General features: G+C 43.2%; 2 protein-coding genes, 2 long non-coding RNA genes and 1 pseudogene across 4 annotated transcripts; 4 read left to right on the top strand and 1 right to left on the bottom strand.

Annotated features, from left to right (window-relative positions):
- Nucleotides 1-14,454: 14,454 nt before the first annotated feature.
- LOC137312945 (deleted in malignant brain tumors 1 protein-like) lies at nt 14,455-50,193 on the top strand (the record flags this gene model as incomplete). Its single annotated transcript, XM_067979306.1, has 6 exons — nt 14,455-14,476; nt 16,552-16,686; nt 17,601-17,633; nt 18,518-18,832; nt 21,328-21,582; nt 49,823-50,193. Coding segments are annotated over 6 exons (1,131 nt in total), but the record flags the coding sequence as incomplete, so codon positions are not given.
- Nucleotides 50,194-52,748: 2,555 nt separating this feature from the next.
- LOC137312855 (uncharacterized) lies at nt 52,749-67,686 on the top strand. Its single transcript, XR_010960851.1, has 3 exons — nt 52,749-52,835; nt 65,422-65,736; nt 67,399-67,686. It is a non-coding gene; the product is annotated as an uncharacterized lncRNA (long non-coding RNA).
- A 2,636-nt stretch (nt 67,687-70,322) lies between these two features.
- LOC137312853 (uncharacterized) lies at nt 70,323-76,380 on the top strand. Its single transcript, XR_010960849.1, has 4 exons — nt 70,323-70,395; nt 71,596-71,685; nt 72,542-72,667; nt 74,599-76,380. It is a non-coding gene; the product is annotated as an uncharacterized lncRNA (long non-coding RNA).
- Nucleotides 76,381-112,788: 36,408 nt separating this feature from the next.
- On the top strand, nt 112,789-122,632 carry LOC137312946 (zinc finger protein 239-like). The gene is made up of 3 exons (XM_067979307.1): nt 112,789-112,873; nt 113,607-113,734; nt 122,114-122,632. The coding sequence occupies exons 1-3, from the start codon at nt 112,789-112,791 to the stop codon at nt 122,630-122,632; spliced, it is 732 nt and encodes a 243-aa protein (XP_067835408.1).
- A 9,547-nt stretch (nt 122,633-132,179) lies between these two features.
- LOC137312947 (probable G-protein coupled receptor 139) lies at nt 132,180-135,142 on the bottom strand (annotated as a pseudogene).
- Nucleotides 135,143-144,179: the final 9,037 nt, after the last annotated feature.

Raw genomic sequence — 144,179 nt, forward strand, 5'->3', positions numbered from 1 at the left:
AAAGGTTGCAACCCTCTGCGTGAAGAAATTCCTCCACATCTGCCTTGAAAGGCAGACCCCGTATCCTGTGACTATGCCCTCTAGTTCTAGACTCTCTAGCCAGGGGAAACAATCTCACTGCATCAAGCCTGTCTAGCCCCCTCATAATCTTACATGTTTCAATGATATCACCTCTCATTCTTCTAACCTCCAGAGAGTATAGGCCCATTCTACTCAAACTCGTAGGACGTATTTCTCCTGAACTCTATTGCTCTCCCCTTTAAATCTTGCCCACTGTTGTTCTACCTCTTTGTCTCTCAATATGTTTCTCCAGTTTACATTCCTTAGATCCATCCTCGTTCCCTCATAATTGACCCCACCCCCACACTTTTATGTCTCTCAATCATTATCTTAAACCTCCTTTTGCTGTGATCACTAACACGTAGATCTTCTCTCACACTTCGTCCTCTTATCTGCTTCAGCTCATTCCCCATTATTGGTCACCAGTGCTTCTCCCCTTGGTCGCGTTCTTACACATTGGGTCAGAAAGGAGTCGAGTACACACTGTAAAAAGGTCACTCCCTCTTCCTGCCAGTTTATTTGGGGGCAGTTGAAATCTCCAATGATTCCGATTCTGTGTTATTTACTCTTGCCATAGATGTGCCGACATATTTCTCTCTCCACTTCCTTGCCACAATTTGGTGGGTTGGAGTATATCACCAATAGTGTGAAAGATTCATTCCTATCCTTCATCTCAATCCTATGGATTGTGTTTTTAACTCTTTGTTAGTTATATCCTCTCCTGCTGCAGCCATTATGTTATTTCTGATTAATTCCTCCATCCAACCGTCCCTTTCTCCTTTTCTCTTATATCTAAATACATTATATCTGCAATGTTTATCGACATGACGAAATCCAGCGTCATTCTTCCGCAGTGAATGAAAGATGCAATCTCAGAGCAGGTGTTCAACATCACACGGATGAGATAACGATCCAGAGGAAGCGAGAAAAAGCATTCATTGGACACCCGCTCTCTAAAGGGTGACACGATTTGTGGTTCGAACCTCTATTGAAAGTAAAGTTATAAACAATGGAAACTGGTCCGAGTATTGAGTGAGGCGAGGTGATTGAAATTGTCGTTGGAGCTTAATTGAACCGATGCAAAAAAAAAACGAGAGAGTAAAGGAGACCTTATCGCTGTACTGAACGGTCACTCACAATCTAACAACAAGAACTAAATGCTCGGAGAACAGACACACGGTGATCTGAGCACCAAAAACAAACAGTCTGAGCTTCAGATAACATTGAGACTAAAGGTCATCTCAATCCCATCAGTTTGCTAAAGATCCCCTGTTCGAGCGGTTGTTCTCTCTACAATGGAAATCAATTCTTTTGAGTATCTCTGTGGGACTTCACTGTGAAATTCTCCACTCTCATCGCTTTGGTTCACTCATAAAGCGTGGATTTGGGATTCTGGAGAATCCATCGAATTGTATAATAAACAGACACAAAAATCCCACTCCAAACTCTTAATATTATAAATAGCCGCACAATTGTTATAAATGTTTCTATGAGCACTTTGAAACTGGCCCCATTTGGGGAGTTTTGGCCATCGAGGGTAGAATGAAAAACTGTAAGCAGATATTTCAGATGAATATTTTCAAACATGATCTAAAGGCCAATGTAGAACAGGGCTGAATAGTTCAAGTCAGTTTCTGTCTGTGTGTTTAACGGCGTGTTTAACATTTGGTTAAATATTTTGCAGTCTGTGGCTGACAGTAAACGCTGTAAACCACAAGCTCTCTCAGTTCGTACACTGATTATAATCAGGATGTAGAAAGGGCAACACAATAGTTTAAAACTGTAAAACAATTATGGTGGTCACACATAAATGAAGAACTTTCTCTGAGTCCAACTAATGAGTTATCCACATATAGTATGATCTTTGTATCAAGGATTAAAGGATGATATCAAGCGATTACATTTAAAGATTGAACAGTTTCATTTTGCTCTGTTGCCAGCAGACAGGTTCCCTCTCATTCCTAAACTGCATTTCTAGCTAGAGAAGAATAATCTCTTTTCACTTACAATGTCCTTTACATTTCAGGTGAGATTTCTATCTGATCCCAGGGCCCCCCTCTAACATTATATTGTCTGTCCATTACATTTCAGGGGAGATATCTGCCTGATCACAGGGCCCCCTCCATCTCTATAGTGTCTGTCCATTACATTTCAGGTGAGATTTCAAACTGATCCCAGGGTCCCCCTCTAACTCTATATTGTCCCTCCATTACACTTCAGGGGAGATTTCTGAACGACCCAGTGCCCTCTCTATTTCTACAGTGTCTGTCCGTTACATTTCAGGGGAGATTTCTGCTTGATCTCAGGGCCCTCGAAATCGAGGCAAATCTATGGCAGATGGAATTCAACATCGGTAAGTGTGAGGTCATCTATTTTGCACCATTTTTCAAATGGTGAAAAGGTAGGAACAATGGAGGCCCAAATAACTTTATTGGCCCCTGTACACAGATCACCAAAAAACAGTTGGCTGATACAAAAATAATCACAACGGCTAATAGAATGTGAGCCTTTATATCCATCTTTATATCCCCTGAACCTGATGGCCTACATCCTAGGGTTCTTAAAGAGGTGGCTGCAGAGGTGTGGATGTATTGGTTATGATCTTCCTAAATTCTCTAGATCCCAGAAAGGTCCCAGATTGGAAAGTTGCAAATGTAACACCGATGTTCATCAAAAGAAGGGAGAGAGAAAACAGGGAACTACAAGCCAGTTAACCTGACATCAGTCGTCGGGAAAATGCTGGAATCCATTATGAAGGAAGTGGTAACAACGCACTTCGAAAATCACATTATGATCAGGCAGATTCAGCATGGTTTATGAAAGAGAAATCGTGTTTAATAAATTTATTAGAGTTCTTTGAGGATGTAACCAGCAGGGTAGATAAAGGGGAACTAGTGCGAAAGTAAACTGTGAGGAGGACACAACGAGTCTGCAAAGGGATATGGACAGGTTAGGTGAGTGGGCAAGAAGTTGGCAGATGGAGTATAATATGGGGAAATGTGAAGTTATTCACTGTGGTTAGAAAATAGACAAACAGAATAATTTTTTAAATAGTGAGAAAATATTAAATGTTGGTGTTCAGAGAGATTTGGATGTCCTCGTACAAGAAACACAAATTGTTAGCATGCTGGTACAGCAAGGAAAAGGAAGGCAAATTGCATGTTGGCCTTTATTGCAAGCGGTTTGGAGTAAAAGAGTAAGGAAGTCTTACTACAATTGTACAGGGCCTTGGTGCGCCCTCACCTGTAGTACTGTGTACAGTTCTCGTCTCCTTATCTAAGGAAGGGTATACTTGCCTTAGAGGCAGTCCATCGAAGGTTCACTAGATTGATTCCTGTGACGAAAGGGTTGCCCAGTGAAGAGAAATTGACTGGAATGGGCCTATACTGTCTGGAGTTGAGAAGAATGAGAGGTGATCTCATTAAATCATACAAGATTCTGAGAGGGCTTAAGAGCGTAGATGCTTAGAGGTTGTTTCCCATGGCAGGAGAGTCCAGAACCATGGTCGGCCATTTAAGACTGAGATGAGGAGGAATCTCTTCACACAGAGGGCTGTGAATCTTTGGAATTCTCTACCCCAGAGCTCTGTGGATGCTGAGTCGTTGATATGTTTAAGGCTGAGATAGATAGATTTTGGACTCAAGGAGAATCAGAAGATATGAGGATTGGGCAGGAAAGTAGATTTGAGGTCGAAGATCAGCCATGATCTTATTGAATGGTGGAGCAAGGTCGAGGGGCCGCATGGCCTACTCCTGCTCCTATTTTTTATTGTCTTATGTTCTAAAGGACTAGAACATTAAAAAGGATGTATTGGCCTTGGAAGAAGTGCAGTGGAGTTTCACCAGATTGATACCAGGGCTCCAAGGGTTAGATTATGATGAGAAATTACATGAACTCGGCTTGCATTCCCTGGAATATAAAAGGTTCAGGTGATTTGATTGTTGGTTTTAGGATTTTGAAAGGAATTGAAAGGGTAGATGGAGAGAATTTTTTTCTACTGATGGGGAATCTAGAACAAGGGGATTTAACCTTATAATCAGAGCCGGGCCATTCAGGAGAGAAGGAAGGAATCACTTTTTCATGCAAAGGTTGGTAGAAATGTGGAACTCTCTCACAAAAAGCAGCAAAAAACATCGCAATTCGTAATTTTAAATCTGAGATCGATAGATTTTCGCTAACAAAGTGTATTAAGGGTTATAGAGTCATAGTATCATTGTTGGTACATCGCAGGAGGAAGCCATTCGGCCCGTCATGCTTGTGCCGTCTCTTTGAAAGAGCTGTCCAACTAGTCCCACTCCCCTCCTCTTTCCCAATAGCCCTGTAATGTTTTCCCTTCAAGTATTTATCCAATTCCTTTTTCAAAGTTACCATTGAATCTGCTTCCTGCGCCCTTTCATGCAGTGCGTTCCAGATCATTACAACTTGCTGCATAAAAACATGCTACTTCAAGGCCGCCTCTGGCTCTTTTGTCGCACACCTTAAATCTGTGTCCTCTGGTTACCGACCCTTCTGCCACTGGAAAGAGTTTCTCCTTATTTACTCTATCAAAACCGTTCATGATTTTGAACGCCTTGATCTAATCTCCTCTTAACCTTCTCTGTTCTAAGGAGAACAACCCAAGCTTCTCCAATCTCTCCACATAACTTAGGTCCCTCATCCCTGGTAGCATTCATGTAAATCTCTTCTGCACCCTCTCTCAGGTCTTGACATCTTAAAGTGTGGTGCTGAGAATTGAACGCAATACTCCAGCTGAGGCCTAACCAATGTTTTATAAAGTCAAGGCAGGTGAATGGAGTTAGGAAACAGATCATCCATGATCTCATTGAATGATGGAACAGACTCGAGGGGCAGAATAGCACACCCCTGTTCCATGTCCTATGTCCTTATGCTATAGTGCCTGTCCGTTACATTTCAGGTGAGATTTCTGTCTGATCCCAGGTCCCCCTCTAATGCAATAGCTTCTGCCCATCACATTTCTGGGGAGATTCCTGCTGATCCCAGTGTTGCCTTTAACTCTATAATTTCTGTCCATTACATTCCAGGTGAGAGTTCTGTCTGAGCCCAGAACTCCGTTCCCGGGGCAGGGACTGAAACTCTGCTCAGTGTGAGAAATATACAGCTGCAGTTCCCGGGGCAGGGACTGGAACTCTGCTCAGTGTGAGAAATATACAGCTGCAGTTCCCGGGGCAGGGACTGAAACTCTGCTCAGTGTGAGAAATATACAGCTGCAGTTCCCGGGGCAGGGACTGGAACTCTGCTCAGTGTGATATATGTATAGCTGCAGTTCCTGGGGCAGGGACTGAAATTCTGCCCATTGTGAGATATGTAGAGCTGCAGTTCTTAGGGCAGCCACTGAGTGAAAGCACCATACTGAGTCCGGTCACTGAGACAAGCTCCAGCTTCAGTTAGTGTGATGGAGGGAGGGAACTCCACGGGGTGAATAACAATCAGGGTATTTGTTCGGAATGGGGAATAATTTCAAAATAACGTGTTACGTAGAATGATCTCAATATGTTAGAATTTAAATCAACTCCTGCAGTAATGTGCGAAGTGGCCTGTTGCTGCTCCGGGCGTGTCCCAATTGGATTATCGGTCCAGTTGTATCCCGGCTGGTGCCGACTATCAGTGGGATGGTGACCAAACGGACTCGGGAATCTCCCGGCTCGGGGTATTCATGGATCTCACATTCTCCTCTCTGTACCGGGAAAGGCAATTTAAAAAGGTCAGTGAAATGATGATCACTGAAATGATTATCAATGAAATGACAATCGGTGCAATGATGATCAGTGAAATGATGATCAGTGAAATGATGATCAATGAAATGATAATCGGTGAAATGATGATCGGTGAAATGATGATCAATGAAATGATGATCAATGAAATGATGATCGGTGAAATGATGATCAATGAAACGATGATCAATGAAATGATGATCGGTGAAATGACGATCGGTGAATTGATGATCAATGAAATGATGATCAATGAAATGATGATCGGTGAAATGATGATCGGTGAAGTGATGATCAATGAAATGATGATCAATGAAATGATGATCGGTGAAATGATGATCGGTGAAACGATGATCAATGAAATGATGATCAGTGAATTTGGTTTGAGTCCAAAAAACTCCTTCCTCGGTTTTACATCAGTTTCCACCACCCATCCTCTGGTTATTCCGATATTTTGCATCATACCAATGCCCGGTCCGTGACTGGTTTCCTTTTCAGACTCACACAGGCGGTGGGTGGAACCTGGGCTCACTGTATCTAGAAACAGGCAGTTTACTTCTCATTGGGGGAATTTACCGGACTGCCATTCACGCTTCACACCTGATTAAAATCTATTGGTTATTTGGAAGGAAACATTGGTTTCTGTACAAACCGTTGTGAACGAATTAACTCCCAGATCAGTTGGGAGGTGCTGGAGGGACCGCTCGGTATCTGCGAACAGTTCGGTTAATGTTCGGGTCCCATCGGTGTAAGCGGCTCCCGGGACGATGCTGCTGCCCTTCCTCACCCTATTTCTGCTACAGGTCCTGAACTGTGAGTTATTGATCATTGAAAGTATTCGGTTATCTGTTGATACGGTGATTATTATTAAAATATCAGCCTCATTAATATAATTATTGATCTTTACTGCAGAACACATTGAGGTGATGTGGAAAGGAAATATTGTTTTCTTGAATTGTAATAGTGTCATGTGGAGTTTAATGAGAAATCGGGGCTTGTTTCTCAATCGCCTTTCACGCGCGGCTCTTGTACAGACAGAGCAGACTGGAGTCGAAATTGTAATCGGACTATTTAAACTGAGCCTGTCAGAAGTCGAGCGCGGTCACACTGTTAGAATAGAGAGTATCGGAGTCTGGGGTGTATGTTAACTCACTGAGTGTAGAACACCAGTCAAAGCTGCACCAACTGCCGACTGATCCACACAGACATTTCTGTCCCCGGTATTTCACAGCAGAAGCGCTGTCTGACCCCCGTGTAATACAGAGAATTGAAATAATCATCTTTTGAAATAGTTTGTTCAGCATTAGATTGTTGGACAAGGTTTATAAATATTGTAAAATTAAATATTAACCTGAGGTAGAACCATTTTTTTTCAATTGGTATCAATTATTAGTGTAAATATTATTAAGGACAGTTTCCAAAAATGATGTTAATGAAATTTCCTAAATGTCTGTGGGATTTGGTGTGTGAGGATTGTTGATCTGTTTCTGATGATCTTCAAAATGATGACACTTTTATATTAAATTACGTTTTCTCTTTCATACGTTTTCATGTACAGCATCATAGAATAAACTTTTCTCAAGCTCCTTCCACATGCTCCGTGCATATTATAAAGTGTTATGTGGTGTTTCATGATAGATCGAGACTTGTTTTTCAGTCGCCTTCCACCTGCGTTTCTTGTGCAGACAGACAGACTGGAGTTGAAATTCTAACCGGACTATTTAAACTGAGCCTGTTAGAAGTGTAGCGCGGTCACTGTTAGAATAGAGAGTATCACAGTCTGGGTTGTAAGTTAACTCACTGAGTGTAGAACACCAGTCAAAGCTGCACCTACTGCCGACTGATCCCACACAGACATTTCTGTCCGCGATATTTCTCAGTAGAAGCGCTGTCTGACCATCGTGTGATGCAGAGAATTGAAATAAACATATTTCAAATAGTTTTTTCAAAATTAGAGTTGGACGAGGTCCGTATTATACTGTATAATTAAATATTAACTAGAGATGGAACCAATACTGATTCAATTAGTATTAATTATGAGTCCAATCATTATAAAATTCACTCTCTAAAAAATAATGTTATTAATAGGTCCTAAAAATCCAAGTATATGCTGTGGGAGTATTCTTGTTTAGTTAGCGAGTGTCTTCAAAATTTTAAACCTTTTATATCAAATTAAGATTTTTATTTGAGGCATTTGGTTGTACAGTGTCTTCTTGTAAGTAATGTTTCTTGATCTGTATATTTATTCATCTCCACCAACAAGAAATGCTGGTTTACAAACAGGGAAACGTTCTCGCACTGCTACCAGATAGATTGTGCGTTTACTTTAAGTATTAAGTTAAATCTAATTTCATTTTATAAAACTGATTGGATGCAAAAATACTATATTTGTCGGTGATTTAAAGGGCGTTGCTTGCAAAGCAAAAAACTGAGAAAAAAGTGACATTTATTTTACTCCCTGAATCATTTACACAAATCTTTTGCTAATAACCAATTTATAGGAAAGGTACATATTTTATTCAATATTTATCATTGAATGAGATCGTGTAATGTGAAAATTGAAAAGTATAATTTAAATTGTAGAATTATTGTTCAATGCACACTTTTGTTTGTCTGATTTTATGTTCCATCAACTTCAAATAGAGAACAGTCCTTCATTCTATCGGTGTCAGTGAACACGTTGAGAATATTTTAGATCTGATTAACACCTAGATTAAATTATCAGAGGGCATTTGCGTCAAACTTCGATTTAAAACCGAAATTGAATAAAAATAACGCGGCAGTTTGTTTCATTTTGTCCCCTGCGGCTCTTGCAGAGACAGAGCAGACTGGAGTTGAAATTCTAATCGGACTATTTAAACTGAGCCTGTTAGAAGTAGAGCGCGGTCACTGTTAGAATAGAGAGTATCGGAGTCTGGGGTTTAAGTTAACTCACTGAGTGTAGACCACCAGTCAAAGCTGCACCTACTGCCGACTGATCCCACACAGACAGTTCTGTCCCCGATATTTCTCCGTCGAAGCGCTGTCTGACCTCTGTGTGTTACGAGAATTGAACTGAAATTATTTTAAACAGTTTGTTCAACATTAGAGTGTTGGACAAGGTCTATAATATTGCATAATTATATATGAACTGGAGATGCAACCAATATTATTTCAATTAATATTCATTATAAGTTTAAATATTGTAAAGTACACTCTCCGGAAAATAATAACAATGTTTCTAAATCTCCGGGGCATTTGCTGTGTGAGTATTTTTGTTTAGTTAGCGATTATCTTCAAATTTATAAACTTTTTTACATCAAATCATTCTTTCCATCTGTGAATTTGGATGCACAGTGTCTTGTAATTACTGTTTCTTGATCACCTTCCACATGCCCCATTCTTTTTATGCAGTGTCCTGTCGAGTTTAATGAGACACCAGGGCTTGTTTGTCAATCACCTGCCACACGCTCGATATTTTTGTTAAGTTTGTCGGTCGATGACTTCGTTCAGTTTCTCCCTGTTTCCAGTGTGTGTTGATTATATTTATTAATCTCCATCAGTAAGATCAGCTGGTTTACAGACTGGGAAACGTTCTAGCACTGTTATCAGATGGATTTTGCGTTTACATTAAGTATTTGGGTAAATCTCATTTCATGTTATAAAACTGATTGAATACTAAAATACCGTTTCTGCAGATGATTTAAATAGGGTTCATTGCAAAGCATAAAACAGGGAAAGAAAATGAAATATATTTTACTCCCTGAATCATTTTCACAATCTCATGCTCATGAAAACCAATTTATAAAACGCGTGCATATTTTATTCAAATTTGTCTCTGAATGCGATCGTGTGATGCGAAAATTAAAAATAATTAAATTTGTCCAATTTTTGTTCAATGCACATTTTTGGTTGTCTGATGTTATGTTCCATCTGCTTCAAATAGACAACAATCCTCCATTTCTGTCGGTGTCAGTGAACATATTGAGAATATTTTAGATCTGATTAACACCGAGTTTAAATTGCCGGAGGACATTTGTGTCAAACTTAGATTTTAAACCGAAATTGAATAAAAATACCGCGGCAGTTTGTTTTCATTTGTCCCCTGCGGCTCTTGCACAGACAGAGCAGACTGGAGTTGAAATTATAATCGGACTATTTAAACTGAGCCTGTTAGGAGTAGAGCGCGGTCACTGTTCGAATAGAGAGTATCGGAGTCTGGGTTACAAGTTAACTCACAGAGTGTAGACCACCAGTCAAAGCTGCACCTACTGCCAACTGATCCCACACAGACATTTCTGTCCCCGATATTTCTCAGTGGAAGCGCTATCTGAACCCCGTGTGATACAGAGAATTGAAATAAACATTTTCAAATAATTTCTTCAGCATTAGATTGTTGGACAAGTTTTGTAAATATTGCAAAGTTTAATATGAACTAGAGGTGGACCAATAATGTTTCAATTAATATTATTTGTTGGAATTAATATTACTAAGGACAGTCTTCAAAAATTATGTTACTAAAATTTCCTAAATGTCTGTGGGATTTGCTGTGTGAGGATTGTTGTTCAGTTAGTGATGATCTTCAAAATGATCACCCTTTTATATTAAATTAAGCTTTCTGTTTCATACATTTATATGTATAATGTTATATAATTATCTTTTCTCATGCTCCTCCCACATGCTCCATACTTATTATACAGATTCATTTGGTGTTTAATGATAAATCGGGAATTCTTTCTCAATCGCCTTCAACCTGATGTTCTTGTACAGACAGAGCAGACTGGAGTTGAAATTCTAATCGGACTATTTAAACTTAGCCTGTTAGAAGTAGAGCGCGGTCACTGTTAGAATAGAGAGTATCGGAGTCTGGGGTGCAAGTTAACTCGCTGAGTGTAGAACACCAGTCAAAGCTGCACCTGCTGCTGACAGATCCCACACATACATTTCTGTACCCGATATTTCTCAGTAGATGCGCTGTCTGACCCCCGTGCGATAAAAAGAATTGAACCAAAATATTTTGACTTGTTTGTTCAGCATTCGATTGTGGGACAAGGACCATAAACATTGTATAATTAAATATTAACCAGAGAAGGAACCAGTATTGTTTCAATTAATAATAATTATACTAACGATTAATACTCAGTAGATTCTCCAAAAATGATGTTACTGAAGATCCCAAAACTGCGGTGGATTTGCATTATCAGAATTTTTGTTTAGTTAGTGATATCTACAAATTCTATTGTTCAATTAATAATTATTGGTATTATTATTAAGTGCATTCTCTAAATTACTGAAAATTCCTAAATCTCCGGGAGCTTTGCTGTGTGCGTATTTTTCTTTGGTTGGAGATAATATTCAAAATTATGACCTTTTTAAATTCAATTTCTTTTTCATCTATTTATATGGACAATGTGATGTAGCAATTAATGTTTCTTAAGCTCCTTCCACATGCCCCATACTTTTTATACACTATCATGTAGTGTTTAATGAGATATCGGGACCTGTTTCTCAATCTCCTTCCTTTGTGTAACAAATACTAAACTCATTTGTATATTTTTCTTCGACAGATAGCGACCAGTGCAATTTTCCCTGGTCTTGTAAATATTCGCTGCATGTTTGGTTATTTTCTAAGCGTGGTATCGTTTATTCAGGGATTAGTTAAGGTTTATATAGTTATTGTGCTGGAAATTACTGTTTGCGCTATTGAGCACAGAGTCTGGATTGTTTGGTGTGACCTCCCTCCGTCCGGTGTTTTAATAGAGATTTTAAACGGTTCTACTCAGACTGACGCATCTCAAACCAAGGCCTTAACAGTTACTTCGCTGATAGCGGATATCTCTCGGCGATAATCTTACATTTCAAATAAAGTTAAATGTTCAGTAATAATAATACTACGAATAATTGGTGGATCGCGACGTGTTAACGGTCAAGTTCCATTACTGGAACCAGCTACAATTAATGTTTGAACAAAATTTGCTTCGTAAATCCAACAGGAACTCCTTTAATTGTGAAAGTTGTCAAATTGAACCTGGAATATGATACTTTTTAATTATTGCTTAGATTATTGACATGGGAGGAATGTTTTTATAAACACCCTGTATTGACTGTATTTTATAATCGATAAATCACCCTGCAGTAAACTTCAACGAACTGAAAAAGAGCGCAGCTTTGTGTCTCATTCAGGAAGTTAAATTCCCGAACAAAAATATCCCCAACTTCTGCCCTTTTAGTTCATGTCCTTCGAGTTTCTTTATAATTATATGAATAATTTTATTTTACTGTTTGTTGTGATACAAGAGCAAACCAACTGAAATATAACGTTGACAATTAACTAAACAATTTCGCACCAAGCTCATTGCTCTAAACATCAGGAGGACATTGGAGGGGTTTTGTTCGACCATTGAAATTTGAGGCGTTGTGGAACCGGGAGCCAATGTAGGTCAGTGAGGGCAGGGGTGAAGGGTGAGCGGGACTTGGTGCGAGATGGGATACCAGCAGCAGAGTTTTGGATCAGCTGAAGTTTACAGAGAGTGGAGAATATCAGGCCGATCAGGAGAGCATTGCGATAGTCGATATACTCTCTGTATAGATCAAAGATTTGGACATGGGTTTACAGAGAATTAGATTCAACATTTGTTGAAAAAAGCAAATGAGAGCGGATTGGAAACTGTGAGGAAGGATACAGGAGATATTGGAGGAATCAGCAGGTTAGGAGAGTTGTGTACATGAATGGGAAATAGTACCGTCTGAGAAAAGGTAAAGACTGAACATTTATCCAATGTATCTTAGATCATAGGATCACAGTCGGTACCGCACAGGAGGAGGCCATTCGGCCGATCAACTAATGGACGGATTTGGTAGTCTCGGCTGTCCTCCAATTCTTGCCTCTTGTGCATCCCCTGATTTTAATCACTCCACCATTGGCGGCCGTGTCTTCAGTTACCTGGACCTTAACCTCTGGAATTTCCTCCCTAAACCTCTCCACCTCTCTCTCCTTCTTTATGGCGCTCCTTAAAAGCTACCTTTTTGACCAATCTTTTGGTCTCCTCTCCTAATATCTCCTTATGTCGCTCGGTGTCAGATTTTGTTTGATTACACTCATGTGAAGCGCCTTGGGACATTTTACTGTGTTAAAGGTCCTATATAAATGCCAGTTGTTGTTCTAGATTGTTTTTATTGATTTGGTGTGGGGGCATCATTGCCCGGGGTGGAATTTATTGTCCATCTGTCCGGAGAAGGTGGTGACGGGCGTTCTTCTTGAACCCTCCAGTCCATGTGGTGATGATGTTCTGGGGTAATTTATTGTCCATCTGGCCTGAGAAGGTGGTGACGGGCGTTCTTCTTGAACCCTCCAGTTCCTGTGGTGATGGTGTTCAGTGGTAATTTATTGTCCATCTGTCCTGAGAAGGTGGTGACGGGCGTTTTTCTTGAACCCTCCAGTTCCTGTCGTGATGGTGTTCTGGGGTCATTTGCTGCCCATCCCTAGCTGCCCTGTGAAGGTGGTGCTGGGAATTCTTCTTGAATCACTGTAACATAAGACTTTTCCAACTGGTGATCGTTTTTAAGAGAATAAAGAACAACAACAGCTTGCATTTATATAGCACCTTTAATGTAGTAAAACGTCCCAAGGTGCTTCACATGAGCATTATCAAACAAAATTTCACACCGAGCCAGATAAGGACTTCGTAGGACAGGTGACCAAAAGCTTGTTCAAAGAGATGGGTTTTAAGGAGCATTTTAAAGGAGGAGAAAGATTTAGAGGGATGGGCAGGTTTAGGGAGGTAATTCCAGAGCTTAATGTCCATGTAACTGAAGGCACGTCCTCCAAAGGTGGAGCGATTAAAATCGGGGGTGCGCAAGAGACAAGAGTTGGAGGAGCGCAGAGATCTCTGAGGGTTGAAGGGCTGGAGGAGGATACAGAGATAGGGAGGGGCGAAGCCATGGAGGGATTTGAAAACAAGGATGAGAATTTTAAAACTGAGGCATTCTTTGATCAGCAGCTCATGTCGGTCGGCGAGCACAGGGGTGATGAGAGAACGGGACTTGGTGTGAGTTGGGTGCGGGCAGCAGAGGTTTGGATGAGCTCAATTTTATGGAGGGTGGAAGATGGGAAGCCGATCAGGAGAGCATTGGAATAGTCCAGGCTGGCGGTAACAACGGCATTGACAAGGGTTTTAGTAGCGGATCAGCTGAGGCAGGGGTGGGAATAGTGAAAGATTACTCCCACTAGTCTGTCAATGGGTAAGGAAAGGAGAATTTGCGGGGCACTGACCATTATCAGGGGAGTGTTGGTAAGGACTGCTGAGATACTACAGGAGTGGAGGAAAGTCACGCACAGTCTACATTACTGAACCGTGTACAGAAAGACAACAGTGAGATTATGTTTGAGAAGCTGGCTATTATTCAACAATTCTCGGCAAGCACAGCTGAGGACAGGAATCGGTGTCACACTGTCATAAGAACATAAGAAATAGGAGTAGGAGCCGCTCATACCGCCCCTCGAGCCTTCTCCACCATTCAGTAAGATCATGGCTGATCTACTACCTCAACCCTGGCGAGTTGCTGCAGTGTGCACCATCCACAGGATGCACTGCAGCAACTCGCCAAGGGTTCTTCGACAGCACCTCCCAAACCCGCGACCTCTACCACCTATAAGGACAAGAACAGCAGGCACATGGGAACAACACCACCTGCACGTTCCCCTCCAAGTCACACACCATCCCGACTTGGAAATATATCGCCGTTCCTTCATCGTCGCTGGGTCAAAATCCTGGAACTCCCTACCTAACAGCACTGTGGGAGAACCTTCACCACATGGACTGCAGTGGTTCAAGAAGGCGGCTCACCACCACCTTCTCAAGGGCAATTACGGATGGGCATTAAATGCTGGCCTTGCCAGCGACGTCCACATCCCATGAACGAATATAAAAAACTGCACTTACCCGCACCTATCCCTATATCCCTTGATTCCCTTCGTGCCGAAGTATCCATCGATCTCAGTCTTGAATATAATCAATGACTGAGCATTCACAGCCCTCTGGGGTGGAGAATTCCAAAGATTCACAACCCTCAGAGTGAAGAATTTTTCCCTCATCTCGCTCCTAAATGGATGAGCCCTTATCTTGAGACTATAATACATAACCTCGAGAATAGACAGAGACCAGGAAATCTGTGCAACACAATATCATCAGGGAGATGGGAACAGGTCAACACCATGTCGTTAATATATATAACCTGGAGAATAGTAAGAGACCGAGAATTCTGGAGGGCACAATATCATCAGGGGGATTGGGAGCAGGTCAACACAACGTTTATAATATATAACCTAGAGAATAGAAAGAGACCAGGAATTCTGGAGGGTACATTATGATCAGGGGGATTGGGAGCAGGTCATCGCAATGTTTATAATATATAACCTAGAGAATAGTAAGAGACCGGGAATTATGGAGGGCACAATTTCATCAAGGGGATTGGGAGCAGTTCAATATACTGGCTGCATTTTAAAGAGCAGCAAAGCTTAACCAGTAAACAAGAGGCACATTAACAGGACATCATTAATGATGGCACAAATCAGAGAGGGCAGGTTACAAGAGAACCCATAGAGCAGGAAATTAATGAGGAAGAGCTCACACGGAGTTAGGAGGCGAGACCCTGCCTGATCAACTCTTTTTTTTAAATTTTCTTTTGTTTGAGGAAGTGAGGAATTTAATGAGTAAGGCACCGAAATTCATCACACAATAAAATAATCTTTCATGGACTTTGGATCAAAATCCTGGAAATCGTGACTTACCATCACTGTGAAAGGGCCATCACTGTGAGCACTGCAGCGGTTCAAAGAGCGGGCCCATCACCGCCACCTTCTCAGGGCATATATACACGTGTAATACATGGTCAGAGCACCGTCACCACAAGGAGCGGGCCCATCACCAGAGCATTCTCAGGGTATCTACACACGGGTAATAAATGGTCAGAGCACTGTCAAAAGGCTAATGAAATGCTGGCCCTTATATCTAGAGTATTAGAATACAAGGGGGTAGAATTTATTCTCCCGCTGTATAAAGCTCTGTTTAGACCACACCTTGATTACTGTGTTCAGTTTTGAGCATTGCAGCTTAGGAAGGATATATTGGCCTTGGAGGGAGTGCAGTTTAGATTTACTAGAATGATACCTGGACTCTAATGGTTAAATTACCAGGAGAAATTTCACAAACTTGGGTTGTATTCCCTAGAATTCATGAGATTACGGGTGATTTGATCGAAGTATTCAAGATATTAAGGTGAACTGATAGGGTCGATAGAGAGAAACTATTTCCACTAGTTGGGGATTCTAGCACGAGGGGACATAGCCTAAAAATTAGAGCCAAGACTTTCAGGAGTGAAGTTAAGAAACGCTCCCAGACGCAAAGGGAGATAGAAGTTTGGAACTATCTTCCACAAACGGCAGTTGATGCTCGCTCAATTGTTAATTTCAAATCTGAGATTGATATATTTTTGTTAACCAAAGGTATTAAGGAATGTGAGGCTAAGGCGGGTATATGGAGTTTGGTCACAGATCAGCCATGATCTCACTGAATGGCGGAACAGGATCGAGGGGCTAAATGGCCTACTCCTGTTCCTACATTTCTGTGCTCCCATGTCAACTCAAGGAGCGGGCCCATCACCACAACCTTCTCGGGGCATCTAAACACGGGTAATAAATGTTCAGAGCACCGACACCACAAGGAGCGGGCCAACCACCACCACCTTCTCAGGGCATCTACACACGGCTAATAAATGGTCAGAGCACCATCACCACAAGGAGCGGATCCATCACCACCGTCTTCTCAGAACATCTACACACGGCTAATAAATGGTCAGAGCACCATGACCACAAGGAGCGGGCCCATCACCTCCACCTTCTCAGGGCATCTACACACCGGTAATAAATGGGGCAGAACCCGCATTGTGCACATCCTGAGAACAATGAATGATCTCGGTACACATAATGATAAGCGGAATTATTCTCCACGTGTTACACATCGACCAGAGAAATTATTGTACAGTGTTAAATAACGCATACTATTTCTGACCCTATTCCCTCCCGCTATGGTAATTCGAGTTGAAATCGGTGACCAATGAGAGATACACGAGATAATCAAATTGTCCACAAGTGGGTTACTAAAGGCAGATATTTTTTAGCAAATTAAATGGAGGCTTTCGGAGATATCGCTAATTGTACAGATTATATAAGACAATGAAATTGAAGTACATCCAGTGTTTGTGGAGTTCAAGAAGGAATGTCAAAGAGGCGTGTGGTACAGGAGGAGACGGAGCAGAATGGACAGAACATTGGGTGTCAGACACGACACATAGGAGTCGGGTTAATGGGTCTTGTTCAGTTTGAAGATGGGTCAGAAATATTGTTCCCAGTTGTCAGTGCTGGGGTTATATATAGGTATGTATGTGAGTGTGTATGTGTATGTGTCTTTGTGTATGAATCTGTGTATGTGTGTATCTTCGTATATTGTCCTTGTGAGTGTATCTGTGTGTGGTTATATGTGTGTGTGTCTGTGTGTGCATGTCTCTGTGTCTTTGTGTTTTTGTGTGTGTGCGTGTGTGTACTAATTTTCTGCATAAATTGTTGGCACGTTAAAAATGTTGCAATGTTGTCGCGACTGTATTTGTGGTTTTATAAGGAATGAAGAACAGATGAAATCTCAGACCCCGGTATCATTTCTTACACAAAGTGAGGGGAATATTTACTTACATTTTGTTATATTTGTAACTTTTCTTTCTGATATTTTCATTCATTTCTTGCCCGAGCGAACTCTAATTCTCAGTGTCTCATTTCAGGCAGACCCGGGAACAGTCAGGCTGACCGGTCAGGTAATCGCCCTTTATTTCAGATTCTCTGTTGAGGTGAATAGAATAGATGCATTTAAGGGGAAGCTTGATAAGCAGATGAGGGAGGAAGGAATGGAAGGTTATGCTGATAGGGTAAGATGAAGTAGGGGGGGAGGAGGCTCGTGTGGAGCTTAAACACCGGCAGAGACACGTTGGGCCGAATGGCCTGTGTCTGTGCTGCAGTTTCAATGTTACTCGATGGAACCAAGCCCATGGCGATCACATGACCATCCAGCCCCGCCTCTTTCTCGATTGGCTCCGGGGGCAAAACGTCTTCCAATCCTGACTGGAGCTGGGCTCTCATTACGCTTGGCCAATCAGTTCTGAGCATAAAGGATAGCTGACCATTGAAGCCGCGCCATTCTGCTGACCTCTTCAGACTGAAATACATTCTGAGCCCATCACCCATCCATCCCGTGGGAGCCGCTCTGGTGCTGGGAATCTCCCGGTGACTGGGGTTTAATACACTGTAACCGTTTGGTGCTGACAGACTGTGGGACTGGTGAATGGGGACAGTCCGTGCGCTGGGAGAGTGGGAGTTTAGTACAGTATAACCGCTTGATGTTATTTCTGATATTTTGCACACTGTGGGACTGGTGAATGAGGACAGTTCGAGCATTTGGAGACCGGGAGTTTAATAAACTGTAACCGCTTGATGTTATTTCTGATATTTTACAGACTGTGGGACTGGTGAATGGGGGCAGTCCGTGCTCTGGGAGACTGGGGGTTTAATACACTGTAACCGCTTGATACTATTTCTGATATTTTACAGACTGTGGGACTGGTGAATGGGGGCAGTCCGTACTCTGGGAGACTGGGAGTTTAATACACTGTAACCGCTTGATGTTATTTCTGATATTTTACAGACACCGTGAAGCTGAGACTGGTGAATGGTGGCAGTCCGTGCTCTGGCAGAGTGGAGATTCACTACAGAGGACAGTGGGGGACTGTGTGGGACTCTCTCTGGGACCTGCCGGACGCCGCTGTCGTGTGTCGGGAGCTGGGCTGCGAGGCCGCGCTGTCCGCACCAGGAGGGGCTCATTTTGGGGAAGGTTCCGGACCCATTGTGACGTGGAATGTTCGGTGCGGCGGGACCGAGGCCGCTCTGCGGGACTGTGAATCAGTTCAATGGGGTCACATTGACGTCTCACACTCCAGAGATGCCGGCGTCATCTGCTCAGGTAAAAATCTTCCATCTGTCTCTCATCTCCCGCCGGGTCTGACGGTTTCCGGGAAAAGCGAAAGGAAAATAATCCGGGACTGTCAGTACCCGGAAAGTGAGATGATTATTCCAGTATTCTCGGATTATTATTAATGTTGTATTATTCTTATTAGGATCACTGTTTGTGTTATAATATCACTATTATTATTTTTTAATAAACAACCCCCACCGGGAGCAGTAAATACCTGATACTCGGCACATTTCCAAAGCAGGCAGAACAAGTTCCCATTGAGATTTGACCCAGAGCCGCGGTGAATGATCCGAACCGCTGGAAATGTCCCAATTTCAATCCAACTCTCCATTCTAAACCCATCAGCCGCTACCGGGCTTGCGCCGTGAGCCCAGCTGTGCCCCTGCGCTCATCGCCTGATATAAGATGTGTGATTTTACTCTTACTATGCCTCTGAAGCTGAGACTGGGAGGGAGGTTTCTCAGCCTCGGGGGAGGCTGTGCATTGGGTCCGCAGTTACTGCGGGCAGCACGGATGGAAACTGCACAGTAAGATCCCTCAGCGTCCTGCATTTCCTATTTTTGATACTTTAATCAATATCGAATAAGCCAACAAAAAAGGCAAAATTTCAGACAAAGGAGTTTAAAAGAGCAGGAAAACAGTTCCAAAGATAAACACACTCCCGCGGATCTACTTGAAAATGAATTGGGAGTTCTCCTGGAATTGTGGCCCTTAGTTTTGGGACGGCCACGATCAAGACAGATTAATTGATAATTTACACCATTTGCTAGTTGTGGGATCTTGCTGAGCGCAAAATAACCGTCCCTGAAAAATACTGATAGAGCCTTGTGAATTGTCTGTGAATGGATTATTAATGGTCTCGACAGACTATTTTAGTATAACTCTCTCCCGACAATTAAGTACACAGGGATGCACAGGACTGGAAAGAACACCATGACGGATCTGGATATCGCATACCTCTCTGTCCATTTTTCTCCAGGTCTTTATCCATCTCTCTCTTGAATTTTTCCGAATCTGATTACTTCATATCTCACGATTCAGTTTGACTCTTCTCACTTATCGATATTCTGAAAGATCCATCAGTGTGAGTGAGTTAAACGCCTAACCTGCCCACAATAATGATACAGATCTTCTCGTTTGTGACAGAAACATTTTAGAATCATAGAATCATAGAAGTTTACAACATGGAAACAGGCCCTTCGGCCCAACATATCCATGTCGCCCAGTTTATAACACTAAGCTAGTCCCAATTGGCTGCACTTGGCCCATATCCCTCTATACCCATCTTACCCATGTGACTGTCCAAATGCTTTTTAAAAGACAAAATAGTACCCCCCTCTACTACTGCCTCTGGCAGCTCGTTCAAGACACTCACCACCCTTTGAGTGAACAAATTATCCCTCTGGACCCTTTTGTATCTCTCCCCTCTCACCTTAAATCTATGGCCCCTCGTTATAGACTCCCCTACCTTTGGGAAAAGATTTTGACTATCTACCTTATCTATGCCGCTCATTATTTTATAGACTTCTATAAGATCAGCCCTAAACCTCCTACTCTCCAGGGAAAAAAGTCTCAGTCTATCCAACCTCTCCCTATAAGTCAAACCATCAAGTCCCGGTAGCATCCTAGTAAATCTTTTCTGCACTCTTTCTAGTTTAATAATATCATTTCTGTAATAGGGTGACCAAAACTGTACACATTATTCCAAGTGTGGCCTTACTAATGTCTTGTACAACTTCAACAAGACATCCCAACTTCTGTATTCAATGTTCTGACCAATGAAACAAAGCATGCTGAATGCCTTCTTCACCACCCTATCCACCTGTGACTCCACTTTCAAGGAGCTATGAACCTGTACTCCGAGATCTATTTGTTCTATAACTCTCCCCAACGCCCTACCATTAACGGAGTAGGTCCTGGCCCGATTCGATCTACCAAAATGCATCACCTCACATTTATCTAAATTAAACTCCATCTGCCATTCATCGGCCCACTGGCCCAATTTATCAAGATCCCGTTGCAATCCTAGATAACCTTCTTCACTGTCCACAATGCCACCAATCTTGGTGTCATTTGCAAACTTACTAACCATGCCTCCTAAATTCTCATCCAAATCATTAATATAAATAACAAATAACAGCGGACCCAGCACCGACCCCTGAGGCACACCGCTGGTCACAGGCCTCCAGTTTGAAAAACAACCCTCTACAACCACGCTCTGTCTTCTGTCGTCAATCCAATTTTAGTATTGATTCCCTAAACCTTTGACCGTCTCAATGCCGATTATGCTGTGGCCCTTGGACTAAATTTTACAAGGTCCAGATGACAATTTCAAAATAGATGGGATTCTTTTTAAATAAAAACGTTCACAAGATACACGGCGATAAGATGATAAGATAGAAATTGATAACATGAACACTTCCCCTCAAACTATCTCCACATTTTAATATAAAGCCTTAAAATGCTCTCTGTATAATTCCCAGGAAGTTCCAAGCCCAGACTGGTGAATGGAGACAGTCCCTGTGCGGGGAGATTGGAGATTAACTGGAGTGGAACCTGGAGGACAGTTTGTGGTGACCGGTCCTGGGACTTACAGAATGCCGAAGCCGTTTGTGAAGAGCTGGGCTGTGGCTCTGGGATAGCAGCGCCGCTTGATGCTCACTTTGGAGAAGGGTCAGGACCAGTTATTGGTTCGCCTGGCTGCGGACACAAGCGAGATGTTGGAGTAATCTGTTCAGGTACAAACTCCGATAACTTTGTGTAGGATAATGTAAAACATAATATGTTAACAGCTTGGCAAAGTTAAAGACAATCACGGATAGTTAGTGGAAAGGGCTACAGTGAAGGAGGAAGTGTAGAAATGACAGGGGCACATGGGCGTGATTCGCCAGAAGGCTCCGAACATCTAGTGGGAAGTGGGGAACGATAGCTTAAAATACAGAAGTTACTACTGGTATCTGTGTATTGTGAATTGATTCTGTGTGATGGAGTCTAACATAGTTTAGAATAGGCCAAAGCTAAGTAATTAAGATGTGTCAGTCTAACGCAATTTAAACAAAAAATGGGAGAATTCATTTAAAGGATCCTTGTGAAGAAATGTGACTTAGTTTGAAGACAGCATGACTGGGTTTTAAATTGCGAATATAGTGAGAAAAGGTTGTACGGTAACAGCCTTGCAAGACTGTCTTATCTCCAGTGATAAGAGATGGAGCCATTCACATTCCAGCTGGAGTCACCTACATTCCAGCCAGGATGGAGTGTATGTGGCGCAACGTTGCCATTTAATAGTGCCGTTGGATATGACACACAATAATCACAGGATAATAGTCTTAGAGTTAATAGGTGCAAAGCAAGTGGCATTGCTTAGAAACTAACCATCCAGATGTATAAATATGACTGCACGTTAGAGTAAGTTACACTAAAGACTGCAAACTGCCTGATGAGCAGTAAGTTCGGACCACCCCGATGGATCACAAGTGTGGGTACAAAGACACATTACTAGCATGTACTACTCAGTGTTCTGTCATTAAGTAATAAACAGCTGACAGATGTACCAGGTCTCATATCTATTAATTAAATTAAGAATAAGAAATCGAGACTGAAGTTCTTGTCTCCCACTCTCAACATCCAACATTGTGCAACCAAACTGGTAACAAACAGTGTGGGCGCATCTCGACAGATAGTGACGGATTGGAAACATTCACAGTTTGATAAAAGGGAGAGTTTTAAACAGTATTTAGTATTAAATTTCTTCACCTTTTTGGTGAAAATACAGAATTTTGCATGAATGGCCGTCATAATTCACTGCTCACATTGGCTGACACAACCAATCAGAAGTTAGTTGTTATTTTTCAATTCTATAACGTTGACAGGACATTTCAGATAGGTCAGTGCAATGGGCCCGAGAGACAGAATGTTCCATTTCCTGCCACGTGCAAAGAAAAATGGCTTGATCCGTGAAGTGAGAATTGGGCATTTTCGCAGAGCAGACAACGGTGAGGCATTCACTTCCGCTGCTTCGGCGCGGTCTCACTGTACCTCCCGTTTACTGGGCTTTCAGTGCCCCTCCTGTTTACTGGGCTTTCAGTGCCCCTCCTGTTTGCTGGGCTTTCAGTGCCCCTCCTGTTTACTGGGCTTTCAGTGCCCCTCCCGTTTGCTGGGCTTTCAGTGCCCCTCCCGTTTGCTGGGCTTTCAGTGCCCCTCCTGTTTGCTGGGCTTTCAGTGCCCCTCCTGTTTACTGGGCTTTCAGTGCCCCTCCCGTTTGCTGGGCTTTCAGTGCCCCTCCCGTTTGCTGGGCTTTCAGTGCCCCTCCTGTTTACTGGGCTTTCAGTGCCCCTCCTGTTTACTGGGCTTTCAGTGCCACTCCTGTTTACTGGGCTTTCGGTGCCCCTCTCGTTTACTGGGCTTTCAGTGCCCCTCCTGTTAACTGTGCTTATTTTTTGATCTTTAACATCCATCACACTTCCATCAAATGGAGCAGTAGAAACCCGGCAGTGCTTAATTATAAAATGTATTGCCCATCTCACTTCCATTAAATGGAGCAGTAGGAACCCACCAATATTTGTTTATTTTATTTTATTTAATACCCATCTCACTTCCAGCAAATGGAGCAGTAGAATCCCAGCAATATTTTTTCATCCTTTACATCCAACCAACTTCCAGGAAAAGGAGCTGTAGGAAGCCAGCAATCTTTGATTATTTTCATATATTTAATACCCATCTCACTTCAAGTGTTGAGTGCTTTTAAATTTTAATTTATTTTTGATAAGGTTAATAAACAATCTAATAAATCACGACATGACAGGGCAGTTCACACCCGTGGAATGCACATCCTGTGTCATGTGGCAATTCCAGGATGCTTCCCGTGTCCTGGACAACCACAGGTGCAGGAAGTGTCATCCTAGAGCTCGAGCTCCGGATTCCGGAACTTGAGCACCAACTGGCGTCATTACACTGTATCCGCGAGGTTGAGAACTACGTGGATAGCACGTTTCAGGAGGTGGTCACCCCGCAGCTTAAGAGAGTGTAGGCAGAGAGAGACTGGGTGAGCGCAAAACAGATGAGTAGGACCAGGCAGGACGTGCAGGAGTCCCCTGAGTGCATCTCACTCTCCCAACGAGTATTCAGTTCTGAATACTTGTGTGGGAGAGAGTTCTTCTGCGGAGTACAGCCGGAGCCAAGTCTACAGCATCATGAATGGCTCAGTTGTACTGGGGTGGGGGGACGGGGAGGAGAAATGTCAGGAGAGCAATAGTGATAGGGGAGCCCATAGTTTGGGAAGCAGACAGGCGTTTCTGCGGCGGCACACGTGATTCCAGAATGATATGTTGCCTCCCTGGTGCCAGGGTCAAGGCTGTCACTGAGTGGCTGCAGAACATTCTGGGGGGAGAGTGTGAACAGCTAGAGGTCGTGGTCCGTATTTGTACCAACGACATCGGGAGAAAGAGGGATGAGGTCGTGCAGGCATATTTTAAGGAGTTAGGAAAGAGATTAAGAATCACGACCTCAAAGGTGGTAATCTCCGGATTACTCCCGGTGCCATGCTAATGTGCATTGAAATAGGAGGATAGAGCAGATGAATGAATGGCTGGAGATGGTGCAGGAGGGAAGTCTTGAGATTCCTGGGACATTGGGACCAGTTCTGGGGACGGTGGGACCTGGACAGACCGGACGGGTTGCACCTGAACGGAGTTGGGACCAATGTCCTCGCCGGGAGGTTCGCTCGTGCTGTGGGAAGGGTTTAAACTAATTTGGCAGGGGGATAGGCACCAGGATTTAGCAATGGAAATGAGAAACAAGGGCCACAAAGGATTAGGGGAGAAAAATAGCACTACAGCAAATAATAGTACAGCATTAGGTGGGATCAGACTAAGAGAGAGTAAAATAAATGCATAAGACTGGTTTGCAGTTCATGTGTGTAAACGCACGAAGCTTGGGAAACAATGTTGGTGAGCTGCAGGCGCAAACAGCCACATGGCAATACGATGTCGTGGCTATAAGAGAGACCTGGCTCAAAAAAGGGCAGGATTGAATACTAAATATTCCTGGATACAAGGGAGGGAAAGAAAGGTGGCAGTTTTGATTAAGGAGAATATTGCAGTGCTGGAGAGAGAGGATGTCCTGGAACAATCAAGGACAGAATCCATTTGGTTCGAAATAAACAAGATGCCATTACACTACTCGGTGTATTCTATAGGCTTGTGGGAAGGATGCATAGGAACAAATTTTCAGTGAAATTATAGAAGTGTAAAAGCGATGGAGTAGTGATAACTGGGGACTTCAACTATCCGAATAAAAATACTCAATTGGAGGAGGGCCAATTTCAATGGGATGAGAACCGATCTGGCCCGTGTAAATTGGAATCAAAGATTAACAAACAAAACTGTAATTGAGCAGTGGGCGGTCTTTCAGGAGGAGATGGTTCTGGTACAGTCGAGGTACATTCCCATCAGGCAGAAATGAAGGGCAACAAAAGTCAGAGCTCCCTGGATGACAAAAGAGATAGTGAGTAAGATGAAACCGAATAAAGGGGCGTATGACAGATGTCAGGTTGATAACACAAGTCAGAACCAGGCAGAATATAGAAAGTTGAGAGGGGAAGTGAAAAAGGAAATAAGAGGGGCAAAGAGTGAGTATGAGAATAGACTGGTGGCCAACATAAAAGGGAATCCAAAAGTCTTCTACACGCACAAAAACAGTAAACAGGTGGTCAGAGCAGGGTTGGAGCCTATTAGGGACCATAAAGGAGATCTACTCGTGGAGGCAGAGGGGAAGGCTGAGGTATTAAATAAGTACTTTGCATCTGTCTTTACCAAGGAAGAAGATGCTGCCACAGTCTCAGTAAAGGAAGGTATAATTGAGATGCTGGTTTGGCTAAAATTGATAAAGAGCAGGTACTTTGAAGACTGGCTGTAATTAAAGTAGATATGTCACCCGGTCTGGATGGAATGCATCCGAGGTTGCTGAGGGAAGTAAGGGTGGAAGTTGCGGAGCTACTGGCCATAATCTTCCAAACATCTGTACATACGGGGGTTGTACCAGAGGACTGGAGAAGTGCAAATGTTACACCCTTCTTCAAAAAAGGGTGTAAGGATAAACCCAGAACCATAGGCCATTCAGTTTAACCTCAGTGGTGGGGGAACATTTAGAAACTATAATCCAGGATAGAAGTAACAGTCACTTGGATGAGGGCGGATTGATTAGGGTAAGCCAGCACGGATTTGTGCAAAGCAATTCGTAGATAATTAAACTGATAGAGGTTTTTGATGAGGTATCAGAGAGGGTAGATGAAGGCAATGCAGTTGATGTGGTGTATATGGACTTTGAAAAAAGCGTTTGATAAAGAGCTGTACTGTAGGCTTATCAGTAAGATTGCGGCCCATGGAATAAAGGGGGCAGTAGCAACATGAATACAGAATTGGCGAAGGAGCAGGAGACAGAGTAGTGGTGAATGGTTGTTTTTCGGATTGGAGGGAGGTGTTCCCCAGGGTTCAGTGCTGGGACGATTGCTTTCCTTGATATATGTTAATGACTTGGTCTTGGGTGTACAGGGCACAATTTCAAAATTTGCAGATGACACAAAACTTGAAAGGGACGTAAACAGTGTGGAGGATAGTGATAGACTTCAAGAGGATATAGACAGGCTGGTGGCATGGGCGGCCACGTGGCAGATACAATTTAACGCATGCTAAGTGATACATTTCGGTAGGAAGAACAATGATAGGCAATATAAACTAGAGGGCACAACTCTAAATGGGTTAGAGGAACAGATAGATCTGAGGGTATATGTGCACAAATCGTTAAAGGTGGAAGGGCAGGTTGAGAAAGTGGTTTAAAAAGCATACGGGACGGTGGGCTTTATACGTAGAGGCAACGAGTACAAAAGTGTGGAAGTCATGATGAACCTTTATAAAACACTGGTTCGGCCACAACTGGAGTACTGTGTCCAGTTCTGGGCACCGCACTTCAGGAAAGATGTGAAGGCCTTGGAAAGGGTGCAGAAGAGATTTAGAGATTTACAAGAATGAATCCAGGAATGAGGGACTTTAGTTATGTGGATAGACTGGAGAAGCTGGGGTTATTCTCATTGGAACAGAGACGGTTGCAAGGAGATTTGATAGGTGTTCAAAATCATGAAGGATCAAGAAAGAGCAGATAGAAAGTAAAGGTTCCCATTGGCAGACGTGTCCTGGACCAGAGGACATAGGTTTAAGGTGATTGGCAAAAGAACCAAAGGTGACATGAGGAAAAACTTTTTACACGGCGAGTGGTTAGGTTTTGGAATTCACTGCACGAGGGAGTGTTGGAGGCAGATTCAATCATGGCCTTCAAAAGGGAACTGGATTAGTACTTGAAAGGAAAAAAAATGCAGGGCGAGCGGAAAGGGTGGGAGTGTGACTAACTGGATTGAGCTTGCATCAAACCGGCGCGGACGTGATGGGCAGAATATCCCCCTTCCTGAATGTGACTTTCAATGATTCTAAAAAAAAGGAGCCGCAGAAACCTAGAGTGTCTTTAATATTTTGTTATATTTAACACCATATGATTTCCAATCAAAGGTAAAGCGGAAACACAGCAATGTTTGTTATTTAATTATATTAAATAGATATCTCACTTACAGTAAAAGGAGCAGGTAAATCCCAGCAATGTTTGATTATTTAATACCTATCTCACTTACAGTAAAAGGAGCAGGTGAATCCCAGCAATGTTTGATTATTTAATACCCATCTCACTTCCAGTAAAAGAAGCAGGTGAATCCAGGTAATATTTGATTATTTAATACCCATATGACTTCCAGCAAAAAGGAGCAGTAGAATACAAGTAATGTTTGATTATTTAATACCCATCTCACCTCCAGTAAAAGGAGCAGTAGAATCCCAGTAATGTTTGATTATTTAAAACCCATCTCACTTCCAGTAAAAGGAGCAGGAGAATCCCAGTGATGTTTGATTATGTAATACACATCACACGCCCAGTAAAAGGACTAGTCGAATCCAAGTAATGTTCGATTATTTAATACGCATCTCACTTCCTGGAAAAGGAGCAGACGAAACCCAGTAACGTTTGATTATTTAATACCCATCTCACTTCCAGTCAAAGGAGCAGGAGAATCCCAGCAATGTTTGATTATATAATACTCATCTCACTTCCAGTAAAAGGAGCAGGAGAATCCCAGCAATGTTTGATTATATAATACTCATCTCACTTCCAGTAAAAGGGGCAGGAGAAACCCAGCAATGTTGGATTATTTAATACCCATCTCACTTCCAGTAAAAGGAGCAGGAGAATCCAAGCAAGGTTTCATGATTTAATTCCCATCTCATTTCCAGTAAAAGGAGCAGTAGAATCCCAGTAATGTTTGATTATTTAATACGCATCTCCCTTCCTGTAAAAGGAGCAGTAGAATCACAGTAATGTTTGATCATTTAATACCAATCTCACTTCCAGCGAAATGAGCAGTCGTAAACATGTAATGTTTGATTATTTAAAACCCATCTCACTTCCAGGAAAATGAGCAGGAGAAACCAAGCAATGTTTGATTTTTCGTACCCATTTCACTTCCTGTAAAAGGAGCTGTGGAAACCCAGTAGTGTTTGATTATTTGTTTGATTCAGAACGGATCTAGCAGGTCAAAATTGGGCATCCATGAGGCGCTGCGGGCCATCCGCAGCAGCAGAATTGTATTCCAGCACAATCTGTAACCTTATGGCCCGGCTTATTCCTCACTCTACCATTACCAACAAGCAAGGGGATCAACCCTGGTTCAATGAGGAGTGTAGAAGAGCATGCCAGGAGCAGCGCCAGGCGTACCTAAAAATGAGGTGCCAACCTGGTGAAGCTACAACTCAGGACGACATGCATGCTAAACAGCTGAAGCAACATGCTATCGACAGAGCTAAGCGATTCCACAACCAACGGATCAGATCAAAGCTCTGCAGTCCTGCCACATCCAGTCATGAAATGTGGTGGACAATTAAACAACGAACGGGAGGAAGAGGCTCTGAAAACATCCCTATTCTCAATGATGGCGGAGTCCAGCACGTGAGTGCAAAAGACAAGGCTGAAGCGTTTGCAAACATCTTCAGCCAGAAGTGCCGAGTGGTTGATCCATCTCGGCCTCCTCCCGATATCCCCACCATCACGGAAGGCAGCCTTCGGCCAATTCGATTCACTCCACGTGATATCAAGAAACGGCTGAGTGCACTGGATACAGCAAAGGCTATGGGCCCCGACAACATCCCAGCTGTAGTGCTGAAGACTTGTGCTCCAGAACTAGCTGCGCCTCTAGCCAAGCTGTTCCAGTACAGCTACAACACTGGCATCTATCCGACAATGTGGAAAATTGCCCAGGTATGTCCTGTCCACAAAAAGCAGGACAAATCCAATCAGGCCAATTACCGCCCCATCAGTCTACTCTCAATCATCAGCAAAGTGATGGAAGGTGTCATCGACAGTGCTATCTAGCGGCACTTACTCACCAATAACCTGCTCACCGATGATAAGTTTGGGTTCCGCCAGGACCACTCGGCTCCAGACCTCATTACAGCCTTGGTCCAAACATGGACAAAAGAGCTGAATTCCAGAGGTGAGGTGAGAGTGACTGCCCTTGACATCAAGGCAGCATTTGACCGAGTGTGGCACCAAGGAGCCCTACTAAAATTGAAGTCCATGGGAATCAGGGGGAAAACTCTCCAGTGGCTGGAGTCATACCTAGCACAAAGGAAGATGGTAGTGGTTGTTGGAAGCCAATCACCTCAGCCCCAGGGCATTGCTGCAGGAGTTCCTCAGGGCAGTGTCCTCGGCCCAACCATCTTCAGCTGGTTCATAAATGACCTTCCCTCCATCATAAGATCAGAAATGGGGATGTTCGCTGATGACTGCACAGTGTTCAGTTCCATTCGCAACCTCTCACATAATGAAGCAGTCCGAGCCCGCATGCCGCAAGACCTGGACAACATCCAGGCTTGGGCTCATAAGTGGCAAATAACATTCGCGCCAGATAAGTGCCAGGCAATGACCATCTCCAACAAGAGAGAGTCTAACCACCTCCCCTTGACATTCAACGGCATTACCATCGCCGAATCCCCCACCATCAACATCCTGGGGGTCACCATTGACCAGAAACTGAACTGGACCAGCCATATAAATACTGTGACTACGAGAGCAGGTCAGAGGCTGGGTATTCTGCGGCGATTGACTCACCTCCTGACTCCCCAAAGCCTTTCCACCATCTACAAGGCACAAGTCAGGATCGTGATGGAATACTCTCCACTTGCCTGGATGAGTGCAGCTCCAACAACGCTCAAGAAGCTCGACACCATCCAAGATAAAGCAGCCCGCTTGATTGGCACCCCATCCACCACCCTAAACATTCACTCCCTTCACCACCGGCGCACTGTGGCTGCAGTATGCACCATCCACAGGATTGACTGCAGCAACTCGCCAAGGCTTCTTCGACAGCACCACCCAACCCGCGACCTCTTCCACCTAGAAGGACAAGAGCAGCAGGCGCATCGCAACAACACCACCTGCACGTTCCCCTCCAAGTCACACACCATCCCGACTTGGAAATATATCGCCGTTCCTTCATTGTCGCTGGGTCAAAATCCTGGAACTCCCTTCCTAACAGCACTGTGGGAGAACCGTCACCACACGGACTGCAGCGGTTCAAGATGGCGGCTCACCACCACCTTCTCGAGGGCAATTAGGGATGGGCAATAAATGCTGGCCTCGCCAGCGACGCCCACATCCCGTGAACGAATTTTTAAAAAAATTCATACCCATCTTACTTTCAGTGAAAGGAGCAGTAGAATCCTAGCAATGTTTGATTATTTAATACGCATCTCACTTAGAGTATAAGTAGCAGGTGATCCACAGCAATGTTTGAAGATTTAATACCCATCTCACTTCCAGTAAATGGAGCACGATAAACCCAGTAATGTTTGATTATTTAATATTCATCTCACTTCCAATAAAATGAGCAGTAGAATGCCAGTATTGTTTGATTATTTAAAACCCAACTCAAATCCTGTAAAAGCAGCAGGAGAAACCCAGTAATGTTTGATTATTTAATACGCATCTGACTTCCAGTGAAAAGAGCCAGTTGAATCGAGGTAATGTTTGATTATTTAATAACCATCTCACTTCCAGTAAAAGGAGCAGGAGAAACCCAGTAATGTTGGATAATTTAATATGCATCTAATTTCCAGTGAAAGAAGCAGGAGAATCCCAGCAATGTTTGATTATTTAATACCCATCTGAATTCCAGTAAAATGAGCACGAGAAACCCAGTAATGATGGACAATTTAATACCCATCTCACTTCCAGTAAATGGAGCAGTATGAAACCAACAATGTATGATTATTTAATTCTCTTCTCACTTCCAGTAACATGAGCAGGTAAATCCCAGTAATGTTTGATTATTTAATACTCATCTCACTTCCAGTAAAAGGAGCAGTAGAATCCCAGTGATGTTTGAATATTAAATATCCATATCACCTCTAGAAAAAGGAGCAGTGGTAAACAAGCAATGTTTGATCATTTAAAAGCCATCTCACTTCCAGTAACAGGATCAGGAGAAACCCAGTAATGTTTGATTATTTAATACCCATCTCACTTCCAGTAAACGGTGATGCAGAGTCCCACCAATGTTTGATTGTTTAATACCCAACTCACTTCCAGTAAATGGAGCAGTTGGAATCGAGCAGTGTTTGATCATTTAATACTTATCTCACTTCCAGTAAAAGGAGCAGATGAAACCCTGTAATGTTTGATTATTTAATACCCATCTCACTTCCACTAAAAAGAGCCAGTTGAATCCAGGTAATGTTTGATTATTTAATACCCATCTCAAATCCAGTAAATTAGCAGGAGGAACCCAGTTATTTTTGATTATTTAATACCCATCTCACTTCCAGTAAAAGTAGCAGGAGAAACCAAGCAATGTTTAATTATTTCATACGCATTTCACTTCCTGTAAAAGGAGCTGATGAAACCCAGTCATGTGTGATTATTTAATACCCATCTCACTTCCAGTGAAAGGAGCAGTAGGATCCCAGCAATGTTTGATTATTTAATACGCATCTCACTTCCAGTAAAAGGACCAGGTGAACCACAGCAATGTTTGATGATTGAATACCTATCTCACTTCCAGTAAAAGGAGCAGTCGTAAACATACAATGTGTGATTCTTTAATACGCATCTCACTTCCAGTAAAAGGAGCAGTAGAAACCCAGTAATGTATGATTATTTAATACCCATCTCACATCCAGTAAAAGGAGCACGAGAAACCAAGCAATGTTTGATTATTTCTTACACATTTCACTTCCTGTAAAAGGAGCTGTGGAAACCCAGTAATGTTTGATTATTTAATACCCATCTCACTTCCAGTGAAAGGAGCAGCAGAATCCAAGCAATGTTTGATTATTTAATGCGCATTTCACTTACAGTAAAAGTAGCAGGTGAACCACAGCAATGTTTGATTATTTAATATTCATCTCACTTCCAGTAAAATGAGCAGTAGAATGCCAGTATTGTTTGATTGTTTAAAACCCATCTCACTTCCAGTAAAAGCAGCAGGAGAAACCCAGTAATGTTGGATTATTTAATACGCACCTCACTTACAGTAAAAGGAGCAGGAGAAACCAAGCAATGTTTGATGATTTAATACCGATCTCACTTCCAGTAAAAGGAGCAGGAGAATCCCAGCAATGTTTGATTATTTAATACCCATCTCACTTCCAGTAAAAGGAGCAGTAGAATCCCAGTAATGTTTGATTATTTAGTAACCATCTCACTTCCAGTAAAAGGAGCTGGTGAAACCCACTAATGTTTGCTTATTTAATACCCGTCTCACTTCCTGTAAAAGCAGCTGTGGAATCACAGTAATGTTTGATTATTTAATACCCATCTCACTTCCAGTAAAAGGAGTTGGTTAAACACAGTAATGTTGGATTATTTAATACGCACCTCACTTCCAGTAAAAGGAGCAGTAGAATCCCAGTAATGTTTGTTTATTTAATACCCATCTCACTTCCAGTAAAAGGAGCAGTAGAATCCCAGTAATATTTGATTATTTAATACCCACCTCACTTCCAGTAAAAGCAGCAGGAGAAACCCAGTAATGTTGGATTATTTAATACGCACCTCACTTCCAGTAAAAGGAGCAGGAGAAACCAAGCAATGTTTGATGATTTAATACCGATCTCACTTCCAGTAAAAGGAGCAGGAGAATCCCAGCAATGTTTGATCATTTAATACCCATCTCACTTCCAGTAAATGGAGCAGTATGAAACCAACAATGTTTGATTATTTAATACTCATCTCACTTCCAGTAAAATGAGCAGATGAATCCCAGTAATGTTTGATTATTTAATACCCATATCACCTCCAGAAAAAGAGCAGCAGTAAACAAGCAATGTTTGATCATTTAATACCCATCTCACTTCCAGTAGAAGGATCAGGAGAAACCCAGTAATGTTTGATTATTTAATACCCATCTCACTTCCAGTAAACGGAGATGCAGAGTCCCACCAATGTTTGATTGTTTAATTCCCAACTCACCAAGAAAAATGGAGCAGTAGGAACCCAGCAGTGTTTGATCATTTAATACTCATCTCACTTCCAGTAAAAGGAGCAGATGAAACCCAGTAATGTTTGATTATTTATTACCGATCTCACTTCCAGTAAGAGGAGCAGGAGAATCCCAGTAATGTTTAATTATTTAATACCCATCTCACTTCCAGTAAGAGGAGCAGGAGAATCCCAGTAATGTTTGATTATTTAATACCCATCTCACTTCCAGTAAAAAGAGCCAGTTGAATCCAGGTAATGTTTGATTATTTAATACACATCTCACTTCCAGTAAAAAGAGCCAGTTGAATCCAGGTAATGTTTGATTATTTAATACACATCTCACTTCCAGTAAAAAGAGCCAGTTGAATCCAGGTAATGTTTGATTATTTAATACCCATCTCACTTCCAGTAAAAGTAGCAGGAAAAACCAAGCAATGTTTGATTATTTCATACGCATTTCACTTCCTGTAAAAGTAGCTGATGAAACCAAGTATTGTTTGATTATTTAAAACCCATCTCACTTCCAGTAAAAGCAGCAGGAGAAACCCAGTATTTTTTTCATTCGTTCATGGGATTTGGGCGTCGCTGGCCAGGCCAGCATTTATTGCCCATCACTAATTGCCCTTGAGAAGGTGGTGGTGAGTCGCCTTCTAAAACCGCTGCAGTCCGTGTGGTGACGGTTCTCCCACAGTGCTGTTAGGAAGGGAGTTCCAGGATTTTGACCCAGCGACGATGATGGAACGGCGATATATTTCCAAGTCGGGATGGTGTGTGACTTGGAGGGGAACGTGCAGGTGGTGTTGTTCCTATGTGCCTGCTGCTCTTGTCCTTCTAGGTGGTAGAGGTCGCGGGTTTGGCAGGTGCTTTCAAAGAAGGCTTGGTGAGTTGCTGCAGTGCATCCTGTGGATGGTACACACTGCAGCCACAGTGCGCCGGTGGTGAAGGGAGTGGATTTTAAGTGTGGTGGATGGGGTGGCAATCAAGCGGGCTGCTTTATCTTGGATGGTGTCGAGCTTCTTGAGTGTTGTTGGAGCTGGACTCATCCAAGCAAGTGCAGAGTATTCCATAACACTCCTGACTTGTGCCTTGTAGATGGTGGAAAGGCTTTGGGGATTCAGGAGGTGAGTCACTCGCCATAGCATACCCACCTCTGACCTGCTCTTGTAGCCACAGTATTTGTATGGCTCGACCAGTTAACTTTCTGTCAATGGTGACCCCCAGGATGTTGATGGTGGGAGATTCGGCGATGGTAATGCCGTTGAATGTAAAGGGGCGGTGATTAGACTCTCTCTTGTTGGAGATGATCATTGCCTGGCACTTGTCTGGCGCGAATGTTACTTGCCACTTATGAGCCCAAGACTGGATGTTGTCCAGGTCTTGCGGCATGCGGGCTCGGACTGCATCATTATTTTAGGCGTTTCGAATGGAACTGAACACAGTGCAATCATCAGCGAACATCCCCGTTTCTGACATTATGATGGAGGGAAGGTAACTAATGAAGCAGCTGAAGATGGTTGGGCCCAGGACACTGCCATGAGGAACTCCTGCAGCAATGTCCTGGGGCTGAGATGATTGGCATCAAACAATCACTACAATCTTGCTTTGCGCTCGGTATGACTCCAGCCACTGGAGAGTTTTCCCCCTGATTCCCATTGACTTCAATTTTACTAGGGCTCCTTGGTGCCACACTCGGTCAAATGCTGCTTACCTCACCATGTTTGATTATTTAATACCCATCTCACTTCCTGGAAAACGAGCTGATGAAACCCAGTATTGTTTGATTATTTAATATCCATCTCACTTCCAGTAAAAGGAGCAGGAGAAACCCAGTAATGTTTGATTATTGAATACCCATTTCACTTCCAGTGAAAGAAGCAGGAGAAACCCAGTGATGTTTAATTATTTAATACCCATCTCACTTCCTGAAAAAGGAGCAGATGAAACCCAGTATTGTTTGATTATTTAATAACCATCTCACTTCCAATAAAAGGAGCAGTCGAATCCCATTAATGTTTGATTATTTAATAAGCATCTCACTTCCAGTAAAAGGAGCACGACAAACCCAGTCATGTTTGACAATTTAATACCCATCTCACTTCCATTAAAAGGAGCAGATGAAACCCAGCAATGTTTGATTATTTAATACGCATCTCACTTCCAGTAAAAGGAGCAGTATAATCCAGGAAATGTTTGATTATTTAATACCCATCTCACTTCCAGTAAAAGAAGCACGAGGAACCCAGTAATGTTTGACAATTTAATAAACGTCTCACTTCCAGTAAAAGGAGCTGTAGAATCCCAGTAATTTTTGACAATTTAATACCCATCTCACTTCCAGTAAATGGAGCAGGAGAAACCCAGCAATGCTTGATTATTTAATACCCATCTTCCTTCCAGTAAAAATAGTCGTAGACTCCCAGCAATGTTTGAACATTTAATACTCATCTCACTTGCAGTAAAATGAGCAGATGTAACCCAGTAATGTTTGATTATTTAACACCCATCTCACTTCCTGTAAAAGGAGCACTTGAATCCCAGTAATGTTTGGTTATTTAATACCCATCTCACTTCCAGTAAAAGGAGCAGGTGAATCCAAGCAATATTTGATTATTTAATACCCATCTCACTTCCATTAAAAAGATCAAGAGAAACCAGTAATATTTGATTATTTAATACCAATCTCACTTCCAATAGAATGAGCAGTGGTATCCCAGCCATGTTTAATTATTTAATACCCATCTCTCTTCAAGTAAGTGTAGCAATAGAAACGCTGCAATGTTTGATTATTTAAAACGCATATCAGTTCCAGTAAAAGGGGCAGGTGAATCCCAGTAAGGTTTGATTATTTAATACCCATCTCACTTCCAGTAAAAGGAGCAGTAGAATCCCAGTAATGTTTGATTATTTAGTACCCATCTCACTTCCAGTAAAAGGAGCTGGTGAAACCCAGTAATGTTTGCTTATTTAATACCCGTCTCACTTCCTGTAAAAACAGCTGTGGAATCCCAGTAATGTTTGATTATTTAATACCCATCTCACTTCCAGTAAAAGGAGCAGTAGAATCCCAGTAATGTTTGATTATTTAGTACCCATCTCACTTCCAGTAAAAGCAGCAGGAGAAACCCAGTAATGTTTGATTATTTAATACCCATCTCACTTCCAGTAAAAGGAGTTGGTTAAACACAGTAATGTTTGATTATTTGATACCCATCTCACTTCCAGTGAAATGAGCAGGTGAATCCCAGCAATGTTTGTTTATTTAATACCCGTCTCACTTTCAGTAAAAGGAGCAGTAGAATCCCAGTAATGTTTGATTATTTAATACCCATCTCACTTCCAGTAAAAAGTGCAGGTGAATCCCAGTAATGTTTGATTATTTAATCCCCAATTCGCTCTCAGTAAAATTTGTAGGAGCAACCCCGTAATGTTTGATTATTTAATACCCATCTCACTTCCTGTAAAAGGAGCAGTTGAATCCCAGTAATATTAGATTATTTAAACCGATCTCAATTCCAGTAAAAGGAGCAGTCGAATCCCAGTAATGTTTGATTATTTAATACCCATCTCACTTCCAGTAAAAGGAGCAGGTGAATCCAAACAATATTTGATGATTTAATACCCACCTCACTTCCATTAAAAAGGATCAAGAGAAACCCAGTAATGTTTCATTATTTAATACCAATCTCACTTCCAGTAGAATGAGCAGTAGTATCCCAGCCATGTTTAATTATTTAATACCCATCTCTCTTCCAGTAAATGCAGCAATAGAAACGCTGCAATGTTTTATTATTTATTACGCATATCACTTCCAGTAAAAGGAGCAGGTGAATCCAGGTAAGGTTTGATTATTTAATACCCATCTCACCTCCAGTAAAATGAGTAGTAGAATCCCAGCAATGTTTGATTATTAAATACCCATCACACTTCCAGTGAAAGGAGCAGGAGATTCCCAGCAATGTTTGATTATTTAATACCCGTCTCACTTCCAGTAAAAGCAGCTTTCGAATCCCAGTGATGTTTGATTATTTAATACCAATCTCACTTCCAGTAACAGGAGTGGTAGAATCCCAGTAATGTTTGATTATTTAATACCCATCTCACTTCCAGTAAGAGGAGCAGTAGAATCCCAGTAATGTTTGATTATTTAATACCCATCTCACTTCCAGTAAAAAGTGCAGGTGAATCCCAGTAATGTTTGATTATTTAATACCCAACTCACTTCCAGTAAAAAGTGCAGGTGAATCCCAGTAATGTTTGATTATATAATAACCATCTCACTTCCAGTAAAAGGAGCTGTTCAATCCCAGCAATGTTTGATTAATTTGTTGTATTTAATACCCACCTCACTTCTAAAAAAGGAACTGTAGAAACGCAGCATTGTTTGATTATTTTATCGTGTTTAATATCCATCTCACTTCCAGTAAAAGGAGACATAGAATCCCAGCTTTATTTTAATATTTTATATCCATTCAACTTCCAGTAAAAGATGTAGAAAACCAGCAATATTTGATTATTTTATTATGTTTAATACTCATCTCACTTCCAGTAAAAGGATCAGTAGAAATCCAGCAATGTTTGATTCCTCGATCATATTTAATACACATCTCACTTCAGTAAAAGGGACAGTCGAAACGCCGCAGTGTTTAATTATTTTATGATATTCAGCTCCCGCCTCACTTCCAGTAAAAAGAGCCAGTTGAATCCAGGTAATGTTTGATTATTTAATACACATCTCACTTCCAGTAAAAAGAGCCAGTTGAATCCAGGTAATGTTTGATTATTTAATACACATCTCACTTCCAGTAAAAAGAGCCAGTTGAATCCAGGTAATGTTTGATTATTTAATACCCATCTCACTTCCAGTAAAAGTAGCAGGAAAAACCAAGCAATGTTTGATTATTTCATACGCATTTCACTTCCTGTAAAAGTAGCTGATGAAACCAAGTATTGTTTGATTATTTAAAACCCATCTCACTTCCAGTAAAAGCAGCAGGAGAAACCCAGTATTTTTTTCATTCGTTCATGGGATTTGGGCGTCGCTGGCCAGGCCAGCATTTATTGCCCATCACTAATTGCCCTTGAGAAGGTGGTGGTGAGTCGCCTTCTAAAACCGCTGCAGTCCGTGTGGTGACGGTTCTCCCACAGTGCTGTTAGGAAGGGAGTTCCAGGATTTTGACCCAGCGACGATGATGGAACGGCGATATATTTCCAAGTCGGGATGGTGTGTGACTTGGAGGGGAACGTGCAGGTGGTGTTGTTCCTATGTGCCTGCTGCTCTTGTCCTTCTAGGTGGTAGAGGTCGCGGGTTTGGCAGGTGCTTTCAAAGAAGGCTTGGTGAGTTGCTGCAGTGCATCCTGTGGATGGTACACACTGCAGCCACAGTGCGCCGGTGGTGAAGGGAGTGGATTTTAAGTGTGGTGGATGGGGTGGCAATCAAGCGGGCTGCTTTATCTTGGATGGTGTCGAGCTTCTTGAGTGTTGTTGGAGCTGGACTCATCCAAGCAAGTGCAGAGTATTCCATAACACTCCTGACTTGTGCCTTGTAGATGGTGGAAAGGCTTTGGGGATTCAGGAGGTGAGTCACTCGCCATAGCATACCCACCTCTGACCTGCTCTTGTAGCCACAGTATTTGTATGGCTCGACCAGTTAACTTTCTGTCAATGGTGACCCCCAGGATGTTGATGGTGGGAGATTCGGCGATGGTAATGCCGTTGAATGTAAAGGGGCGGTGATTAGACTCTCTCTTGTTGGAGATGATCATTGCCTGGCACTTGTCTGGCGCGAATGTTACTTGCCACTTATGAGCCCAAGACTGGATGTTGTCCAGGTCTTGCGGCATGCGGGCTCGGACTGCATCATTATTTTAGGCGTTTCGAATGGAACTGAACACAGTGCAATCATCAGCGAACATCCCCGTTTCTGACATTATGATGGAGGGAAGGTAACTAATGAAGCAGCTGAAGATGGTTGGGCCCAGGACACTGCCATGAGGAACTCCTGCAGCAATGTCCTGGGGCTGAGATGATTGGCATCAAACAATCACTACAATCTTGCTTTGCGCTCGGTATGACTCCAGCCACTGGAGAGTTTTCCCCCTGATTCCCATTGACTTCAATTTTACTAGGGCTCCTTGGTGCCACACTCGGTCAAATGCTGCTTACCTCACCATGTTTGATTATTTAATACCCATCTCACTTCCTGGAAAACGAGCTGATGAAACCCAGTATTGTTTGATTATTTAATATCCATCTCACTTCCAGTAAAAGGAGCAGGAGAAACCCAGTAATGTTTGATTATTGAATACCCATTTCACTTCCAGTGAAAGAAGCAGGAGAAACCCAGTGATGTTTAATTATTTAATACCCATCTCACTTCCTGAAAAAGGAGCAGATGAAACCCAGTATTGTTTGATTATTTAATAACCATCTCACTTCCAATAAAAGGAGCAGTCGAATCCCATTAATGTTTGATTATTTAATAAGCATCTCACTTCCAGTAAAAGGAGCACGACAAACCCAGTCATGTTTGACAATTTAATACCCATCTCACTTCCATTAAAAGGAGCAGATGAAACCCAGCAATGTTTGATTATTTAATACGCATCTCACTTCCAGTAAAAGGAGCAGTATAATCCAGGAAATGTTTGATTATTTAATACCCATCTCACTTCCAGTAAAAGAAGCACGAGGAACCCAGTAATGTTTGACAATTTAATAAACGTCTCACTTCCAGTAAAAGGAGCTGTAGAATCCCAGTAATTTTTGACAATTTAATACCCATCTCACTTCCAGTAAATGGAGCAGGAGAAACCCAGCAATGCTTGATTATTTAATACCCATCTTCCTTCCAGTAAAAATAGTCGTAGACTCCCAGCAATGTTTGAACATTTAATACTCATCTCACTTGCAGTAAAATGAGCAGATGTAACCCAGTAATGTTTGATTATTTAACACCCATCTCACTTCCTGTAAAAGGAGCACTTGAATCCCAGTAATGTTTGGTTATTTAATACCCATCTCACTTCCAGTAAAAGGAGCAGGTGAATCCAAGCAATATTTGATTATTTAATACCCATCTCACTTCCATTAAAAAGATCAAGAGAAACCAGTAATATTTGATTATTTAATACCAATCTCACTTCCAATAGAATGAGCAGTGGTATCCCAGCCATGTTTAATTATTTAATACCCATCTCTCTTCAAGTAAGTGTAGCAATAGAAACGCTGCAATGTTTGATTATTTAAAACGCATATCAGTTCCAGTAAAAGGGGCAGGTGAATCCCAGTAAGGTTTGATTATTTAATACCCATCTCACTTCCAGTAAAAGGAGCAGTAGAATCCCAGTAATGTTTGATTATTTAGTACCCATCTCACTTCCAGTAAAAGGAGCTGGTGAAACCCAGTAATGTTTGCTTATTTAATACCCGTCTCACTTCCTGTAAAAACAGCTGTGGAATCCCAGTAATGTTTGATTATTTAATACCCATCTCACTTCCAGTAAAAGGAGCAGTAGAATCCCAGTAATGTTTGATTATTTAGTACCCATCTCACTTCCAGTAAAAGCAGCAGGAGAAACCCAGTAATGTTTGATTATTTAATACCCATCTCACTTCCAGTAAAAGGAGTTGGTTAAACACAGTAATGTTTGATTATTTGATACCCATCTCACTTCCAGTGAAATGAGCAGGTGAATCCCAGCAATGTTTGTTTATTTAATACCCGTCTCACTTTCAGTAAAAGGAGCAGTAGAATCCCAGTAATGTTTGATTATTTAATACCCATCTCACTTCCAGTAAAAAGTGCAGGTGAATCCCAGTAATGTTTGATTATTTAATCCCCAATTCGCTCTCAGTAAAATTTGTAGGAGCAACCCCGTAATGTTTGATTATTTAATACCCATCTCACTTCCTGTAAAAGGAGCAGTTGAATCCCAGTAATATTAGATTATTTAAACCGATCTCAATTCCAGTAAAAGGAGCAGTCGAATCCCAGTAATGTTTGATTATTTAATACCCATCTCACTTCCAGTAAAAGGAGCAGGTGAATCCAAACAATATTTGATGATTTAATACCCACCTCACTTCCATTAAAAAGGATCAAGAGAAACCCAGTAATGTTTCATTATTTAATACCAATCTCACTTCCAGTAGAATGAGCAGTAGTATCCCAGCCATGTTTAATTATTTAATACCCATCTCTCTTCCAGTAAATGCAGCAATAGAAACGCTGCAATGTTTTATTATTTATTACGCATATCACTTCCAGTAAAAGGAGCAGGTGAATCCAGGTAAGGTTTGATTATTTAATACCCATCTCACCTCCAGTAAAATGAGTAGTAGAATCCCAGCAATGTTTGATTATTAAATACCCATCACACTTCCAGTGAAAGGAGCAGGAGATTCCCAGCAATGTTTGATTATTTAATACCCGTCTCACTTCCAGTAAAAGCAGCTTTCGAATCCCAGTGATGTTTGATTATTTAATACCAATCTCACTTCCAGTAACAGGAGTGGTAGAATCCCAGTAATGTTTGATTATTTAATACCCATCTCACTTCCAGTAAGAGGAGCAGTAGAATCCCAGTAATGTTTGATTATTTAATACCCATCTCACTTCCAGTAAAAAGTGCAGGTGAATCCCAGTAATGTTTGATTATTTAATACCCAACTCACTTCCAGTAAAAAGTGCAGGTGAATCCCAGTAATGTTTGATTATATAATAACCATCTCACTTCCAGTAAAAGGAGCTGTTCAATCCCAGCAATGTTTGATTAATTTGTTGTATTTAATACCCACCTCACTTCTAAAAAAGGAACTGTAGAAACGCAGCATTGTTTGATTATTTTATCGTGTTTAATATCCATCTCACTTCCAGTAAAAGGAGACATAGAATCCCAGCTTTATTTTAATATTTTATATCCATTCAACTTCCAGTAAAAGATGTAGAAAACCAGCAATATTTGATTATTTTATTATGTTTAATACTCATCTCACTTCCAGTAAAAGGATCAGTAGAAATCCAGCAATGTTTGATTCCTCGATCATATTTAATACACATCTCACTTCAGTAAAAGGGACAGTCGAAACGCCGCAGTGTTTAATTATTTTATGATATTCAGCTCCCGCCTCACTTCCAGTAAAAAGAGCAGTGGATAGAAAGCTGTGTTTTATTATTTTATTACATGTATTACATGTAATACCCATATCGCTTCCAGTAAAAGAGCAATAGAAACCCAGCGTTATTTTATTATTTAATATTTAATAGATATCTCACTTAAAATTAACTGTAGAATTTCACCAGTGTTTGCTTATTTCATTATATTTATTGCACATCTCGCTTCCAGTGAAAGGATCTGCAGAAAGCCAGCAATGTGCGATTATTTTATGATATTTAATACTCAACTCACTTCCATTAAAAGAAGCAGTAGAAAACCCAGCCGTGTTTGAATATTTTAAAATATGTAATACACATTTTAGTTTCAGTAAATGGAATTGTAAAAACCCAGCAATGTTTGATTATTTTATTTCATTTAGTCTCCTTCACTGATTCCAGTAATGGAGGAGTATTAAACTCTCATGTTTGATATTTTTTCTCCTGTGTAACATTCAATGTATTACCCTGTAGATGAGCACGAAGCCCTTCAATTGATTGATTTTCAACTTTATTTAATCATCTTGTCATAATATGTTAATAGAGCACTGCGAAACTTGTAGCGTTTGCTTATTATATCGAGTTTAAACCCGGAGTCATACCCAAGTTAAGGGGCAGCATGAATAGTTGTAATGAGTTGTACACAACCTCTCCTCTCAATACATGAGCAGAATTGAACGGACCGTCCTTTTTATTCCTCGGCCGATTTTCTCTTTTCCATTGCCTTCAATAAAAGGGAAAATCCGTGAGGCGAATATTTGTCGGCGAGTTCCATGTCGCCTATTTTACACCATGTCCCAAAGTTAAAATTCGCTGCATGGTGACTTCCTCGGTTTAATGTTGAGCACATGTTTCATTAACTGGAGAACATGTTCTGTCGGACAGAAACAAACTGAATCAGTTGTGATAAATTAATTCCATTATTACAGATCCTTAGTCTTTGGGCCATTTAACGTGTAGACATTGATAGGAGGTGAAATTAGCGAATGTAGCGGAAGTGGGTCCCTTCAGAGGTGGAAAGAGTCAACTACTGTGGTTTAACGTGAAATGGGTCCTCTCGACCAGGATCCAATGCAAGTCCCGATGTAAGAGCGGGGCAGACGTTGGATAGCGAATATGCCCCCGTTTTCTCTCTCTCCAAATGTTTGTCAATTGCATTCAACGGAAATAAAAATCATGAGAGATGTAAAACGAGCTGCCGATTTCCTATTGCCCATTTTAAACCATCGCACAAAGTCAATACTCCGCCCAAATCAGTGAGAATAAGAATGTTATTTTAACTGGGTTTCAGCAAACTGAATACAAACGAGCAATACCCCAGTAGTGGGGAGTTGGATTTGGTAAACATACGGCCCAATGCTTCAGGGAAGCCAGAAGAGTGGACGCACAGCTTGACTCGGTAATTCTCAGAGACTCCGCCAGCGGGCACGCAGAGGGAGTCAGGTCCGCCTTTGGGAGAGCGCCACAATATCATCAAGTTCAATATTACCTGGGATTTTGAACGACCCAAGTTCATCGACCAGAGATCGTGTTTAAAATGATTCCAAATTGTTCTAAGGGAGCGGAGTTGGTCAACAACACTAGGTTAAAGGGCAAATGTAACATCTTTAGTTAAATGATCATACAAAGTAAACACATACCTGAGATCAGAAGAAATATAACCCTGAAAAATCATGATGCTAAGCACAACAACCAATTATTTAGAAGTGAAATAGAGAGAAAGAATGGGTGTAATTGGTCTCGGGCAGTAGCCCAACACGGGCGATATCGAATCGGGGGCCTGTTTTGCACTCCGCCCGATTTTCTTTACCATTGATGTCAACCGAAAAGTAAATGGAATAGGGTGTAAAGTGGATCCCCGATTCTCACCGCCCGTTTTGCAGTGTAAATTGGGCGACCGATTCCCATCACCTGGTTTGAGAATCGAGCAGGGTGTAAAATGGGCCATCGATTTCAAGCGCCCATTTTTCCCGATTCGTATCGCCCATTTTGCCCAATTCGCATCACTCGGGTTGCGGTATAAATGGGCCGCCGATTCGCATCCCCTGATTTGCCCGATTGTCCAAGATCAATTTCACCTCCAACAATTCTGGAAAGAGAAATCTAAAGTAATTTCAAAAAATGGTAAATTGGTGCTCACAGATATTCACAGGAACATGGGATGAAGCAGAGCAGAACAACAAAACCTAACACTGTGAACTGAGTCAAGAACTTTAACATGACGAGGGCAGAGAAGACGCTACTACATCAAAATAATTGGTGATTAAAAAACAGACGATTCACTAAATGCTGACGTCCAAAACACCATAGTACTTTTTCAGTAACATAAATATAATTTATCAAGGATCAAGGACGTCTCGGAGCGGCTACAGAACATTTTGGAGGGGGAGGGCGAACAGCCAGCTGTCGTGGTGCACATAGGCACCAACGATATAGGTAAAAAAGGGGATGAGGTCCTAAAAGCAGAATATAGGGAGTTAGGAGGTAAATTAAAAAATAGGACCTCAAAGGTAGTAATCTCAGGATTGCTGCCAGTGCCACGTGCTAGTCAGAGTAGAAATAGGAGGATATTTCAAATGAATACGTGGCTTGAGGAATGGTGCAAGGGGGAGGGATTCAAATTCCTGGGACACTGGAAACGGTTCTGGGGGAGGTGGGACCAGTACAAACCGGACGGTCTGCACCTGGGCAGGGCCGGGACCGCTGTCCTAGGAGGAGTGTTTGCTAGTGCTGTTGGGGAGGGTTTAAACTAAAGTGGCAGGGGGTTGGGAACCTGAGCAGGGAGAGAGAGGAAAGCGTAACAGGAAGGGACAGAAGGTATGGAGTAATCGGTAAAGTGTTAAAAAAGGAAAAAGCAGGAACTCAGCGTCACAAAACAGATTTGAAAGTTCTTTATCTGAATGCACGCAGCATTCGTAACAAAATGGACGAGTTAACGGCACAAATAACTACGTATGGGTATGATCTTGTGGCCATGACAGACACATGGCTGCAGGGTGACAACGACTGGGAATTAAATATGCCAGGGTATTTAACAATCAGGAAGGACAGGGAGGAAGGAAGGGGAGGTGGGGTGGCTATGTTAATAAAGGAAGGAATCACTGTAATACAGATAAATGATATTGGGACAAAGCATCAAGATAATGAAACAGTTTGGGTGGAGATAAGGAATAATAAGGGGAAAAAAACATTAGTGGGCGTAGTATATAGGCCTCCTAATAGTTGCAACTCTGCTGGAAGAAGTATTAATCAGGAAATAGTCGGGGCATGTAATAAGGGAACAGCTATAATTATGGGGGATTTTAATTATCATATTAACTGGACAAATCAAATTGGGCAGAGCAGCCTTGAGGACGAGTTCATTGAGTGCATCAGGGATGGATTTCTTGAGCAGTATGTAACTGATCCTACGAGGGGGCAGGCAACCTTGGACCTGGTCCTGTGTAATGAGTCAGGATTAATTAATAATGTCCTAGTTAAGGATCCCCTTGGAACGAGCGACCACAACATGGTTGAATTCCATATCCAATTAGAGGGTGAGAAGGTTGATTCTCAAACAAGCGGACTGAGCTTGAATAAAGGAGACTATGATGGTATGAGAGCGGAATTGGTTAAAGTGGACTGGGAAAATAGATTAAAGGGTAAGACGGTACATGAGCAGTGGTGTTCATTTAGGTAGTTATTTTACAACTTTCAAAATAAATATATTCCACTGAGGTAAAAGGGTGTAAAAGAAATGACAGCCATCCGTGGCTAAGTAAAAAATCAAGGACAGTATCCGACTAAAAACAAGGACATATAAGGTAGCCAAACTTAGTGGGAGGATAGAAGATTGGGAATTCTTCAAAAGACAGCAAAAAGTAACTAAAGGATTGATTAAGAAAGGGAAGTTAGATTATGAAAAGAAATTAGCAAAAAATATAAAAACAGATAGCAAGAGTTTCTACAGTTATATAAAAAGAAAAAGGGTGGCTAAGGCAAACATAGGTCCCTTAGAGGATGAGACCGGGAAATTAATGGTGGGAAACATGGAGATGGCAAAAATGCTGAACAAATATTTTGTTTCAGTCTTTACAGTAGAGGACACTAAGAATATCCCAACACTGGACAAACAGGGGACTCTACGGGGGGAGGAGCTAAATACGATTAAAATCACTCAGGAGATGGTACTCAGTAAAATAATGGGACTCAAAGCGGATAAATCCCCTGGACCTGATGGCTTCCATCCTAGGGTCTTGAGGGAAGTGGCAGTAGGGATTGTGGATGCTTTGGTGATAGTTTTCCAAAATTCCCTGGACTCAGGAGAGGTCCCGGCAGATTAGAAAACTGCTAATGTAACACCGTTATTTAAAAAGGGTCGTAGGCAGAAGGCTGGAAATTATAGGCCAGTTAGCTTAACATCTGTGGTGGGTAAAATTTTGGAGTCTATTATTAAGGAGACAGTAACGGAACATTTAGATAAGCATAATTTAATAGGACAAAGTCAGCATGGCTTTATGAAGGGGAAGTCATGTCTGACAAATTTGCTTGAGTTCTTTGAGGATATAACGTACAGGGTGGATAAAGGGGAACCAGTGGACATAGTGTATTTAGACTTCCAGAAGGCATTCGACAAGGTGCCACATAAAAGATTATTACTTCAGATAAAAAATCACGGGATTGGGGTAACATTCTGGCATGGGTGGAGGATTGGTTATCGAACAGGAAGCAGAGAGTTGGGATAAATGGTTCATTTTAGGACTGGCAACCAGTAACCAGTGGTGTTCCACAGGGGTCGGTGCTGGGTCCCCAACTCTTTACAATCTATATTAACGATTTGGAGGAGGGGACCGAGTGCAACATATCAAAATTTGCAGATGATACAAAGATGGGAGGGAAAGTAGAGAGTGAGGAGGACATAAAAAACATGCAGGGGATATAGACAAGCTGGCTGAGTGGGCGGAGATTTGGCAGATGCAATATAATGTTGGAAAGTGTGAGGTTATGCACTTTGGCAGGAAAAATCTGAGAGCAGGTTATTTTCTTAATGGCGAGAGACTGGAAAGTACTGCCGTACAAAGGGATCTGGGGGTCCTAGTGCAAGAAAATCAAAAAGTTGGTATGCAGGTGCAGCAGGTGATCAAGAAAGCCAACGGAATGTTGGCTTTTATTGCTAGGGGGATAGAATATAAAAACAGGGAGGTATTGCTGAAATATATAGGGTATTGGTGAGACCGCACCTGGAATACTGCATACAGTTTTGGTGTCCATACTTAAGAAAATACATACTTGCTCTCGAGGCAGTACAAAGAAGGTTCACTCGGTTAATCCCGGGGATGAGGGGGCGGACATATGAGGAGAGGTTGAGTAGATTGGGACTCTACTCATTGGAGTTCAGAAGAATGAGAGGCGATCTTATTGAAACATATAAGATTGTTTAGGTGCTTGATCGGGTGGATGCAGTAAGGATGTTCCCAAAGATGGGTGAAACTAGAACTAGGGGGCATAATCTTAGAATAAGGGGCTGCTCTTTCAAAACTGAGATGAGGAGAAACTTCTTCACTCAGAGGGTGGTAGGTCTGTGGAATTTGCTGCCCCAGGAAGCTGTGGAAGCTACATCATTGGATAAATTTAAAACAGAAATAGACAGTTTTCTAGAAGTAAAGGGAATTAGGGGTTATGGGGAGCGGGCAGGAAATTGGACATGAAGCTGAGTTCGGATCGGTCAATGCCCTGTGGGTGGCGGAGAGGGCCCAGGGGCTGTGTGGCCGGGTCGTGCTCCTACTTCTTGTGTTCTTTATATTTGTGGTTGGGATTAGATCAGCCATGATCTTATTGAATGGCGGAGCAGGCTCGAGGGGCCGATTGGCCTACTCCTGCTCCAATTTCTTATGTTCTTATGTTCTTATAATTACAATTAACCATTTCATCAAAAATAACTAAGCTTCTGGAAAAGCGAATGAACAAAAATAAAAGTGCACGGGATTGAAGGTGACCCTGTAACATGGGTTGGTAATTGGTTTGTGGGAGGAAAGACACAGGGAGTACGGATAAACAGAATAACTCTGATTGGCAGGATGTGACAAGGGGTATTCAACACGGGTCTGTACTGGGGCCTGAGCTTTTCACCATATTTAGTACTGACTTGGATGAAGGAACAGGGAATTGTATGACCTAGTTTGCAGATTACACTAAGTTAGGAGGCACAGTAAGTTGTGTAGATGGAATAAGAAATTTACAACGGGGCACAAACCGATCAAGTGAATGGGCGAGTCTGTGGCAGGTGGAGTTCAATGTGAGCTGGTGGGAGGGCATTTACTTCAGATCTAAGAACGGCAGATCAGAATATTGCCTTAATGCTGAGAGATTAAGAGCTGGGGAGTGGCAAGTGGGTTTGGGAGCCCAGGCACACACATCACGAAAAGTTAGTGCACAGTTACAAAAAGAAATCAAAAAGGCCAGTGAAATGTCAATCTTTACATCAAGGAGGCTGGAATAGAAAGTTGTGCTTCATTGTACAGAGTCTTCGTCAGACCCCATCTGGAGAACTGCGATCAGTCATGGGCACTACACATCAGGAATGATAGATTTTCCTTGAAGAGGGTGCAGCGCAGATTCACCAACAAGGTACTGGGGCTAAAAGGGTTAAATTATGAGGACAGGTTCCAAAAATTTGGTTTGTATTTCTTTGAGCTTAGAATGTTGAGTAGTTATGTAATCGAGGTGTTTAAAATGATAAAATGATTTGATGAGTGGATCGAGTGAAACACTTTCCCCTGATGTGGGAATCCAGAACAAGGGGCACAATCTTAAAGTTGGAGCGAGGGCATCGAGAAGTGAAATCAAGAAGCACGTTTACATACATATAGGGTCGTGGAAATAGTAATAGTAGCAGTAGTAGGTGCCGTAGTAACAGCAGGAGGAGTTGTAGTGTTAGTCGCAGTAGCAGTATTAATAGTAGGAACACCAGTCGTACTAATACTAGTGCTAGCATGTGTAATAATGGCAGTATTAATATTAGTAATGGTAGCAGTAGCAGCAGTATTAGTATAATATTAGTACTAGCAGTAGTAGTGGTAGTAGCAATGGTAGTAGCAGTCATGGAAGTAGTAATAGTAATGGTAGCTCTAATGGCGATACTAGTAATAACATTTGTTTTTGTTGACCTGTAACCAGATGGAATGTGAATCTAACTTAAAGTATTTTCATGGTAACTATGATCATAGTTATTAATATGTATTTATATGATAATAATTATTATTACTACTATTTAGGTCACAGAGAGCTCAGACTGGTATCTGGGAGCAGCCGATGCTCTGGCCGGGTGGAAGTACTGCACGGAGACCAGTGGGGGACGGTGTGTGATATTTACTTTGGTTTGGAAGACGCCAGTGTGGTCTGTGAGCACCTTCAGTGCGGAGCAGTGATCACAACCCCGGGAGGAGCTCACTTTGGGGAGGGAACCGGCCCAGTGTGGAAGGAGAACTACAAGTGCAGAGGGAACGAGTCCCGATTGTGGGATTGTCCGGTTTCATCCTGGGAACAGTTCAACTGCTCACATGGAAATGATGCCAGTGTCATCTGCTCGGGTGAGTCCTCACAGTCTATTGAACTGAAATACACCAACTGTTCTACTGTCGAGTAGAGTCTCACATCAGTGAATATATTTCTACCATTCACTGATCCACCAGTTTTACTGATGAAGTTCTCATATTTTCATTCAGCAATGGACGTGTCCCCGATGGTTGGTCAGTAGATTGGTTCATTACTAAGCTATATCAGACCAAAGGGTTTCACTCCAGCACATGTTTCATTAAAAAGTGGCTCGTCTTACTGTTTATTCTACCCGTGCGAATCCACCGCATTATTCAGAATCCACTGCGGATGAAACAAAATTGGAGGGTATAGTTAATACTGAGGAAGAATACAACAAAATACAAGACATTAACAAACTTGCAGAATGAGTGTTTAAATGTCAAATTAATTTCAATATAGTTAAGTGTGAGGTGGTGCATGTTGGCAGAAGGAATAAGTAGGCCACCGTACTCCTTGGAAAATAACACTCTTCGTGGGGTGGGGGCGCAAAGGGAACTGTGGGTACAGATTGCCAAATCATTAAAAGTAGAAACGCAGGCCAACAAAACCATATGAAGTGCAAACAAAGCGCTGCGTTTCATTTCTAGAGGAATAGAATTCAAAATCAGAGATGTTATGTGAAACTTAATTGTGACCTGGCTTAGACCACACTCATAGTCATGTGCACAGTTCTTGTCTCCATATTACAAAAAGGCTCTAGAAGCACTGGAGAAAATGCTAAAAAAGATTCACAAGGATGGTATCAGAACTGAGTGGGTACAACGATCAGGAAAGACTGAACAGGCTGGGGCTCTTTTACCTGGAGAAGATTGAGAGGTGACCTGATAGAGGTCTTTAAAATTATGAAGCGGTTCGATCAGGTAGACGTAAAGAAGTTGTTTCCACTTGCGGGGAGTATAAAACTAGGGGCCATAAAAATCAGATATTCACTAATAAATCCATTATGGAATTCGGGAGAAACGTCGTTACCCAGAGTGTGGTTAGAATGTGGAATTCGCTACCACAAGGAGTGGTTGAGGCGAAAGGCACAGATGCATTTAAGGGGAAGCTAGATAAATAAATGAGGGAGAAAGGAATAGAAGGATATGTTCGTATGGTGACGTGAATTAAGGTGAGGGGAAGCTCGTGCGAAGCATAAATATCAGCATAGATCCGGTGGGCCGAATGGCCTGTTTCTATGCTGTTAAATTTTAAGTAACTCTATGTAAATTCCGACAAACATCTCACGGGAACTATTGACATCGAACGCAAATGCTGTTATATTATTTAGACCATTACAAATGTTACCGGCTTAAATTTATCAATCATCATAATATTCATTGCAAAGATGGGATGTGCTTTTTCCTGGAAACCCTTGGATTTAATTCGGCAGCAGATAAATGTTTCTAGATGAGTTTTTACCTGGTGTGCACGTTTCAGTATGTGTTATATAGAGAACAATGTAATGTTGAGTGAATGGAACCTCTCGTCCTCTCCTTATGTTTATCACAGCCCGCCATTTCCGATCATGACTTGAATACGTTGGTAAAATCAATAATTAGTTTGCTGGTCCCTTTGTTTGAAAAGATTAATGTCCCTCGATGCGACACTAAAATTGTTTTTCAGCTTTGTTGAAGTTACCGTTGAAATTGTAAAATTGTGGCTGGGAGGAACTTTTGCATTTGACCTGGTGAAATTCGTGTCTTTCTGGTCATTGGGGATCTCGGTCAGAAATACACCAGTGACCAAGTGACGGATTGACACAATGCACCTGTTGTGCTCCAAATCACACAGGGCCATGAATTTTACAGAGTAGTGATCCAGGCAGCGCTGAAACCGCCCGTTACCCTGTGTCTGGATTGTGTGTCTACTTCCTGTAATATAGTATCACTATCTTCAACCATAGGTCCCAGTGATCACCCGCCAATCTCCTCATATGGTGAGGTCCTGATTGTGGCAGCTCTGCCCCCTGACACCGTGATCCACTTTACTAAGGGCCTTTATACTGGCCTCAATGTCAAAGGATCAAATCATGTCACTAACTCGGGACCCGCTCTCTTTAAAAGGGAACCTGAGGGCAATTAATAGCTGTTGTGACCATGTGAACACTCTCTGAACCAGTCCTCTATATTTTGGATGAGGCAAAGTGCGAGTGGCCAGGAGTCATTTTCTGACCGAGCTCCTGCCATCGATCGCAGCGCTTCAACCAGCGCCGGCCTCGACCTGTCGCCCTCTGATATATCTCCGAATCTCCGGATTACCGGCTGGTATGTGCCCGGTATTTCTCTAGAATCTCTTCACCCGAGATCAGGCGACGGGAGAAAGGATGTGCGCACAGCCCGCCTGTCTAACTGGAAGTTTCAGGTTATCCGCTGTTATTAATTTATTCTTCTTCAGATGAAGGTTGGCTGCCGAGACTGACCAATGGGGGAAGCCGCTGTGATGGGCGAGTGGAGATTTACTACAACGGCAGCTGGGGACGAGTGCGGGATAATCACTGGGATTTAAATGATGCCAACGTGGTCTGCAGACAGCTGGGCTGTGGCTGTGCGATATCCGCTTATAACTCTTCAAAGTACGGAGAGGGTGACGGGCCCGTGCGGGTGAATGATGTCCAGTGTGAGGGAAACGAGTCGCAGCTCCGGAACTGCAGCTTATTCACATTGAATCAGAGTCTGACTGACAGCGAGGATGTAGGCGTACTCTGTTCAGGTGAGTGGTGACATTTCAGGAGACATAAACCACCGTTATTCGTGATCTGAGAAATAGAGAATGTGGATCCAGTGTTCATTCGTTTCCATGCAAACTGGTTATTTAGCACAGAATGTGAGCCGACGTGGGAGAAAATTAACAAATATTAAGCTAGAATAGGAGAGATTTTCCCGCTAAATGTGTAGCAGACTTTCGACTGCAGCAGGCATCACAAAAGGCATTGTACCACTTGTTTGCAAAATGTTTGAGCGTTTTAAGGATAATGAGAACGGTTAGGGTTAAGGAAAGATTACACAAAGAAAACAGTTTCCCTGAGTTTTATTATCCGGTGCAAGGAAATCTCCCCTGGCGTTGATCTCGGTTAGTGGGTGGAACAGTTTTTTCTTCAGCTGCCTTTTCACTAACGGTATGAACGAGGTTGAACCATCACCCCACGGCCAACAAGGATCACCAGCTTTCCAGACACATTGCCTGTTAGGTAACAGCGCCATCCATTGAAGTAACAAAAGCAGATGGGGTCTTTCGAGAGCCACCCATTATTTTCAATAGACTGGTATCTCAGTGGTAATCAGGTAAATAAATCTCAAAAGCGTTCATTTAGATACATCTATTCTGTATTTGTGCTTGATTTACCTTCGTAGATTTCTGGAACACGATAGACGAGACAGGAAAAGAGGAGGATGTAGATTGAGTCGAACTTCACTTCTCTGGTAGTTCGGTGCTGGAGTGAGTTCAGTCAAACTCTCGGCACATGTTTTAATTTAGTCAGTCAGACACCGCAGGATGACAGTGCAGAGAGCCCGGGTGAGTTTCATGGAGTGAGCTTAGTCGGTGGTCATGTATTACTATGATGGGAGGAGGAAGTTACAAAGGGACATAGGCAGAATGAAGGAGTGGGCAAAACAATGGAAGATGACGTTTAATGAAGGGGAGTGGGAGATCATCCGCATTGAATCCCAAAGACTAATTGTAATATTGTCTAAATGGGAAGAGACCAGCAACTGTGGAGAAGCAAAGGGCTTTAGGTCTCCAGGCACACATATCACTAAAAGCTAGTGCACAGGTACAAGTGGTAGTGAAAAGGCTAATGGAATGTTGATCTTTATTTCAAGGAGGATGAAATACAAAGGGGAGGAAGTGATGCTTCAGTTGCATCGAGCATTGGTTAGACCCCATCTGGAGCAATGTGTTCAGTTTTTTGCACCGCAGTTCAGGAAGGATACATTGGACTTCAGATTTGTGCAGGGCAAATGGTTAAATTATGAGGACAGATTGCATAGACTAGGATTGTCTTGTCTTCAGTATAGATGGTTGAGGGTGATTGTAAATTAAAATAAGGAAATGGCTGAAATGATAAATAATTACTGTAGAGGAAGAGGATAGCATGCCAGACACCCCATATAATCTAATTTTGACTGGATGGGACTTATCATAATTAGTGTAGCAATTTAACAGTAATCATGAAAATAATGGCACCAAAGAGTGACAAATGTCCAGAACCACGTGGTTTCCATCCCAGGATTTTGAAGGAAGTAGGTGAGAAGATTGCAGAAGCCCGAACTATAATCTTCCAAAGTTCTCTCGATTTAGGAATCGTTCCTTTAGATTAGAAAATTGCACATATCACTCCGCTCTTTAAGAAAGGTGAGAGAAGGAAACCAGAGAATTATAGGCCAGTTAGCCTAACATCTGTTGTCCGGAAATTACTGGAATCTAACATAAGGGATAGAGTGAATGAAATCCTTGAAAATTTTCAGCTGATCAGAGAGAGCCAGCATGGATTTGTAAAGTGTCGGTCATGCCTGATGAACCTGATTGAATTTTTTGAAGAGGTGATTAATGGAATCGACAAGGGAATGTCGACTGATGATGTCGACATGGACTTCAAGAAGGCATTCGATACAATCCCCCATAAAAGACTGTTAGCTAAAGTTGAAGCACATGGAATTGAGGGCAAATTATTGACTTGGTTAGGAAATTGACTGAGCAGCAGAAGACAGAGAGCAGAGATAATGGGCACGTACACAAATTGGCAGGATGTGACTATTGGTGTCACACAGGGATCTGTGTTGGGGCCTGAACTATTCACCATTTATTAACGATTTAGATGACGGGATAGAGAGCCACATATGCAAGTTTGCCGATGACACGAAGATAGGCAGCATTGTAAGCAGTGTATATGGAAGCTTAAAATTTCACAGATATTAATAGGTTAAGTGAATGTGCAAAACTGTGGCAAATGGATTACAATGTAGACAAGTGTGAGGCCATCCACATTGGACCTACAAAAGGATAGATCAGAGTACTTTCTAAATGGTGAGAAGCTTGAAATAATGAAGGTCCAAAGAGTCTTAGGAGACCATGTACATAGATCATTAAAATGTCATGGATAGGTACAGAAAATAATCAAAAAGTCTAATGTAATGCTGGCCTTTATATCTAGAGGACTAGATTACAGGGGGTAGAATTTATGCTACAGCGATACAAAGCCCTGGTTAGACTACAACTGGAGCACGGTGTTCAGTTCTGGGCATCGCACCTTAGGAAGGAATAATTGGCCTTGGAGGGAGTGCAGTGTGGATTTACTAGAATGATACCTGGAACCCAACCAAGGGTTAAATTACGAGGAGAGGTTACACAAACTAGGGTTGTACTCCCTGGAATTTAGAAAATTGAGGCGTGATTTGATCGAACTTTTAAAAATATTAAGGTGAACTGATGGGGCAGCTGGAGAGAAACTATTTCTGCTGGTTGGGGAGTCCAGGACTAGGGGACATAGCCTAAAAATTAGAGCCAGGACTTTCAGGAGTGAAGTTAGGAAACATTCTGCATGCAAAAGGTGGTAGAAGTTTACAACTCTCTTCCGCAAACGGCAGTTGATGCCAGCTCAATTTTTAATTTTAAATCTGAGATTGATAGATTTTTGTTAACCAAAAATATTAAGGGGTACGGGGCTAACGCGGGAATATGGAGTTAGGTCACATATCTGCCAGGATCTTACTGAATGGTGGAACAAGCTCGAGGGGCTAAATGGTCTGCTTATGTTCCGATGATCGAGGTATTTCAAATGATAAGAGATTCCATAGGGTAGATAAATACACTATTTCCTCTGTTGGGGGAATCCAGAACAAGTGGGCATAATCTTAAAATGAGTGTCAGGCCGTTTAGGAGCGAAATCAGGAAAGCTATTTTCACCCAGAGGGTACTACAAACCAGGAAGTCTCTTCCCGCAGACGGCTGTGGATGCTGGGTCACTTGACAATTTCAAGACTGAGATAGATAGACTTTTGTTGGTAAGTGTTCAAGTGATATGGCCCAATGCCGGTATATGGGGTTAAGGTAAAATACAGCCATGATCTAATTGAATGGCAGAACAGGTTCCAGTGGGGGTTGGTGGTGAATGTCCTCCTCGTCTTCCTCCATTCCTCCCCTTCTCTACAGCACCACTTGCACTAAGTGACGAATATCTGGAGCAGAGGCGCCTACTGCTGGAGCAGAACCTGGTCACGTCCCACAGTATCAGAGGCTGAGTGGATTCTGGATGCGGTTGACGGGTTGATTCCACAGTTACAGCCTGGATGCATAGAAACGTACAGCACAGAAGGAGGTCATTCCGCCCATCGTGCCTGTGCCAGTTCGTTGGAAGAGCTATCCAATTAGTCTCACTCCCGTCCTACTTCCCCATAGCCCTGCAACGTTATCCATATCAAGTATTTATCCAATTCCCTTACGAACGTTACTATTGAATCTGCACTCTCCACAATTTCAGGCAGTGAAATGCGGATCATAGCAACTCGCTGCGTTAAAAAAAAATCTCCTCATCTCCTCTGATTCTTTTGCCAATTATATTCAATCTGAATCCTGTGGTTGCCGACCTTCCTGCCAATGGAAACAGTTTTTCATTATTTACTCTATCAAAATCCATCCAACACCTCCATTAACTCTCCCTCTTAACCTTCTCTGGTCTGGACTGGTAATTCCAGATGTGAACAGGGGCAGTACAGCTGTAAGTCATGGTTTTGAGATGTCCCAGAGAGAGTTTCAACAGTTAGTCAATGGTCTGTGATTGTAATATTTTGACTGCTTCCGTGCCACACGCTGGCCACGTGAGGCCGAGGATGGCTGGACAGATTAGCGAGTGGTTAAAGGGCTGGGGTAGGTTGTTCACATTCTTGGGCCATTGGAAGTAACTCTGGAAAAAGAAAATATGATGTACTGAAGATACAGCCTGCAGTTGACCAAACGGCGCAATGCCCTTGTGGTGAGGTTAACAGGAACATTTGGAGATGCTAAACTAGTATGTCCACGGTTTGCGGAACGTGTAGGCTTGCGACCAGGGGTAAAACGTGATTAGTAACACAGTTTGAACAGAATTAGAATTGACTGCAATAAATAACAAGAAACATCACGAGAGGAGGAAGGGAAATAAAGGGGTTTCCAGGAAGTGAGAGATGCACAAACTGTATTTAAGTGGACAAGAGTCTGCGAGATTTAGGAGAGAGCTGCATCGAATAGGACAGGAGCAATTGAAGGTTCTGCCCCAGAGGTGCGGCAGAGGGAGGCGGAGGGACAGGTGGCCAGAATCAGAGGGACAAGGAGTGCAGGGCATGGTGGGCTGGGGGAAGTTGAGAGATGGGGTGTGGAGACACTATGGGGTAAGGGGATTGTAAACTGACGGTGTGGAAGGCGTGATGGGGAAGGTTGTGAGATGGAGTGGGGTGACACCATGAGGAGAAGGGACCGCAAAATCTCGGTGTGGGGTGATGTGGGGCTGGAGATGGTTGAGCGATGGGGTGGGGTGAGGCCCTGTGGGGAAGGGGGGCGGTGGCGGGGCCGGGGATTTTAAACTGACACTTTCGAGAGAAAGTTAAATAAGGAAATTAGAAATGGGAATGTGTCGACCTTCTCAAAAACAAGGTCAGGATAGCGGATTATTTATGTTTCTACATAAGGCATTGGAAAGATATTTGAAGAGTTACAAAAGTTATGAATTATAGCTGGACATGACCGAATCGCTAGAACAAAGAGATACCTTATTTTTGGCAGGATGAGGACCTTTATATTCCTGGTCACCATAGTTAAAATGTGGTGAGGAGTTAAACGAACGATTGTAATTTTCCCCCTACACCTCATTATTATTTACCCCCTTGGGCCCTTCCTAAGTCACTCCATCTCCGAAACATTTATGCATGACTTTATCACCTCATGAATTGACCAACTTGCTGCCCTCCTGTACTCTGCCCTCCAGAAACTCGATATTGTCCAAATCTCGCCTGCACATTCCCTGTCCCACAACAATTCCTCACCGTTCATCATCCCTGTCCCACAACAATTCCTCAATGTTCATCATCCCTGTCCCGCAACAATTCCTCACCTTTCATCATCCCTGTCCCACAACAATTCCGCACCATTCATCATCCCTGTCCCACAACATTTCCGCACCATTCATCATCCCTGTCCCACAACAATTCCTCACCGTTCGTCATCCCTGTCCCACAACAATTCCTCACCGTTCATCATCCCTGTCCCACAACAATTCCTCACCGTTCATCATCCCTGTCCCGCAACAATTCCTCACCTTTCATCATCACTGTACCACAACAATTCCTCACCATTCATCATCCCTGTCCCACAACAATTCCTCACTGTTCATCATCCCTGTCCCGCAACAATTCCTCACCTTTCATCATCCCTGTCCCACAACAATTCCGCACGATTCATCATCCCTGTCCCACAACAATTCCTCACCGTTCATCATCCCTGTCCCACAACAATTCCTCACTGTTCATCATCCCTGTCCCGCAATAATTCCGCACCATTCATCATCCCTGTCCCACAACAATTCCTCACTGTTCATCATCCCTGTCCCGCAACAATTCCTCACCTTTCATCATCCCTGTCCCACAACAATTCCGCACCATTCATCATCCCTGTCCCACAACAATTCCTCACCGTTCGTCATCCCTGTCCCACAAGAATTCCTCACCGTTCATCATCCCTGTCCCACAACAATTCCTCACTGTTCATCATCCCTGTCCCACAACAATTCCTCACCGTTCATCATCCCTGTCCCACAACAATTCCTCACCCCATCATCCCTGTCCCACAACAATTCCTCACCGTTCATCATCCCTGTCCCACAACAATTCCTCACCGTTCATCATCCCTGTCCCACAACAATTCCTCACTGTTCATCATCCCTGTCCCACAACAATTCCTCACTGTTCATCATCCCTGTCCCACAACAATTCCTCACCGTTCATCATCCCTGTCCCACAACAATTCCTCACTGTTCATCATCCCTGTCCCACAACAATTCCTCACCCCATCATCCCTGTCCCACAACAATTCCTCACCTTTCGTCATCCCTGTCCTACAAGAATCCCTCACCGTTCATCATCCCTGTCCCACAACATTTCCTCACCCCCATCATCCCTTTCCCAGAACAATTCCTTTCCACCCATCATACCTGTCCCCGCTGATATACAATTCCTTCCCACCCATTATCCCTGTCCCCGCTGATATACATTTCTTTAGCACCCATTATCCCTGTCCCCGAAGATATACATTTCTTTAGCAGCCATTATCCCTGTCCCCGCTGATAGTCTTCTACAGGTATGCAAACAGTAAACGGGTAGTTAGAGGAGGGTTGAAGCCGATTAGGGACCATAATGCAGATCTACTCATGGAAACAGAGGAGATGGCCGAGGTACTAAATAAGTACTTTGCCTCTGTCTTTACCAAGAAAGTAGATGCTGCCAGAGGCTCACTAAAGGAAGATATAGTTGAGATACTGGGTGGGCTAAAAATTAATAAAGATGAGCTCTTGGGATGGCTGACTGTACTTAAAGTAGGTAAGTCACCCGGACTGGATGGGCTGCATCCTAGGTTTGAGAGTGAATTAAGGGTGGAAATTACGGAGGTACTGGCCACAATCTTCCAAACATCGTAGATCCGGGTATTGTGCCAGAGGACCCGATCACTGCAAATGTTACATCCTTGTTCCAAAAAGGGTGTAAGGATAAACCCAGCAACTATCGGTCAGTCAGTTTAAACTCAGTGGTGGGGAAACTTTTAGGAATTATAATCCGGGACAGAAATAACAGTCACTTGTGGAGTGGGGATTGATTAGGGAAAGCCAGCAAGGATTTGTTAAAGGGAAATCGTGTTTAACTGACTGGATTGAGGTTTTGTTGATGTTACAGAGAGGGTAGATGAAGGCAATGCAGTTGATATGTTGTATATATGGACTTTCAAAAGGCGTTTGATAAAGTGCCACATGGTAGGTTAATCATCAATATTGCGGTCCATGGAATAAAGGGGGCAGCAGCAACATGGGTACATAATTGGCTCAGTGACAGGAAACAGAGAGTATTGGTGAACGGTTGTTTTTCGCATTGGAGGGAGGTGTACAGTGGTGTTCACCAGGGGTCTGTGCTGGGACCACTGCTTTTCTTGAAATATATTAATGACTTGGACTTGGGTGTACTAGGCACAATTTCAAAATTTGCAGATAACCCAAAACTTGGAAGGGTGGTAAACAGTGAGGAGGATAGTGATGAACCTCGAAAGGATATAAACAGGCTGGTGGCGTGGGCCGACACGTGATAGATGAAATTTAACGCAGAAAAATGCGAAATGATACATTTCGGTCGGAAGAACGAGGAGAGGCAATATCAACTAGAGGGCACAAATCTAAAAGGGGTACAGGAACAGAGAGATCTGGGGGTTTATGTGCACAAATCGTTGAAGGTGGCAGGACGGCTTCAGAAAGCGGTTAAAAAAGTATATGGGCTCCTGGGCTTTATAAATAGAGGCATAGGGTACAAAAGTATGGAAGTCATGGTGAATCTTTATAAGACACTGGTTCGGCTACAACTGGAGTATTGTGTCCAGTTCTGGGCACGGCACTTTTGGAAAGATGTGAAGGCTTTCGGGAGGGTGCAGAAGAGATTTATAAGTGTGATTCCAGGGATGAGGGACTTTAGTTATGCGGATAGATTGGACAAGCTGGGGTCATTCTTTTTGGAACAGAAATGGTTGCGACGAGATTTGATAGCGGTATTCAAAATCATGAAGGGTCGAGACAGATTAGAGAGTGAGAAACTGTTCCCATTGGCGGAAGGGTCAAGAACAGAGGACATGGACATGGTGATTGGCAAAGGAACCAAAGGTGACATGAGGAAAAACTTTTTTACACAGCGATCTGTAATGCACTGCCCGAGGGGGTGGTGGAGGCAGTTTCAATCATGGCCTTCAAAAGGGAACTGGATAAGTACTTGAAAAGCAAAACTTTGCAGGGCTACGGGGATAATGCCGGAGCACACTCGATGGGCTGAATAGCCTCCTGTGCTGTAACTTTTCTATGATTCTACATACAATTCCTCACCACCATTATCCCTGTCCCTGCTTATATACAATTCCTCACCATCTTTATCCCTGTCCCTGCTTATATACAATTCCTCACCACCCATTATCACTGTCCCTGCTGATATACAATTCCTCACCACCCATTATCACTGTCCCTGCTGATATACAATTCCTCACCACACATTATCTCTGTCCCTGCTGATATACAATTCCTCACCACCCATTATCCCTGTCCCTGCTGATATACAATTCCTCACCACACATTATCCCTGTCCCTGCTTAAATACAATTCCTCACCACCCATTATCCCTGTCCCTGCTGATATACAATTCCTCACCACACATTATCCCTGTCCCTGCTGATATACAATTCCTCACCACACATTATCTCTGCCCCCGCTGATATACAATTCCTCACCACCCATTTTCCCTGTCCCTGCTGATATACAATTCCTCACCACACATTATCTCTGCCCCCGCTGATACACAATTGCTTACCACCCATTATCTCTGCCCCCGCTGATATACAATTCCTTACCACCAACGTCCCTGTCCCCGCCGATATACAATTCCTCACCACCCATTATCACTCTCTCCGCTGATATACAATTCCTTACCACCCATTATCCCTGTCCCCGCTGAGCTACACGTCCTCACGGCACATTATCCCAGTCCACAGTGATGTACAATAGGTCCCCACCACAGAAAATCCCAGTCCACACTGATGTCGAACAGATCCCCACCACACATAATCCCAGTCCACACTGACCTACAACAGATCCCCCACATATAATCCCACTCAACACTGATCTACAACCGATCCTCCCACACATAATCCCAGTCCACGCTATTCTATAAAAATTCCTCATCGCCCATCATCATTTTCCACACTGATAAGGCATCAGATTTATATTCCAAGCACCCACCTCTAAATGTCAAAGTCCTCATCCCGCCCGATATCTGCAACTTCATCCAATCGTACATCCCGAAGCACTGTGTCCGATGAGACCGAGATCCTTTGCGTTGAAACCATCTTTGCCCCACTGTTAGCAAAACATTCTGCTGACTCGCTACACTCTGGTCTCTCCTGCTAATCTCCAACGACTCTCCGCTTCTCTCTCATTTTAAAAACCTTCTCAAAACCCATGAGTTTGACCCAGATCTTGGTCACACCTCATGTTTTCGGCTCGTACAAAAATTTGTTTTCAGTGCACCAGGGTTTTCAAAAAGGCCTTCAATTGGCAAATTGACATCTCACTGAAGGCTGGTTGTAAATGATCTATCGTATCATTAAGTAATCTTAATGAATACTTTGCGTCTGTCTTCATACAGACGGTGGTGAAGCACAGATTGTAGTTAAGGAGGAGGAGTGTGAAATTTGGATGCGATAAACATGGTGACAGAGGAAGTATTAAGGGGTTTAGCATCTTTGAAAGTAGATAAATCACCAGTCCCAGACGAAATGCATCCCAGTCTGTTAAGAGAAGCAAGGGAGGAAATAGCAGAGGCTCTGACCATCATTTTCCAATCCTTCCTGGCTACAGGCGTGGTGCCGCAGGATTGGAGGACGGCTAACGTTGTACCGTTGTTTGAAAAGAGAGAAAGGGCTAGACCTAGTAATTACAGGCCAATCAGTCTAATCTCAGTGGTAAGCAAATTATTGGCATAAATTCTGAGGGACAGTATAAACCATAATTTAGAAAGGCACGGGTTAATCAAGGACAGTCAACGTGGATTTGTTAAGGGAAGGTCGTGTCTAACTAATTTGATTGAATGTTTTGAGGAGCTAACAAGGACGGTCGATGAGAGTAAAGCATTTGCTATAGCGTACATGGATTTTAGCAAGGCTTTTGATAAGGTCCCACATAGCAGACAGGTCAGAAAAGTAAAAGCCCAAGGGATAATGGATCCAGAAGTGAATTGGACCCAGAGTTGGCTCAGTGGCAGGAAGCAAATGGTATTGGTCAACGGGTGTTTTTCTGATTGGAAGACAGCTTCCAGTGGGGTTCTGCAGGGCTCAGTATTAGGTCGCTTGCTTTTTGTGGTATATATTAATGATTTAGATTTAAATGTAGGGGGAATGATTAAGAAATTTACAGATGATACAAAAATTGGCATGTGGTTGATATTGAGGACAGCTGTGGACTAAAGAAAGATATGAATGGACCGGTCAGGTGGGCAGAAAAGTGGCAAATGGAATTCAATCCTGAGAAGTGTGAGGTAATGCAATTAGGGAGGTCAAACAAGGCAATGGAGTAAACAATAAATAGTAGGATACTGAGAGGTGTAGAGGGACAAAGGGAGTTCGAATGCATGTCTTCAGATCCCTGAAGGTAGCAGGAAAGGTAGACAAGGTGGTTAAAAGGCAAAAGGGATACTTTTCTTTATTGGCCGTGGTATAAAATATAAGAACATGGAGGTTATACTAGGACTGTATAAAACATTAGTTAGACCACAGCTTGAGTACTGCGTGCATTTCTGGTCACCACATTACAGGAAAGATTTGATTACACTCGAGAGGGTACAGAGGAGGTTTATGAGGATGTTGCCAGGAGTGGAGAATATTAGCTTTGAGGAAAGATTGGATAGGCTGAGGTTGTTTTCTTTGCAACAGAGGAGGCTGAGGGGTGATTTAATTGAGGTGTATAAATTTATGAGCGGTCGAGATAGAGTGGACAGGAAGGACCTATTTCCCTTAGGAGAGAGGTCAATAACCAGGGAGCACAGATTTAAAGTAATTGGTAGGAGAATTAGGGGGAAAAAAATCCAACAGTGCGTGGTGGGGGTCTGGAACTCACTACCTGAAAGGGTTGTAGAGGCAGAAACCCTCATCTCATTTAAAAGGTACTTGGATATGTACTTGTTGTCAGTAACCTAGAAGGCTACGGACCAAGTGTTAGAAAGTGGAATTAGGCTGAGTAGCTCTATTTCGACCGGCACAGATACGGTGGGCCGAATGGCCTCCTTCTGTACCGTAAATTTTCTATGTTTCTATGATGATATAAATGGAGATGATGCAGCATTGGTAGAAAGCTGGTTTTCGGACAGGAAGCAAAGTGCTGGAGTGCGTGGGCATTGCTTGGATTGGAGAATATTTCGAAGGCCTGCATCCCGGGTTCATTAATGCTCCACTTTTATTCCTGATGTATAGATGATTTGCATTTGGAAAAGGGGAGCACAATGCTTAGATTGGCTGACGATAAAACAGTAAGGGATGTGGTTAACAGTGAGAACAGTAAAGTATTTCAGGCGGACACAAACACTTTGCAGAATGGTCAAATATGTGTCAAATTTAATTTAGTATGGAGCAGTGTCCGGTAATGCATTTGGAAGGAGAACAATGAACAGAAGCATACGTTCAATGCATTGATGTTGGCTGAACAGAGACTTTGCACTTCACACAGAAAAGAGTGTATTTTGTGCTTCTATTAATCCGTGCTCATGGACGGACACTGATATTTTGGCCATGCCCAAGTTCCTGACGTGCTGAAGATTGCTCTCTAAATCCTTGCTGCCGTGTGTGCAGATAAATAAAGAACAAAGTGCCAATGGTGTTATGGATTTTATAAATAATGACAAAGACACAGGCATAGACATAAAACTATGATGGGCTTCGCTAGGGTGATGAGGGAAAGAGTATTTCTTCTCTTTGGAGAGTTAGTGGTGGTCCTTAAATCAAGATTGTCCTATAAGACTGAGACTAGACGTTAGGAAAAATGTATTCATGCAGGAAACTGTTAGAGGACACATTGCTTTGCCACACGCATTAGTTGCTGCACAGACCATTGCATTTTTGCGAAGAATATGAGTCAGCATTTGAACCAGATGAAAATTCAGGGCTTTGGGAGAGAGAAAGGAAGTGTGATTAGTTTTTGACTTATCTGGCTAGGAGCTGACATATTGGCTCCCTGTGTACTGTAAGTATCTATAGAAGGAACTGGAACAAATCGCAGACCTTTTCTAACCTCAGAAATGTAGTGGGGACTTCCTGACACTGCGGATTGTCTCTGGTTGGTGTACGGAACGGAAGGAGAGGCCAGTTGTTCATTTCTATTGCCGTTCCTTTGTACTCTGGTCCGGCAGGAGTCAGCTAATACTGGAGAGGAGACAAGTGTATTGGTGGAATAAAAGGGAATGCAACTTGTAGAAATGTTGCAGGGACTAATCAAGCCCTTTCAATCCACTACATCTAATACAACCGACTTGATTTGCAACAGAACATAAACAGATTAGACTGGTGGACGGCGGAAGTCCTTGTGCTGGGAGAGTGGAAATTTACTACAATGGTACCTGGGGGTCAGTGTGCGATGATTCCTGGGATCTACTGGACACCGATGTTGTTTGCATGCAACTGGGTTGTGGATATTCAGTAAAGGCGACAGCTCCGGTTTCCTGTGGACAGACCTCGGGGCCAATTTGGTTGGATGAACTGAGATGCACGGGTAACGAATCGGTACTTTGGGAGTGTGATTCATCAGCTTGGGGAGACCATGACTGTATTCATAAAGAAGATGTCAGGATCGTATGTTCAGGTAAGTGAGTCGACACAGCAAGAGGGTATTCATTTTAAAGGAGTAAGGATTGTATATTTAGATAAGGAACTAAAGACAACAGGAGTGTGTTCATATAAAAGTGGTAAAGGATGTACATTTATGGAAGGGACTAAACACTTGGTCCTCTTCCCTTGAAAGGATTGTAGTTTAGTGTTGGGTTAGCGATTGACTGTCTCCCTATTCTGTGCTATTTACATGGGCGGATGTTGTCGTAGGACGGTAACAATCCGCACTGCTGTAGTCCCAGAAATTTAACCAATAATACGGTTCAGGCTGTGGCAGTCCCAACACCAGCACCGTTTTGTCGGTGTAGTAAATACTTTCTCTTCACTCTACCTTTTGCTCTGGGAGCGGCGTCAGACGATTCCAGTATGAAATCGCTTTTTTGAAGTTTATAGCGGATTTACTGAGAGAAAACACTTTCACTGCGCTGCCGTATAATGTTACCAGAGTGTGGACGCTCGTTTAGGTGTTGAACATAGTGGGCGGGAAGAGAAGCTCCAGCTTGTGTATGAGCGGGGCTCACTGCTGAATGGGCTCGGTGCCCGAGCCAGTGATGAATAGATTATAGGAACATAGGAACAGGAGTAGGCCATTCAGCCCCTCTTGCCTGCTTTACCATTTGATAAGACCATGGCTGATCTGTGATCTAAATCCATATACCCGCCTTTGGCCCATATCCCTTAATACATTTGATTGCCAAAAAGCTATCCATCTCAGATTTAAATTTAGCAATTGAGCTAGTATCAATTGCCGTTTGCGGAAGAGAGTTCCAAACTTCTACCACCCTTTGTGTGTCGAAATACTTTCCAGTCTAACTCCTGATAGAGACAGTAAAAGACTGGAAATCCTTACAGGTAAGGAGGGGGTATTGTTCAATGAAACTCTCCCCTGCAGTCCAGGACTGAATTTATAAACATTAACAGTGAAGCGAATTCCATCAGATGTCAGTGACAGTGTTCAATATCAAAATCCATTCCTCACTTCATCAGATAATGGTGAGAGATTCCAGTATCGATATCCCTTCCTCACTCCAGCAGTTGTCGGTGATAGATTCCAGTATCAATATCCCTTCCTCACTCCATCAGATGATGGTGACAGATTCCAGTATCAATATCCCTTCCTCACTCCATCAGATGATGGTGACAGATTCCAGTATCAATATCCCTTCCTCACTCCATCAGATGTCGGTGACAGATTCCAGTATCAATATCCCTTCCTCACTCCATCAGATGTCGGTGACAGATTCCAGTATCAATATCCCTTCCTCACTCCCTCAGATGTCGGTGACAGATTCCAGTATCAATATCCCTTCCTCACTCCATCAGATGATGGTGACAGATTCCAGTATCAATATCCCTTCCTCACTCCATCAGATGTCGGTGACAGATTCCAGTATCAATATCCCTTCCTCACTCCCTCAGATGTCGGTGACAGATTCCAGTCTTAATATCCCTTCCTCACTCCATCAGATGATGGTGACAGATTCCAGTATCAATATCCCTTCCTCACTCTATCAGATGTCGGTGACAGATTCCAGTATCAATATCCCTTCCTCATTCCATCAGATGTCGGTGACAGAGTGCTGTATTAACATTCCTTCATCATTGTCAAGTTACTGACACTCACTTCGATTCACAGAGCATAAGGAGATCAGATTAGTGAAAGGAGACCATTCCTGTGAGGGCCGAGTGGAGGTGTTCTATCGAGGATCCTGGGGAACAGTTTGTTACGATGACTGGGATATGAAAGACGGCGAGGTCGTCTGTAAACAGCTGGATTGTGGATCAGTTACCGAGATTCCATTCGAAGCCCATTTTGGAGAAGGCACAGGGCCCATTTGGCTGGATAATGTTGAATGCCGCTCAGACGAGTCTTTCTTGTGGCAATGTTCCTCCACACCATGGGCTCAGCATAACTGTAAGCACAGCGAGGATGCTGGTGTGGTTTGCTCAGGTAACAGTCTGTTTTTACTCAGTGCAAGTACCATTCATGGATATCTTTATTACAGTGCATCATTGGCGCATGTGTCTTGTACTTCAGGAAATCAATCGTTAACGAGGAGCGACAGTTTCAATTCTTGTACTGGGACACCTGACCACACAAGTGACCATTTTCCAGGTAGTTTCCTTTTCAAATAATATGGTCTTTACTTGTGATTCCGCTAATGAGTCATAAAATAACTGAACTTCCTGTTAATTTGTTACTTTATTCAGGACAACAATTACGGTTAGTTGGAGGAAGGACTAACTGTTCGGGAAGAGTTGAGATCATGTTCAATAACACATGGGGGACGGTGTGTGACGATTCCTGGGATAGGCGAGAGGCCCGTGTGGTGTGCCGGCAGCTGGATTGCGGCTCCGCCCTTGCGGATTCCGGGGAGCCTGTGTTTGGGAAAGGCGAGGGCCCTGTGTGGCTGAACAGAGTCCAGTGCAAGGGAAGCGAACTCTTCCTGTGGGACTGTCGGTCATCAACATGGGCTCAGCGAGTCTGTGCTCACAAAGTCGCCAGTGTGATGTGTTCTGGTAGGAGCAGGAACATGTTTATTCAGTCAATGGACGCCTTCATTTATTCATTTCCGTGCATCATATGAAGTCTCTTGTTATCTATTTTAAAAGCGAAAGTGTAAAATGATGATTTACTTTTAACTGATATTGAATATTCGACTTTGCCATCTCTCCCTAAAACTGCATAAAAATCTACATGTAATTTTCAGTAGAAGTTAATGTTGTTCTTTAATTTGAGAATATTGTTTGATTCGGATCAGTAGTCACTCTGTTTACTGATAAGATGAGACTGTTTGCTGTTTCAAACATTCTATGATTGAACCATAACCCCTTCCCCCTGTTTCCTGCAACAAACCAGTTCTCCAGTTTATTCTCTTCCTACAAACAGCCTCAAATAAAGTGAGGGAATTTCCCCCCTTTCTGGAAGTGTTGTTTCATCGAAGCAGACTTGTCGCTATTCCCACAATAAGTATTAATCGAACTCCTCATTGCCCCTCCTCTGTCACTCCGCCTATCGTTTGTCTCTCTCCCCACAGTCACGGCAGTTCAAGAAGAGATTCATTGTGCCAAGTATTTTCAAACTTTTCGAATTGATAGGGCAAACAATAAATACAAATATATATTAGTATCTTTCATTTATGCTTTATCCCGATTTACATTCATTAAGTTTTGACCACAGTTACTGCCTCTTCAATTGTGAAATGCAACAAGTCAGCTGACTCACAGCCAGTTTGTCTCCTCTTCAATCCTTGTCCTTGTTATAAGAAATTCCTGCTGTGACCCTATCTCAAAGTTCCTCTTTACTGCGATAGTTTTCTGCTCCTTAACTAAAAATCCAGCATTAACTCTCGACCTTAGTTAGATTTGAATCTTGCCAATGGAGAAATCGCTGCTTTGGTCGGATTATTTTCCTCGTGTCTGTTTTAGTTACAGATGTGCTGATCCCGGGGGTAATAATATCCACGCCCGTTGCCGTTTCCATCATCCTGGGAATCCTATTGTTTTTTCTGCTGATTGCACTAATTGTACAACAACAGAGACAGTCGTCAAGAAGAGGTACCTTTAATCGTTGACCCTCGGTGATCAGCAGTTTTCTGTGTGTGTTAAGGGGCTGTAAGTTGCTCGCTATAATGCTCGATCCCAGTTGTGAATCAGTCACCTTCTCACACTTGAAAATTCATTCTCTTTTGGGGGTTTTCAATGTAACAAGACAGGGGTCGTTTATTCGGTCGATTTTATTCTGTTCCAAGGAGATAGCAGTAGGGGGGAGTCCGGAATCTAATGAATTAAATATATTTGTTTTACTCCTAAACAGTGAAAAAGCGCAGCTTCGGTTATACGCGTTCCAGACCTGGTGAACCAATTTATCAAGAAATCGATGACATTACAGCTGGAAGAGGATCGCGTGAGTCCCAGCCCATGACATGTTCTGTCTGTCCAGGTGTCGCTTCCTCCCAATAAAACTCCGCTGCATTGAATGTATTTGGGACCAGTCCCGTGATATTCGGCCCTGTTCACAGGACACCTCCTTTCACGGTGAACATGGTGCTGTCTGATTGTTCAGATTATTAACTGTTGTTAGCTTCATGTTTGATAGGATTTCTATATTTCTCTCTTTCCTGTCTTTTCCCAGTCCTCCTAGTTTCTAATTCTGAAGCTTTTTCTGTGTGTTTTTCCCTACTCTCATTCAGAAGATTCTGTCGATGTACTCTGAGCAGTCACTGTACAGTTTTTCACACTCTCCTTGCCGCAGAGGGCAATGATGCTCCGTGTTGCTCCCACAGGTGGGGTCACTGAGAGCACTGCGGTTTAAGAGCCCAAACAATGAATATGATCACACTTATTGCAAAGGCTCTGAGGTGTGAAGACTGTAAATGTATGTTTGTCTTTGTATTCTTGTATCATACTAACTAATGATGGTATTTGCTGGCGATCTGAACAGTTGACAAGATTTCTGTAGGATAGCGTTTGTGTATTTGAAAGAATTTAACAGCCTTCATTTACATTAAATGTTCTTCACCGTTCTCTTTTGTTTTGACAGTTTATCGATTTAATAGCGGAGAGATTGATCTGGAATACTATACCAGTACAAGTTTATCTCAAACCGACCAGAACTCGCAGAATCCTGAAGGTATGTAATACCCAGAACTGTGTAATAGTTTGTGACTGTTACATTCCGCATCTAATTACTCAGATCTGCGTAATATTTTGTAAATGTGCCTTTCGTTGTGTAATTACTCAGATCACAGTGTCTTACAACATAGAAGGAGGCAATTCGGCCCGTCGTGTCTGTACCGGCTCTTTGAAAGAGCTGTCCTATTGAGTCCCACACCCCAGCTTTTTCCCCATAACCCTGTGAATTAATCCCCTTCAAGTACAGACCGAATTGCCTTTAAAAGTTCCGATGGAATCTGATTCCACCTCCCTTTCAGATAGTGCGTTCCAGATCTGAGTTAATCAATTTCTCCTCATTTCCCCTCTAGTTCTTTTGCCAATTATTTTAAATCTGTGACCTCTATTTACCGACTCACTTGTCAAAGGAAACAGTTTCACCCGACTGGCTCTATCGAACACCCTCATAATTTTGAATATCTTTTAGTTCTCCCCTTAACCTTCTCTGCTCTAAGGAGAACAATCCCAGCTTCTCCAATCTTTTCACAAATCTGAAGTCCCTCATCCCTGATATCATCCAGGTAATCCTCCTCGATACCCTCACCAAGGCCTTTACATCCTTTCTAAACTGTGGTGCCCAGAATTGTACACAATACCCCAGCTGAGGCCTAACCAGTGATTTGTAAAGGTTTAACATGACTTCCTTGCTTTTTATATGATACCTCTTTTTACAAAGCCAACATTCCCATTCGCTTTCTTACACATTATCAACGTGCTCATTGTATACTCAGGTCTGAGTAATATTTTGTTGGAGTGACATTCGGCTTGTTAATACTTAGATCTGTTTATTATCTTGTAAATGCGACACTCGGTGTGTAATTACTCAGATCTGTGTAATATTTTGTGAATATGGTAATTAAGCACCAGCCACTGCTTGAAACATGGACAAAATGATCCACTCAGGGTGACAAAGAACCCGGAATAATTAAAACCGTTATTCACGCACCCAGATCCCGAAACAGGTGATGGTGATTGTTTTGCCATCAGATTGTAATAATAGCCGTGATGGAATCCAGGAGCTCCACCCGATGGGTTCCCTTGAATACTTGTCAGGACGTGTGCGTCATTAATTTAGGAAAACTCTGTTTAAATGGTCTGGAAACGACCGCCTCGCGCCTCCACCACTGTTCTCCGCTAAAATTAACATTTCCTTTTATAGATCACACCAGAGAGCGCCTCAGTAAACAGGCTTACGATGACATTGATTCTGGCACCTTGAATGACCAGACCCCCAGCGCAAAGGGTCCTGGTCAGTTAACCCCTAGGCTCGGAGGCTGCCGACTCATTCCTTTATTTGTAATCACATTTGCACCAGCCCAATGCCAATGATTAATCGCCATTCGTACAATTGTTTTACAATTTGCGTTGAAAGATCCCATTGGTGACTCATGCCTGTTGCCCTAAAAAGCTCGGAAATTGCTGTTGGTGATTAAACCGACGAACACTTATCCCTGTCATACCACACTCAATTACCTGCTATCGTGACAACGAAATAAGTCCAATTTAAAGAAATAAATCAAACTCAGTGTTAAAATAGCGGAGAAAGCAATTTCAATGTGTTCACCAATACCCGCAGGAAAAATTAACGCCTACGGTTACATGTTGGGTAAAGAGATTTCTCCTGAATTCCCTATTGGATTTACTATCCACTATTTTATATTTATGACCTCCACGTTTGGGCTCTCCCACACGTGGAAATCTTTTCTCTACTTCTACCCTGTCAAAGCCTTTCATAATCTTAAAAACCTCGATCAGTGGGGATATAGCATTGCATGTGTGAGGTCCCGCGTTCAATTCCCAGCATCCCCAAAGGCTTTAACTTGCACGGGCTCGATGGGCCGAATGGCCTCCTGTGTTGTAACCATTCTATATATCACCCCTTTGCCTTCTCTTTTCTAGGACTGAGGATTATTCCATATTGTTGATGGTTCAAAACTGCCCTCCCTGTGGTTTGATGTGTTTAATGACTGAGGATTATTCCATATTGTCGATGGTCTCAAACTGCTTCCTGTAGTTTGATTATTGAGTAAAAAGGGGTTTGTGTTTTTCTCTGAAGTAATATTTTAAAACCCTTTCTCTGATTCCCAACAATCGTTTCCTTCCAGCACCAGTTCGGGGGAGTTGTGCCGATGTTGATGGCGCGACCCCGAGCAGCACGGATTGTGACTCCTTGCTGGACAGAAGCTTCCGTCTCACACTCAGAAGGACCGCGGACCACCCCGCCACAGACTGTGAGTTCAAGTCAGTCGAGCGGCCCAGATAGTTACTTCTCAGTAATCGACCGAGGGTCCATTAGTCTGTTTATTGACGGATCACTGACCAGAAATATTTTATTATTAAAAAAGTTGGGGAGGAAAATGCAAATTATCTTTCTGGCTTTCGACATGCAGCAATCTCAGTCTCTGTATTCCCTCCCTCTCTCTCTCTCTTTCTCTCTCTCCCTCTATCTGTCTCTTGCTCTGTATCTCTGTCTGACTCTCTCTGTCTATTTATCCAGTTATATATATGTCGCTCTCTATCGTCTCTCTCTATCATCACCTCTATCTCTCTATCCTCGTCTCTCTCAAACTTAATCTTCATCTCTCTACTTCCCCATTTCTCTTTCTCTTCATCTTTCTCTATCTCTTGCTCTATCTCTCTATTTCTCTAATTTGACAGAAGGATTTTCCAAACAAATCAAAATAATAATATAGTCTCAATTCTTACACTGAGACAATGGAACAAAAGGCACTGCTCCTGGGGTTTATGGGACAAAATTCGGTCAGAGGGACTTCAACAGCTGCATATTGTTGCCAAGAAGATTGGCTGAGGCCAGATCACCGGACTCGCTTAACAAACAGCGCAATGTTCAGAAGGTTCTTCAGTTGGAAAAAAAAGGGTGGTCGGTGGTCGTGAGGGATCGACAGTAACATTTCACCTCCGGGTTAAAGTTCAGCCCTGAATAGTGGAATGGAAGCGTCCCCTCGTGCGAGTTGGAAGTGAGTTCAGACAATATCAGTCCCAGTTCGAGATTCAACCCAGTGAGCACTGGTCCACAGCAAAATTCAGCTGCAATTAGTACTAAACGGACAAATTTACTGAAGGATGAGTATGGGAATAAGAAAACATAAGACTGGGGCAATGGCAGTGTTCTGTTGAGGTTGCAGTTATGTAAGGTTTTTGAGGCCGGATAAAGGCTCTGACTGTCAACCGTATTACATGTCATGAGTGAACAGCTGATACCATCACTGATGCACACAATGGTGTCCATGTCCTGCCAACAGAAGCGTCAGTGTCCATTTGTACAGCGCTCTCAGGGATTTTCAAAGGGTGGGGTTTGGAAATGTTGCATGGAATCTGAGAAACACTTGGGGTCCAGACCGAAGGCGTGCTCCCACATGTGGCTTGATGCCTTGGAGTGAGGAGAGTGAGGTCTGTGCATTCAGGTGGTTAAATACAAAGGCCTACCGCCATCTTCTCAGGACAACAAGGGATGGGTAATGAACGCCGGCCTTGCCAGCGTCATCCCACTTCCAGAGAATTAATTAAACATATACTGAATGCAAATGGATGATTTGCGAAAAGTCAACATTGATAGTGGGGGGAGTGGAGTGGGGTGATTCACAACAGACCACAGTCAGAGACGTGTGTTGGTGTCTGTGGTAGAGCAAGTTGCAGAGGTAGATGGTCCGGACATTGAAGGGATTCATAAATAAGCAGGAGCATTTCCTTTCAAAAGAAATGCGGGAAAGAAACCCGGGCCCGGTCGGCCCCGGCCGCAACCCGGGCACGGTCGGCCCCAGCCGCAACCCGGGCACGGTAGGCCCCAGCCGTACCTGGGCAAGGTCGGCCCCGGCCGCAACCCACATTGATTTGACTTTATTAGTGGACAGTTTTTAACAGTGAGGTGAGAGCTCCTGACCCGTCATCCTCATTTGGAAAGATTTCCTCAGTCTTCTGTCCCATTGCCTCATTATGCCGACAATTTGATTTTCAATTTCTTAAACGTTATCAACTATCTAAAATTGTCTTAAATTAATAAATTGCAAATGTCCCGGAGAATGTGAGACGCATCAGATTAAAATAAAGCCTGATCGAAACTGATTGTATTTAGTCCCTTTACAGAGTGGGAATGAGTTAATTAAGTTAATTTACCAACATGTTTTCTTTTCTTTCGTGGCAGAATTATGGTTGAAATATTCCAACCGGATGTGAATTTATCACCGGAAGTCCGAAAGTATTCGGCTCGATCATGGACGAATCTCGACTGACTGTCTCCACAGCCGTGGGTGTTTTAGATGTCAGCTCATGTACGTTGCAAAGACAGCTTTATTTTCTGCTAAAATCCCTCCATGAAATTTGCCTTCTCAATCTCGTAGAATCTTACAGCGCAGAAGGAGGCCATTCGGCCCATCTTGCCTGTGCCGACTCTTTGAAAGAGCTATCCAATTAGTCCCACTCCCCCGCTCTTTCCCCATTGCCCTGCAATTGTATCCTTTTCAAATATACAAAAAGAAAGAAAGACTTCCATTTATATAGCGCCTTTCTCGACCCCCGGACGCCCCTAAGCACTCTCCAACCAATGAAATACTTCTGAATTGTAATCATTGTTGTAATGTAGGAAACGCGGCAGCCAATATGTGCACAGCAAGATCCCACAAACAGTAATGTGATAATATCAGATTATCTGTTTTCGTGATGTGGATTGAGTGATAAATATTGGCCTGGACACCAGGGATAACTCCCCTGCTCGTCTTCGAAATAGTGCCATGAGATCTTTCACGTCCACCCGAGAGGGCAGATGGGGTGTCGGTTTAACATCTCATTAAAAAGACCGCACCTCTGACAGTGCAGCATTCCCTCCTTACTGATCTGGGAGTGTCAGTCTAGATATTGTGCTCAATTCACTGGAGTGGGAATGAACCCACAATCTTCTAACTCAGAGGCGAGAATGCAACCAACCGAATCACTTCAATACATCCAATTCCCTTTTGAAAGCTACTATTGAATCTGCTTCCACCACCCTTTCAGGCAGAGCGATCCAGACCAGTAACAACTCCCTGTGTAAAAACAAACATGTCTCCTCATCTCCTCTCTGGTTCTGTTGATAATTATCTTAAGTGTGTGCCCTTTGGTTACTGACTCTCCTGCCAGTGGAAACGGTTTATCTGGATTTACTCCCTATCAAACCCCTAACTATTCTGAGGACCTCTATCAAATCTCCCCTTAACTTTCTTTGTTCCAAGGAGAACAATCCCAGCTTCCCCAGTCTCTCCACATATCTGAATTCCCTCATCCCTTGTACCATTCCAGGAAATCTCCTCAGCACCCTCTCCAAGGCCTCCACATCCTTCCTAAAACGTGGTGCCCAGAATGAGAAACAATACTCCAGCTGAGGCCTCATCAGTGATTTAGAAAAGTTTACCATAACTTCTTTGATTTTTCCTTTATATCTCTGTTCAATATGGGAAGGGTCCCTTTTATTTTTAACAGGTTTATCACCTTCTTCTCTGTAACCTCCTCCAGCCTTACAACCCCAGACACCCAACTCTCCCCGCCCTCTGACTCGGCCGTCTCCATCTCTCTAACCTCCTCCAGCCTTACAACCCCACACACCCAACTTTCCCCGCCCTCTGGCTCGGACCTCTTCCAACTCTCCCTCCGTTCTATCTGCCATCAGCGCCTCGGCCTTCAGCCGGCGAGCTCGCACATTTAGAATCGCCCCGCTCCACTCCCCCGAGGATCAATTTCCCTCGGCCCGAGTTATACCCGGCTCTTTGATCAAGCAGCGACTCATGCCTCCTCCTCTCTCTCCTTCACTCTGTCTCGCTTTTATTTCACATTCTCTTTGAGGAGCCTTGTGATTTTTTTTCTACCTTAAAGGCGCCATTTAAAAAGCAAGTTATTGTTGTACAATAAATAGATTTAATGTCTTTCTTCTATAAACAAACATGGGGAATTTGTTTAACTGATGTAATTCTGCGGGAAAAAGTGTATTTTGAATTGAATAGTTTTATCAGCTGATGAACTTTGTATCGTTTCATGTCGTTGTTTTTACTCAAATATTGTTAATAAAGAATATTAAAAATATCTGATGCAACAGACTGAGAACTGTGGTGTTTTGCTATCATTAAGGAAAGTTGCTGTCCTCAACTTTCCTTTACTATCGGGATCATCCGTTTTAGTTACATTTTTAATCAGACTAATGCGGCTCCAGCAGAATCACCAACAAACAAATATTCCAGTTTCTCTGAAACCCTCATGGAGCCAAAGAGGGACATCGGTTTCAAAATGAAATATTCCTCAATTGAGATTCTGCTTCTTGGGAAGTGTCGACCAGTACCGTCACAGAAAAAAAATGAGCCTGAGTCGAAACCCCATCTCATGCAAGTTATTCTTGCGGCCGGGTGTGGGGTTTAAAGAAAACAGTTACAGATAATTCAAAGAGTAAATGGTGTTCAGCAAAATCCAGTGGTCATTAAACATCTGCTCCTACCCTTGATTTCTGTTAAATTTCTAACTGGCAGAAAATCAATGACCAGACGTAATGTGGTAGTTAGGGTGGGAGATGAGAACCAGGTGATAGGGACGAGTGGGATGTCCAGGCGTGATTTGAGTTCTGGATGAGGATCTCGATCTGGGACCAGGATGGGGACTGCATCACAGAGCAATGATATTTATAGAATAATGTCTCACCCTGCCGGTGTGTCCGACATCATCCAGCAATGATATTTCTAGAATAATGACACCTCCCGCCGGTGTGTACTCCACCAGACAGCAGTGATATTTACAGAATAATGTCAACCCCTGCCGGTGTGCACTCCATCATACAGCAGTGATATTTATCGAATAATGTCAACCCCTGCCTGTGTGTACTCCATCATACAGCAGTGATATTTATAGCATAATGTCACCTTCTGCCGGTGTGTACCCCAAAATACAGCAGTGATATTTAAGAATAATGTCAACCCCTGCCGTTGTGTACTCCATCATACAGCAGTGATATTTATTGAACAATGTCATCTCCTGCTGGTGTGTACTTCATCATGCAGCAATGATATTTATCGAATAATATCACCTCCTGCTGGTGTGTACTCCATCACACCGCAGTGATATTTATAGAATAATGTCACCTCCCGCCGGTGTGTACTCCATCATACAGTAGTGATATTTATAGAATAATGCCACCTCCCGCTGGTGTGCACTCCATCATACAGCAGTTATTTATATAGAATAATGTCACCTCCCGCTGGTGTGTACTCCATCATACAGCAGGGATATTTAACAAATAATGTCAACCCCTGCTGGTGTGTACTCCATCATACAGCAGTGATATTTATAGAATAATGTCACCTCCTGCCGGTGTGTACTTAATCATACAGCAGTGATATTTATAAATTATTGTCACCACCGGCCGGTGTGTACTCCATCATACAGCAGTGATATTTATATCATAATGTCACTTCCTGCCGGTGTGAACACGATCATACAGCAGTGATATTTATAGAATAAAGTGAAACCCTGCAGGTGTGTACTCCATCATACAGCAGTGATATTTATCGAATAATGTCACCTCTTGCCGGTGTGAACTCCATCGTACAGCAGTGATATTTATGGAATCATATCACCTCCTGCTGGTGTGTACTCCATCATACAGCAGTGATCTTCATAGAATAATGTCACCTCCTGCTGATGTGTACTCCATCATACAGCAGTGATATTTATCGAATACTTTCACCTCCTCCTGGTGTGCACGGCATCATACAGCAGTGATATTTATAGAATAATATCACCTCCTGCCGGTTTGTACTCCATCATAGAGCAGTGATATTTATAAAATAAAGTCACCCCCTGCCGTTGTGTACTCCATCACACAGCAGTGTTATTTATTGAACAATGTCATCTCCTGCTGGTGTTTACTCCATCATACAGCAGTGATATTTATGGAATAATGTCAGCCCCTGCTTGTGTGAACTCCATCATACAGCAGTGATATTTATAGAATAATGTCATCTCCTGCTGGTGTGTACTCCATAATACGGCAGTGATATCGAAATAAAAATGTCACCTCCTGCTGGGGAGTACTCCGTCATACAGCAATGATCTTTAAAGATTAATGTCACCTCCCGCTGTTGTGTACTCCATCATACAGCAATGATATTTATCGAATATTATCACCTCCTCCTGGTGTGCACTACATCATGCAGCAGTGATATTTAAAAGAATAATATCACCTCCTGCCGGTTTGTACTAGATCATAGAGCAGTCATATTTCTAATATAATGTCACCCTCTTCCGTTGTGTACCACATCACACAGCTGTGATATTTATTGAACAATGTCATCTCCTGCTGGTGTGTACTCCATCATACAGCAGTGATATTTATAGAATAATGTAAGTCCCTGCTGGTGTGTTCTCCATCCGACAGCAGTGATATTTATAGAATAATGTCACCTCCTGCTGGTGTGTACTCCATCACGCAGCAGTGATATTTATTGAATTATGTCACCTCCTGCCGGTGTTTACTCCATCATGCAGCGGTGATATTTATAGAACAATGTCACCTCCTGCCGGTGTGTACTTAATCATACAGCAGTGATATTTATATCATTATGTCACTTCCTGCCGGTGTGAACACGAACATACAGCAGTGATATTTATGGAATAAATTGAAACCCTGCAGGTGTGGACTCCATCATACAGCAGTGATATTTATAGGATGAAGTGTAACCCTGCAGGTGTGTACTCCATCATACAGCATTGATATTTATCGAATAATGTCACCTCTTGCTGGTGTGTACTCCATCGTACAGCAGTGATATTTATGGAATCTTAGCACCTCCTGCTGGTGTGTACTCCATCATGCACCAGTGATATTGAAAGAAAAAAGTCACCTCCTTCTGGGGTGTACTCCATCATACAGCAGTGACCTTTTAAGATAAATGTCACCTCCCACTGTTGTGTACTCCATCATACAGCAGTGATATGTATCGAAAACGATCACCTCCTCCTGCTGTGCACTACTTCATGCAGCAGTGATATTTATAGAATAATTTCACCTCCTGCTGTTGTGTACTCCATCATACAGCAGTGATATGTATCGAAAACGATCACCTCCTCCTGCTGTGCACTACTTCATGTAGCAGTGATATTTATAAAAAATGTCATCTCCTGCTAGTGTGTACTCCATCATGCAGCAGTGATATTTATAGAATAATATCACCTCCTGCCGGTTTGTACTCCATCATAGAGCAGTCATATTTATAAAATAATGTCACCCCCTTCCGTTGTGTACCACATCACACAGCAGTGATATTTATTGAAAAATGTCATCTCCTGCTGGTGTGTACTCCATCAGACAGCAGTGATATTTATGGAATAATGTAAGTCCCTGCTGGTGTGCACTCCATCATACAGCAGTGATATTTATAGAATAATGTCACCTCCTGCTGGTGTGTACTCCATTATACGGCAGTGATATTTAGAGAATAAAGTCACATCCTGCTGGTGTGTACTCCATCCTACAGCAGTGATATTTATAGAATAATGTCACCTCCCGTTGGTGTGTACTCCATCATACAGCAGTGATATTTATGGAATAATGTCACCTCCTGCTGTTGTGTACTCCATCATACAGCAGTGATATTTACAAAATAATGTCACCCCCTGCCGGTGTGTACTCGATCATGCAGCAGTGATATTTATTGAATGATGTCACCTCCTGCCGGTGTGCACTCCATCATACAGCAGTGATATTTATAGAATAATGTCACCTCCTGCCGGTGTGTACTCCATCATACAGCAGTGATATTTATAGAATGAAGTGAAACCCTGCAGGTGTGTACTCCATCATACAGCAGTGATACTTATAAAATAATATCATACCCTGCCGGTGTGTCCTCCAGCATACAGCATTGATATTTATCGAATAATGTCACCTGTTGCCGGTGTGTACTCCATCGTACAGCAGTGATATTTATGGAATCTTATCACCTGCTGCTGGTGTGTACTCCATCACACAGCAGTGATATTGAAACAAAAAAGTCACCTCCTTCTGGGGTGTACTCCATCATACAGCAGTGACCTTTTAAGATAAATGTCACCTCCCGCCGTTGTGTACTCCATCATACAGCAGTGATATGTATCGAATACTATCACCTCCTCCTGCTGTTCACTACTTCATGTAGCAGTGATATTTATAGAATAATTTCACCTCCTGCTTATGTGTACTCCATCATACAGTAATGATATTTATCGAATAATATCACCTACTGCTGATGTGTACTCCATCATACAGCAATGATATTTATGGAATAATGTCAGCCCCTTCTGGTGTGTACTCCATCATACAGCAGTGATATTTATAGAATAATGTAACCTCCTGCTGTTGTGTACTCCATTATACGGCTGTGATATTTACAAAAATGTCATCTCCTGCCAGTGTGTACTCCAGCATACAGCAGTGATATTTATAGAATAATGTCACCTCCTGTTGGTGTGCACTCCATCATACAGCAGTGATATTTATCGAATACTTTCACCTCCCCCTGGTGTGCACTGCATCATGCAGCAGTGATATTTAAAGAATAATATCACCTCCTGCCGGTTTGTACTCCATCATGGAGCAGTGATATTTATAAATAATGTCACCCCCTTCCGTTGTGTACCACATCATACAGCAGTGATATTTATAGAATAATGTCAACCCCTGCCGATGTGTACTCCATCATACAGCAGTGATATTTATAGAATAATGTCAACCCCTGCCGGTGTGTACTCCATCATATAGCAGAGAGATTTATAAAATAATGTCACACTCTGCTGGTGTGTACTCCATCATACAGCAGTGATATTTATATAATAATGTCAAACCCTGCCGGTGTGCACTCCATCATGCAGCAGTGATATTTATAAAATAATGTCACACTCTGCCGCTGTGTACATCATCATACAGCACTGATATTTATAGAGTAACGTCAACCCCTGCTGGTGTGTACTCCATCATACAGCAGTGATATTCATCGAATAATGTCACCTCTTCCCGGTGTTCACTCCATCATTCAGCAGTGATATTTATAGAATAATGTCACACCCTGCCGGTGTGTGCTCCATCATACAGCATTGATATTTATTGAATAATGTCAACCCCTGAAGGTGTGTACTCCATCATACAGCAGTGATATTTATAGAATAATGTAACCTCCTGCTGTTGTGTACTCCATTATACGGCAGTGATATTTATAAAAAATGTCATCTCCTGCCAGTGTGTACTCCATCATACAGCAGTGATATTGATAGAATAATGTCACCTCCTGCTGGTGTGCACTGCATCATGCAGCAGTGATATTTATAGAATAATATCACCTCCTGCCGGTTTGTACTCCATCATAGAGCAGTGCTATTTATAAAATAATGTCACCCCCTGCCGTTGTGTACTCCATCATACAGCAGTGATATTTATTGAACAATGTCATCTCCTGCTGGTGTTTACTCCATCATACTGCAGTGATATTTATGGAATAATGTCAGCCCCTGCTGGTGTGAACTCCATCATACAGCAGTGATATTTATAGAATAATGGCACCTCCTGCTGGTGTGTACTCCATAATACGGCAGTGATATTGAAAGAAAAATGTCACCTCCTGCTGGGGAGGACTCCATCATACAGCAATGATCTTTAAAGATTAATGTCACCTCCCGCTGTTGTGTACTCTATCATAAAGCAATGATATTTATCTAATATTATCACCTCCTCCTGGTGTGCACTACATCATGCAGCAGTGATATTTAAAGAATAATATCACCTCCTGCCGGTTTGTACTCCATCATAGAGCAGTGATATTCATAAATAATGTCACCCCCTTCCGTTGTGTACTCCATCATACAGCAGTGATATTTATAGAATAATGTCACCTCCCGCTGGTGTGTTCTCCTTCTTAAAGCAGTGATATTTATCGAATAATGTCACCTCCTGCTGGTGTGTACTCCAACACAGCAGTGATATTTATAGAATAATGGCAAACCCTGCCGGTGTGTACTCCATCATACAGCAGTGATATTTATAGAATAATGTCACCTCCCGCTACTGTGCACTCCATCATACAGCAGTGATATTTATTGAATAATGTCACCTCCTGCCTTGTTGTACTCCATCATACAGCAGTGATATTGATAGAATAATGTCAACCCCTGCCGGTGTGTCCTCCATCATACAGCCGTGATATTTATATAATAATGTCAAACCCTGCCGGTGTGCACTCCATCAACAGCAGTGATATTTATAAAATAATGTCACACTCTGCCGGTGTGTACTCCATCATACAGCACTGATATTTATTGAATAATGTCAACCCCTGAAGGTGTGTACTCCATCATACAGAAGTTATATTTATAGAATAATGTCACCTCCTGCTGGTGTGTGCTCCATCGTACAGCAGTGATATTGAAAGAATAATATCACCTCCTGCTGGTGTGTACTCCATCATACAGCAGTGATCTTTATACATTAATGTCATGTCCCGCTGTTGTGTACTCCATCACACAGGAGTGATATTTTATCGAATACTATCACCTCCTCCTGGTGTGCACAACATCATGCAGCAGTGATATTTATAGATTAATGTCACCTCCTACTGATGTGTACTCCAGCATGCAGCAATGATATTGATAGAATATTGTCACCTCCCGCTGGTGTGTACTCCATCATACAGCAGTAATATTTATAGAATAATGTCACCTCCGGCTGTTGTGTACTCCATCATACAGCAGTGATATTTATAATATAATGTCACCCCCTGCCGGTGTGTACTCCGTTATACACCAGTGATATTTATGGAATATTGTCAACCCCTGCCGGTGTGAGCTCCATCATACAGCAGTGATATTTATGGAATAATGTCAACTCCTGCTGATGTGTACTCCATCATACTGCAGTGATCTTTATAGATTAATGTCACCTCCCGCTGTTGTGTACTCCATCATACAGCAGTGATATTTATCGAATACTATCACCTCCTCCTGGTCTGTACTCCATCATGCAGCAATGATATTTATCGATTAATGTCACCTCCCGCTGGTGTGTACTCCATTTTACCGCAGTGATATTTATAGAATAATGTCACCTCCTACTGATGTGTACTCCAGCATGCAGCAATGATATTTATAGAATATTGTCACCTCCCGCTGGTGTGTACTCCATCATACAGCAGTGATATTTAGATAATAATGTCACCCCCCGCTGTTTTGTACTCCATCATACTGCAGTGATCTTTATACATTAATGTCACCTCCCGCTGTTGTGCACTCCATCATACAGCAGTGATATTTATCGAATACTATCACCTCCTCCTGGTCTGTACTCCATCATGCAGCAATGATATTTATCGATTAATGTCACCTCCCGCTGGTGTGTACTCCATCATACAGCAGTGATATTCATAGAATAATGTCATCTCCTGCTGGTGTGCACTACAACATACAGCAGTGGTGATTGTAGAATAATGTCATCTCCTGCTGGTGTGTGCTCCATCATACAGCAGTGATATTTATGGAATAATGTAAGCCTCTGCTGATGTGCACTCCATCATACAGCATTGATATTTATAGAATAATGTCATCTCCTGAGGTGTGTACTCCATCATGCAGCAATGATATTAATCGAATAATATTACATCCTGCTGGTGTGTACTCAAACATACAGCAGTGATATTTACGTAATAATGTCCGCCCCTGCTGGTGTGTTCTCCATCTTAAAGCAGTGATATTTATCGAATAATGTCACCTCCTGCTGGTGTGTACTCCAACACAGCAGTGATATTTATAGAATAATGGCAAACCCTGCCGGTGTGTACTTCATCATAAAGCACTGATATTTATAGAATAACGTCAACCCCTGCTGTTGTGTACTCCATCATGCAGCAGTGATATTTATAAAATAATGTCACACTCTGCCGGTGTGTACTTCATCATATAGCACTGATATTTATAGAGTAACGTCAACCCCTGAAGGTGTGTACTCCATCATACAGCAGTGATATTTATGGAATAATGTAACCTCCTGCTGTTGTGCACTCCATTATACGGCAGTGATATTTATAAAAAAATGTCATCTCCTGCCAGTGTGTACTCCATCATACAGCAGTTATATTTATAGAATAATGTCACCTCCTGCTGGTGTGCACTGCATCATGCAGCAGTGATATTTATAGAATAATATCACCTCCTGCCGGTTTGTACTCCATCATACAGCAGTGATATTTATTGAACAATGTAATCTCCTGCTGGTGTTTACTCCATCATACAGCAGTGATATTTATGGAATAATGTCAGCCCCTGCTGGTGTTTACTCCATCATACAGCAGTGATATTTATGGAATAATGTCAGCCCCTGCTGGTGTGAACTCCATCATATAGCAGTGATATTTATAGAATAATGGCACCTCCTGCTGGTGTGTACTCCATAATACGGCAGTGATATTGAAAGAAAAATGTCACCTCCTGCTGGGGAGGACTCCATTATACAGCAATGATCTTTAAAGATTAATGTCACCTCCCGCTGTTGTGTACTCCATCATAAAGCAATGATTTTTATCGAATATTATCACCTCCTCCTGGTGTGCACTACATCATGCAGCAGTGATATTTAAAGAAAAATATCACCTCCTGCCGGTTTGTACTCCATCATAGAGCAGTGATGTTTATAAATAATGTAACCCCCTTCCGTTGTGTACCACATCATACAGCAGTGATATTTATAGAATAATGTCACCTCCCGCTGGTGTGTTCTCCATCTTAAAGCAGTGATATTTATCGAATAATGTCACCTCCTGCTGGTGTGCACTCCAACACAGCAGTGATATTTATAGAATAATGGCAAACCCTGCCGGTGTGTACTCCATCATACAGCAGTGATATTTATAGAATAATGTCAACCCCTGCCGATGTGTACTCAATCATACAGCAGTGATATTTATAGATTAATGTCAACCCCTGCCGGTGTGTACTCCATCATACAGCAGAGAGATTTATAAAATAATGTCACACTCTGCCGGTGTGTACTTCATCATAAAGCACTGATATTTATAGAGTAACGTCAACCCCTGCTGGTGTGTGCTCCATCATACAGCAGTGATATTCATCGAATAATGTCACCTCTTCCCGTTGTTCACTCCATCATACAGCATTGATATTTATAGAATAATGTCACACCCTGCCGGTGTGTGCTCCATCACACAGAAGTTATATTTATAGAATAATATCACCTCCTTCTGGTGTGTACTCCATCACACAGCAGTGATATTTATAAAAAAAGTCACCCTTTGTTGGTGTGTTCTCCATCATACAGCAGTGATATTTATCGAATCATATCACCTCCTGCTGGTGTGTACTCCATCATACAGCAGTGATATTGAAGGAACAATGTCACCTCCTGCTGGTGTGTACTCCATCATACAGCAGTGATCTTTATACATTAATGTCACGTCCCGCTGTTGTGTACTCCATCATACAGGAGTGATATTTATCGAATACTATCACCTCCTCCTGGTGTGCACAACATCATGCAGCAGTGATATTTATAGTATAATGTCACCTCCTACTGATGTGTACTCCAGCATGCAGCAATGATATTTATAGAATATTGTCACCTCACGCTGGTGTGTACTCCATCATACAGCAGTGATATTTATAGAATAATGTCACCCCCCGCTGGTGTGTACACCATCAAACAGCAGTAATATTTATAGAATAATGTCAACTCCCGCTGGTGTCTACTCCATCATACTGCAGTGATATTTATAGAATACTATCACCTCCGGCTGTTGTGTACTCCATCATACAGCAGTGATATTTATAGAATAATGTCAACCCCTGCCGATGTGTACTCAATCATACAGCAGTGATATTTATAGAATAATGTCAACCCCTGCCGGTGTGTACTCCATCATACAGCAGAGAGATTTATAAAATAATGTCACACTCTGCCGGTGTGTACTTCATCATACAGCACTGATATTTATAGAGTAACGTCAAACCCTGCTGGTGTGTACTCCATCATACAGCAGTGATATTCATCGAATAATGTCACCTCTTCCCGTTGTTCACTTCATCATTCAGCAGTGATATTTATTGAATAATGTCACACCCTGCCGGTGTGTGCTCCATCATACAGAAGTTATATTTATAGAATAATGTCACCTCCTGCTGGTATGTGCTCCATCGTGCAGCAGTGATATTCATCGAATAATGTCACCTCTTCCCGGTGTTCACTCCATCATTCAGCAGTGATATTTATAGAATAATGTCACACTCTGCCGGTGTGTACTTCATCATACAGCACTGATATTTATATAATAATGTCAAACCCTGCCGGTGTGCACTCCATCATGCAGCTGTGATATTTATAAAATAATGTCACACTCTGCCGGTGTGTACTTCATCATACAGCACTGATATTTATAGAGTAACGTCAACCCCTGCTGGTGTGTACTCCATCATACAGCAGTGATATTCATCGAATAATGTCACCTCTTCCCGGTGTTCACTCCATCATTCAGCAGTGATATTTATAGAATAATGTCACACCCTGCCGGTGTGTACTCCATCATACAGCATTGATATTTATTGAATAATGTCAACCCCTGAAGGTGTGTACTCCATCATACAGCAGTGATATTTAAGGAATAATGTAACCTCCTGCTGTTGTGTACTCCATTATACGGCAGTGATATTTATAAAAAAATGTCATCTCCTGCCAGTGTGTACTCCATCATACAGCAGTTATATTTATAGAATAATGTCAACTCCTGCCGGTTTGTACTCCATCATACAGCAGTGATATTTATTGAACAATGTAATCTCCTGCTGGTGTTTACTCCATCATACAGCAGTGATATTTAAGGAATAATGTCAGCCCCTGCTGGTGTGAACTCCATCATATAGCAGTGATATTTATAGAATAATGGCACCTCCTGCTGGTGTGTACTCCATAATACGGCAGTGATATTGAAAGAAAAATGTCACCTCCTGCTGGGGAGGACTCCATTATACAGCAATGATCTTTAAAGATTAATGTCACCTCCCGCTGTTGTGTACTCCATCATAAAGCAATGATTTTTATCGAATATTATCACCTCCTCCTGGTGTGCACTACATCATGCAGCAGTGATATTTAAAGAATAATATCACCTCCTGCCGGTTTGTACTCCATCATAGAGCAGTGATGTTTATAAATAATGTAACCCCCTTCCGTTGTGTACCACATCATACAGCAGTGATATTTATAGAATAATGTCACCTCCCGCTGGTGTGTTCTCCATCTTAAAGCAGTGATATTTATCGAATAATGTCACCTCCTGCTGGTGTGCACTCCAACACAGCAGTGATATTTATAGAATAATGGCAAACCCTGCCGATGTGTACTCCATCATACAGCAGTGATATTTATATAATAATGTCAACCCCTGCCGGTGTGCACTCCATCATACAGCAGAGAGATTTATAAAATAATGTCACACTCTGCCGGTGTGTACTTCATCATACAGCGCTGATATTTATAGAGTAACGTCAACCCCTGCTGGTGTGTACTCCATCATACAGCAGTGATATTCATCGAATAATGTCACCTCTTCCCGGTGTTCACTCCATCATACAGCATTGATATTTATAGAATAATGTCACACCCTGCCGGTGTGTGCTCCATCATACAGCATTGATATTTATTGAATAATATCAACCCCTGAAGGTGTGTACTCCATCATACAGAAGTTATATTTATAGAATAATGTCACCTCCTGCTGGTGTGTGCTCCATCGTACAGCAGTGATATTGAAAGAATAATATCACCTCCTGCTGATGTGTACTCCATCACACAGCAGTGATATTTATAAAAAAAGTCACCCTTTGTTGGTGTGTTCTCCATCATACAGCAGTGATATTTATCGAATCTTGTCACCTCCTGCTGGTGTGTACTCCATCATACAGCAGTGATATTGAAGGAACAATGTCACCTCCTGCTGGTGTGTACTCCATCATACAGCAGTGATCTTTATACATTAATGTCACGTCCCGCTGTTGTGTACTCCATCATACAGGAGTGATATTTATCGAATACTATCACCTCCTCCTGGTGTGCACAACATCATGCAGCAGTGATATTTATAGTATAATGTCACCTCCAACTGATGTGTACTCCAGCCTGCAGCAATGATATTTATAGAATATTGTCACCTCCCGCTGGTGTGTACTCCATCATACAGCAGTGATATTTATAGAATAATGTCACCCCCCGCTGGTGTGTACTCCATCAAACAGCAGTAATATTTATAGAATAATGTCAACTCCCGCTGGTGTGTACTCCATCATACTGCAGTGATATTTATAGAATACTATCACCTCCGGCTGTTGTGTACTCCATCATACAGCAGTGATATTTATAATATAATGTCTCCCCCTGCCGGAGTGTACTCCGTTATACACCAGTGATATTTATGGAATATTGTCAACCCCTGCCGGTGTGAGCTCCATCATATAGCAGTGATATTTATAGAATAATGTCACCTCCCGCTGTTGTGTACTCCATCACACTGCAGTGATCTTTATAGATTAATGTCACCTCCCGCTGTTGTGTACTCCATCATACAGCAGTGATATTTATCGAATACTATCACCTCCTCCTGGTCTGTACTCCAACATGCAGCAATGATATTTATCGATTAATGTCACCTCCCGCTGGTGTGTACTCCATTATACCGCAGTGATATTTATAGAATAATGTCACCTCCTACTGATGTGTACTCCAGCATGCAGCAATGATATTTATAGAATATTATCACCTCCCGCTGGTGTGTACTCCATCATACAGCAGTGATATTTATAGAATAATGTCAACCCCGCTGGTGTGGACTCCATCATACTGCAGTGATATTTATAGAATACTATCACCTCCGGCTGTTGTGTACTCCATCATGCAGCAGTGATATTTATAATATAATGTCACCCTCTGCCGGTGTGCACTCCGTTATAGACAGTGATATTTATGGAATATTGTCAACCCCTGCCGTTGTGAGCTCCATCATACAGCAGTGATATTTAAGGAATAATGTCACTTCCTGCTGGTGTTTACTCCATCATACAGCAGTGATCTTTATATATTAATGTCACCTCCCGCTGTTGTGTACTCCATCATACAGCAGTGATATTTATCGAATACTATCACCACCTCCTGGTGTGTACTCCATCATACAGAAGTGATATTTATTGAATAATATCATCTCCTGCTGGTGTGTACTCCATCATACAGCAGTGATATTTAAAGAATAATGTAACCTCCCGCCGGTTTGTGCTCCACCACACAGCAGTGATACTTATTGAATAATGTCGCCTCCTGCTGGTGTGTTCTCCATCATGCAGCAGTGATATTTAAGGAATAATGTCAGCCCCTGCTGGTGTGTACTCCATCATACAACAGTGATATTTATAGAATAAAGTCACATCCTGCTGGTGTGTACTCCATTATACGGCAGTGATATTTACAGAATAATGTCACCTCGTGCTTGCCTGGTACTCCACCATACAGCAGTGATATTTATGGAATAATGTCACCTCCTGCTGGTGTGTACTCCACCATACAGCAGTGATATTGAAAGAAAAATGTCACCTCCTGCTGCGGAGGACTCCATCATACAGCAATGATCTTTAAAGATTAATGTCACCTCCCGCTGTTGTGTACTCCACCATAAAGCAATGATTTTTATCGAATATTATCACCTCCTCCTGGTGTGCACTACATCATGCAGCAGTGATATTTAAAGAATAATATCACCTCCTGCCGGTTTGTACTCCATCATAGAGCAGTGATATTTATAAATAATGTCACCCCCTTCCGTTGTGTACTCCATCATACAGCAGTGATATTTATAGAATAATGTCACCTCCCGCTGGTGTGTTCTCCTTCTTAAAGCAGTGATGTTTATCGAATAATGTCACCTCCTGCTGGTGTGTACTCCATCATACAGCAGTGATATTTATTGAATAATGTCAACCTCTGAAGGTGTGTACTCCATCATACAGAAGTTATATTTATAGAATAATGTCACCTCCTGCTAGTGTGTACTCCAACACACAGCAGTGATATTTATAAAAAAAGTCACCCTTTGTTGGTGTGTTCTGCATCATACAGCAGTGATATTTATCGAATCATATCACCTCCTGCTGGTGTGTACTCCATCATACAGCAGTGATATTGAAGGAACAATGTCACCTCCTGCTGATGTGTACTCCATCATACAGCAGTGATCTTTATACATTAATGTCACGTCCCGCTGTTGTGTACTCCATCATACAGGAGTGATATTTATCGAATACTATCACCTCCTCCTGGTGTGCACAACATCGTGCAGCAGTGATATTTATAGTATAATGTCACCTCCTACTGATATGTACTCCAGCATGCAGCAATGATATTTATAGAATATTGTCACCTCCCGCTGGTGTATACTCCATCATACAGCAGTGAAATTTATAGAATAATGTCACCCCCCGCTGGTGTGTACTCCATCAAACAGCAGTAATATTTATAGAATAATGTCACCTCCCGCTGGTGTGTACTCCATCATACTGCAGTAATATTTATAGAATACTATCACCTCCGGCTGTTGTGTACTCCATCATACAGCAGTGATATTTATAATATAATGTCACCCGCTGCCGGTGTGTACTCCGTTATACACTAGTGATATTTATGGAATATTGTCAAACCCTGCCGGTGTGAGCTCCATCATACAGCAGTGTTATTTATAGAATAATGTCAACTCCTGCTGATGTGTACTCCATCATACTGCAGTGATCTTTATAGATTAATGTCACCTCCCGCTTTTGTGTACTCCATCATACAGCAGTGATATTTATCGAATAATATCACCTCCTCCTAGTCTGTACTCCAACATGCAGCAATGATATTTATCGATTAATGTCACCTCCCGCTGGTGTGTACTCCATTATACCTTAGTGATATTTATAGAATAATGTCACCTCCTACTGATGTGTACTCCAGCATGCAGCAAAGATATTTATAGAATATTGTCACCTCCCGCTGGTGTGTACTCCATCATACAGCATTGATATTTATAGAATAATGTCACCCCCCGCTGTTGTGTACTCCATCATACAGCAGTAATATTTATCGAATAATGTCACCTCCCGCTGGTGTGTACTCCATCATACTGCAGTGATATTTATAGAATACTATCACCTCCGACTGTTGTGTACTCCATCATGCAGCAGTGATATTTATAATATAATGTCACCCTCTGCCGGTGTGCACTCCGTTATACACCGTGATATTTATGGAATATTGTCAACCCCTGCCGGTGTGAGCTCCATCATACAGCAGTGATATTTAAGGAATAATGTCACTTCCTGCTGGTGTTTACTCCATCATACAGCAGTGATCTTTATATATTAATGTCACCTCCCGCTGTTGTGTACTCCATCATACAGCAGTGATATTTATCGAATACTGTCACCACCTCCTGGTGTGTACTCCATCATAGAGAAGTGATATTTATTGAATAATATCACCTCCTGCTGGTGTGTACTCCATCATACAGCAGTGATATTTACAGAATAATGTAACCTCCCGCCGGTTTGTGCTCCACCACACAGCAGTGATACTTATTGAATAATGTCGCCTCCTGCTGGTGTGTTCTCCATCATACAGCAGTGATATTTAAGGAACAATGTCAGCCCCTGCTGGTGTGTACTCCATCATACAACAGTGATATTTATAGAATAAAGTCACATCCTGCTGGTGTGTACTCCATTATACGGTAGTGATATTTACAGAATAATGTCACCTCGTGCTGGTGTGGTACTCCATCATACAGCAGTGATATTTATAGAATAATGTCAACCCCTGCTTATGTGTCCTCCATCATACACCAGTGATATTGAAAGAATAATGTCACCTCCACCTGATGTGTACTCCATCATACAGCAGTGATCTTAATAGATGAATGTCACCTTCCGCTGGTGTGTACTCCATCATACAGCAGTGATATTTACAAAATAATGTCACCTCCTGCTGGTGTGTACTCCATCATACAGCAGTGATATTCATAGAATAATGTCATCTCCTGCTGGTGTGCACTACAACATACAGCAGTGGTGATTGTAGAATAATGTCATCTCCTGCTGGTGTGTGCTCCATCATACAGCAGTGATATTTATGGAATAATGTAAGCCTCTGCTGATGTGCACTCCATCATACAGCATTGATATTTATAGAATAATGTCATCTCCTGAGGTGTGTACTCCATCATGCAGCAATGATATTAATCGAATAATATTACATCCTGCTGGTGTGTACTCAAACATACAGCAGTGATATTTACGTAATAATGTCCGCCCCTGCTGGTGTGTTCTCCATCTTAAAGCAGTGATATTTATCGAATAATGTCACCTCCTGCTGGTGTGTACTCCAACACAGCAGTGATATTTATAGAATAATGGCAAACCCTGCCGGTGTGTACTTCATCATAAAGCACTGATATTTATAGAATAACGTCAACCCCTGCTGTTGTGTACTCCATCATGCAGCAGTGATATTTATAAAATAATGTCACACTCTGCCGGTGTGTACTTCATCATATAGCACTGATATTTATAGAGTAACGTCAACCCCTGAAGGTGTGTACTCCATCATACAGCAGTGATATTTATGGAATAATGTAACCTCCTGCTGTTGTGCACTCCATTATACGGCAGTGATATTTATAAAAAAATGTCATCTCCTGCCAGTGTGTACTCCATCATACAGCAGTTATATTTATAGAATAATGTCACCTCCTGCTGGTGTGCACTGCATCATGCAGCAGTGATATTTATAGAATAATATCACCTCCTGCCGGTTTGTACTCCATCATACAGCAGTGATATTTATTGAACAATGTAATCTCCTGCTGGTGTTTACTCCATCATACAGCAGTGATATTTATGGAATAATGTCAGCCCCTGCTGGTGTTTACTCCATCATACAGCAGTGATATTTATGGAATAATGTCAGCCCCTGCTGGTGTGAACTCCATCATATAGCAGTGATATTTATAGAATAATGGCACCTCCTGCTGGTGTGTACTCCATAATACGGCAGTGATATTGAAAGAAAAATGTCACCTCCTGCTGGGGAGGACTCCATTATACAGCAATGATCTTTAAAGATTAATGTCACCTCCCGCTGTTGTGTACTCCATCATAAAGCAATGATTTTTATCGAATATTATCACCTCCTCCTGGTGTGCACTACATCATGCAGCAGTGATATTTAAAGAAAAATATCACCTCCTGCCGGTTTGTACTCCATCATAGAGCAGTGATGTTTATAAATAATGTAACCCCCTTCCGTTGTGTACCACATCATACAGCAGTGATATTTATAGAATAATGTCACCTCCCGCTGGTGTGTTCTCCATCTTAAAGCAGTGATATTTATCGAATAATGTCACCTCCTGCTGGTGTGCACTCCAACACAGCAGTGATATTTATAGAATAATGGCAAACCCTGCCGGTGTGTACTCCATCATACAGCAGTGATATTTATAGAATAATGTCAACCCCTGCCGATGTGTACTCAATCATACAGCAGTGATATTTATAGATTAATGTCAACCCCTGCCGGTGTGTACTCCATCATACAGCAGAGAGATTTATAAAATAATGTCACACTCTGCCGGTGTGTACTTCATCATAAAGCACTGATATTTATAGAGTAACGTCAACCCCTGCTGGTGTGTGCTCCATCATACAGCAGTGATATTCATCGAATAATGTCACCTCTTCCCGTTGTTCACTCCATCATACAGCATTGATATTTATAGAATAATGTCACACCCTGCCGGTGTGTGCTCCATCACACAGAAGTTATATTTATAGAATAATATCACCTCCTTCTGGTGTGTACTCCATCACACAGCAGTGATATTTATAAAAAAAGTCACCCTTTGTTGGTGTGTTCTCCATCATACAGCAGTGATATTTATCGAATCATATCACCTCCTGCTGGTGTGTACTCCATCATACAGCAGTGATATTGAAGGAACAATGTCACCTCCTGCTGGTGTGTACTCCATCATACAGCAGTGATCTTTATACATTAATGTCACGTCCCGCTGTTGTGTACTCCATCATACAGGAGTGATATTTATCGAATACTATCACCTCCTCCTGGTGTGCACAACATCATGCAGCAGTGATATTTATAGTATAATGTCACCTCCTACTGATGTGTACTCCAGCATGCAGCAATGATATTTATAGAATATTGTCACCTCACGCTGGTGTGTACTCCATCATACAGCAGTGATATTTATAGAATAATGTCACCCCCCGCTGGTGTGTACACCATCAAACAGCAGTAATATTTATAGAATAATGTCAACTCCCGCTGGTGTCTACTCCATCATACTGCAGTGATATTTATAGAATACTATCACCTCCGGCTGTTGTGTACTCCATCATACAGCAGTGATATTTATAGAATAATGTCAACCCCTGCCGATGTGTACTCAATCATACAGCAGTGATATTTATAGAATAATGTCAACCCCTGCCGGTGTGTACTCCATCATACAGCAGAGAGATTTATAAAATAATGTCACACTCTGCCGGTGTGTACTTCATCATACAGCACTGATATTTATAGAGTAACGTCAAACCCTGCTGGTGTGTACTCCATCATACAGCAGTGATATTCATCGAATAATGTCACCTCTTCCCGTTGTTCACTTCATCATTCAGCAGTGATATTTATTGAATAATGTCACACCCTGCCGGTGTGTGCTCCATCATACAGAAGTTATATTTATAGAATAATGTCACCTCCTGCTGGTATGTGCTCCATCGTGCAGCAGTGATATTCATCGAATAATGTCACCTCTTCCCGGTGTTCACTCCATCATTCAGCAGTGATATTTATAGAATAATGTCACACTCTGCCGGTGTGTACTTCATCATACAGCACTGATATTTATATAATAATGTCAAACCCTGCCGGTGTGCACTCCATCATGCAGCTGTGATATTTATAAAATAATGTCACACTCTGCCGGTGTGTACTTCATCATACAGCACTGATATTTATAGAGTAACGTCAACCCCTGCTGGTGTGTACTCCATCATACAGCAGTGATATTCATCGAATAATGTCACCTCTTCCCGGTGTTCACTCCATCATTCAGCAGTGATATTTATAGAATAATGTCACACCCTGCCGGTGTGTACTCCATCATACAGCATTGATATTTATTGAATAATGTCAACCCCTGAAGGTGTGTACTCCATCATACAGCAGTGATATTTAAGGAATAATGTAACCTCCTGCTGTTGTGTACTCCATTATACGGCAGTGATATTTATAAAAAAATGTCATCTCCTGCCAGTGTGTACTCCATCATACAGCAGTTATATTTATAGAATAATGTCAACTCCTGCCGGTTTGTACTCCATCATACAGCAGTGATATTTATTGAACAATGTAATCTCCTGCTGGTGTTTACTCCATCATACAGCAGTGATATTTAAGGAATAATGTCAGCCCCTGCTGGTGTGAACTCCATCATATAGCAGTGATATTTATAGAATAATGGCACCTCCTGCTGGTGTGTACTCCATAATACGGCAGTGATATTGAAAGAAAAATGTCACCTCCTGCTGGGGAGGACTCCATTATACAGCAATGATCTTTAAAGATTAATGTCACCTCCCGCTGTTGTGTACTCCATCATAAAGCAATGATTTTTATCGAATATTATCACCTCCTCCTGGTGTGCACTACATCATGCAGCAGTGATATTTAAAGAATAATATCACCTCCTGCCGGTTTGTACTCCATCATAGAGCAGTGATGTTTATAAATAATGTAACCCCCTTCCGTTGTGTACCACATCATACAGCAGTGATATTTATAGAATAATGTCACCTCCCGCTGGTGTGTTCTCCATCTTAAAGCAGTGATATTTATCGAATAATGTCACCTCCTGCTGGTGTGCACTCCAACACAGCAGTGATATTTATAGAATAATGGCAAACCCTGCCGATGTGTACTCCATCATACAGCAGTGATATTTATATAATAATGTCAACCCCTGCCGGTGTGCACTCCATCATACAGCAGAGAGATTTATAAAATAATGTCACACTCTGCCGGTGTGTACTTCATCATACAGCGCTGATATTTATAGAGTAACGTCAACCCCTGCTGGTGTGTACTCCATCATACAGCAGTGATATTCATCGAATAATGTCACCTCTTCCCGGTGTTCACTCCATCATACAGCATTGATATTTATAGAATAATGTCACACCCTGCCGGTGTGTGCTCCATCATACAGCATTGATATTTATTGAATAATATCAACCCCTGAAGGTGTGTACTCCATCATACAGAAGTTATATTTATAGAATAATGTCACCTCCTGCTGGTGTGTGCTCCATCGTACAGCAGTGATATTGAAAGAATAATATCACCTCCTGCTGATGTGTACTCCATCACACAGCAGTGATATTTATAAAAAAAGTCACCCTTTGTTGGTGTGTTCTCCATCATACAGCAGTGATATTTATCGAATCTTGTCACCTCCTGCTGGTGTGTACTCCATCATACAGCAGTGATATTGAAGGAACAATGTCACCTCCTGCTGGTGTGTACTCCATCATACAGCAGTGATCTTTATACATTAATGTCACGTCCCGCTGTTGTGTACTCCATCATACAGGAGTGATATTTATCGAATACTATCACCTCCTCCTGGTGTGCACAACATCATGCAGCAGTGATATTTATAGTATAATGTCACCTCCAACTGATGTGTACTCCAGCCTGCAGCAATGATATTTATAGAATATTGTCACCTCCCGCTGGTGTGTACTCCATCATACAGCAGTGATATTTATAGAATAATGTCACCCCCCGCTGGTGTGTACTCCATCAAACAGCAGTAATATTTATAGAATAATGTCAACTCCCGCTGGTGTGTACTCCATCATACTGCAGTGATATTTATAGAATACTATCACCTCCGGCTGTTGTGTACTCCATCATACAGCAGTGATATTTATAATATAATGTCTCCCCCTGCCGGAGTGTACTCCGTTATACACCAGTGATATTTATGGAATATTGTCAACCCCTGCCGGTGTGAGCTCCATCATATAGCAGTGATATTTATAGAATAATGTCACCTCCCGCTGTTGTGTACTCCATCACACTGCAGTGATCTTTATAGATTAATGTCACCTCCCGCTGTTGTGTACTCCATCATACAGCAGTGATATTTATCGAATACTATCACCTCCTCCTGGTCTGTACTCCAACATGCAGCAATGATATTTATCGATTAATGTCACCTCCCGCTGGTGTGTACTCCATTATACCGCAGTGATATTTATAGAATAATGTCACCTCCTACTGATGTGTACTCCAGCATGCAGCAATGATATTTATAGAATATTATCACCTCCCGCTGGTGTGTACTCCATCATACAGCAGTGATATTTATAGAATAATGTCAACCCCGCTGGTGTGGACTCCATCATACTGCAGTGATATTTATAGAATACTATCACCTCCGGCTGTTGTGTACTCCATCATGCAGCAGTGATATTTATAATATAATGTCACCCTCTGCCGGTGTGCACTCCGTTATAGACAGTGATATTTATGGAATATTGTCAACCCCTGCCGTTGTGAGCTCCATCATACAGCAGTGATATTTAAGGAATAATGTCACTTCCTGCTGGTGTTTACTCCATCATACAGCAGTGATCTTTATATATTAATGTCACCTCCCGCTGTTGTGTACTCCATCATACAGCAGTGATATTTATCGAATACTATCACCACCTCCTGGTGTGTACTCCATCATACAGAAGTGATATTTATTGAATAATATCATCTCCTGCTGGTGTGTACTCCATCATACAGCAGTGATATTTAAAGAATAATGTAACCTCCCGCCGGTTTGTGCTCCACCACACAGCAGTGATACTTATTGAATAATGTCGCCTCCTGCTGGTGTGTTCTCCATCATGCAGCAGTGATATTTAAGGAATAATGTCAGCCCCTGCTGGTGTGTACTCCATCATACAACAGTGATATTTATAGAATAAAGTCACATCCTGCTGGTGTGTACTCCATTATACGGCAGTGATATTTACAGAATAATGTCACCTCGTGCTTGCCTGGTACTCCACCATACAGCAGTGATATTTATGGAATAATGTCACCTCCTGCTGGTGTGTACTCCACCATACAGCAGTGATATTGAAAGAAAAATGTCACCTCCTGCTGCGGAGGACTCCATCATACAGCAATGATCTTTAAAGATTAATGTCACCTCCCGCTGTTGTGTACTCCACCATAAAGCAATGATTTTTATCGAATATTATCACCTCCTCCTGGTGTGCACTACATCATGCAGCAGTGATATTTAAAGAATAATATCACCTCCTGCCGGTTTGTACTCCATCATAGAGCAGTGATATTTATAAATAATGTCACCCCCTTCCGTTGTGTACTCCATCATACAGCAGTGATATTTATAGAATAATGTCACCTCCCGCTGGTGTGTTCTCCTTCTTAAAGCAGTGATGTTTATCGAATAATGTCACCTCCTGCTGGTGTGTACTCCATCATACAGCAGTGATATTTATTGAATAATGTCAACCTCTGAAGGTGTGTACTCCATCATACAGAAGTTATATTTATAGAATAATGTCACCTCCTGCTAGTGTGTACTCCAACACACAGCAGTGATATTTATAAAAAAAGTCACCCTTTGTTGGTGTGTTCTGCATCATACAGCAGTGATATTTATCGAATCATATCACCTCCTGCTGGTGTGTACTCCATCATACAGCAGTGATATTGAAGGAACAATGTCACCTCCTGCTGATGTGTACTCCATCATACAGCAGTGATCTTTATACATTAATGTCACGTCCCGCTGTTGTGTACTCCATCATACAGGAGTGATATTTATCGAATACTATCACCTCCTCCTGGTGTGCACAACATCGTGCAGCAGTGATATTTATAGTATAATGTCACCTCCTACTGATATGTACTCCAGCATGCAGCAATGATATTTATAGAATATTGTCACCTCCCGCTGGTGTATACTCCATCATACAGCAGTGAAATTTATAGAATAATGTCACCCCCCGCTGGTGTGTACTCCATCAAACAGCAGTAATATTTATAGAATAATGTCACCTCCCGCTGGTGTGTACTCCATCATACAGCAGTGATATTTATAATATAATGTCACCCGCTGCCGGTGTGTACTCCGTTATACACTAGTGATATTTATGGAATATTGTCAAACCCTGCCGGTGTGAGCTCCATCATACAGCAGTGTTATTTATAGAATAATGTCAACTCCTGCTGATGTGTACTCCATCATACTGCAGTGATCTTTATAGATTAATGTCACCTCCCGCTTTTGTGTACTCCATCATACAGCAGTGATATTTATCGAATAATATCACCTCCTCCTAGTCTGTACTCCAACATGCAGCAATGATATTTATCGATTAATGTCACCTCCCGCTGGTGTGTACTCCATTATACCTTAGTGATATTTATAGAATAATGTCACCTCCTACTGATGTGTACTCCAGCATGCAGCAAAGATATTTATAGAATATTGTCACCTCCCGCTGGTGTGTACTCCATCATACAGCATTGATATTTATAGAATAATGTCACCCCCCGCTGTTGTGTACTCCATCATACAGCAGTAATATTTATCGAATAATGTCACCTCCCGCTGGTGTGTACTCCATCATACTGCAGTGATATTTATAGAATACTATCACCTCCGACTGTTGTGTACTCCATCATGCAGCAGTGATATTTATAATATAATGTCACCCTCTGCCGGTGTGCACTCCGTTATACACCGTGATATTTATGGAATATTGTCAACCCCTGCCGGTGTGAGCTCCATCATACAGCAGTGATATTTAAGGAATAATGTCACTTCCTGCTGGTGTTTACTCCATCATACAGCAGTGATCTTTATATATTAATGTCACCTCCCGCTGTTGTGTACTCCATCATACAGCAGTGATATTTATCGAATACTGTCACCACCTCCTGGTGTGTACTCCATCATAGAGAAGTGATATTTATTGAATAATATCACCTCCTGCTGGTGTGTACTCCATCATACAGCAGTGATATTTACAGAATAATGTAACCTCCCGCCGGTTTGTGCTCCACCACACAGCAGTGATACTTATTGAATAATGTCGCCTCCTGCTGGTGTGTTCTCCATCATACAGCAGTGATATTTAAGGAACAATGTCAGCCCCTGCTGGTGTGTACTCCATCATACAACAGTGATATTTATAGAATAAAGTCACATCCTGCTGGTGTGTACTCCATTATACGGTAGTGATATTTACAGAATAATGTCACCTCGTGCTGGTGTGGTACTCCATCATACAGCAGTGATATTTATAGAATAATGTCAACCCCTGCTTATGTGTCCTCCATCATACACCAGTGATATTGAAAGAATAATGTCACCTCCACCTGATGTGTACTCCATCATACAGCAGTGATCTTAATAGATGAATGTCACCTTCCGCTGGTGTGTACTCCATCATACAGCAGTGATATTTACAAAATAATGTCACCTCCTGCTGGTGTGTACTCCATCATACAGCAGTGATATTGAAAGAATAATGTCACTTCCTGCTGGTGTGTACTCCATCATACAGCAGTGATCTTTATATATTAATGTCACCTCCCGCTGTTGTGTACTCCATCATACAACAGTGATATTTATTGAATAATATAACCTTCCGCCGGTGTGTACTCCACCATACAGCAGTGATATTTATGGAATAATGTCACCTCCTGCTGGTGTGTACTCCACCATACAGCAGTGATATTTATAGATTAATGTCACCTCCTGCTGGTGTGTACTCCATTATACGGCAGTGATATTTATAGAATAAAGTCACCTCTTGCTGGTATGTACTCCATCATACAGCAGTGATATTCCTAGAATAATGTCAGCCCCTGCTGGTGTGTACTCCGTCATACAGCAGTGATATTTATAGAATAATCACACCTCCTGCTGGTGTGTGCACCATCATACAGCAGTGATATTTATAGAATAATGTCACCTCCTCCCGGTGTGTCCTCCAGTATAAGGCAGTGATATTTATAGAATAATGTTAACTCCTGCCGGTTTGTACTCCATCATGCAGCTGCGATATTTATCGTATAATGTCAGCCCCTGCTGATGTGCACTCCAACATACAGCAGTCTTGTTGATATATTAATGACACCTCCTGCAGTTGTGTACTCCGTCATACAGCTGAGGTATTTATCGAATAATGTCACACCCAGGTTTCGTGTACTGCATCATACAGCTGTGAGATGTGTTTTATAATATCACTTCGTGCTGGTGTATGTACCGTCATATAGTATTGATGTTGGAGTCATAGAATCATGGAAAGGTTAATGCACGGAATGTGTCCATTTGGCCAATCGAGTCCGCACTGGCTCTCTGCAAGAGGAATCAACCAAGTCCCTCTCCCGCGCCCTATCCCCGGAGCCATGTAATATTTTTCCTTATAAGTACTTATCCAGTTCCATTTTGAAGACCATGATTGAATCTGCCTCCATCAACTCCTCGAGCAGTGCATTTAAGATCCGAACCACACGCTCTGTAAAAATGTATTTCCTCATGTCACCTTTCCTTCTTTTGCCAAACGCAGATCTCGTAGCTCAAAACTGGGCATCCATGAGGCGCTGTGGGTCATCAGCAGCAGCAGAATTTCCTTCCAGCACAATCTGTAACCTCATGGCCCGGCATATTCCTCACTCTACCATTACCAACAAGCCAGTGGATCAACCCTGGTTCAATGAGTAGTGTCGAAGAGCTTGCTAGGAGCAGCACCAGGCGTACCTAAAAATGAGGTGCCAACCTGGAAGCTACAACTCAGGACTACATCGATTCTAAACAGCGGAAGCAACAAGCTATAGACAGAGCTAAGCGATTCCACAACCAACGGATCAGATCAAAGCTCTGCAGTCCTGACACATCCAGTCGTGAATGGTGGTGGACAATTAAACAACTAACGGGAGGAGGAGGCTCTGTAAAAATCCCCATCCTCAACGATGGCGGAGGCCAGCAGGTGAGTGCAAAAGACAAGGCTGAAGCGTTTTCAAACATCTTCAGCCAGAAGTGCCAAGTGGATTATCCATCTCGGCCTCCTCCCGATATGCCCACCATCACATAAGCCAGTTTTCAGCCAATTCGATTCACTCCACGTGATATCAAGAAACGGCTGAGTGCACTGGATAGAGCAAAGGCTATGACACCCGAAAACATCCCGGCTGTATTGCTGAAGATTTGTGCTCCAGAACTAGCCGTGCCTCTAGCCAAGCTGTTCCAGTACAGCTACAACACTGGCATCTACCCGACAAAGTGGAAAATTGCCCAGGTATGTCCTGTCCACAAAAAGTAGGAAGCATCCAATCCGGCCAATTACCGCCCCATCAGTCTACTCTCAATCATCAGTAAAGTGATGGAAGGTGTTGTAGACAGTGCTATCAAGCGGAACTTACTCACCAATAACCTGCTCAGCGATGCTCAGTTTGGGTTCCATCAGGACCACTCGGCTCCAGACATCATTACAGCCTTGGTCCAAACATGAACAAAAGAGCTGAATTGCAGAGGTGAGGTGAGAGTGACTGCCCTTGACATCAAGGCAGCATTTGACCGAGTGTGGCACCAAGGTGCCCTAGTAAAATTGAAGGCAATGGGAATTAGGGTAACTCTCCAGTGGCTGGAGTCATACCTAGCACCAAGGAAGATGGTAGTGGTTGTAGGAGGCCAACTATCACAAACCCAGGACATTGTTGAAGGAGTTCGTCAGGGCAGTGTCCTAGGTCCAACCATCTTCAGATGCTTCATCAATGACCTTCCCTTCATCATAAGTTCAGTAATGTGAATGTTCGCTGATGATTGCACTGTGTTCATTTCCATTCGCAACCCCTCAGATAATGAAGCATTCCATGCCCGCATGCAGCAAGACCTGGACAACATCCAGGCTTGTGCAGATAAGTGGCAAGTAACATTCGCACCAGACAAGTGCCAGGCAATGACCATCTCCAACAAGTGATAGTCTAACCATCTCTCCTTGATATTCAACGGCATTACGATTGCCGAATCATTGGAACGTAGGAATATAGGAACAGGAGTAGGCCATTCAGCCACTCGTGCCTGCTCCGCCATTTGATAAGATCATCGCCATTCTGTGATCTAACTCCATATACCTGCCTTTGGCCCATATCCCTTCATACCTTTGGTTGCCAAAAAGCTATCTATCTCAGATTTAAATTTAGCAATTGAGCTATTATCAATTGCCGTTTGTGGAAGAGAGTTCCAAACATCTACCACCCTTTGTGTGTAGAAATTTTTTCCAATCACACTCCTGAAAAGTCTAGCTCCCATTTTTAGACTGTGCCCCCTACTCCAACAATCCCCAACCAACGGAAATAGTTTCTCTCTATCCACCCTATCAGTTACCCTTATTATCTCATAAACTTCGATCAGATCACTCCTTAACCTTCGAAACTCGAGAGAATACAACCCCAATTTGTGTAATCTCTCCTCGTAACTTAACCCTTGAAGTCCGAGTATCATTCTAGTAAACCTACGCTGCACTCCCTCCAAGACCAATATGTCCTTCCGAAGGTGCGGTTCCCACAACTGCTCACAGTACTTCAGGTGCGGTCTAATCAAGGTTTTGTATAGCTGCAGGGTAACTTCCGCCCCCTTTTACTCAAGTCCTCTCGATATAAAGGCCAGTATTCCATTAGCCTTATTGATTATTTTCTGCACCTGTTCATAACACTTCAATGATCTATGTATTTGAACCCCAAAGTCCCTTTGGACATACACTGTTTATAACTTTTTACCGTTTAGAAATTACCCTGTTCTATCCTTTTTTGATCCAAAGTGGATGACCTCACATTTGTCTGCATTGAATTCCATTTGCCACAATTTTGCCCATTCACCTAATCTATCAATATCGCTTTGTAATTTTATTTTTTCATCTACACTGCTTACAATGCAACCAATCTTTGTATCATCGGCAAACTTAGATATGAGACTTTCTATGCATTCATCTAAGTCGTTAATTAATATTGTGAATAATTGAGGCCCCAAGACAGATCCCTGCGGGACTCCATGACTCACATCCTGCCAATGTGATTACCTATCCATTATCCCTACTTTCTGTCGTCTTTCGCTCAACCAACTTCCTAACCAAGTGTGTACTTTTCCCTCGATTCCATGGGCTTCTATCTTAGCTAACAGTCTCTTTTGTAGGACCTTATCAAAAGCCTTCTGGAAGTCCTTAAAAATAACATCCATTGACATTCCCCTGTCCACTACTTTAATCACCTCTTCAAAAAATTCAATCAGGTTTGTTAGGCATGACCAACCTTTCACAAATCCATGCTGGCTCTCTCTGATTAACTGAAAATTCTCGAGGTGTTCAGTCACCCTATCCTTGATTATAGACTCCAGCAATTTGCCCCTCAACAGATGTTAGGCTAGCTGGTCTATAATTCCCTCGTTTCCCTTTCCCTCCTTTCTTAAAATGCGGAGTGGCATGTTCAATTTTCCAATCTAGAGGGACAGTTCCTGAATCTAGAGAACTTTGAAAGATCATAGTTAGGGAATCTGCAATGTGCTCACCTGCTTCCTTTAAAACCCTGGGGTGGAAACCATCTGATCCTGTGGATTTGTCACTCTTTAGTGCTATTATTGTCTTCATTACTGTTACTTTACTTATGTTAATTTTATCGATTCCCTGTCCCCGATTCAATATTAGTTTTCTTGGATTTCCAGCATGCTATCCTCTTTTTCTATTGTAAATACTGATGCAAAGTAATCGTTCAACATGTCCGCCACTTCCCCATTGTCAATGACAATATCCCCACTTTCAGTTTTCCACTACCAGCAACATCCTGGTGGTCTCCATTGACCAGAAACTTAACGGGACCAGCCAGATAAATACTTTGGCTATAAGAGTGGATATGAGGCTGGGTATTCAGCGGTGAGTGACTCACCTCCAGACTCCGCAAAGCCTTTCCACCATCTACAAGGCAAAAGTCAGGAGTGTGATGGAATACTCTCCACTTGCCTGGATGAGTGCTGCTCCAAGAATTCTCAAGAAGCTCGACTGCATACAGGTCAAAGCAGCCCGCTTGATTGGCACCCCATCCACAACCCTAAACATTCACTCCTTCACCACTGATGCACTGTGGCTGCAGTGTGTACCATCCACAGTATACACTGCAGCAACTTGCCAAGGCTTCTTCGACAACACCTCCCAAACCCCCGATCTCTACCACCTAGAAGGACAAGGGGAGCAAGCACATGGGAACAACACAACCTGCACGTTCCCCTCCAAGTCACACACCATCCCGACTTGTTAATATATCGCCGTTTCTTCATCATCGCTGGGTCAAACTCCTGGAACTCCCTTCCTAACAACAAAGTGGGAGAACCTTCACCACACGGACTGCAGCGGTTCAAGGCGGCGGCTCACCACCACCTTCTCAAGGTCAATGAGAGATGAGCATTAAATGCTGGCCTTGCCAGCGACGCCCACATCCTATGAACGAATTAAAGAAAATATATAAACTCAGCCGCAAGCGCATCTTTAATCGGATGAGCTATTGCTTGTAAATCTTTACGCAATGCTGGTAGTTTGTTCACTAGGACTTCATTAATCATAGTATTAGGAGATGCCGCTCCCAGCCCTACTCCGGTCGCTAGGGTATCTAGAAGGTCACGTTTTACCCTGACTTGGACACTGGACATGAACTGTGAACAATTATTTTACTTCCGCGACACATCAAGCAAAGAAAATGGATAATAAACGTGCACTTTTTTTCCAATTCATAAACTGCTACAATATAAGATTCAAGTGGAGCATCGGAACAATAGGACCGGCCCTGATCTGGGGCGGGCTCACATTATGCTGTTGTGCCACTTCCTGGTACAGAATTGATTTAGGATCCACATTGGGGCAGGGCAAATGGTTCACCCTTATGGAAACCAACTGCCCCACACAAGCCTGTCAGGACGGTGGGAGCGTTACATGTGACCTCTCAATATTGCCTGTGCGTGTGTGTGAAGTATGTACACAGATGTTCACGGCAATATACTATTGCTTGTTGAAAAGTTTTACGTGTAAGAGGTTTCATTATCATGCCACCACACAGTGAGAAAGACACTGAGGATGGTTCCGTTATCATCCTTGTCAACTCAGACAACTGATGTCACTCCACATGGAGGCCGAGCCCCCTTTTGTGAACGACTTCATAATGGACGTTTTATTGTAACCGATCATAGTGGCCCCTCCGATCGTCACTGCACCGCTTAATAGACTGTACCTGCGAGGCAGACTCTTCCTTCATAATGTATCAAGCCTGAATCGTTTATTAATTTACACCGTCAGCACCCTGGCCTAAACATATGATTGTCCCCGCTTTCCATTCCTGTAAGGATTTAATTCTGCGACCACAATTGATCCATTGACTCTCCAAACATTTCACCGAGCCAATAGACACAAAGTCTCATTTCGGGTGACATCGGTAAAAGCAATCCCAGAGCTACGACATTGATCATTTACTCCTTCCACCCAGTTAGCCCCATGTTTAATAGGGCTCGATGGGACAGAGACAGCAGTTTCAAAGATGAAGGCTTTTTGCGGACCAACAGACACCAACAATATTGTCCCCACCATGAGCAACAATATACCACAGACAAGAGAGTTGGACCACGGTCCTTTTTCTCTCCATCTCCTTGGATCGTGGCTGGATTCACTATCGGAGATTTTTATCAGCGGTCATCTGTAAGAGAAACAAAGTTTTCATCGCTCACTCCGACATTTTCTCCTTCTCCTGATTGCTGCTAACATTTAAGCCGAGTCAAGCACATACCAGAAACCAAAAACAGACACAGCTGCTTGTGGAAGGCGTCAATTTCGTATCACGGAGAAGACGGACCCAAACATCACCAACCAGTGTCACACAGCTTCTCACAGCTTTCAAGTAAACTTTTCTTTTAAAACTTTGCCAAATGAAAAAGAAAACAATTCCTTTCTACTTGTTCAGTCTTTTTGCCTGCAAAAGAGGCACAAAGGTCCTAATACAACGAAATCCAGATTTCTTTTAAAATGTTCTACTCTGTGAAACAATGCTGTTTCCAATCTACAAGATTTCACCAGTTTGTTATCACAGAGAAAGCAGTAGACCCGTTAATAATGAGGGAAAAACGTAGCGACGGCCAATAACGTCGAAACATTGACACTGGCTTTTTAAAAAGACAGCTTCACACCGATCTCTTATAGAGGCAGTACACTGAAAACAAAAGAACGTCTGCCATACACTAAAGAATCTTACTCCTGTTTTTATCTTCATTTCCCCTTCTGTGTCCCAAACGTTTTAATTTGCCTTACTTGCTTCCATGAGACGCCCAATTACCCCATGTTGACAGCATATAAAGAGGGGCCCAGTCTGTCAACGACAGTAAACCGGCATTTCCATTTTGTGAAACCAAAATGTACCATGGGCCTTGGATTCAGGACCATAACCTTCTGTCCAAGCTCCATTTCAGAAATATCTGACCTATCATCACACCGTACAATCCTACGGACAAGGTTAGTTTCATCAGTCGCTCCCATACTCACTTGTACAACGAGGAGATGCTATTTAAAGCATTGCGACCACTCCTGATACAAGATATGTGTCTGATCATCAGGAGCAAATGGAGAAAGAAGATTCTTCCAGAATTGCAATGGACGGCCCGTGCTTCGTGCAAACCCTTTAGATTTGCACATCCGAGCACGGATCCGCATCAAGACAAGGGGAAGGACCAAATCCCAATTGGAACAGGTCCGATTCAGAGATTTGACCAATTCTTTTTTGATGGGGCCATTCATACCTTCCACTTGTCCTGGTGCTTGGGGTGGTAAATAATCTGTAACTTCTGATCAATCTCGAGTATTTCCAAGATACCTTTTACCACAGCCCCGACAAATGAGGATCCATTATCAGAATCCACTATCCGAGGGATTCCCCACCGAGTAAAGACATCATAAACAAGTTTAGTAGCGGTATTTCCAGCCGTCTGATTGCGGGTGGGAAGAGCCTACAGAATGGATCTCCCCCAACCAGGAGATATTGATGACCAGGTGAGGTAGTCGGTAAGGGCCCTGTATAATCAATCTGTATCCGATCCATGGACCCGAGGGTGATTGTCACATCCGAGCCGCCATTTGTGTTTCCTTACAGGGTCAGATCGAGCACAAATCACACATCCCTCCACAAGATCTTTAATATCCTGTCTCATACCCGGCCACCATCCAATTTATCCTAATTTTTCCTCCATGTCTTCACATTTAGAGTTTCTGCCTGCGTTAGAACCACGGATCATAGAATATAAGAAAAAGGAGCAGGAGTAGGCCAACCGGCCCCTCGAGCCTGCTCCGCCATTCAGTAACATCATGGCTGATCTGATCCTAACCTTAAATCTGAAGAACACAAGAAGTCGGAGCAGGACCCGCCCGCTCAGCCACTGGGGCCCGCTGCGCCTCCCACCGGGCCTTGACCGATCCGAAATCAGCTTCATGTCCAATTTCCTGCCCGCTCCCCGTAACCCCTAATTCCCTTTACTTCGACTGCATTTCCGAATCGAATTGGGAACCACTTGAAGTATATAACTATCATCCTCAGTTTATTATCCTCACTGTTCACTACACTTTTAAGTCTTGTTTCATCTGCAAATTTGGAAATTGTGCCCTGTATACCCAGGTCCAAGTCATTAATATATATATCAAGAAAAGTATTGGTCCCAGCACCGACCCCTGGGGAACACCACTGCCCGCCTCCCTCCATTCTGAAAAAACAAACGTTAACCACTACTCTCTGTTTCCTGTTATTTGGCCAATTCTCGATCCATGCTGCTACTGCCCCTTTTATTCCATGGGCTTCAATCTTGATGACAAGCCCATTATGCGGCACTTTAACTAACGCCTTCTGAAAGTTCATATACACCACATCAACTGCATTGCCCTCATCGACCCTCTCTGCTCCTTATCAAAAAACTGTATCAAGTTAGTTAAACAGGATTTGCCTTTAACAAATCCGTGCTGGCTTTCCCTAATCCTTGTCCAAGTGACCGCTAATTCTATCCCGGATTATCGGTGCTAGAACTTTCCCCAAAACCGAGGTTAAACTGATTTTTCTGTAGTTGCTGGGTTTTATCTTTCACCCTTTCTTGAACAAGGGTGTAAGATTTGCAATTCTCCAGTCTTCTGGCATCATCCCCATATCTAAGGATGTTTGGAAGATTATGGCCATTTCCACCCTTACTTCCCTCAGCAACCTCGGATGCATCCCATCCGGACCAGGTGACTTGTCTACTTTAAGTACAGCTAGCCTTTCTAGTACCTCCTCTTTATGATTTTTAGCCAATCCAGTATCTCAACTAGATCTTCCGTTAATGACACTCTGGCAGCATCTTCTTCCTTGGTAAAGACAGATGCAAAGTATTTATTTAATACCTCCTCCCACTGTCTCCATGAGTAGATCTCCTTTTTGGTCCCTGATCGGCCGTGCCCCTCCTCTTATTACCCGTTTACTGTCTACATGCCTATCGAAGACTTATGGGTTAACTTTTACGTTTGCCGCCAGTGTATTCTCATATTCTCTTTGGCTCTTTTAATTCATTTTTCACTTCCCATCTGAACTTTCCATATTCAGCCTGGTTTCACCTGTATTATCAACCTGACATCTGTCATACGCACGTTATTTCTGCTTCTTCATACTCTCGATCTCTTTTGTCATCCAGGGAGCTCTGGCTTTATTTGCCCTACCTTTCTCCCTCGTGGGAATGTACCTAAACTGTACCCAAACCATCTACTCCTTAATGGCCGCCCATTGTTCAATTACAGTATTGCCTGCCAATCTTTGATTCCAATTTAGCCGGGCCAGATCTGTTCACATCTCACTGAAATTGGCCCTCCTCCAATTCAGTATTTTTACTTTAGAGTGGGTCCATGTACTATTCCATTGTTATTCTAAACCTTATGATACCACGATCGCTGTTCTCTAAATATTCCCCCATTGACACTTGCAACACTTGGTACGCCTCATTCCCTAGAACCAAATCCAGGACGACCTCCTTCCTCATTGGGCCAGAAACGTACTGGTCAAGAAAGTTATCCTGAACACTTTTCAAAAATTCCTCCTCCTCTTTGCCCCTTATATTATTATTGTTATCCCAGTCTATATTAGGATATTTGAAGTCCCCTGTTATCACTACTCCGTGGCTTTTGCACCTCTCTGTAATTTCCCTGCAAATTTGCTCCTCTATATCCATCCCACTAGTTGGTGGCCTATAGTATACACCCAGTAGTGTAATGGTTCCTCTATTGTTTCTTAAATCTAACCAAATAGATTTTTATCCTTGACCCCTCCAGGGCACCCTTTCTCTCCAGTACTGCAATATTCTCCATAATCAAAACTGCCACCTCCTCCTTTCTCTCCTTCCCTAACTTTCCTGAACACCTGTTAACAAGTAATATTTCATACCAATCCCGACCTTTATTGAGCTCGGTCTCCGTTATCGCCACAACTTCATGTTCCCATGTGGCAAATTGTACCTGCAGCTTTCCCACCTTATTTACCACGCTTCGTGCGTTTACACACATGCACTGTAAACCTATCTTAGACCATCTTGTATTCTCCCTCAGTCTGATCCCACCAAATACCATACTATTTCTTACTCTAGTGATATTTTTCTCTCCGAATCCAGTGTGCTCCTTGTTTCTCCTTTCCATCGGTACCTCCCGGTGCCCATCTCCCTGCCAAATTAGTTTAACCCGCACCCCACCGCGCCTCTCTGTAATTTCCCTGCAAATTTGCTCCTTTATCTAATTCCCATTAGTTGGTTAACTATCGAATACACCCTGTCGTGCAATGGCACCTCTATTGTTTCTTAAGTCAAACCAAATAGATTTCTGTCCTTGAACTCTCCAGGACATCCCCACGCGAGGTCATTGGTCCCAGCTCAATTGAAGTGCAACCGGTTCGGCCTGTACAGGTCGCACCTCCCCGAGAACTGGTCCCAATGCCCCAGGAATCTAAAGCCCTCCCTCCTGCACTATCTCTCCAGCCACACATTCATCTGCTCTATTCTCCTATTCCATACCCGCTCGGACAGAAACAGAAAGCTTTAAGGTTTGGGAAAGGAAAAGAGGTGTCCTGTGCCTGAGCGCCAACATGTTAATCTGTAAGCTGCCAAAAAAGTGAGGAGAGCGGCCTTGAGGTAATTGTTGCTTATTCCAAAAGCACGCTCGTTCCTTCGAGCCAGAATTGAAACGGCGACCTAAGAACAAATTTGCTTTGATTCTCCTCTATAATCCTCCATTTTACCAGCTGAGCTGTCGAAGGGAAGCTGCGAAAGTCCTTCCCTTTGATGATTGTTCGCCGTGTGCCTGTTGACAAGCCCGAACTCGTAGATTCATGTACACATGATTCAGACTGACTCGGTGTCTGCTCATATCGCAGGGCTCTGGGAGTGTGAGCCAGTGGTGCAATGGGGAACGCATTTGACTGCGGATGAAAAAAATTTGGTTCAACTCTCATGCAGCTTGGTTTTTTGTTTGCAAATTGTGCCTTATTTTATGATTTTCAACACCTTACAAATTGTCCTACTTGGTGGTGCTGCCTGTCTGCATACCTTCTTAGCGCAGTGAGCATTGTCATAATCTGAAAATTCTGAATTCAATCTTCAGAGAAGACCTCAGGGTTAAGGGAGCCTTGTTCCATCTCTCACGTCATCTTTCCCTCTTTGCTGCAAAGCAAATTCAAGAACTTTTGCTTACTGCAGCACATCAAAAGATTTGCTGCCCCTTGAGCTCTCTGTACCCAAACACACAGCGAAGTTTAGGAAGTACATGGGCGATGGACTCATTGCCACACTCTTGTTTCTGTATAATTGCACCAAGACAAACGGTGAGTGGAGAATATAATCAACGATCCCACGACTTCTCTCATGCCAAGTGAGCGCTCCACCAGTTGAGCTAATTCCTCGTTTGCTGTTTGTAAATCGCCCTTCGCAGTTCCCGCCTCTCACTCGCCTTCAAGCTGCTCCAAGACCAGCAGAGAAATGTTGCCTTGGGTTGCTGCTCCCTGAATATATTAAATACTTTGCTCCAATCGGCGGCATCGAGCATCAGCAAGTGAGGAACAGCAGAACGGGAAGCCACAGAAATCATGAATGATGCTGAGAAGAGCCCGAGCCTTCGGAAGGAAGACGAGGTCTCCGGAAAGCAACAGCCGCCCAAGCTCGAGGAGCAGCGTGAACCCTGTCTGACTGATTGATCGAAGACCTTTTTACATTAAATTGAGGGCGATTTGAAGTGTTGCTGCTCAAAGGCACTCCCTGCTGGCGAGCAGATGGAAATAGCCGTGCTCTGGCAGACTCAGAAAGCTTTAAGGTTTGGGAAAGGAAATGTGGTGTCCTGTGACTCAGTGGCAACATGTTAATCTGTAAGGTGCCTGCAAAGTTCAGAGAGCGACCTTGAGGTAATTGCTGCTTATTCCAAAATCATACTCACGCCTTCGAGTTGGAATTGAATCAGCGACCTGCGGATGACTTTACTTTGGTTTCATTTAGTACAGTCCTCCACTCTGCTAATGAGCTGTCGAAGGGATATAAAGGACTGTCTTTGGTGATTGTTGACCGTGCGCCTGTTGACATGTTCAGTCTCGTGGAGTCCGCTGCGAATCGAAGGCTTCTTTTGCCTGAAAGCGAGAGCTGAGTGTGTTGAAGTATTGCTGCTCAAAATCACTCCCTGCTGGTGAGCAGAGGCAAAACAGCCCTGTTTTTGCAGACACAGAAAGATTTCCGGTTTGAGAAATGAAAAGAGGCGTCCTGTGCCTTCATGGCAACATGCTAGTCTGTAATTTGAGTGTAAAGTTAAGAGAGCGACCTTGAACTAATTGCTGCTTATTGCAAAATCACACATACTCCTTCGAGCACGAATTGAACAAATGACATAAGGATGACTTCATCGTATTTTCCACGACAGTCTTGTTGCTCTACCAGCTGAGATATCGATCGGAGTGGCAAAAATGTTTCACTTTGGTGATTGTTCACCTTGCACCTTTGACACACCCGGACTCATGGATCCCAGTGCTCATGACTGAGGCTGACTCGGTACCTGCTCATACCGCAGCGCTGTGGGTGTGTGAGCTGCTCTGTGTTCTCCACAGCCTGGGCCAGTGACACAATGAATAATGGGACTGATTATTGATCTGGAGATTGTGGGTTCAAGTTTACGGAGGGTGTAAAGTGGAAGGCCGGGCCTGGAGAGCATTGGAATAGTCGAGTCTAGAGGTAAACAAAGGCATGGATGAGGGTTTCAGCAGAAGAACTTCATTCTGGCAGTTGGGATTTGTTTCTGATTATGTTAATAACCGCTATAACTGGGCTGAATCTCAATATTCTGAATGTATGTAAAATAAATCAACTTTGTTTCAAACAGAATGGTTCAATTACTTGATGAATTCAAGATAATTGACTAATTGATGTCCTAATTATCGATTATTATGCCTTTTCTCCTTTCTCACTGTAAATTATTTCAGTTCTCATATCTTCAATTACTCTAATGACCAAGTCCCAGCTCCCCGATCCTTCCCGAGTGTCTCTTCCAGCCTTGGGATCCAGGGAAGGTATCAGTAATGTACCCAGGATCACAAAATACAAAACCCAGTCTGTGAATCACTTTCAGCTATGGGACTTATCGTGTGTCCCACAGCATCTCTCTCACCTTCAATGAGTGAATAGAGCATCAGGCCTCTGAATCTCGGCTTAAAATGTATTTAACAAAATACAAACAAGTAAACACATCACGGCTCAATAATCCAGCACTAAATTCAAAGGAGTAATCTGTTAGCAAACTCTTTGAGTGGACAGAATAAAGAAAAATCCCAACTCTAAGATCCCCTCGATTTCTTTGCAAATACCATACAAATCTTGGCAGTAATCAACAAGTCAGATTGAATGTTGACCTTTATCTTGAGTGGGGTTGGAATACAGAAGAGATGCTTCAGTTGGAAAGAACTTTGGTCAGACCCCACCTCGAGAACTGGGCACCGAACCGAGAGAGAGATAAATCGGCCTTGGGAAAGATACTGTGCAGATTCACCAGAACGATGCCGGGGTTAAAAGGGTTAAATTATGAGGATAGGTTGCATAAACTTAGTTTTTATTCAAATGAGTTTAGAACATTGAGGTGTGATCTCATCGAGATGTTTAAAATAGTAAAGGGATTTAATAATGTAGATACAGAGAAATGATTTCTTCTGGAGGGGGAATCCAGAACAAAAGGGCGTAAGAAATAGGAGCATGAGTGGGTGATACGGCCCCTCGAGCCTGCTCTACCATTCAGTAAGAACATGGCTGATCTTCTACCTTAACTCCAATTTCCTGCCCGATTCCGTGATTCTCCCAGTGTCCAAAAATCTCTCGATCTCATTCTTGAATATACTCAATGACTGAGCATCCACAGCCCTCTGGGGTAGAGAATTCCAAACATTCACAACCCTCTGAATGAAGATTTTTTTCCACATCTCAGTCCTAAATGGCCGATCCCTTATCCTGAGACTATGACCCCTAGTTCTAGAATCTCCAGCCAGGGGAAACAGCCCCTCAGCATCCACCCTGTCAAGCCCTCTAAGAATTTTAGACGTTTCAATGAGATCACCTCTCATTCTTCTAAACTCCAGAGTATATAGGGCTATTCTACTCAAACTCTCCTCATATAACAATCCTCTCATTCCCGGAATCAATCTAGTAAACCTTCGTTGCACCCCCTCGATGGGAAGTACACCCTTCCTCAGGTAAGGAGATCAAAACTGTACACAGTACTCCAGGTGTGATCTCACGAAAGCCCTATATAATTGCAGCAAGACTTCCTTACTCTTATACTCCAACCCCCTTGCAATAAAGGCCAACATAGCATTTGCGTTCCTAATTGTTTGCTGTACCTGCATATTAACTTTCTGTGATCCATGTTCAAGGACACTCAAATCCCTCTGATCAACAACATTTCTAAGTCTCTCATCTTTTAAAAAATATTCTACTTTTCTATTCTTCGTACCAAAGTGAATAATGTCACATTTCCTCACATTATACTCCATCTGCCACCTTCTTGATAATCTTAAAATTAGAGCTAGGTCATTTATGAGCAAAATAAGGCTGCAATTTTTCACACAAAGGGTGGTGGAAATCTGAATCTCTCTTCTCCGAAAGGCTGTGGGTGCTGGGGGTAATTGAGATTTTCAATATTGAGATTTATAGGTTAGTGTTGTGTGAGGGTTGAAAGGGATATGGAGCAAAGGCGAGTAAATGGAGTTGTGGTACAGATTAGTCCTGATCCAATTGAATGGGGGAGCAGGCTTGAGGAGTCAAAAGGCCAATTCCAGTTCCTGAGCCCAGTCACTGACACCAATCACCTCCAGTCTGATTTTTAAAAAAAACCACCACAGTCACTAAAACCAACCTCCCCATGTCTGATATAAACCAACCCCAAAGCCACTGAAAACTATCTCCTCCTGTCTGATATAAACCAACACCACAGCCACTGAAACCAATCTCCTCCCCTCTGATATAAACCAACCCCACAGCCACTGATACCAATCTCCTCCTGTCTGATATAAACCAACTGCACAGTCACTGACACCAATCTCCTCCTGTCTGATATAAACCAATCCCACACTCACTGACACCAATCTCCTCCTGTCTGATATAAACCAACCCCACAGTCACTGACACCAATCTCCTCACCTCTGATAAAACCCAACCCACAGTCACCGATACCAATCTCCCCCTGCTTGATGTAAAACAATCCAAGTCACTGAAACCAATCTTCTCACCTCTGATATAAACCAACCCCACAGTCAGTGACACCAATCTCCTCCAGTCTGATATAAATCAACCCCACAGTCACTGATACCAATCTCCTCGTGCCTGATATAAATCAACCCCAGTCATTGTCACCAATCTCCTCCTGTCTGATATAAACTAACCCTACAGTCACTGATACCAAACTCCTCCTGTCTGATATAAACCAACCTCACAGTCTCTGAAGCCAATCTCCTCCAGTCTGATATAAACCAACCCCACAGTCACTGATACCAATCTCCTCCTGTCTGATATAAACCAACACCACAGTCACTGATACCAATCTCCCCCTGCTTGATGTAAAACAATCCAAGTCACTGATACCAATCTCCTCCTGTCTGATATAAACCAACCCCACAGTCACTGATATCAATCTCCTCCTGTCTGATATAAACCAACACCACAGTCACTGATACCAATCTCCTCCAGTCTGATATAAACCAACCCCACAGTACCTGATACCAATCTCCTCCTGTCTGATATAAACCAACACCACAGTCACTGACACCAATCTCCTCACCTCTGATATAAACCAACCCCACAGTCACTGATACCAATCTCCTCCTGTCTGCTATACACCAACCCCACAGTCACACACACCAATCTCATCCTGTCTGATATAAACCAACCCCACAGTCACTGACATCAATCTCAGCCAGCCTGATATAAACCAACCCCACAGTCAGAGACACCAGTCTCGTCCTGTCTGATACAAACCAACCCCACAGTCACTGACACCAATCTCCTCTACTCTGATGTAAACCAACACCACAATCATAGCCACCAATCTCATCTTGTCTGATATAAACCAACCCCACAGTCAGAGACACCAATCTCATCCTGTCTGAGAAAACCAAGCCCACAGACACGAATGTTATCCTGTCTGATATGAACGAACTCCATACTGAATGACACAAATCTCACTGAATGGTGGAACAGGCTCGAGGGGCTGAATGGCCTACTCCTGTTCCTAATGTTCCGATGTCACACTGAAGTTGCTAACATTCCTCTTCACATTTCTTAATGCTCCCTATGTTGATGTTGTCTGAAAATGTTGATCTTATGCCCTTGCACCCAAGCCCAGGCCATTTCTCTAAATTGAGAAGAGCAATGCTCCCAACACTGCCCCTGGGGAACACCACAGTCTGAAAAAACATCCATTAACCACTACTCTGCCCTTTATCCAACTTCCCATCCATCCTTTAATACCGTGAGCTTTAATCGTATCAACAATCCTCGTGTCCGGCATCTTATCAAACATTTTTTAACAATCCATCTTCACAACATCCATTGTATTTTATCACTACACTGTGTTATTTCCTCCAATAATCCCTGTTGTATGTCCTGAATTGATCCATTTTATCACTACACCGTGTTATTTCCTCCAATAATCCCTGCTGTCTGTCCTGAATTAATCCATTTTATCACTACACTGTGTTATGTCCTCCAATAATCCCTGCTGTCTGTCCTGAATTAATCCATTTTATCACTACACTGTGTTATTTCCTCCAATAATCCCTGGTGTCTGTCCTGAATTATCCATTTTATCCCGACACTGTGTTGTTTCCTCCAATAATCCCTGCTGTTTGTCCTGAATTATCCATTTTATCCCTACACTGTGTTATTTCCTCCATTAATCCCTCCTGTCTGTCCTGAATTAAAGGTCCAGTTTTCCCCTCGATTTTGACATCAATCAGGTTCAAAAATGATGCAGAGTTTCAGCCAATGAGGGAGATCCGGGCTCAGCCCCGCCCACTCGATGCCGCAAGTCCCGCCCCTCACGCACTCCCATTGGTTGGAGGAACAACCGCCCGCTCGGTCCTCCAGTCCCTCTCCGCTCTTCCTATTGGTCCGGAGCTCCCGTCAATCATCCGGGCAGTGTGAGCTGAGCATGCGCGGCGGGCGGGGAGTGAGGCACAGATCGTGTCCGTAACAGGTAAGAGATGGGTGGGGGGAGCGGGTTAATAAACCCCGGGCGAGGGGGCGGGGGCTTCACAAACCCCGAGTGCGGCCCCGGGCCCGAATATCAAACAGTGAACATTCTCCTCTCTCTCTCTAGAAGGAGAGAGAGGCAGAAACATCGAGAGGACAGCAAATGACCCGTTGTATTAAAAACAGATAACATTTGTTCGCTGGTGGGGTAACGTGTCGCGTGACATGAGCCCCAAGATCCCGGTTGAGGCCGTCCTCATGGGTGTTCTGTGATTTATAAATGCGAAGGGTTCGAGGATTTCATTTCCACAACATTCACCTGAGGAAGGAGGAAGCCTCCGAAAGCTTGTGAATTTCAAATAAAATTGCTGGACTATAACTTGGTGTTGTAAAATTGTTTATAATTCTCTGCACTCCGGGGACTCCGGTTCAGATCAGACCCGAAACTCAACAAACGGCCCGCGGCCTCCGTGCATGCGCAGTTTCAGCGTCAAACCTCGTGACTCATCGAATCAGGGAGCGTCTGTAAATGAAGGAGAAATGGTGATTGTTCAGGGGGCGTCTGTAAATGAAGGAGAAATGGTGATCGGTCAGGGAGCGTCTGTAAATGAAGGAGAAATGGGGATCGGTCAGGGAGGGTCTGTAAATGAAGGAGAAATGTGATCGGTCAGGCAGCGTCTTGAAATGAAGGAGAATGGTGATCGGTCAGGGGGGTCTGAAAATGAAGGAGAAATGGTGATCGGTCAGAGAGCGTCTGTAAATAAAGGAGAAATGGTGATCAGTCAGGGAGCGTCTGTAAATGAAGGAGAAATGGTGATCGGTCAGGGAGCGTTAGTAAATGAATGAGAAATGGGGATCGTTCAGGGAGCGTCTGTAAATGAAGGATAAATGGCGATCGGTCAGGGAGCGTCTTTCAATGATGGAGAAATGGTGATCGGTCAGGGAGAGTCTGTAAATGAAGGATAAATGGCGATCGGTCAGGGAGAGTCTGTAAATGAAGGAGAAATGGTGATCTGTCGGGGAGCGTCTGTAAATGAAGGAAAAATGGTGATCAGCCAGGGAGCATCAGTAAATAAAGGGGAAGTGGTGATCGGCCAGGGAGCGTCTGTAATGAATGAGAAATGGTGATCTCTCAGGGAGCATCTGTAAATGAAGGAGAAATGGTGATCAGTCAGGGAGCATCTGTTAATATAGGAGAAATGGTGATCGGTCAGGGAAATACTCCAACCCTCTTGCAATAGTTCCAACATTCCATTTGCTTTCCTGATTGCTCGCTGTACCTGCAAGTTAACTTTCACTGTTTCTTGTACGAGGATACCCAAATCTCTCTGAACACCAACATTTCATAGTTTCTCACCATTTAAAAAGTATTCTGTTTTTCTATTCTTCCTACCAAAGTGAATAACCTCACATTTCCCCACATAATACTCTATCTGCCACCTTCTTGCCCACTCACTTAACCTGTCCATATCCCTTTGCAGACTCTTTGTGTGCTCCTCACAGCTTACTTCCCACTTAGCTTTGTATCGTCAGCAAACTTGGATACGTTACACTTGGTTCCATCATCTAAGTCATTGATATATATTGTAAGCAGCTGAGGTCCAAGCACTGATCCTTGTGACACCCCACTGGTTACACTTCTAGGGCTTTAATATATCTCAAAAAAGAGTCATGGTCCTAATACCAACCCCCGTGGAACATCACTGTATACTTCCTTCCAGCCTGTAAAACAACAGTTAACCACTGATCTCCACGTTCTGTCTCTCTGCCAATTTTGTATCCATGCTCCCATGGGCTTCAATTTTACCAACAGGTCCATTTGGTGGTACTTTACCAAACTCCTTTTAAATGTCCGTGTACACAACATCGAGTGCACTACCCTCATCAACCAAATTAGCCAGACATGATTTTACTTTTATGAATCTATATTGGCTCTCATTTATTAACCCACGTTCTTCCAAGTTAGAATTAATTTTGTCCTGGATTCTGGTCTCTAGAAGTTTCCCACCACCGACGTTAGGCTGACTGGCCTCTAATTGCCGGGTTTATCCCTCTCCCACATTTATGAACAGGGGTGTGACACTTCCAATCCTCCAGTCCTCAGACACGACTCCCATATCCGAGGAGGATTGGAAGATTGTGGTCAGAGCCTCTGTGATCTACACCCTTACTTCCCTCAGTAATCTAGGAGGCATCCCATCTGGACTGAAAGACTTTTTTACTTTGAGCACTGCCAATCTTTAAGTAACTCCTCTTTATCGTCTCCAATATCAGTACTACATCCTCCTTTACTGCTACAATGGCAGAATCCTCTTCTCTTGTGAAGACGGATGTAACGTACTCATTTAGTACCTCAGCCATGCCCTCTGCCTCCACAAGAACATCTCCTTTTTTGTCCCTAATCAACCCTACCCTTCCTCTGACTCCCCTTTTACTATTTGTATGTTTATAAAAGACTTTTGGATTCCCTTTTATGTTAACCACCAATCTATTCTCATACTCCCTCTTTTCACCTCTTATTCCCTTTTTTAGATCTCTGTACTTTCTTTATTCAGCCTGGTTCACGACTATATCATGAACCTTATATTCGTCATAAACCTCCTTTTTCTGTTTCATTTTAATCTCTATCTCTTTAGTCATACAGGGAGCTCTAGCTTTGGATGCCCTTCCTTTCTCTCCCGTAGATATCTGTCCACTCTGTACCCGAACCAACCCCTCCTTCAAGGCCTCCCATTGTTCAATTACTGTTCTGCCTGCCAATTTTTGATTGCAATCCACCTGGACACGATCCCTTTTTAACTCACTGGAATTAGCCATCCTCCAGTCAAGTATTTTCACATTTGTTTGTTCCTTGTCCTTTTCCATAACTATTCTAAACCGAATGAGATTATGATCACTGCTGCCCCACTGAAAGATGCTCCAGCTGCCCCACTTCATTCTCCACACTGAGCACACTGCTTTACTGACATTCACTCTCTCACGCACTCTCACATTCACTCTCTCACATTCACTCTCTCACATTCACTCTCTCACATTCACTCTCTCAATCATTATCCCACATTCACTCTCTCATACTCTCTCACCTTTTCACTCATTGTTTAGGAACAATGAAAGATGGGTTTGGATTTCAGCTCAGGGAGGAGGGAGAGTGTGTGGGAAGGGGGATTTACAGCTTTGGGGAACAAGAGAGGAAAGAATGTTCCATCGCAACATGAATTGTCTGTTCTGAATTTCTATCCTGTATTTACAGTGATGACTTTTATAAAATCTTTTTACAGAGTATTAGAAGGGGAGGATTTGCAGGCAGGAAACTCAAATCAAAGATCACGTCAAGATCTGACAGAGTCATTTGATTCATCAGGACCTGAATATCATCGGCCTTTGAATGTGGAAGGAGAAATGTGTGTCTGTTCTGTCTCTGGGAGAAGATTTCAAACAGCAGTGTGAGTGGAAAAGCACCGAGACACACACACCCGAGTGAGAGTGTTCCAGTGCACTGACTGTGGAAAGAGCTTTAACCAGTTACACAGCCTGAAAACACATCACACCATTCACAGAGGGGAGAAACTGAACACGTGTTCTGTGTGTGGACGAGGCTTCAACTGATCGCCCAACCTGGAGAGACACAAGGACACCCGCACCACGGAGAAACCGTGGAAATGTGGGGACTGTGGGAAGGGATTCAATTACCCGTCACAGCTGGAAATTCATCGACACAATCACACTGGGGAGAGGCCGTTCACCTGCTCCGTGTGTGGGAAGGGATTCGTTCAGAAATACGACCTCCTGATACACCAGCGCACTCACACTGGGGAGAGACCATTCTCCTGCTCTGTGTGTGAGAAGTTATTCATTTGTTCATCCAACCTGCTGAGACACCAGCAAGTTGATTTTGATAATAGAGCTTTCAAATGTTCTGACTGTGAGAAGAGGTTTAAAAGCAAATGTAATTTGCTGGAACACCAACGCACTCACACAGGGGAGAGGCCGTTCATCTGCTCTGTGTGTGGTAACGGATTCACTCAGTCATCCACCCTGTTGACAAACCAGCGAGTTTACTCAGATGAGAGACCTTTTAAATGCTCTGACTGTGGAAACAGCTTTAAGAGCATAAACAAACTGCTGACACACCAACGCATTCACACTGGGGAGAGGCCGATTACCTGCTCAGCGTATGGGAAGGGATTCACTAATTCATCCCACCTTCTGACGCACTAGAGAGTTCACTCTGGTGAGAGACCTTTTAGATATTCTGACAGTTAGAAGAGATTTAAATGCACAAACGAACTGTTGGAACTTCAACGCACTCACACTAGGGAGTGACCGAACATCTGCTCCGTGTGGAAGAAGAGATTCACTCGGTCATAACACCTTCTGTCACACGAGCGAGTTCACACTGGGCAGAGGCCGTTCACCTGCTCCGTGTGTAGGAAGGGATTCACTCAGTCATTACACCTTCTGTCACACGGGCTGGTTCACACTGGACAGAGGCCGTTTACCTGCTCCGTGTGTCGGAAGGAATTCATTCGGTCGTCACACCTTCTGTCACACGAGCGAGTTCACACTGGGCAGAGGCCGTTTAAATGTTCTGACTGTGAGAAGAGTTTTAAAAGCAGAAACGAACTGTGGAGACACCAGCGCACTCAAACTGGGGAGAGGCCGTTCTCCTGGTCTGTGTTTAAGAAGAGATTCACTCAGTCATCACACCTTCTGTCACACGAGCGAGTTCACTCCGACGAGAGACCGTTTAAATGTTCTGATAGTGAGAAGAGCTTGAAAAGCAGAAACGAATTGCTGAGACACCACCGTACTCGCACTTCAGAGAGGGCCGTTCTCCTGCTCCGTGAGTAAGAAGAGATTTATTTGGTCATCCCAACTTCTGTCACACCAGTGAGTTCACACTGGGGAGGGATCTTTAAATGTTTTGACTGTGAGACGTCTTTAAAAGCACAAATGATCTGCTGAAACACCAACACACTAACACTGGGGAGAGGCTGTTCATCTGCTCCCTGTGTGGGAAGGGATTCACTAATTCATCCCACCTTCTGAGACGGGTTGCACGCAAGCAGAACCGGGACCAATATCCTCGCGGGGGAATTTGATAGTTCTTTTGGGGAGGGTTTAAACTAATATGGCAGGGAGATGGGAACCAAAGGGCAGGTACAGATAGGACAAATTCAGACCAGGAAACGGGAAGTAGAAAAACATTTTTTTACCTAGTTAGCGACTCAGAAAGGCAATCGAAGCAAAAGTTAAATCGTGTTCAGCACAGGAATTTGACGAGCCTGGATAGAGTTGAAAGGAAATACCTGTTTCCCCTAGCAGAGAGTTCAAGAACTAGAGGACATAGATTTAAGCTGATTGGCGGAAGGATTCGAGGGGACATGAGGAAAAACTTTTTTACCCACAGGGTGGTGAGTGCATGGAATTTGCTTCCCCAATTGGTGGTAGAGGCAGGGACCCTCAACTCTTTTAAAAAGTACCTGGACCTGCACCTAAAGTGCTTTAAGCTGCAGAACGACGGAATGGGTGCTGGAAGGTCGGATTAGAATGGGCACCTCGTTGTTCTTCGAGCCGGCGCGTACAAGATGGGCCAAATGGCCCTCTTCTGTGCTGTATTTATTCTATGTTTCTATGATTTTATGAGCTCAAGGCACAGATAGACACGTGGCAGCATGATATCTTTTCTATATAAGAAACCTGGTTTTAAAGAGGGAGAAATTGTCAGCTTAGCATCCCTGGATATAGAGTTTTCAGGCAGGATGGAGTGGGTGATAAAATGGAGGGGTATAGCATTATTGGTTCAAGATTCAATTAAAGTTGCGAGGAGGGATGATATGTTAAATGGATCATCAATCGAGGCCATATGAGTTGAGGTAAGAAATAAAAAAGGGGCAGTCACACTACTAGCAGTGCAATATATAGACCCCCGAATAGCGAAAGGGAGATAGAAGAACAAATAAGAAGGCAAATTTCTGCATGCAAAAATAAGAGGACAATAGTAGTCGGGGACTTCAAATACCCTCACATTAACTTGGATTCAAACGGTGTGAGGGGCACAGAGGGCACAAAATTCTTGATCGGTGTCCAGGAGAACCTTTTTAGTCAGTACCTGACAAGCCCAACAAAAGGGGATGCAATTCTGGATTTAGTCCTGGGAAATGAAGATGGGCAAGTGGGTGAAGTGACAGTGGGTGACTATATTGGGGATAGTGACCACAATTCAGTTAGTTTTAGCATTATTATGGAACAGGACAGATTTAAATCAGGAGTAAACATTTTAAATTTGGGGAAGGCAAATTTAACAGCACTAAGAGGTGATTTGGCAGAAGTGGACTGGACACAACTACTTGAGGAGAAGTCAGTGGCAAGCCAATGGGAGGCACTAAAAAGTGGAATTCTACGGGTACAATTCAGAAACGTCCCCTCAAAGAAAAAGGGTGACACAGCCAAATTTGGAGCTCCCTGGTTGTCAAGAAGTATGCCGGGCAAGATAAAGCAGAAAAAGAAAGCTTATGACTGTCACAGAAAACTAAATACTGCAGAAAGCCTGGGGAAGTATGGAAAGTACAGGGATGACGTACAAAAGGAAATAAGGAAAACAAAGGGAGGGCAAGATAAAATATTAGCTGGTTGGATTAAAGAAATCCCAAAGATATTTTATCACTACATTAAGAAAAAGAGGATAGATAAGGAAAAGGTGGGACCAATCAGGGATGATCAGGGTAACTTGTGTGTCGAAGAAGAGGATGTGGGTAGGGTTTTAAATGAATATTTTGTCTCCGTATTCACAAAGGAAAGGGAAGATCCGGAGGTAGTAGTTGAAGAGGAGAGGTGTGAAATATTGGATAAGGTAAACATAACGAGACAGGAAGTATTGGAGGGTCTGAAATCCTTGAAAGTTGATAAGTCACCAAGGCCGGATGGATTGTTTCCTCGGCTATTGAAGGAAGCCAGGGAGGAAATAGCGGATGCTCTGAGGATCATTTTCCAATCCTCACCAGATACAGGGGAGGTACCGGAGGACTGGAAGACTGCAAACGTAGGACCATTGTTTAAAAAGGGTACGAGGGAAAGGCCGAACAATTACAGGCTGGCCAGTCTTACCTCGCTGGTATGCAAACTATTGGAATCAATGCTGAGAGATACGATAAACTGTCACTTGGAAAGGCATGGTTTCATCAGGGATAGTCAGCATGGATTTGTTCAAGGAAGTTCATGCCTTACGAATCTGATTGAATTCTTTGAGGAAGCGACATGGAGGATTGATGAGGGTATTTCAGTGGATGTTGTCAACATGGATTTTAGTAAGGCATTTGACAAGGTCTCACGTGGGAGACTGGTCAGAAAGATAACAGCCCATGGGATAAAGGGAAATGTGGTGAATTGGATCCCAATTTTGCTCAGTAACAGGAAACAACGGCTAAAATTCGATAGATGTCTTTGCGAATGGAAATCCGTTTCTAGTAGTGTGCCATATGGCTCAGTGTTGGGTCCCTTCCTGTTTGTGGTATATATTAATTATTTGGTCTTGAATGTAGGGGGCATGATTGTCAAATTTGCAGACGACACAAAAATTGGCCGTGCAGTTGATAGTGAAGTGGATAGCTGTAGACTCCAAGAAGATAACAATGGTTTGGTGGAGTGGGCAGAAAAGTGGCAAATGGAGTTCAACCCGGAGAAGTGTGAAGTAATGCATTTAGGGAGGGCAAATAGTAAAAAGGAATACGCATCAAACGGGAATATATTCAGAGGTATAGACGAAGTGAGAAACCTTGGAGTGCATGTGCTCAGGTCCCTGAAGGTGGCAGGACAGTTCGATAAGGTTGTGAAGAAGGCACACGGAATGCTTTCCGTTATTAGCCGAGGTATAGAATACAAAAGCAGGGATGTAATAATGGAACTGTAAAAACGCTGGTAAGGCCACAGCTGGAGCATTGTGCACAGTTCTGGTCGTCACATGACAGGAAGGACTTAATTGCTCTGGAGAGAGTGTAGAGAAGATTTACAAGAATGTTGCCAGAGCTTGAAAATTGCAGCCACGAGGAGAGAATGGATAGGCTGGGATTGTTTTTCTTGGAGGAGAGGAGGCTGAGGGGAGACTTGATTGTGGTGAACAAAGTTATGAAGGATCGTAATAGAGTCGACAGGAAGTACCTGTTCCCCCAGCGGAGAGTTCAGGAACTGGAGGACATAGATTTAAGCTAATTGGCGGAAGGATAAGAGGGGACATGAGGGAAAAAAAATCGCAGAGGGTGGTGGGTGTATGGAATTCGCTGCCCGAATTGGTGGTGGAGGCAGGGACCCTCAACTCTTTAAAAGGTACCTGGACCTGCACCTAAAGTGCTGTAAGCTGCAGGGATACGGACCGGGTACTGGAAGGTGGGATGAAAATGGGCACCTGGTTGTTCTTTGAGCCAGCGCGGACAGGATGGGCCGAATGGCCCCCTTCTGTGCGGTATCTTTTCTATGGCTCTATAGTTCTACCGAAATGAGGGAAGGAGAGTGGGTAGCTGACGAATTAGTGGACGGTGGGTTCGGTGGGGTTCACTTTTCCATTGGCCGATGTCGTCTTCTTGTTGGGAGTGGACGGGTGGAGGAGATCGCGTCACCTCAGACAGCTGGAACAGCACAGGCTCAGTGCTCCACAGGATGGGTTTTGCAGCAAAACTTCGGCCAAGCAATGGGGGTTTTGAGTAAATATGATTCACGTTCCCTTTTTAGGTCTTGTTTCTTATTTACTCGCCCTACCCTTCTTTAATCTTTTCTTCGATCTTTTCTTTTCAATGCTAAGCAAAAAAGTCCAAGAGAAGATGCAGAAAATTGCCCCAAACGCAGACCACTTGTTCCACCTCCTGTGGTGTGTTTACAGATACGACCACCCCCATGCAATCGAGGTTGGGATGAATCTAGATGAATCAGACAATCTCCCTCCTTCCAGGTAGATGCAGTTTTCCTTTATCCTTTCTCTTCCCTCTCCCCTCTCCTCCAATCTTGAGAGCAAAAAGGTGGAACTCCTTGAACCCATCTCTTTGACTGAGCTTTTGTTCACCCCTCCTAATATCTCCTTCCTTGGCTTATCTTTTTCCTCGCCCCACCCTGAAGCCCCTCAGGATGTTTTTTTTTCCACATTTACCGCGTTGTATTATACAAGTTGTTGTTGCTGTTGTATTAAAGAGGCCTGAATATTAAAATATTAAATATTAAAAATGGTACTGGGAAATTCGGAGTTACCTTAGTACTGTAATATAAATGGAATATAGTTAATCGATTTAAATATAGTTCCAATACATTACTTAGCCTCCCCCTCAGCTTTCTTCCATATTCTCTAATTTGTCTGTTTATCTCTTTAATCTTGTTTTTTGTGTCTGTTCCATCCATTTCAGGCCACATTGCTTTAAATCTCTACCTAATTGGCTGCTTCAGCTGAACAATCAATGAGCTGATTGTCATCTTTCCAAAAGGGCTGTGATTGGTGGGGATGATTTCTTTGATTGATATCAGAGTGGGTTGCTGTGTGGATGGAGCGCTCGCTGAACTGCGAGGGTAAAGAAGGGTTATTACAGGGAAGGACGGTGGTGCTTGATGTGTAAAGCAGACATAAGCCGAGAATAAGTACTGGGAAACTTTGCTCAATTTATGTTTGGTTGTTGAAGAAAAATGTTTCAGGCCTCTTACTCCACCCTCAAAATAATACCATTGAGATTAGGTGTTGGAGCAACTTCCTTGCTTTTGTATTAATAAAGCCCAGTGTCCCACATGTTTTTTTAACAGCCTTCTCAACTTGTCCTTCCACCTTCAAAGATTAGTCGACATTCTGCTCCAGGCCTCTCTTTTCTTGCACCCACTTGAAGATTGTCCCATTTAGTTGATATTTCCTCTCCTCATTGCCCTGACCAAAATGCATCACTTCTCACTTCTCCATATCAAATTTCAGCTGCCATCTGTCTGCCAATTTCCCCAGTCTGTCGATGTCCTCCTGAATCTGTTACTAACGTCGACTTTGTTTCCTACATTTCCGAGTTTCGTATTCTGCAAACATGGAACAGATTCGCAAAATAGAAGTGCGTGGGATTAAAGGGACGTGGTTATTTGAGCACATTATTGGCTAAGGGATAAGTTGCGCACAGTAACAGTGAATGGATATTGTTCTGACTGGAGAGAAGCAGTGGGGTCCCCCAAGCATCGGTATTCGGAAAATTGCTTTTCTTGTTGTGTAGAAATAACCTGCACTTGTGTTTCAGTCGTACAATTTTGAAGTTTGCGGGTAATACAAAACTTGGCAACGTAGTAAATGGTGAGGAGGATGGTAGCAGACACCATGCGGACACAGACAGTCTGGTGAAAAGGACACACACGTGGCAGATGCAATTTAATGAGGATGAAGTGATGTACTTTGGGAGTAACAACATGGCGAGGCAGTATAATCCAAATGGGATTATTTTGAGGGGGGAGCAAGAGCAGAGGGACCGGGGTGGGGGGATATTCCAAATCTTTGAACGTGGGAGGGCAAGTTGATAAGGCAGTTTAGAAAGCGTAATTGGATTTTTGGCTTTGTAACTGGAGGCACACAGTAATAAACAAGGAAGTCAAGCTAAACCTTTATAAATCACTGGTTAGGCCTCAGTTGGAGTATTGTGTCGAATTCTGGTCACCTCACTTCAGGAAGGATGTCAAGACATTGGAGAGAGTACAGAGGAGCACAGACAAGTCAAGCTGGGGTTGTTCTCCTTAGAGCAGAGATGTTTAAAGGGGAGACAAAACAAAGGCATTCAAAATGATGAAGGGTCTTGATAGAGCAAGTAGGTAGGAGCTGTTTTCTCTGGCAAGTGGGTCATTAACAAAAGGTCACAGATTTCAAATAATTGGCAAAAGAACTAGAGGGGAAACGAGGAGAATTTTTTCACCAGCTGAAAGGGCGATGGAAACTGGTGGCGGAGGATGTTTGAAAAGGCATTTGTACATGTAGTCGAAGCCAACTAAGTTGCTGTGTTCGGGATGTGGGAGTAAATTAGACGGCTCTTTCAATGAACAGGCACAGGAACGAAGATGCCGAATGGCCTACAGCTCTGCTGTTAGAATCTAAGATTCCATTATTCTATGATCTCCTCCATCTCCTGCCCCATTAACACACTGATCACCGACACCGACAGTCCCGGGATCTCCTCTACCTCCCGCTCCATTAACACACTGATCACTGACACCTTCATTCCCGTGATCTGCTCTACCTCCCGTCCCATTAACACACTGATCAACGGCACTTACAGTCCCAGGATCTGCTCTACCTCCCGCGATATTAACACACTGATCACTGACACCTACAGTCCTGGGCTCTCCTCTACCTCATACCCCTTAACAAACTGATCACCGACACCTACAGTCCTGGGCTCTCCTCTACCTCCCCGCTCCACCCCGCCCCATTAACACATTGATCACAGTATGTAAAAATAAAAAAGATTAGTGAAGACAAATGTAGATACCTTACGGTCAGAAACAGGAGAATTTATAATGGGGAGTAAGGAAATGGCAGAGTAATTAAACATGTACTTTCGTTCTGACTTCACGGAAGAGGACACCAATAATTTTCCAGAAATGCTAGGGAGCCAAGGGACTAGTGAAAAGAAGGAACTAAAGGAAATGAGTATTTGTAATAAAAAATAGTGCTGTAGAAATTAATGGGACTGAAAGCCGATAAATCTCCAGGGCCTGATAATCTCCATCCCAGAAGAGGTAACCATGGAAATAATGGATGCATTAGTTGTCATCTTCCAAAATTCTATAGATTATGGAACAGTTCCTGCGGATTGGAGGATGGCAAATGTAACCCCACTATTTAGAAAAGGAGGGAGAGAGAAAGCAGGGAACTACAGAACGGTTAGTCTAACGTCTTTATTAGGGAAAATGCTACAGTCTATTATAAAGGCTGTGATAACAGCACAGTTAAAACATGTCAATGGGATTAGACAAAGTCAACATGGATTTATGAAAGGGAAATCATATTTGACAAACCTACTGGAGTTTTTTGAGGATGTAACAGGTAGAACAGATAAGGGAGAACCAGTGGATGTGCTTTATTTGGATTTTCAGAAGGCCAGTGATAAAGTCCGAAATAAGAGATTAGTGTCCAAAATGAAACCACATGGGATTGGTGGTAATATATTGGCATGGATTGATAATTGGTTAACAGACAGGAAACAGTGAGCATGAATATATCGGTCTTTTTCGGGGTGGCAGACAGTGACTAGTGGGGTACCGCAGTAATCAGTGCTTGGACCCCAGCTTTTCACAATATATATCAATGATTTGTTTGGTTAACCAAATGTAATATTTCCAAGTTGGCTAACGACACGAAACTAGGTGGGATCGCGAGTTGTGAGGAGGATGCAAAGAGGCTTCAAGGCGATTTGGACAAGTTGAGTGAGTGGGCAAATACATGGCAGATACAGTATAATGTGGATAAATGTGAAGGAAGTAAAAACAGAAAGGCAGAGTATTATTGAAATGGTGATAGATTGTGAAAGTTGATGTACAAAGGGACCTGGGTGCCCTTGTACAACAGTCACTGAGAGCAAACATGCAGGTGCAGCAAGCAGTTAGGAAGGTAAATGGCCTTCATTGCAAAAGGATTTGAATATAGGAGCGATGATGTCTTACTGCAGTTAAACAGGGCCTTGGTGAGACCACACCTGGAGTATTGTGTGTAGTTTTGTTCTTCTTACCTAAGAAAGGATATACTTGCCATAGAGGAAATGCAGCGAAGTTTCACCAGACTGACTTCTGGGATGGCAGGACTGTCATGTGAGGAGAGAATGAGTCGACTTTGCCTGTATTCACTCGAGTTTAGAAGAATGAGAGGGGATCTCATTGAAACACACACAATTCTGACAGGGCTAGACAGACTGGATACAGGGAGGATGTTTCCCCTGGCTGGTGGGTCCAGAAAGAGAGGTCACAGTTTCAGGATACGAGGTAGGACATTTAGGACTGAGATGAGGAGAAATTTCTTCCATGTGAGGGTGGTGAACATGTGGAATTATCTACCACAGAAGGTTGTTGAGGCCAATTCACTGAATACATGTAAGAAGGAGCTATATAGATTTCTAGACAGAAAAGGCATCAAGAGGTATGGTTAGAGAGCGGGAAAATGGTATTGAAATAGATATTCAGATCAACCCTGATCATATTGAATGGCGGAGCATGCTCGAAGGGCCGAAAGGCCTGCCGCTGCTCCTATTTTCCAAGTTTCTTTGAATCTCCCGCCCCATTCACACCCTAATCACCGACACCTGCGGTCCTGGGAGCTCCTCTACCTCCCTCTCTATTAACACACTTGTCACCGGGACCGACAGTCCCGGGATCTCGTGTATCTTCCGCGCCATTAACAGACTGACCAACGACAACAACAGTACCGGGATATTCTCTACCTCTCACCCCATTAACACTTTGATCACCGACGCCTACATTCATGCGATCTCCTCTACCTCCCGCCCATTCACACTCTGGTCACCGTCAGCTTGTGTTGTTGTTCACTTAATTACCTTTTAATTTATCCCATATGGACAAACATTTCCAGCGATAGGTGACCACATGTTATTTAACAACTTGTCCTTGCATGTGATACACACTTTGACAAGATCTGTAAAATGACTCTATCAATAACCTCAGGTTATAAACGTTTCAGCGATCAGATAAACACCCAGTGTTTGCAGCACCGCACCCTATCGGAATAACACAGATCTCACTCTGCAGTCTTCAGATCTTCGCACTATTTAATGAATTGAACAATTATAGTAAAGGGATATTTCACCACGTTCTTCAACTGCTCTCTGAATTTAGCCTGGGTCACGGCATAAATACAGGTGTTTGTGCAGCAACTCAGGAGCTGGAGCATAAATCCCAGTTCTTGTACAAGTGGATGTAGAATTACAGACGAAGAGTCCAAATACAACAATCGTCGATTAATAGAATAGAACATGAACACCACCCATAACACGATAAAGTTTCCTGATATAACAAACAGTTAAATCATTGATTTCCTACGACTTTCCATCTCTGGGTCTCTGGGGCTCTCCCCACTGCTGTGACCCCGGAGTCTCCTGCGGGCTCTGCTGGCCACTAAAATATGCCTGACTGTTAAAACATTCGGGAACAGAATCAGAATAATTGGGACACACGGGGTGAGGATATAATGAAGGAGTTCGATTACTGCCCATACCGGTGATGTTGAAACACCCGTTACATCAAAACAAAACCAAGGGGTATTGGAAAGCAGATATTGACCTTCGAACATAAAGTACCAGAAAATGTTCTTTAAACAGCTCAGCACACTCGCTGTTCCTAAAACTACATCTGCCGTTTTCTTGGTACAATAATTAGTTTTCAGCTCCTGGCAACAAATGGCCACAAAACGATCAAAGGTGAAAGTGACGGTGAACCAGACAGAACAGTCCGTGACTGCATAAAGCAGGACGGCGTGGATATTACACACGGGAATGTGGTATAGAAAAGTGAACTGTGAACGATAAATAATGGGAATCTGCCTCAATATCAGATCGATGATAATGACCAGTAGATCCGTCGCTGCCATGGATACCAGGTAGCGAGTGACACATTTGGAGAGTCCGCACTTCCCACGAGACAGGATCACAATTGTCAATAAATTAACTATAAGGAAGCGAAATAAAGTTTGAAGTTCTAGATCAAGCTGTGACCCTCTGTGAACAATAATAAAATCTCTGGAACCAACTATAAATACGAGTAAAGTCTCTGGATCCCCTGAAAATATTAGTGCAGTCTCTGGATCGCCTGTAAATATTGGTACCGTCTCTGGATCCCCTGTAAACATTAGTACACTCTCTGGATTCCCTGTAAATATTAGTACAGACTCTGGATCCCTGTAAATATCAGTACAGTCTCTGGATCCCCTGTAAATATCAGTACAGTCTCTCGATCCCCTGTAAATATCAGTAGAGCCTCTGGATCCCCTATAAATATCAGTACAGCCTCTGGATTCCCTGTAAATAGTATTAAAGTCTTTGGGTCCACTGTAAATATTTGCACAATATCTGGATTGTCTATAAATATTAGTAGGGTTTGTGGACCTCTTGTAATATTTGTACCATCTCAGGATGTCCTGTAAATGTTTGTACCATCTCAGGACGCCCTCTAAATATTAATACTATCTCTGGCACACTTTAATATTAGGACCGTCACGGGAACCCGTGCAAAAAAAGGTACAGCCTCTGGACCACGTGTAAATATCAGCAACGTCTCTGGAACATGTGTAAATATTTGCACCGTCTCTGCAACATGTGTAAATATTAGAACCGTCTCTGGAACATGTGTAAATATTAGAACCGTCTCTGGACCACGTGTAAATATTAGCACCGTCTCTGGGACATGTGTAATTATTAGCACCGTCTCTGCAACATGTGTATATATTAGAACCGTCTCTGGAACATGTGTAAATATTAGAACCGTCTCTGGAACATTTGTAATTATTAGAACCGTCTCTGCAACATGTGTAAATATTAGAACCGTCTCTGGAACATTTGTAAATATTAGCACCGTCACTAGAACATGTGTAAATATTAGAACCGTGTCGGGACCACGTTTAAATATTATTACCGTCTCTGGATCCCCTGTAATTATTTGTACAGGCTCTGGATCCCCTGTAATTATTAGTACAGGCTCTGGATCCGCTGTAATTATTAGTACAGGCTATGGATCCTCTGAAAATATTCCTACCGTCTATGGATCCCCTGTAAATGTAAGTACTGTCTCTGGATTCCATGTAAGTAATAATACAGTCTCTGGACCCCCTGTAAATATTAATACAGTCTCTGGATCGCCTGTAATTATTAGTACCATCTCTGGATCCCCTCTAAATATTACTACCATCTCTGGATCGCCTGTGAATATTAATACAGTTTCTGGATCCCCTGTAAATATTGGTGTGGTCTCTGGATCCCCTCTAAATATTAGTACAGTCTCTGGATCCCCTCTAAATTTTATGATGGCCCCTGGATCCATGGAAATATTAGTAGCAACGCTGGCCACTTTGAAAATCCTGACATACCCGAATGGCTCCGTAAAAATAGGATCATGCTCGAGCTCCCTGAACATACAAACTCACTCCCAGGGACCCATCCTAAATTGAACCTATCACCTAGAAACACCCCCCCCCCCCGTAAATATATATTCCCAACAATGTTCCCCCTATCGCTATATTTCCCATCCCACGTTAACACTTTAATTATGATGGTGGCTATAGATGCTTATCGGAAACTCGAACAGCAGAGAGTATGACACAGGGAATGAGAAGAACAGGAATACAGTGGAACACGTTTTATAGAATGAACATTTGGATATAGAGACTTACCAGGAACACCGACAGCAGCGAGGAGGGGATAGTAAATAATAAGAACAGTAATACAGTGGAACACGGTTTATGGAATTAATTGTTGGATATTGAGACTTACCAGGAACACCGACAGTAGCGAGGAGCGGATAGTATATTAGTTGTCTACTCCGAAGCATAAAATATGTCCGCCCCACAAATGACATTGAACCATAATATGCAAACAGATATTGAAACACCCAGAATGAACTGTCCCAATCGATCGTTCTAAGATTCGGACCCATAGCTGTAACATTCCAATCGATTGTTCTAAGATTCCGACCCATTTCTGTAACATTCCAAACTATTGTTCGAAAATTCTGACCCATTGTTTAACATTCCAATCTTTTGTTCCCAGGTTCCGATCTATTCTCTCCCTCTGTGCAGAGCCGCTAATCCCTGTTAGTGCCGGAGGTGATGCTCCCACTGACACTATGGGATAACACATTGAATGTAGTCGCTTATTTATAGCACAGGAAAACATTCCAGTGAGACAATTAGGGCCCAAACCGAACAAACCGAGTCGGTTAGCAACTTTAAAATGAACGAATATGACATCAAAACATATATTTAATCAAATATTAAACAGATGGAAATACCAAAGCCCAGTTTATTATATTAATAAATACATGGAATAACAGAAACTATGAGACCCGCGGTCTGGCAGCATTGAAGCTGGATTATTGCTTCTGGCTTCTGGTACAATTGTACTTGATTGTTGCAGCTTCCTATACTTGGACAGAGTTGCTACAGTATATAAAGAGCGGCGGTTTGGCAGGTCTGACATTGTTGGTGTCATTTACAACAGTGCGCTGAACAAGATTCCTGGCAGGCATGGGTGCCCTGCTGGGGCTCTCGTTGGCCAGAAAAGATGACTGGGAGCACGCAGAGAGGTCACGCAGAGCAGCTCAAGCTGCGAGGAGAAGGAAGAGGAGGAGGTGCAGGGCACTGAGCAGGAGGCCGTATTTCATGAAGGCCTTCAGGGAACAATACTCTTACCTCAACATAAGCAGAGGTCAGTGCATCCGATGGCTGCAGTTCACGGAAGAGGTCGTGCCGGAGATTTGTCAACTGCTGCAGCCACAACTGCAGCCTCAAAGCAGTGCAATGACAGCATTGTCTGTGGCTGTCAAGGTAATCGTGGTGCTGAACTTTTAGGCTATGGATCCTTTAAGGCCTCGACTGACGATGTGAGCAACATCTCGCAGTTTGAAGTACACTGCTGCATCAGGGAGGTCACTGATGCACTGTACGAGCTGTGTAAAAGGTTCATCACATTCCCTCTTGACCGAGATAAGCAGAATAAACGAGTTCGAGGGTTTGCTCGCGTTGCTTCCCCATGGTGCCATTGACTGCAAGCATATTGGCATGTGTGGTCGACATATCAACTCGGACATCTTCATGATCAGAAAGTGGTGGCACTCCTTCAATATACAACTGTTGTGCGACCACGCGCAACTCATCATACAGGTCAATGCCCGCTATAATAGCAGCAGCCATGACGCTGTCATTCCACGGCAGTCCAACCAGCACGGCAGGTCAAAGGCTTGCTATTGGGCGCGCACATCTATCCCCACATGAGGTGGCCCGTGACTCCAGTCAGGAATGCACGCACACACGCAGAGAAGGCCTACAGAGGGAGCCATGCAGCCACACAAAATGTCATCGAGCACACCGTAGGTGTCCCAAAGCAATGGTTCCGCTGTCTGATCGATTCTGGAGGAGCACTCCGCTGAGTGGGTGTCAAGAATCGGCGTTGCATGCTGCACAACCTCGCCCTGATAAGGGAACAACCTGGCTACCGCCGATCTGGCGAGAACCTGAGCAGCAGGCAGAGGAAGAGGGTGGAGAGCAGGAAGAGGAGGAAGTGCAGGAAATGGAGGACGGGCCAAGGAGGCAATAAGATGCACAGGCCCTTTCTGCCAGGTCTCTGCGTGCTCACCTTATTAATGAGTGATATCAGTCACCTCAACAACACCGCCAAAGCCACCAGCAAAAGTCCTACACTCCCCAACTGGCCTCTCCCAATCGTCGTCCTCATGATTACACATCGCTTCCTCCTGCAGCGCCTAAATGAAAGCTACAATCAACCACTTTCAGGCTTGGGCTGATAAGTGGCAAGTAACATGCGCGCCAGACATGTGCCACGCAATGACCATCTCCAACAAGAGAGAGTTTAACCACTTCCCCATGACATTCAACGGCATTACCATCACCAAATACACTACCATCAACATCCTGGGTGTCACCATTGACCAGAAACTTAACTGGGCCGCCCACATTAATACTGTGGCTAAAAGAGCGGATCAGAGGTTATTCTGCAGTGAGTGACTCACCTCCTGACTCCCCAAAGCCTTTCCACCATTTACAAGGCACAAGTCATGAGTGTGATAGAATAATCTTCACTTTCCTGGATGAGTGCAGCTCCAACATCACTGAAGAAACTCGACGCCATCCAGGATAAAGCAGCCCACTTGATTGGCTCCCCATCAATCACACTAAACATTCACTCCCATCACCACCGCCGCAATGTGACAGCAGTGTGTACCATCCACAGGATGCACTGCAGCAACGATCCAAGGCTTCTTCGATAGCACTTCCCAAACCCGCGATCTCTACCACCAAGAAAGATAAGGGCAGAAGGTTCATGGGAACAACACCTCCTGCATGTTCCCCTCCAAGTCACACACTATCCCGACTTGGAAATATATCGCCGCTCCTTCATCGTCGCAGGGTCAAAATCCCTCCCTAACAGCACTATAGGAGAACCTTCACCACACGGACTGCAGCGGTTCAAGAAGGCGGCTCACCACCACCTTCACAAGGACAATTATAGATGGGCAATAATTGCTGGCTTTGCCAGGGACGCCCACATCACATGAACGAATAAAAAGATACTGCGACTTCAAACACAAATTTGAAAACTAACACAGGAAATCATGTGAACACCATTATACTATTTAACCTTGTGCATTAATTCAGAGCCTGTCACTCGTGTGCCTTTGCTTATCCTAGTGCCCCTAATGGTGCATGCCCAGGGACTGGAGCATGGGTGGTGGAAGGCTGCTGACCTTCAACGGAGGAGAGTGCAGATGGCCGAGGCGGTCGAACTCGAACATCTCTGGGTGAGAGGGCCCGGCTTCAGACTGCATCATCTCGGCATGGGCTGCAGCAGTCTGGCTGGTTGGCTGACAGGCAACGACAAGGGCACTGGCAGTGTTGGAAGGGGTGGGAGCAGGAATGCTATCGCCCGGAGAGCGGACAGCAGATTCAACTGCCATGGCACCATTGCCACTGTCTCGGAGCAGCGCCTCAGCACTCCTCGTTGGAGAGCAGATTGCTGGAGTGATGGAACGCCCTGGAAGCCCCGTTCCACCCAAAGCCGCGATAACAGCAGTCTGAGCCAGGAACGCTGCAGTCTGGGCTTCCAAAGCAGCAGTCTGAGCTGCAATGCACACCTCCAGCACCGCCATTGACCATGGCCGCAGCGTTGGCCCATCCAATGAATGCCAGCACTGGCTCCTCCATGTGGGTAAGGACGTGTCGGCCTTGTCCTCCTCCAGTTCTTCCTTGCCACCTCCCGAAATGCGCCACCTTCTCCTACAAGATAGAAGGAAGTGTGTCAGTGAGTGTCCTGCAAAATGTTTGGATGATGTGGCTGTTATGGATGAATAGCTGGTAAGTGTGTGTGACCTGTGAGTTGGGGGTGTGCGGCTTGCACCAGCGGTAATGTGTGAGGGTGAGTGGAAGATTGGACGAGTTGAGTGCCGCTTGAAATAATTTGTATGTATGTGGGTGATGGGGGATTTCGTGCGTGGAACAGTGGATGAGACGAATGATACAGTTCATAGAATCATAGAAAGTTCTGGCACAGAAGGAGGCCATTCGACCCATCGTGTTGGTCGCTGAAGTTGGGTGAAATGATAGGCAGTTCCTTGTCTTGCCTTTATTTCAATGTTACAGTGCGATAAGCAGGATGCAGTCAAGCCGAGGCACGAGCTCTTTAGACAGTACACCCACAAAAGCCAAAGCCTGGTCCTGATCTCTTTATGCCACCTTTGATCATACCTTGGACACGCCCACCGAACCCCACTTAAGACACACAGACTGGGTATCTTTGTCTGCCACTCAAACACCACTTAAAACCAACTGGCTTTGGAATAGTCATTTCACCCACAAAGAATAGTCCGTCTTTGTTCACCTCAATTACGTGTGAGTTTTCTCCCATCAAACTCAATCTTGCCCCGATTGCTGTGTCCTGTTTAGAGTAACGTGTGACTTACCTGTATTTGACCGGTCTTTGTTTCCTGGACTGGTTGTCTCCGTTCATCGTTCACCAGGCAGCAAGTTCAATCCTATCTATATTTTCCCCAGGCTTTGAGTAATACCCAATTTGCATCTGTACAACAGGAAGTCAATTGTTAGGCAAGGGCATGGTCTCGACTTGACGTTCGTTGGGTGGTTGTTCAACCCTCTCAGGCTCCATTGTTTCTCTTTCCCTCATTCATGTCTCAACGGTAGGAAACGCCACTTGACAGTTGACCTCACTCACCTTGACGAGTCGTGTCAAATCATTGAACTTCTTCCTGCACTGCATCCATGTTCTTGGTGCTACACTCCTGGCATTGACCCCGTTCAATACTTCCTCCCACTGTCAATTGACCATATGCTTGGAGGTCCTCTTGACCCCCGCCCCTCCGACCAGCGGATATAGGATGCCCCTCCTCCTCTCCACCTCTTCCACCATAGAACCTTGGTGCACGCTCTCACAGGCGCAGCCATTCACAGTGTCAGCTGGTGCTCAGTGGGTCGCCCTCTCATGAGTCAGAAGGATGTGGGTTCAAGACTCACTCCAGAAACATCAGCACAAAATCTAGGCTGACACTCCAGTGCAGTACTGAGTGAGTGCAGCATTGTCGGAGGAGCCGTCTTTTGGATGAAACATGAAACCATGGCCCGTTCTGCCCTCTCAGGTGGACATAAAAGATCCAATGGTCACTATTTCGATGAAGAGCGTGGAGTTCTCCCCTGTGTCTTGGGGCCAATATTAATCCCTCAACCAACATCACGAAAACACAGATTATCTGGTCATTATCAATCTGCTGTTTGTGGGAACATGCTGTGCGCAAATCGCCTGCCAGGTTACCTACATTACAATAGTGACTACACTTCAGTGGCTGTAAAGCGCTTTGGCATGTCCTGAGGTTATGAAAGGCGTTTTTAAATGAAAATCTTTATTTTTTTTTCCTGCAATATATTTCAGCATAGATTTACTTCCCAATGGGCTTCCATGGCAGCCACATTGCACCTCCCCTTTAAGAGATGCAGGCTGAATTTAAGTAGAACGAGCCACTCCCGGTATCTGGACACCTCGCTGGTGTCTGCAACTAATTAACAGCGGAGGGAGCACTGGCTGCACGCAGCAATCATTGAAATCATCGGGCAGCAGATATGTTCGGTGCTGCCTGCATCGCAACCAACGGGTATGGATTAATCGCACACCGCGGTCGCAGCATCCGCGTTCGTTGATAATCCAATAAAAGCAGCTCTGTGTTTATAAATACCTCAATATATTTCACCCGGTGTCCAGAACTGTGAGGCCTCCTCCGATGTGACAGCTTTCTGTGTTTAAAAGCACCGCAGTGTATTTCACTCCATGTCCAACACTGTGAGGTCTCCCTTGATGTGACAGTTTTCCGTGTTCATAAACACTTCTGTCGCAATGGATGGGCCGACTTGCAACAAGATTGTCAGACCATGCACTGGAGACCTTGGTGGAGGAGATGGACGCACAGACCGGCATCCTGTATTCGTGGGGGGTGGGGGGGGGGCGGGGCAAGAGGTCCACCAGACACTTACTGTGCTCGGATTCAATGCCTGGAGCATTGCACCACGCACATGGATGCAGTGCAGGAAGAAGTTCAACGATTTGACACGAGTGGTCAAGGTGAGTGAATTCAACTCTCAAGTGGCGTCTGCTAACAACTGCACCATTAACCACAACCATGACAGTCACATCGCCCAATCATCTTACAGGACACTCACTGGTGGAGACAGTGCTGTCCATCATTGGGCGGGCCGTCTCTGCGGCCGTAGCCACTGAAGCTGCTGGAGACCTCGACGAAGGGGGTCTGGACAATGCATACCTCATACTCCTTCTCGCTTCCCACTTCTCCCTCATCCCAAAAGCTCTTCTGTTTCACGTGCTGCAGATGATATAAGCACGCACATCTTACTGCCTCCTCTCCCCGCACCAGAACTCAACCCGTGTCTCGTTGTCATTGCAGATACCCGAGAACCGGAGCCTGCCCAGTCGGTGGAGGCAGAGGAAGATGACAGTGATGATGCAGACACACCGTCACTCGATCTTATATTCCCAGTCAGCAACTCAGAGACTCACACTGCGCGTAGTTTAGAGGAGGCATCGGCACATGGTGAGACACCAGGCGTAAGTGCGCAGGAGCTGGGGCAGGGGGAACAGATACCACAGGTGCCAGCTCACCGGAGGGCAATAGTTCTGCTACCGAGGAGTCAGATGAGGACTTCAATTGGCCAGCCTACAGAAGGTGGCTGATGGGCGTAGAAAACCAATTGCTTGGTGTCCCGGAAAGCCTGCGCACAATATCAAGGGGCATGGAGGAATCCACCGGGAACTTGGCACAGGGATTTGCACAGAGCTTGGAGCCCATCCCTTCCTACACAGAACGGGTGGTCACCTCCAAAAGCACACTTGTGGAACCAAACATGATGCAGATCCTGTTGACCAATGTCACAGCTTCCAATGCAGCAAAAACCAATGCCAAAGGTGTAAATACTTCATTTGGAAGCTCAGACTGTTGCGTTACAGGCTCCATTCTCCAGCAGATCTCCACGATTTCTGAGGCGCTTCCAGCCTTTTGTGCACCGGACGCCATCTTGGTAAAGAGTTTCGCGTTCCCGCAGATAACGAACGCCGGCAACATGTGAAGTAAGGAGAAGATGCGTTATATCAGTGTGCAATGCTGATTTAACGTGGTAGACACCGTTTTTAGAATAACGCTCAACTCAACGCACAGTCTTAACCCCAACCATCTGAACGTGTATTAGAGTGACTGAAGGACCCCCACCAGCGCTATTTAAAGGGACCATGCAGGATTTACAGATAAGTTGCTGGATTATTGTTTCTGGCCACTGATGCATTTGTACCAGTTTTTGGAGGTCTCCAAAAATTGAATACTCGGACATGGGGACATGTCCTAACATTTAGAGCCAACACGTGCAGGAGTGAAGTTAGGAAACACATTCTACACGGAAAGTGTGGGAGAAGTTTGGAACGCTCTTCTGCAAACAGCAGTTGAAGCTAGCTCAATTGTGAATTGTAAATCTGAGATTGATAGATTTCTGTGAACCAAAGATATTAATGAATAAGGGACTAAGACGGGTATATGGAGTGCGGTCACAGGTCCATCATGATCGCATTGAATGGCGGAACAGACTCGAGGGGCTAAATGTCACTGACACTCGCTCTTTCCTGTTATGCACCACCTTCTCCAGCAAGAAAGCGAGAATTGTGTCGGTGATCGTACACCGGAATGTCTGGGTGATGTGCCTTTAAAGGTTAAATAGCTGCCAGTTTGTGTGACCTTGCAGAAGTGGTAATGTGTGAAGTTGAGGGGAAGCATCTGAGAGCAAGACTTGATTACTGCTTGAAAGAGTTTGTTGGAGAGTGAGTGATGGCGGGTGTATTGCGTGGAACAGTGGATGAGGCGAGTGATGCATTTGGTAGTAGATGCCACTTGACAGTTGACCTCACTCACCTTGACCACTCAGGTCAAATCATTGAATTTCTTCGTTTACTACATCCATGTTCGTGTTGCTATGCTCCTGTCTTCCGTTGCCTCCCACTGCCTTGGGAGCATATGCCTGGAGGGCCTCTTGCCCCCCTGCGGATATAGGATGCCACTCATTCTGTCCACCACTTGCACCAAAGTCTCCAGTGCATCATCAGAGAACCTTGGTGCACGCTCTCTCGCAGGCATGGTCCAAACTCAGATCGGCAGATTGTTGAGGTCTGGCGTGCAGATCGGAGGATGTGGGTTTTAGTCGTGTGCAGCCTTTATTTAATGATTTAACAGAGCTCATCAGTTTGTAAACAAGGATGGGACCGGCCTCTGTGATGTCCGTGTGCGATTTCTGATCTCCGTTCAGACTCTGTGCCGTTAAGAGGTGCAGCCTGCCTTTAAGAAGTGGGAGCAAACCATGCTATTGGGGACATATTCAATTTAACCCCCATTCTCCTTACTTTACATGAGGCCGGTGTTTATTATCCGCACGTGCGCAAACGCCTTTATCAAAATTGCGTCCAGCGCACATCACACGAGAAATATACACGCTCATTCCAGACGCGGTTTTGAGGTCTTAGGAGGCGGCATAGCGCCTTAAAAATGGGCGCTGCACCTCCCAATTCCTGGATATATTGTATCTATCGCATGGAATAGAGCACCGCACAGGTATTGGTCGTTCAGCCCAATTGGGTAACAAAGTTTGCCTGAAATCATAATTGACAATAACAATATTTTGACCAGAGAGGCAGAAACCCTCAACTCATTTAAAAAATACCTGGATGTGCACCTGAGGTGCTGTAACCTACAGTTCTCCGGACCAAGTGCTGGAAAGTGTGATTAAGCTGGACAGCTCTCTTTCGGCCAGCACAGACACGATGGGCCTAATGGCCTCCTTCTGTGCGGTAACTTTCTATGATCATGATGTAATTCTATTATGTTATGTATATTTTGCATCGAATGCACAGTACAGCACAGACGCCATTAGGACCAACTGCTATTTCTATTTTACAACTTCTTGTATATGGAATATACCTTTATATATTGTTAGAGTCCGACCATCTCATAACCTTCCTCATACAACCAACAATAGAGTTTGACTAATTCATACTACAGAACACGTTTCTGTTAATTCACTCCAAACAAATTCACACTGCAGTCCCTTTGGCGACACTTTTCAACACACCGTACCTTTGGCGATGCTTATTATACTTTTCAATGCACCGTCCCTTCTGTGACGCCAAGTACACTTCCCCAAAATACCATCCCTTTGGCGATGCCTATTACAATTTTCAATGCTCCACACCTTTGGTGATGTCTGGTACACTTTCCCCAATACACCGTCCCTTTGGCGATGCCGAGTACACTTTCCCCAATACACCGTCCCTTTGGTGATGCCGAGTACACTTTCCCCAATGCACCTTCCCTTTGGCGATGCCGGGTACACTTTCCCCAATGCACCGTCCCTTTGGCGATGCCGAGTACACTTTACAATACACCTTCCCTTTGGTGACGCCGAGTACACTTTCCCCAATACTCCGTCCCT

Source organism: Heptranchias perlo, unplaced genomic scaffold (assembly GCF_035084215.1).
Source record: "Heptranchias perlo isolate sHepPer1 unplaced genomic scaffold, sHepPer1.hap1 HAP1_SCAFFOLD_44, whole genome shotgun sequence".
In the NCBI taxonomy this organism is placed as follows: Eukaryota; Metazoa; Chordata; class Chondrichthyes; order Hexanchiformes; family Hexanchidae; genus Heptranchias; species Heptranchias perlo.

Excerpts from the sequence above, each read along its gene's own strand:
- LOC137312946 (XM_067979307.1), top strand. The coding sequence starts at position 112,789 with ATGAATGATGCTGAGAAGAGCCCGAGCCTTCGGAAGGAAGACGAGGTC. Across the intron at positions 112,874-113,606 it reads GCCCAAGCTCGAGGAGCAGC|TCTTGTTGCTCTACCAGCTG; the intron begins GTGAACCCTGTC and ends TTTCCACGACAG. Across the intron at positions 113,735-122,113 it reads TCATGACTGAGGCTGACTCG|CTGGAAATTCATCGACACAA; the intron begins GTACCTGCTCAT and ends TACCCGTCACAG.